This window comes from Hemitrygon akajei, chromosome 16, assembly GCF_048418815.1.
Source record: "Hemitrygon akajei chromosome 16, sHemAka1.3, whole genome shotgun sequence".
NCBI classification, from domain to species: Eukaryota; Metazoa; Chordata; class Chondrichthyes; order Myliobatiformes; family Dasyatidae; genus Hemitrygon; species Hemitrygon akajei.
This window is the reverse complement of record NC_133139.1, coordinates 82,993,783-83,098,381: the sequence shown is the minus strand read 5'-3', so window position 1 is coordinate 83,098,381 and position 104,599 is coordinate 82,993,783. Positions and strand designations below refer to the sequence as shown.

Here is a 104,599-nt window from a genome sequence, read left to right as displayed (position 1 = left end):
ACTATGTAACAGTTTCTTCCCCCAAGCTATCAGACTCCTCAATACCCTGAGCCTGGACTGACACCTTGCCCTATTGTCCTGATTATTATTTATTGTAATGCCTGCACTATTTTTGTGCACTTTACGCAGTCCTGTGTAGGTCTGTAGTCTAGTGTAGTTTTCTCTGTGTTGTTTTTTTACGTAGTTCAGTCTAGTTTTTGTACTGTGTCATGTAACACCATGGGCCTGAAAAACGTTGTCTCATTTTTACTATGTACTGTACTAGCAGTTATGGTCAAAATGACAATAAAAAGTGACTTGACTTGACTTGACTTGACTTGAGTTGGGAGCTAAGCACATTGTGTCATCTGCATATCACCCAGAGTCCCAGGAGTCTTTGGAGCGGTTTCACTCCACTCTTAAGACAATGATTAAAATATACTGTGTGGAAAATTCAAGAAACTGGGTTGAAGGGGTTCCCCTACTTCTATTCGCTGTTAGAGATTCGATTCAAGAGTCTTTGGGGTTCAGACCGTTTGAACTTGTTTTTGGTCACAAAGCTAGGGGATATTTGACCCTATTCAGAGAGCAATGGTCAGATCCGAATGCGTGTATGAGTGTGTCTAGTTATGTTTTGGAACACAGAGACAGACTTAACAAGGCTTGTGACCTTGCGAAGCAGAATTTACAGCATTCTCAGATAAACATGAAACAGTGGTATGACAGGAAAGCGAGGGAGCAGAGATATCGTGTTGGAGAAAGGGTCTTGGTGTTGTTCCTCCTCCTTACCAACCCCCTTCAAGCGAGATTTAGTGGACCACATGAAATAATGAAGAAAATTGATTCTTTGAATTATGTTATTAGAACTCCTGACCGGAGGAAGGCTGCACAAATCATGCACGTAAATATGATCAAACATTATCATGACCCCAAAACAGCACCTGTAAGTACTGTTATGACAACAGAGGAAATTGTAGCGCCTGGTACTGGGATACCAGATAATTTTAATGAGCTCAAAGTAGTTTCCACCAGACTCAGAAATGCTAAAGTTTTGAAAAATATAGACAGAAAGATTCATCATTTGTAGCCAAGGCAGCAAAGACAACTGAAGAGCTTAATTAACAAGTATAAAGAGTTATTCCCTGACATTCCAAAACCGTGCACAGTTGTGGTGCATGACATAATTGTAGACGGAGTTGATCACATTAAGCAACACTCTTACAGAATGAACCAAGACAAAAATAAAATGGTTGAACAAGAAATTGAATACATGCTAACAGCCGGCATAATTAGGCCATCCACCTCAGACTGGGTGTCATCTTGCGTGATTGTCCCTAAGCCGGATGGGAGCATGAGATTCTGCACTGACTACAGGAAAGTTAATGCGGTAACTAAGACAGATGCTTATCCTATCCCAAGTGTGGATGACTGTATTGACAGTGTGGGGAAGGCTAAATACCTTACAAATCTGTTGAAAGGTTACTGGTGTGTTCCTTTAACAGAAAGGGCTAAAGAAATATCACCATCTGGACTCTATGAGTACAATGTTTTACCCTTTGGGATTAAAAATGCTCCAGGGACGTTCTAAAGGATGATGAATTCAGTGATTCAAGGTTTAGGAAATACAGGGGCTTATATTGATGATTTGGTTGTATGGAACGACACTTGGGAAGGGCATATCTCAGCAGTAGAGAAACTGTTTGAAAGGTTGTCCAAGGCAAATCTCACTGTAAACCTTGCTAAAAGTGAATTTGGCCACGCCACTGTCACGTATCTTGGCTATGTGGTAGGCCAGGGCCAACTGGCACCTGTGCAGGCCAAGGTTCAGGCTGTTGCTGAGGTTCCCGCTCCGACGGTCAAGAAAGCATTAAGAAGTTTTTTAGGAATGGTTGGGTATTACCGTAAGTTTTGTAACAACTTTGCAGACATCGCTCTCCCCCTAATGAAACTCCTAGGGAAGAGTTAAAGATTTGTGTGGACTGACCTTTGCAACATTTCGATGTCTACATATGTCCTGCGCAGAAACTACTTGTGGTTTACATGGACCATAACCCATTAGTGTTTCTGAGTAAATCAAAGGATAAGAATAGAAGGTTACTTAACTGGAGCCTGATCTTGCAAGAGTATGACATGGAAATAAAACCTGTGAAAGGTACTGACAATATTATAGCAGACTGTTTATCTAGATGTTAAGTTTGAGTTTGTATTGCTTTTCTATGTTACTTGATAATTACACATGTATTGCTTTAAGCTGTATAACCAATAGTTAAGACAAAAAATTTGCTGTTTCATCAAAATTATTCTTAAAAAGAGGTTGTGACAAGATCTGAAGGATTATTCTAAAGTGGACTGTTCCTTTAAAAAGAGAGAGAGGGAGCGAACAGCGTGTGTGCTATTTCAGCAACAGAGGGAGAGAAAGTCTGTGAGTTGCCTTGGAAATGGAAAGGCGGAGCTATATGATGGACAGCTAGCAGTCAGCCCTTGTGATATATATACAAGGTTGACTAGATCTGTAGTCAGACACATGAGACACGCCAGACACCAAGGAAGACAGTGGTTGAGCTTTGTATGCCCACGACAAGGGTGGGGTTTTTGCTTACAGTGTGGTAAAGGAGTGACCGATGGGGAGCTCTTGGAGTGTTTAACCCTCACTGGGTTGACAGCTTACTGTGGAAAACCAGTATTTCTCTTTTTGTGGTCACAAGTCGGTGACTTTGATAAATTTCGGGAGCAGGAGGATGACGTGGAGGATGGACGGCATCGGCACTGGGAAGTAGAGTCTCCATCTCTACTCAAATATTTCCAGAACTGAACTGACTGCTTACCATACCATCGTAAGACTGTATCACCTAATCACCTGAGCTGGGAGAAGCTTGGGAACTTTATTTACTCACTTACAGGTCATACTTTGCTGACCTGTTTACCTTATCTTGTTTTATATTACTTTATCACGTAGTTATTAATAAAATAGAGTTTATAACAGAAGACTCAGACTCCAGGTGTGTCCATTTCTGCTGGTTCTTTTTAACCTGTTACTGGGTACGTAACAATTGCTGTCTTTCCATAGCTGGTGACCAGAACTGCATACAATACTCCAAATTTGGCCTCACCAAAATCTTGATGAAGGTAGAGCAGTGGATGTCATATATATGGATTTCAGTAAGGCATTTGATAAGGTTCCCCATGAGAGGTTCATTCAGAAAGTAAGGAGGCATGGGATCCAAGGAGACCTCACTTTGTGGATCAAGAGTTGGCTTGCCCATAGAAGGCAAAGAGTGGTTGTAGATGGTTCGTATTCTTCATGAAGGTCAGTGATCAGAGGTGGTTTGCTGGGATCTGTTCTGGGGCCCCTCCTCTTTGTGATTTTTATAAATGACCTGGATGAGGAAGTAGAAGGGTGTGTTAGTAAGGTTGCTGATGACACAAAGGTTGGTGTGTTGTGCATAGTCTGGAGGGTTGTCAGAGGTAACAGTGGGACATCAGTAGAATGCAGAACTTGGCTGAAAGGTGGCAGATGGAGTTCAACCCTGATAAGTGTGAAGTGATTCATTTTGTAAGGTCAAATTTGAAGACAGAATATAATATTAATGGTAATACTCTTGGCATTGTAGAGGATCAGCGAGACCTTGGGATCTGTGTCCATAGAACAATCAAAGCTGCTGCACTGGTTGACAGTGTTGTTAAGAAAGCATATGGTGTATTGGCCTTCATCGACCAAGAGCTGTGAGGTAATGTTGCCGTTATATAGGACCTTAATTAGACCCCGCTTGGAGTATTGTGTTCAGTACTGGTCACCTCACTTCAGGAAGAATGAGGATACTATAGAGAAAGGTCAGAGGAAATTTACAAGGATGATGCCTGGATTGGAGAGCATCCCTTATGAAAATAGTTTGAATTAACTTGGCCTTTTCTCCTTGGAGCGAGAGGATGAGAGGTGACCTGATAGAGATGTATAAGATGAAGAGAGACATTGATCTTGTGGATACCTAGATGCTTTTTCCCAGGGCTGAAATGACTAACAGGAAGGGGTGTGGTTTCAAGGTGCTTGGAAGTAGGTACAGAGGGGAAATCAGAGGCAAATTTTTCACACCGAGAGTGGTGGGTGCATGGAATGCACTGCCAGTGGCAGTGATGGACGTGGATATAATAGGGTCTTTTAAGAGACTCTTAAATAGGTATGTGGAGCTTAGAAAAGTAGAGGGCTTTGTGATTTGAAATTCTAGGCAGTTCCTAAACTAGGTTACATGGTTGGCACAACATTGTGGGCCAAAAGGCCTGTGGTGTGTTGTAGATTTCTATGTCTATGTTCTATGTTCTTCTACAACTTTAATATTACATCCCAACTGCCGTACTCAGTGCTCTGATCTACGAAGGCCATTAAGCCAAAAGCTCACTTCACAACCCCATGTACTTGTGATGCCACTTTCAAGGAATTATCAATCTGGTAATTCACTGATCCCTTTGTTCTACACTCCTCAATGTGTAAGTCCTATTCTGGTTTGACCTCCTACCTCACACTTATCTATATTACATTCCATCTGCCACTTTTTAGTCCATTTTTCAAACTGGTCCAGATCACACTGCATACTTTGATGTCCTGTGTCTTGGTGTCATCCACAAATTTGCTGATCTACTTTACCACATTATCATCTAAATATTTAATATGTATCAATGGTAGGGAGGGCTCCGTGATGTACAGGGATGTATCGACTACTTTGTGGAGGAATCTCGTTTAAGGGCATTCATGTTTCCATACCAGGCTGTGATGCAGCCAGTCACCACTCTCCATTACACATTTACAGACGTTTGTCAAATCTTGCTGATGTTCAGCCCAGTCTACCAACCTCTTGCTCTTATCCACCTGAGGAAGGTGTTTGCGTGTGGCAGTCTCCCTCTTTCACCCTCGATGCTGTCGGAGAATGGTGCCGGAGTTCCGGTTTATAGATTGGACTCTGTAGTTTAACGTTATGATGTGTTTCCAGTTTCTGGTCACTACATTTTGTTCTTGCTATTTTGGGCACTTTTAAATTGGGGCAGCCTGTAGCTAGCCAACACAGCTGACCTGAAGATAGAAAAATAGAAAAACTACAGCACAATACAGGCCGTTTGACACACAATGCTGTGCCAAACATGTACTTACTTTATAAATTATCTAGAGTTACCTGTAGCCCTCTATTTTTCTAAGCTCTATGTACTTATCCAGGACTCTCCACCACCATCGCTGGCAGCCCACTCTCTGTCACTCTCTGTGTTTTTAAAAATAAATAAATTACCCCTGACTTCTCCTCTGGACTTACTTCCAAGCACCTTAAAACTATGCAATCTCGTGTCAGCCATTTCAGCCCTGGGAAAAAGCCTCTGACTATCTGCATGACCAATGCCTTTCATCATCTTATACACCTCTATCAGGTCACCTCTCATCCTCTGTCACTCCAAGGAGAAAAGGCCGAATTCACTCAACCTATTCTCATAAGGCATGCTCCCCAATCCAGCTAATGTCCTTTTAAATCTCCTCTACAGCCTTTCTATAGTTTCTACATCCTTCCTGTAGTGAGGTGACGAGAACTGAGCACAGGACTCCAAGTGGGGTCTGACCAGGTTCCTATGTAGCTGTAACTTTACCTCTCGGCTCTTAAACTCAATCCCATGATTGATGAAGGCTAATGCACCATATGCCTTCTTAACCACAGATTCAACCTGCAGCAATTTTGGGTGTCCTATGGACTTGGACCCCAAGATCCCTCTGATCCTCCATACTGCCAAGAGTCTTACCATTAATACTATATTCTGCCATGATATTTGACCTACCAAAATGAACCACCTCACACATATCTGGGTTGAACTCCATCTGCCACTTCTCTGCCCTGTTTTGCATCCTATCAATGTCCCGTTGTAACCTCTGACAGTCATCCAGACTATCCACAACATCCTCATCCTTTGTGTCATCAGAAAAGTTACTAACCCATCCTTCCACTTCCTATTCCAGTTCATTTATAAAAATCACGAAGAGAAAGGGTCCTAATACAGATCCCTGAGGCACACCACTGATCACCGACCTCCGTAGAGAATATGACCCGTCTACAACCACTCTTTGCCTTCTGTGGGCAAGCCAGTTCTCAATCCACAAAGCAAGATCCCTTTGGATTCCTTACTTTCTCAATAAACTTTGCATGGGGTTCCTTATCAAATGCCTTGCTAAAATCCATATACACTACATCTACTGCTCTACCTTCATCATCGTGTTTAGTCACATCCTCAAAAATTTCAATCAGGCTCTTAAGACACAACCTGCTTTTGACAAAGCCGTGCTGACTATTCCTAATCATATTATGCTTCTCCAAATGTTCATAAATCCTGCCTGTCAGGATCTTTTTCATCAACTTACTAACCACTGAAGTTAGCCTCAGTGGTGTATAATTTCCTGGGCTATCTCTACTCCGTTTCTTGAATAAGCGAACAACATCCGCAACCCTCCGATCCTCTGGAACTTCTCCCGTCCCAATTGATGATGCAAAGATCATCGCCAGAGGCTCAGCAATCTCCTCCCTCACCTCCCACAGAAGCCTGGGGTAGATCTCGTCCAGTCCCGGAGACTTATCCAACTTGATGCTTTCCAAAAGCTCCAGTACATCCTCTTTCTTAATGCCTACATGCTCAAGCAAACTGCTGTAATTCATCCCTACAATCGCCAAGATCCTTTTCCGTATGGCTGGACTCTTAATTGTGCGCTTCATTTTCTGGGGGGTTTTCCCGCTCTTTTATTTCTTGCGTTTGTGCAATTTGGTTATTTTTGCTCGTGAGGCGGGGGTGAGAGATTGATGTTTTTTCTTTGAACGGGTTCCTCGGTTTTCTTTATTTCGTGGCTGTCTGTGCGGAAGATGAATCTCAGAGTTGTACACTGCATACGTACTTTGATAATAAAAGTACTTTGAATCTTTGAATCCACCCAGGAAGAGAAGTCCGTCTGAGCTCCCCGGGTACCTCGTACTGACCGTGAGAAATTAACTCTGTCCCAGCATCACGGATGCTGATTGATCGCCTGAGCGGATGTGTTTGACATGGACAGCCGCGGATCACAAGCACAAGGTCTGAAACCTCGTCAACTCCGGATCACGCCCTCTTTGACAGGCACTCATTATGGATTACACGCCGATTTCCGCGGGCGGTTATGTTTTATTTCTCACAGCACTTCCCATCATAACAGGTAGGTGAAATACCTCCAAACGTAATAAATGTCCATTCATCTGTTTGAGCTCCCAGAATCAGATGCTGAATGTTCATAATTGTATGCTTCTGCGAGACAGTTAGAGTACCTATCTGTGCATCTCATGAACAGGTCTTCAACCTGCCACAGTTGATGAATGTGTCCCTTTATTGTGCATAACTTGTCAAGGGCGTTTCAGACCATTTCTTGGATACTCGTTTCTTATTTTCACTTCACTGTTTTACGTTAGGCAAAAGCTGACCGGTCGCAGACTCGGCGCTTCATTGGGCTCCTTTTCTGTTCTCTGTGTTAGATTCGGCCAACATTGATCCGGATAAATTCCTAGAGGATTGCAATGGGCTGGGCACTGTGCGCTGGAAGCAATGGGGCGACATTCAATGGTGCGAGAAAGTTTGTGAACCCTATAGAATTTTCTCTATTTCTGCATAAATGATCTAAAATGTGATCAGATCTTCACCTAGGTCCTTAAACTAGATAAAGGGAACCCAATTAAATAAATAACACAAAACATTATACTTGTTCATTTATTTATTGAGAAAAATGATCCAATATTACATGTATTTCTTGGAAAAAGTATCTGAACTTTTGTTTTCAGGAGCTGGTGTGACCCCCCCTTGTACAGCAATAGCTTCAACCAAACGTTTCAGTCCAGCACATCGGCTTGGAGGAATTTTGGGGCATTACTCCTTACAAAACTGCTTCATCTCTGGGATGCTGGTGGGCTTTCTTGCATGAACTGATTTCTTCAGGTCCTTCCACAACATTTCTATAGGATTAAGGTCAGGACTTTGACTCAGCCATTCCAAACCACCAATTCTCTTTTTCAGTCATTCTGCTATTGGTTTACTCTTGCGTTTGGGATCATTGTCTTATTGCATTATCCAACTTCTATTAAGCATCTGGTGACAGACTGTTAACCTGACATTCTCCTGTAAAATGTTTTGATACAATTTTGACTTCATTGTTCCCTCAGCGATTGCAAACAGTCCAGGCCCCGAGGCGGCACAGCAGCCCCAAACCCTATCCTCCTTCCGCCACGCTTCACATTTGGGATGCGATGTTGGTGTTGGTGTGCAGTGCCATTTTTCCTCCACACAGTTTCAACTTTTGTTTCATCTGTCCACAGAACATTGTTCCAGAAGTGTGGTAAAACATCCAGGTGGCCTTTTGCAAACTTGAGACATACAGCAATGTTTTGGTTTGGAGAGCAGTGATTTCCTCCATGGTTCCAGGAACACCATTCTTGTTTTTCTTATAGTGGACACACGTACAGAGACTTCAGCGAGTTCTAGAGATTTCTGCAGATCTTTTGCTGTTACCCTTGGGTTCTTTTTCATCTCCTTCAACCTTGCACTTTAAGCTCTTGGTGTGATCTTTGCAGGACGCCCATCCCCAGGGACAGTAGCAACAGTTTCCTCCATTTGGAGACAATTTCTCTTACTGTCGACTGATAAACACTTAGGTCTTTAGAAACGCTCTTGTAGCCTTTTCCAGCTTCATGCATCTCTACAATTCTTCTTCTAAGGTTCTCTGAAAGTTGTTTTGATTGAGGCATGGTGCACATAAACAGATCTTTCATGAGAAGAGCAGGCTCTGTCAGTAACCTGACTTTGACTTTTTTAATAGGGGAGGGCACCTCTACAACCCACTCCTCCAACCTCATCTCATTGATTGGAACATTTGCATTACCCCAGAGGTTCACATACTTTTCCCAGCAAATACATGTAATATTGGGTCATTTTTCTCAATAAATAAATAAACAAGTATAATGCTTTTGGTGTTACTTATTTAATTGGGCTCTCATCATCTGGTTTTATGATTTGCATGAAGATCTGATCATATTTTAGGTTGTATTCATGCAGAAATAGAGAACTTTCTACAGGGTTCACAAACTTACCAGCACCACTGTGTTTTATAAGATGGGCAGTTGCCAGCTTCCTATCTCATTTTTTGGCTTCACTTTATGAAAACCGGCAGAATATTTTCATTACTTTATATTGTAAAGTTGGTCAGTTCCATCATGGGTAGTAGGCTCCGTAGTATCCAAGACATCTTCAAGGACTTGTGCCTCAGAAAGGCAGCGTCCAGCATTATGCACACACATCACACAGGACATCCCTTCTTCTCATTGTTACCATCAAGGACGAGGTACAGAAGCCTGAAGGCACACACACAGATTCAGGAATAGCTTCTTCCTCTCTGCCATTCGAGTCATAAATGGACATTGACCCATGAACTCTACCTCACTACTTATTATTATTTCTGATTTTGCACTTTATTTTAATTTAACGATATCTTTACTGTAATATAATTGTGTTTTATATTTATCATGTATTTCATTGTGCGGCTGCCACCAAGTTAACAAATCTCACAACATATGATGTTGATATTTAACTTTAATCTGGTAATTTATGCTGAATGATGCTTGGTAAGATAGAGTTTAATTATCTCAAGGCAAAACTTTTGCAGAATTCGGTGATGGACCATAATACTGTTTGACATCAGATCCACCCATTTTAGAACAGTAGTATTTAATGTTTGTGACTGAAAATATTCCTTCAGTTTGGATGTGCAAGGACCAGAATTATGCTGACAAAATCATCCTGTCTGAAATGTCGATGTGTTGCAATGGACAGTAGTTTGTGATGGACTCTAGACATTGGTCTCTGGGGGTTTTGCTTTTGCTTGCATGGTGGGTGGTGGGAGCGAGGGTTGATGAGTTTGCTGGAGCAAGTGGAGTCAGAGGGATGGGGAGACTGATGCTTTGGTTGCTTGTGCATGGGAGGAGAGGGGCTTTGGGGTTAAAATGTTTTCTGTTATTCATTCTTCGGGTTTTCTCCTTCTGTTTCATGGATATCTGTGAAGAACAAGAATTTCAGGTTGTATACTATATACATTATCTGATATTAAATGGAACCATTGAACCAAACATTTATTTTGTGTGGAACAGATGGAAATGAAGTTTGTTCAAACTGTTGCACTGAAGAGGTGTCCGTGTTCTCTATGTAAGTGCTACTAGTGTCTTGAAGTCTGTCTTCCTTTTTAAATACGCTTAGTGATTTGGTCTTCACTACATCTGTGTGAAGATTTTTCTCCACCGCTCGATCTCTCTGTCCTGAAACTGCTAGCCCTTGTTGATGAAGTTTTAAGGGTATTGGGGATGTAAGAAATGATTCTTGGACTCTTGTAAATAACGGGTTAAAATTAAGGGCCAACGAGTGTTCTGTTCTGGATAGTGTACAAATTTCCATTTGTGCTTCACTGAGGAATCTGTCTGCAGCTTGTTTAGATTAATGACTCATAGATGTCTCTTGAGAATGATATGGGGGCTGGGTTCACACAGGTCGCACACACCATGCCTTACGGTTTCACACCACTGAGCTATGTTCCCTTGTTTGTTTCAGGGAAAAAGGGAGGACTCACTGATAAGGACATGAATGAACATCTGTCTGTAATTAAAACCTTGATTTAGTGGACTCTTTTATCTAAACAATTAAGTTTTGCTCCAACTGACTTGGTGGAAATACCTGTTGAACTCAGTGCTCTTTGTCTCGCTAGTTCTATAAATTGTAACATTTCTGCATGTTACACAGAGGTCCGTTAAGAGCTCCTAGAGGGAGAGGAATACTGTCCCTCTGGTATGCAGCTCCAAGCCTTCCGCTGGCTGGGTTTGAACAAATAAACTGGTGAAAATGATAACATAAAGAACTGTTTGTGGTGTGGTTTTTGGGCAAATTCAAGCTTACATTTGGTGTTGTGAATCGGATTCCAACATAGGGAACGTCTATTCCAGCTGAATAAGTGATGGGGGATTCCGGGTGAGTGTAAACGGGCAGTAGGACGCCCTGGTGTTTTACCTCTAACCGTCCATTCCACTCATTCGAAAAACTCCTGCCCCTTGCCCCGAGGATCCTGTACCTTGACAGGATCCAATGAACAACCCAGACCTGGAGAATAATGCAAGCAGTTATGATTGTAAGTATTAAAGGAGAATAATGCAAGCAGTTATGATTGTGAGTATTAAAGGAGAATAATGCAAGCAGTTATGGTTGTGAGTATTAAAGGAGAATAATGCAAGCAGTTATGATTGTGAGTATTAAAGGAGAATAATGCAAGCAGTTATGATTGTGAGTATTAAAGGAGAATAATGCAAGCGGTTATGATTGTGAGTATTAAAGTCTGTGGGTACTGAAGAATTGGGCAGTGGATCAGTGGCAGTGATCTATTACATTTTTCTTTTGGGGTTGGTCGCAGTGATAGGGCAGCAGATTAGGGGCAGTAACCTATTACATCTTGGGGCTGGTGGCAGAAACCCAGTAATTAGATAAGTGGGGTAACCGACCTGGTCTATTCTAATTGATCCGGCGGGCCAGTGGCTGTGGCCTGGTAAATTGAAGTAACTAATTGGGCAACAGATAGTTGACCCGGTAAATTGACCAGCACAGATTGGGACAGACGTTTATTCAAACAGAGGGGAAAGGGTCTCCCCTGCAGTCTATTCGGATGTTAAGTGCAGCGCTAACAAAGAAATTGGGAAATGGTGTGTGGCCACTGGGGGAACATGCGATATAACCTCCATGAACAAGCTGTAAATTTAATTTGGATAAAGAATTGCAGTAAAAAGTGGAAATTATTGATTAAAGAATGGAAAGATAAAGCTGATACCACATGGAATAGTACTTTACGAGCCAGTTGGAGGAACAATGCATGTGATAAAGGTGTGTAGAGGTATCTACGTCAGAAGGAAATCCCAAGAGTTGGGAAATGTTAAAGGCAGAGTGCGAATGGGTAGATGGGAGAAGAAAAAGAGAACGAGAGAAACAAAGAAAACAGACAAAGGCAGATGTGGACAGACAGGAAGGTTTAGATCGCCAGTGCTGCGTGCGAGATCCAGGGCCAATACGGGATCCCGAACCCACGTCTGGCATCCGACCCTGTTTGAGGACAGTGACCATGATGAGGATTGGCCACCCACCGTATCCCCCAACTTAACCGGGGCCGAGTGCACCCAGTGCTCCCGAACCCCAGTGCTCCCAGTACTCAGACACGGTGACCGCTTGGGTAAAAGAGCGGCGGCAGGGAAGGGGAGGCTCTGTATACCCTGGGATCCAGGCTGACTATTACCAATGAGTCCATTCATTACCCAATCAGCATACTCCCCCTTAATCTTGCCATCATCTATGATCTTCTCTCTGGTGAACACCAAAGCAAAGTTCTCATTAAGGGCCTCACACACTTCCTCTGCCTTTGTGACTAAATGCCCTCTATTGTCCAGAATTGGACCTATACTTGTGATTCACAATGCACCTATAAAATACCCTGAGATTCTCCTTAATCCTACTTGGCAAGGATATTTCTTCACCCTTTGTAATTCTCCAAATTTCCGGTCAAATTTCTTTCCTGCTTCCTTTATATTCTCGAGGGCTTTGTCTGATTTCAGCTTCCTAGAACTTACTTATGCTCCCTTTATTTTTCATTGTACAATTAATAACTCTTGTCACTCAAGCTCACCAATGCCTCACATGCTTTACATTTCACCCATACAAGGTCATGCACACCCTTGAACTCTAATCAACCAGCCTATTAAACACACTCATCTCTGGACAGAAACTTAATAAAATACTCCTGTTTGCATGAGAACAGGAAAAGATTCACATTATTTTAATATGGCGGCATTTTTTAATGTCACAGTAAAGACAATATGTAATACAGAGTAACCAACTTCTGCATCAAATATTTTCAACTTTTGTAAGTTCCTCAGAGAAGCTTCTCAAAAAGCACAGATGTCCCAAGAAATCTATAAGCCTGAGGACTGGAAGCAGCTTAGGAAGCAGGGATATTGACCAAGAAAAGATAAACGAGGGAGTATTTAAAACAGGAATAAAAAGAGAAAGAAGAAAGTAGAGTAATAACAGCCTGCATCAGACATTCAACCGGCAGAAAGCTGCAGGGTGTTCAAGCAGCGTCAGTGGGAGAAAAGGGAATGGTGTTGCTTTGAGTGAAGCCCTTCATCGTGTCAGAGTGGGAGGAGTGAGATGCTCCCTCAGGAGGAGTGGTGAGACAGACCAAAGTGATTAGTGAGGTGACAAGGAGTAAGACAATAGATCGTTGTACCAGGTCGAGGAGGAAATGGCTTTGAGTGGAGTTAGGAGACAATGGCGGTGGATTAGACAAAGGCAGAAAAAGAGAGGGGGAAAATGAGAGGCTGATGGAGCAAGACGTGAGGAGGGGAGTGTTAAGTCTGGAGACGGGTACAGCAGGTAGATAAGCAGGAACACAAAGGGACACCAGTGCTGGTATCTGATAAGCAAGCAGCTGAGATTGGGATCTATTAGTTGGGAGCAAAATGGCAACTGCTTAAAGAAAGATTTGCATTTATGGGTTACAGTGTTTAAGAGGCACATTGCACAGTCAGAAACAGAATGAAAAGGTCTCAGCATGCTGAGTACAATCTGCAGTCAACCAGAGTCAGAGGATAAGCAATGTCTAGAGGTGGAAGGTAGCTTACAAAGCACCTGAAAACAGGATTAACTACATGTTGGGAGAGAGAGGCCAGCAAGTGCATTTAAACACAGAAGGGGCAGTATAAATCTAGCATTTTGGCCAGTGTTAATGAACTACGTGAATGAGTTCTGAGCTGTGCTGTTTGAGCCTTACCTCATTTCCCTGATGTAGAAATTCCAACTGAACTTAGAAAGAGAATCATTGTGGGAGAAGCACCTACGTACCAAGGATCACCTTCAATGAATCTCCAAATTTTAGAGCAGAGAGTTTGAACCAATCCAAAACCTTAATCCATCCATCTTCAACAAAAGCCAGACTTGAAGGATTCAGAATGCAAGTTGAAGGAAGTTCTGGAGAAATGGACGGGCACGTGTAAGATTCAATGTACTGCATTACAGAGAGATAATGCAGACGTGCATGGAGAAAGATGGAATGAGAATGGGACTTGCCCATGGCATCCAGGTGTAACGTCCTGCTTCACATCTTTACTGTTATGCTGTAGGGATTTCATTTAGCAGCTCTGTTCTGCTTTCTACCTGTTTGGGTTATTGTTGAAGATAAAGGATGATGTGGAATGTGTGCCTTCCAGTTAGCAAGATGCTTTCTGGGTGAGGGACGATAAGGTTGGTCTTGGGTTCTGTTTCAGCAGCAGATGAAGAGAGAAGACACTAGAGAGAACTGGTCGTAGCATACAATCGGTGGGAGACCTGGATGCTCAAAATGGATTGTGAGCGACGTTTGAAAGATGGTGTGGGCATTCACGCAGACTGTAGGCCCAGCGTGTGAGTGACAGAGAAGTTCAAGAAGAGCTCCAATTTGTGTACATTTGACTGTTTAATTAAAATGGGGCCTAATGCTTTTTGTTATTCTTTACTAACCCTTTAGTTGAGATTCATAAATATAATTCCTTTGATTGTATGCAGTGTACTGTCTGTTATTTCGTGGCACTAATTTGTAACAGGGTAGCAAATTACCCAGCATCCACATAAACCGGGGTTTGGGGTGGGTCGAGCCATCTCAATCTCACAAGTTTCTGGGACTTGAGAGTGTCTTCCCTCGACTTACGCAGCCAAGGAAACTAGGGAGTTTCACAGGGAAAACTGGCAAATTAGATGCTGAATGGGCACGTGTGGGTGATGAAGTGTTTGGTTTTGTAGTTGGAAGCTTGTGAGCTGTGGTGTACCACAGGGATCACCGCTGATATTCCTACCTTCTGCAAAAAGTATGAACTTGGGTGTAAATGCAGTTGGTTAGTGTGCAGATGAGACAGACATTGACTGCTTTGTTGACCGGAGTGTTATCGGCTGCCGGATGATATTGATGAGTTGGTAATGTGGGCAGAGTCATGACTGATGGAATTTAATCTCAGTCGGCATGAACACAGTGGCCAATGGGAACATTTCTCTGCTGTATCACTCTGTGTGACCAACTTACTACTGAACAGGACAGGGCTCGTCAATACTTATAAGGCGATCCTGGAGTAACAGATTTTAACTGGAGGAAGTGATTCAGCAAAGAACTTAATGTGGCTGAGCTGATTAAGACCAAAGACTGGTGATGAGAAAGTCTGATGAGGGTAGGGCAGTGGATGTTGTCTACATGGATTCTAGTAAGGTGTTTGACAAAGTTCTTCTTGGGAGGCTAATCCAGACGCATGGGGTCCACGACGAATTCGCTATTTGGATTCAGAACTGGCTTGCCCAAATGAGACAGAGGGTAGAGGTTGAAGGGACTCATTCGAGCTGGAGGTCTGTAATTAGTGGGGTTCTGCATGGATCTCTGCAGGTACCCCTACTGTTTGTGATTATCTGGACAAAAATGTAGATGGGGGGGGGTGGGGGTTGTAAGTTTGTGGATTATACCAAGATTGGTGGAGTTGTACTGAGTGTAGACTACTGGCAAAGAATACAGCACTATGTAGATCAGTTAGAGATAGGAGCAGATAAATGGCAGATGGAGTTCAACCCAGATATATGTGAAGTGCTGCACTTTAGTAGGGCAAATACAAGGAGACAGTACACCGTTAAGGTCAAGATCCTTAAGTGTTGCTGAGTAGAAAGATCTTGGGATCCAAGTTCAGTCCCTTGGAACTGGCTACACAGGCTGATAAGGTGGTTAAGGTTTATGGAATCTTTGCTTATATTACTCGAGGCATTGAATTCTGAAAAGTCAGGAGAATATGTTGCAACTTTATAAAACTCTGATTAGGCCACATCTGGAGTATTACATACTGTTCTGGTTGCCTCACCATACGAAGGACGTTGAAGCTTTGGAGAGGATGCAGAAGAGGTTTACCAGGATGCTGTCTGGTTCAGAGGACATGTGCTATCAAGACAGGCTGGAGAACCTTCGGTTGATTTCTCTGGATCACTGAGGGGTGATCTGATAGAGAATTACAAGAGAGGCAGACGTAGGGTGGACAAAGCGTATCTGTTTCCTGGGGTTGAAACATCTAGTACCAGAGGGGTGGCATTGAATGTGAGAGGGAACAGGTTCCAGGTGGATGTAAGGGGTCAGTTTTTTTTGTTTTTTGTTGTTTTTTTACACAGAGTGGTGAATGCCAGGAATGCACTGCCTGGTGTAGTGGTAGATGCAAATACATTAGAGGCTTTTAAGAGATACTTAGATAGGCATATGGCTATAAGGAAGATGGAGGGATATGGACACGGTGTAGATGGGAGGGATGGCTGTTTGGGTGTTTTTTATTTGCTCGTTAGCTGGTTCAGGCCAAATGGCCACTTCTTGTGCTGTCGCTTCTATGTTCTATGAAGCACCTCGAGGGCACCACAGTGGCATAGCGGTTAGCACAACGCTATTATAGATTGGGGCATCAGGAGTTCAGTCCTAACGTAAGGCGTTAAGGCGTCGGTACATCCTCCCTGTGGAATGCGTGCGTTTTCCCCCAGTTCTCCGGTTTTCTCCCACAGTCCAAACACGTACTGGTTCTGAGGTTAATTGGTCTTTGTAAACTGTCCTGTGATGAGCAAACACGAGGAACTCTGCAGATGCTGGAAATTCAAACAACAACACACACAAAATGCTGGTGGAACACAGCAGGCCAGGCAGCATCTACAAGGAGAAGCACTGTCGACGTTTCGGGCCGAGACACTTCATCAGGACTAACAAAGGAAAGATAGTAAGAGATTTGAAAGTAGTGGGGGGAGGGGGAAATGCGAAATGATAGGAGAAGACCGGAGGGGGTGGGATGAAGCTAAGAGCTGGAAAGGTGATTGGTGAAAGTGATACAGAGCTGGAGAAGGGAAAAGATCATGGGACGGGAGGCCTCGGGAGAAAGAAAGTGGGGGGGGGGGGGGGGGAGGGTAGAAGCACCAGAGGGAGATGGAGAACAGGCAAACAACTAAATATGTCAGGGATGAGGTAAGAAGGGGAGGAGGGGCATTAACGGAAGTTAGAGAAGTCAATGTTCATGCTATCAGGTTGGAGGCTACCCAGCCAGTATACAAGGTGTTGTTCCTCCAACCTGAGTTTGGATTCATTTTGACAGTAGAGGAGGCCACGGATAGACATATCAGAATGGGAATCAGACGTGGAATTAAAATGTGTGGCCACTGGGAGATCCTGCTTTCTCTGGCGGACCGAGCGTAGGTGTTCAGCGAAACGGTCTCCCAGTCTGCGTCGGGTCTCACCAATATATAAAAGGCCACACCGGGAGCACCGGACACAGTATACCACACCAGCCGACTCACAGGTGAACTGTCGCCTCACCTGGAAGGACTGTCTGGGGCCCTGAATGATGGTGAGGGAGCAAGTGTAAGGGCAGGTGTAGCACTTGTTCCGCTTACAAGGATAAGTGCCAGGAGGGAGATCGGTGGGAAGGGATGGGGGGGATGAGTGGACAAGACAATGTGATGAGGCTAGGATTAAAATCGGTGGGTTGCTGGGTGATGTGGCTCAAAGGGTCAGAAGGGCCTGTCCTGTTCTGCATCTCAATAAATGAAAAATAGACGGTGAGAAACGTCTGCAGGACCCTGTGGGTGTTGGACATTGTGCCTGACGTGTGATCAAGCACAGTGGACTGAGACATGGCTTCAGTTGCTTCCAACACCAGGCACTGTGTGAAAAGATTCTTCTTACCAACATTGATGTTTAATCGTGCTTCACTGACAAAATATATTTTTTCAAAATATACATTCACTTCATTAAAATTTACTTATATAAACATGTTGACTAGAAACACCATTTTATATCAGTATCGACAATGTTGCTGAGCGGTAGGAACACGAATACCAGTGCTGAAAATATTGTCTGCTCAAGACATGGTTTATGGGTGTCTATGTAATATAACACACAGTAAATATCAGTCAGCGGCTGCAACAAAAGCTTAAAAATATGACAGTGAAACGCGTACTGATATACTTGTAATGCTGTAACAGAAACAGTTTATAATACAGTATAAAGTATTTGCAATTCGATTGAGTCCACAATGTAGTTACGTGACATCAGAAAGCTCAAGGCAGTGAAAAGTACTGAGCCTGATTATTTAGATTTCAGAAACACAACTGGGTGAGTCCAAAACTGAGGCAGAAATGAGATGAGTAATTTAGCAAAAATTAGGAGTTACAGGAATAAAATGGACATCAGACAGTTGATGCATCACACTGGGGTACAGTAATAGTGGGGACAGGTCTGTATTTGCAACTCTGGGGAAAAGTACTGGTGGGGATAGGTCTATAATTGTGTAATGCTGGGGTACAGAAATAGTGGAGAAGGGTATGTGATTGTGTAACACTGGCTACAGTAATGGGGAAGGATTTGTAATTCTGTAACACTGGGGTACGGTAATGATGGGGTAGGGTCTGTAATTGTGTAACACTGGGTACAGTACTGGTGGGGGTGTGTTTGTCACTGTTTAACACTGGTATATAACATTCCACACTCTGCCAGATTCTGCTCTAACTCCACTCATACCACTGGCTCCCACCCTGGGGTTCACGGACCCCTCAGTTAATGGTAGGGGTCCATGGCATCAAAAAGGTTGGGAACACCTGACTGATAGGTTGCGTAGCGGGCTGTATCTCACTGAGTCAGTATACAGGAAGGAGACAGAGAGACAAAAAACTGAGTCAGTATGCAGGAAAGGGACAGATAGGCAACAACCCTTCCCAGCGCAGGAAACACCAAAGAGCTGCTCATTGACTTTTAGGAGGTCTGGGTGGGAGTTGAGGGGTGGTGGGTGGTGCCGTGCACTCACACCTGTCTGCACAAACTGTGATGGAGACTGTTAAGAACTTCAAGTTCCTAGCAGTGCGGATGAGCCTCTCCTTGCCCATCCTCACAATAGACAATAGGTGCAGAAGTAGACCATTCGGCCCTTTGAGCCTGCACCGCCATTTTGAGATCACGGCTTATCATCTACTATCAATACCCGGTTCCTGCCTTGTCCCCATATCCCTTGATTCCCCTATCCATAAGATACCTATCTAGCTCCTTCTTGAAAGCATCCAGAGAATTGGCCTCCACTACCTTCCGAGGCAGTGCATTCCAGACCCCCACAACTCTTTAGGAGAAGAAGTTTTTCCTTAACTCTGTCCTAAATGACCTACCCCTTATTCTCAAACCATGCCCTCTGGTACTGGACTCTCCCAGCATCTGGAACATATTTCCTGCCTCTATCTTGTCCAATCCCTTAATAATCTTATATGTTGCAATCAGATCCCCTCTCAATCTCCTTAATTCCAGCCTGTACAAGCCCAGTCTCTCTAACCTCTCTGCGTAAGACAGTCCAGACATCCCAGGAGTTAACCTCGTGAATCTACACTGCACTTCCTCTACAGCCAGGATGTCCTTCCTTAACCCTGGAGACCAAAACTGTACACAATACTCCAGGTGTGGTCTCACCAGGACTCTGTACAAATGCAAGAGGATTTCCTTGCTCTTGTACTCAATTCCCTTTGTAATAAAGGCCAACATTCCATAAGCCTTCTTCACTGCCTGCTGCACTTGCTCATTCACCTTCAGTGACTGATGAACAAGGACTCCTTCACACTTATTCACATTAAACGTCATCTGCCAAGTATCTGCCCACTCACCCAGCCTATCCAAGTCACCCTGAATTCTCCTAACATCCTCATCACATGTCACACTGCCACCCAGCTTAGTATCATCAGCAAATTTGCTGATGTTATTCTCAATGCCTTCATCTAAATCGTTGACGTAAATCGTAAACAGCTGTGGTCCCAATACCGAGCCCTGAGGCACCCCACTAGTCACCACCTGCCATTCCGAGAAACACCCATTCACCGCTACCCTTTGCTTTCTATCTGCCAACCAGTTTTCTATCCATGTCAATGTCTTCTCCCCAATGCCCTGAGCTTTGATTTTACTCACCAATCTCCTATGTGGGTCCTTATCAAATGCCTTCTGAAAATCGAGGTACACTACATCCACTGGATCTCCCCCATCTAACTTCCTGGTTACATCCTCGAAAAACTCCAACAGATTAGTCAAGCATGATTTACCCTTGGTAAATCTATGCTGGCTCGGCCCAATCCTATCGCTGCTATCTAGATATGCCACTATTTCATCCTTAATAATGGACTCTAGCATCTTCCCCACTACCGATGTCAGGCTGACAGGTCGATAGTTCTCTGTTTTCTCTCTCCCTCCTTTCTTAAAAAGTGGGATAACATTAGCCATTCTCCAATCCTCAGGAACTGATCCTGAATCTAAGGAACATTGGAAAATGATTACCAATGCATCCGCAATTTCCAGGGCCACCTCCTTTAGTACCCTAGGATGCAGACCATCTGGACCTGGGGATTTGTCAGCCTTCAGTCCCATCAGTCTACTCATCACCATTTCCTTCCTAATGTCAATCTGTTTCATTTCCTCTGTTACCCTATGTCCTTGGCCCATCCATACATCTGGGAGATTGCTTGTGTCTTCCTTAGTGAAAACAGATCTAAAATACTCATTAAATTCTTCTGCCATTTCTCTGTTTCCCATAACATTTTCACCCAATTCATTCTTCAAGGGCCCAACATTGTTCTTAACTATCTTCTTTCTCTTCACATACCTAAAAAAGCTTTTGCTATCTTCCTTTATATTCCTGGCTAGCTTGCGTTCATACCTCATTTTTTCTCCCCGTATCGCCTTTTTAGTTAAGTTCTGTTATTCCTTAAAAACTTCCCAATCATCTGTCCTCCCACTCACCTTAGCTCTGTCATACTTCCTTTTTTTTAATGCTATGCAATCTCTGACTTCCTTTGTCAACCACTGTGGCCCCTTTCCCCCCTTTGAATCCTTCCTTCTCTGGGGGATGAACTGATTTTGCACCTTGTGCATTATTCCCAAGAATACCTGCCATTGCTGTTCCACTGTCTTTTCTGCTAGGCTATCCGTCCAGTCAACTTTGGACAGAGATCCCATGGCCAGGAAATGTCACCAATGCCTCTACTTCCCCCGAGGCTAAACAAAGTAGATATGTCCCCATTGACACTGACCGATTTTTAATTGATGCATCATGGGAAGCAGCCTCTCTCAGCTTGGTATGACAACTGCTCTGCCCGTCAACACAAGAAACTGCAGAAAGTGTGGACACAGCTCAGCACATCATGGAAACCAACCTCCCTTTCAGAGACTCTGTCTATACGTCCCCCTCCCTGAAGAAAGCAACTGGCATCATCAAAGACCCCTCCCACCCCAGACATTCTCTCTTCTCCCCTCTCCATATGGGCCGGAGATACAAGAGTCTGAAAGCACACAGCAGCAGGCTCAGGGACTGCTTCTACCCCGCTGTTATAAGTACAATAGACTCTTGACCTCACAACCTGCCTCGTTACACTCTAGTACCTTATTTTCTGCCTGCACTGCACCCACTGTCACTGTTACACGTTACTCTGCATTCTGATATTGTTTTCCCTTGTACTACCTCAGTGCACCGTGTGGTGAATTGATCAGCAAGACAAGCTTTTCACTGTATCTCTCTACATACGATACTGCTCTCATTACAATTCCAGTTCCAGAGCACAAGCTCCTCTGGCAGTAACCACAATTTCAATGGACTCTCAGAACTATTCTGGCTGCAAGACTATTTGAAGTACTCTCCCTCCCAGATCTGACCTTGTTCTAGATGCAGAGCATGAATGGTAGTCAAGTGTTTAAGAAGGCTGGACAAATATATGCCAATATTTATGCACATTTGACACCATCTCTCTACTTTGAACTTTGTTTTTATATTTGTCTTTAGTTGCATGTCACACCGACACACCACAGCAAATTCCTAATTGTATAGGACAAATAAAATTGATTCTCTCTTTATTATGATATTTCTTTATAATGGATATCAATTTGTCCTTCAGGTAAAAGGAATTTTCCCTCCACCCCCCCCCCCCCCTTCTTCTGTTCCCCACTCTGACTCCTTAGCTCTTCTCACCTGCCTGTCACCTCCTGCCAGTGCTCCTCCTCTTTCCCTTTCTCCTCTGATCCACTCTCCAGCCCTTTACCTTTCCCACCTGCCTTCACATCTCATTTTCAGGCTATCCTGCTTCCCCTCACCCTACCATTTAATTCTGTTGTCTTCCCCCTTCCTTTCCAGTCCTGATGAAGGATCTCGGCCTGAAACGTCGAGTGTTTATTCATTTCCAGAGGTGCTGTGGGACTTGCTGTGTTCCTCCTAAATGTTTCTGTGTTGCTTACGATATATCCCTGCTTGTTGACTGTGTGAAATGAGAAATGTTAGCCCTGAGAATTGTGTACAGCCAGATTTTACAGAGAAACTGACCAGTTTTTTCCATATTTTTCTGAATGATTTAGAGAAAAAAAGTTAGTTTGTGAAGATTGTAAATACAACTCTCCACAAACAGGTGGTGCACCACTAACCACTAGAGGTTAGAAGAACCCATCTCAATGTGAGAGGAATCAGGATGGCTGCACTTTCTAAAAATGGAAGACTATGCAACGAGAGGCAAAGTTTCGGGGTGAGTGGGTGGTCATTCGGGACTGAATTAGGGAGGAATTTCTTCTCTCCAGCTGTAAATTGATGGAATTCTTCATGCACAGGTTGTGGATGCGCCATCACTAAATATATTCAATGGAATTGGGTCTGGGTATGATTAGAACACAAATTTATTTAGGAGTGCACTCGGCCAGAACGCCCCTGACTTCTATTTATAACACTCCCAGAACCGTACATCGATGGACATCAGGGGATGCTAAACAAGAGAGAGACACCGTGTGGTCGGGGCCGGGAACTGCAGAGTTTAACACTGAAGGCAGCTGCAAGCACAGCTCCCCCTAGTGCAGGGATGAATCAGCAATGGACAGCCAGAAAGTCCTCGGTGAGTTGTGTCACTGGAGGAGATTACAGGGATAGAAAGTGATCGGATATCGACTATTTAAACACGAGGATGAGAATGTTGCAAAAGGTGTTGTCTCACATTTTATCCACTTGTAACAGAATATAAAGAGAATATTTGTGTCATTCATGCAAATAGTTACCACGGAAGTAGATGTTTGCAACACGTGAACAAGTCTGTGATCCAATGGTAATTTCCATGAGCGGGACGGAAAGTTGCCGGGCTCAAATGCTCTTACTGCTGAATTAGCCCCGATGGCCATGTTCAGGTGGTGACTCCGTCTTTGTAGAAATCCAAATCAACATTTTGATGAATTGATTCAAAAACAGCCCGGAATTCAACACTCTTGGGAGTGAAGTGTCCTTGCATTTAGCACAGTATATGTTGCCGATGGACTGTAGTATTGGAATCAGCAGTGTCCCTCAGTAACAATAGTCATTAAATTATTGTTTTATCTGTGCAGAATTGATCGATGTAACACCATTTATATTAGTCTGTGAGTGGTTATTGTTTAGAACTTTGTCTGAATTCACTTCTTTTAAAGGAAAAGATTCCTGATCATTCCCAGAAGGGATTTCCTGATTTTTGTGGGGTACTGCATTCATGACCTTGTAATGCCCTGTTTTCCGAGCCCTGTTTATTAGGATCCAGGCGACTATCAGCAGGAGTAACAGTATTAGGATGGGTAGCGAGATCATCAGTGCCATCTTCCAATCATCACCTGGGGAACATGCACAAAAGCCATTACACAATCATTAACCGTCTCAGGCAAATACATCAATTGTACAACCACTGATCCTTCTGAAAATCCCACAATTTTGTACATTTCATGGACATTACTGGTTTATCTCCCATGCTTTCTCATTTTCTAAAAAACACATACTACACAACAAACATTTTGACATCACAATCATTCTTGCCAAATTTCACCCAGCAAGTCCTAGAAACAAACACAAGGCAATGCCATAATCTGCTTTAATAACGCTGATTGAGGAGCAAACAGTGACCAGGATCCCACTGGAATGCATCTGCTCTTCTTGGAGTTTGTCATTTTGTTTGCAAAGTTTCAAAGGTCCAAAGGCCCAATTTGATGTCAGAGAAATGCATGCAATATACTATCTGAAGTGCTTTTTCTTTGCAAATGTCCACGAAAACAGAGAAGTGCCCCAAAGAATGAATGACAGTTAAACATGAGAACCCCAAAGTCCTACCTCCCAGCTCCACCTCCTGAACGTCAGTGGCAGCAAGCAATGATCCCCCTCCACCCCCCAGCAAAAAAAAAGCAGGCTGTTTAATTCCTCGGCTGAAAGGCAGCACCTCAGAGAGTGCTCCCTCGGGTTGGAAGCCCGTGATGAGCTGTGTGCCCAGGGTTCAGAGTGAGGCCCATCGCTATTTGGTCGAGAACATACAGGGACATGTTTAGAAAGTTTGCAGATGACAAGAAGCACAGCTGGCATCATGGACAGTGAAGATGGTAATCAGGAATTGCAGAGAAATCTTGATCAGCTACGTAAGTAAACAGAGGAATAGCAAATGGAGTTTAATTCTGATATGGTGGCAAGGTAACAGTGGTTAGCACAGCTTTACAGGACCAGCGACCCAGATTCAACTGTCTCTATGGAGATTGCATGGAGTTCCTCCCACTGTCCAAAGACGTACCAGCTGGTAGGTTAATTGGTCGTTGCAAACTGTCCCGTGATTGGGCTCGGGTTAAATCGGGGGTTGCTAGGCGCCGCAGCTCGAAGGGCCGGAAAGGACTGTCCCGTGTTGGAACTCAATCGATCAATCAGTGCGAGGTGTTGCATTTTGGGAAGTGAAATCAGTGTAGGACTTTTCACAGTGAACGGCAGAGCCCTGGGGTGTGCTGTGGAATAGAGAGATCCAGAGATCTCAGTTCCGTTAAAGTGGTGTCACAGGCAGACGGTATGGGGACAAAGGCTTCTTCAGTCAGAGCGTCAAGGGTAGCAGCTGTACAGGATGTCAGTGGGGCCACATTTGGAATAGCGTTCCCTTCTGCTTGTCCTTTCGTACGAAAGATGTTGCCACCCTCACCCGCATCTCCTGCATTTTCCGACCATCCGTGCTCACTCCATCGTCCCACCACCTTAACAGTGATCAAGGTCCTCTTGTCCTTACCTACAACCCCGTGAGCCTCTGCATCCAACACATCATTCTCATCAATGTCCACCATCTCATTCTACCACTAAACATATCTTTACCTCCTCACTCTCTCTGCAGAGATCACTCCCTCAGTAATTCCCTCATTTTTCCCTCCTCATTAAACTTTCACCTGGCACGTATCCTTGAAAGTGGCCAAAGTGCTAGAGCTGCCCATTCACATCCTCCCTTACGTCCGTTCAGGGCCCCAGACAGTCCTTCCAGGTGAGGCAACACGTCCCCTGTGAATCTACTGGGTTGTCTATTGTGTCCGGTGCTCCCAATGTGGCCTCTTCTACATTGATGAGATCCACCATTCATCAGGGGACAGCTTTGTTGAGCACCTCTACTCCATCTATCAAAACATTTTAATTCTGACTCCCATTCATGTCCATCCATGGTCTACTTTGTACCAAGATGAGGCCACCCTCAGGGTGAAGGAACATCACCTTGTATTCCCCCTGGGTAGCCTCCAACCTGATGGCATAAATCTCGATTTCTCCTTTCGGTTCAAAAAAAATTCCCTCCCACTTTCCTCTTTTGCTATTCCCTCCTGAGAGCTGTTACCTCTTCTGACTTGCCTACCAGCTCCCCCGGGTCCCCTCCTCGTTCCCTTTCTCCTGTGGTCCACCATCTTCTATCGGATTCCTTCCTCTCCAGTCCTTCATCTTTCCCATCCACCTAGCTTCACCTATCACCTTCTAGCTATCCCTCCCCTCCACCCAAGTTTTAGTCTGGAGTCTTCCCCCTTCGTTCTCTGTCCTGAGGAAGGGTGTCAGCCCGAAACGTAGACTGGTACAAACAGTCAAGGGCCATTTACACAGCAGCACTGTTTGAGGGAGAGATCTCAAAGCAAAACAGTACAGATGCTGGAAATCTGAATAAAAACACAGGAATAGGAGTACTTGGCAGTAAACAGGGTTAACTTTCCAGACCAATGACCATTCATTAGATCCGACTTGAAGCTCTGTTTCTCTCTTCCAAGATGCTGCTGGACCTGCTGAGTATCCCAACATTTTCTTTCTTCATTACTCTTAAAGGTAGTTTGCATATTTCAACACACAAAATGCGGGAGGAACTCAACAGGCCAGGCAGCATCTATGGAGAAGAGTAAACGGTCAAGGTTTCGGACAGAGACCCTTCAGCAGGACTCACGAAGGGACATCACGTTGGGTCCCGGCCCGAAACAGCAACTGTTTACTCTTCCACGGATGCTGCCTGGCCTGCTGAGTTCCTCCAGAACTTTGTTAGTGTTGCTTTGGATTTCCAGCATCTACAGACTTTCTCGTTTTTGCCCATTTGCTCCTTTGCTGTTAGTGCGCAGAGGAATAGGGGAAAATAATGAATAACAGGACGTCAATCTCAGGAACCAGACAGGAGCTCAGTTTAACACTCCACCTGACAGCTGGTATGTCTGAGACTGCTTTCTCAGTACTGCACAGGACACTCGCCTGGTTTTAATGCCCAAGTTACTCGAGAGGGATTGAACCGACAATCTCCCGACTCGAAGCAGGAGTACCATCCAATGAGCCACGCACGGTCTGATGTAGAGAGAAACTGTACACCTTTGTTAATCCTGGGCGTGTCATAACTCTCAGCATTTACTCGTGATCACACGGGGATGATATCTCGGCTCTGAAAGGGTTAATTATTTATTTTCTCATCCATGCACTGTGACCAAGGTAACTCACTGACCTTCCATCGTGATTTCCACTTGCTCCTCATCTGTTCCAAGTTCATTGCTGGCTCTACACCTGTAAATTCCTTTGTGTTCTGATGTTGCCTTGGAAATGTGGAGAACCCCAGGACCGCCGGGAGATGTGGAGAACCCTTTGATGCCCTGACTGGGCTTTTCCCATCCCAGTGTTACATGGGGGTTTCCAATGGAGTGACAGGTCATTGTAACTTCATCATCTTCTCTGATGAAGACTGTAAGCCCGGACACGGTTTTGTTATTTACTGATATAGTTGTGTTTCGTGGTTTATCTGGAAAAGAGTGAAAAGAGTGAAATTAACCAGCTCCTCCCATAGGACACAGAACAGGGTGGGCCCTTTGTCCCATGATGTTGTACTGACCTTTATAAACCTATTCCATCAACAACCCAACCCCTCCCTCCTACACAGCCCATCGTCCTCCATTCTTCATTCATTCACATGCCTATCTAAGTCTCTTAAAAGTCCCTTATGTATCCGACTGAACACCCACCCCTGACAGTGCAGTCCAGACACTTCCTCCTTCTCTGTAAAAACCTGCCTCTGACTCCCTGGCTCACCATAAAAGGATCTCCTCTGCTACAGCCATTACCTGCCTGGGAATAAGGCACTGGTGCTCACTCTTCCTACGCCTCTTACAATCTGATACACTCATCCTCCTTGGCTCCAAAGAGCTCACTCAGCCTTTGCATAGAAGACATGCTCTCTAACCCAGGCAGCATCCTGCTCAATCTCCTCTGCACCATCTCTAAAGCTTCCTCATCTTTCCTATAATGAGGCGACTAGACATCACTACACTGTGTATTCAGAGGGCTGGAAAATCACATTGGACTGTGTGCTGAGCTCACTCCTGAGCAGCTGTGGTCAAAATCCCGAGAGCCTTCATTCCAGAGTCCTCTCTCAGTAAACAAACCATCTCTCTATGTGATGAGCCCAGAACTCTTGTCGTTGTCAGGCTGAGAAACAACAGATTCTCTCTCGAGCCACATGAGCTCCTCTCAACCAGAAGCATTTTAAGAGAGCCTTGTGCAGGGAGCAATCCCACTGTCTGTTTCTCTGGTGGGTGGGATTTGGCCCCAGCCCACAGTTTTCTCCAGGAAACACGAGGTGAAGAATCTCAGCACTAACTCACCGTGTCCACTGTGGCTCACGGGAGCACCGCCAGTCTCGTTTCAAACTGTTCTGGATTTAAGTTGTACGCCAGAGAATGGAGCACAAAATCGAGGCCAGGGGTGTTGGTGAACCTATGGCATGTGTGCCCAGGATGGCAAATGCAGAAACTCTGTTGGCATGCAGCAATGCCCCTTGATTCTTTTGATTCTTTCATTTATTTCAATCTTGTCTGTTATACTTTTATTAATGGTAACATAATGAATGTACAAATTGTTATTTATGTGTAAGTAACAATTACACATTGTTATGGAGTCATAGAAAAGTACAGCACAGAAACAGGCGACCGTAGCCCTCCATATCTCTACCATCCATGAACCTACCCAAACTCTGCATAAACGTTGAAACCGCCACTTGTGCTGGCAGCTCATTCCACACTGTCACACCACTAAGTGAAGAAGGCTCCCCTCATGTTCTCCTTGAATGTCTCATGTTTCACCCCACCTCATAACCTCTGGTTGTAGTCCCACCCAATCTCAGTTGGAAAAGCCTGCTGGCATTTACCCTATCGATACCCCTCATAATATTGTATACCTCTGTACAATCTCTTCTCAATTTTCTACACTCTAAGGAATAAATTCCTACTAATAAATAAGGGTATTTACTATAAATAAAGGTTTTTCTTTCAAAGAGTTCTTATCTATTTTAACTGATTTAATAATCAATGATATCTATTAACCCCATCATATCACTGCACTGTAAACACTTTAAACCATTTTTGATCATGTTGTTCATATCGTAAATCCATGCTTGTGTTTCAATATTTATGCACGTTTTACTCCACATTCATGCTTTCAACTTTATTTTTACATAATTCTCTATAAATGTTGAATGTTGTTGTACTTTGTCACGGTCACACCCTCACCCACACACCACCGCAAATTCCTAATCCATGCTTTGTATATGGTGAATGAAGCTGATCCCTGATAATTTCGGCACAAAATTACCATGACACACAACAGACATTTTTCAGAAGATCATCACCAATTTGGACACACGACCCCCAAAGGGGTTTGGCACCCCTCATTTAGGCTGACTTTACAGTGGGGTTCTGAGGAGGTCCTACACTGGCCCAGTGCTGTCCTTTAACTCAGACATTAACTGAAGTTCCATTTTGCAGAGCTGCCAATCCCTTGTGCCCTGGGCATATTTTGTTTGTTTTTGATCTGACTGTGTGATGATATTGTACAGGCAGGGAATAAAGCAACTTATTCTACTCCTATGTCTTATGGTCTATTCCACAAAGAAACCTCCTATACTTACACAAGATGTTTACATCATGAGAGGAGCTGGTGGAACCAATATCATTGCTGACTCTGCAAATGTACCGACCACCGTCTCCCAGCTGGACCGAGGGGACGTGCAGTCTCTCACCACGACTAATCGTTTTTCCATCTTTGATCCAGTGCACATCAGGAACTGGGTTGGCATCTGCGCGACAGGTTAAAATCTGGGATTCCCCTTCAATCCAGTCCTGCTTTCTGGAGATCTGTGCTTTCTTTGGAGAATCTGTAAATTTGGTTAAAAATAGAAATTAAAAGCTGAAAGTTAAGAGCACAGAATTGTTCCTTGGTGATTTTGGTGCTGACCAAGTTCCACTTCTCAGAGTAAGAGAGACTTTTACTTTAATACCCTGTGCTACCACCAAGCACAGCAAGTCAAACACACTCAGTGGCCACTTTATTAGGTATACCTGAAGAGCCCAGTGTGGTCTTCTGCTGCTGTAGCCCATCCACTTCATGGTTCGACGTGTTGTGCATTCAGAGATGCTCTTCTGCACACCACTGTTTAACAAGTGGTTATTTGAGTTACTGTCACTTTCCTGTCAGCTTGAACCACTCTGGCCAGTCTCCTCTGACTTTTCTTGTTAACAAGCTGCTTTTGTCCACAGAATCACCACCCACTGGATGTGTTTTGTTTTTCACACCATTCTCGGCAACTCTTGTTGTGCCTGAAAATCTCAGTAGGTCAGCAGCTTGAGATACTCAAACCACCCTGTCTGGCACCAACAATCATTCCACAGTCAGAGTCACTTACATGCTAATGTTTGATCGAAATGCGAATAAACTTTCCTATCTATGGACCTGTCCAAGTGATTTTCAGACCATTTTGAGAGGACTAAAATATAAAAGCAAGGAGGTAATGTTGAGGCTTTATGAAGCACTGGTGAGGCCTCACTTGGAGTATTGTGAGCAGTTTTAGGCCCCTTATCTAAGAAAGGATATGCTGAAACATAGAACAGAAATACAGAAACCCTACAGCACAATACAGGTCCTTTGGCTGACAAAGCTGTGCCAAACATGTCCTTACCTCAGAACTACCTAGGCTTACCCATAGCCCTCTATTTTTCTAAGCTCTATGTATCCATGCAGGAGTCTTTTAAAAGACCCTATCATTTCCACTTCCACTGCCGCTGCCAGTAGCCCATTCCACGCACTCATCACTCTCCGAGTAAAATACTTAGCCCTGACATCTCCTCTGTACCTACTTCCAAGCACCTTAAAACTATTGCCCTCTCATGCTAGCCATTTCAGTCCTGGGAAAAAGCCTCTGACTATCCACACAATCAATTCCTCTCATTATCTTGTACACCTCTATCAGGTCACCTCTCATCCTCCGTTGCTCCAAGGAGAAAAGGCCGAGTTCACTCAATCTATTCTCATAAGGCATGCTCCCCAATCCAGGCAGCATCCTTGTAAATCTCCTCTGCACCCTTTCTATGGTTTCTATGTCTTTCTTGTAGTGAGGTGTCCAGAATTGAGCACAGTACTCCAAGTGGGGTCTGACAAGAGTCCTATGTAGCTGTAACATTACCTCTCGGCTCTTAAACTCAATCCCACGATTGATGAAGGCCAATGCACCATATGCCTTCTTAACCACAGAGTCAACCTGCGTTGCAGCTTTGAGTGTTCTACGAACCCTGACCACAAGGTCCCTCTGTTCCTCCACACTGCCAAGAGTCTTGCAATTAATGCTATATTCTGCCATCATATTTGACCTACCAAAATGAACCACCTCACACTTATCTGGGTTGAACTCCATCTGCCACTTTTCAGCACAGTTTTGCATCCTATCAATATCCCGCCATAACCTCTGACAGCCCTCAACACTATCCGCAACACCTCCAACCTTTGTGCCATCAGCAAATTTACTAACCCATCCCTCCACTTCTTCACCAAGATTATTTATAAAAATCACAACGAGTAGGGGTTGCAGAACAGATCCCTGAGGCACACCACTGGTCACCGGCCTCCATACAGAATATGACCCATCTACAACCACTCTTTGCCTTCTGTGGGCAAGCCAATTCTGGATCCACAAAGCAATGTCCCCTTGGATCCCATTCCTCCTTACTTTCTCAATAAGCCTTGTATGGGGTACCTTATCAAATGACTTGCCTCCTAAATTGAAACTGGAGAAGGCTCAAAGGAGGTTCATGAAAATGATTCCTGCATTGAGAGGCTTGTCATAGGAGGAGCGTTTGATGGCTCTGGGCCTGTACTCAGTGGACTTCAAAAGAATGAGGGGAATCTCATTGACACCTATCGAGTGTTGAAAAGCCTCAATAGAGTGGATTTTGGAGAGGAGAGTGGCAGAGTCCGGGGCCAAAGGACACAGCCACGGAATAGAGGGATGTCCTTTTAGATTGCAGATGAGGAAGAAGTTCTTCAGCCTGAGAGTGGTGAATCTGTGGAATTTGTTGCCACAGGAAACTATGGAGGCCAAGTCATTGGGTATATTTAAGGCGGAGGTTGACAGATTCTCGATTGGTCACGGCATGAAAGGACGCAGGGAGAAAGCAGGTGATTGGGACTGAGAGGGAAAATGGATCAGCATTGATGAAATGACAGAGCAAAATCATTGGGCCAAATGGCCTAATTCTGCTCCTTTATCTTATGGTTTATTAAATGTAATTAGCATAGTTACCAAAGCTCTGTGATATAGTGACTCTTTTTCAGCTTTATGTCTTTTATAATGTGTTTTTGCACATTCTTTCTTTCTGCCGTATAAGTGGTTTAATTTTGAAGTTTGATGCTCTTGTTGCCACTGTGCAAATTAAATTTGGCCCGATTTGTAAGTTTTTCTTTGCGAGGGGGTTGATGTTCTTGCAGTTCAGTGATTTTGTTTTTCTGTGTGGGGGAGGGAGGATTTTATGCTCTTGTTGCCGTTACCATTGAAATTTGGGGTGATTTGCAAGTTTTGTTGTGTGGGGGAGGGGCATGAGTGGCTTCCATATTTTTCTTTATTTCCTGGCTGTCTGAAGAAGATGAATCTCACAGTTATATACTGCGTACATACTGTGATAACAAATGAACCATTGAGACTTTTTTCATCTGGTAGCTCATTCCATATAGCCTCTCAGTGACAAAGTTGCTCCTCAGGGTCCTATTGCACCTCCCCCCTCTCAGCTTAAACCAATGCCTGCAAGTTCTAGGGTCCCAACCTGGGATAAGCATCACAATCAATAACAATACAGTGAAACAGTGGCTCCGTTATCCCTAATGGAATTACTTTGTCATCTACTGAATAATTTGCTGATCTCTGTCAGGGGTTGACAGCAGTAAGCTTCATGCCTGTAGTTGGCAGTGGTTCACATTTAGAACAGTGAAAGATGTGCGTTACAGTATGAATGCCTGTTGAGCATTGGCAACATCCTGCTTTCGGGGAGAGCTGAGGAAGCCTGCAGTTCATAGCAATTCCACAGGGTGGCAGTGCATCATGCATTTTGATATTGAGCCTCAACTCTTTTAACCCTCCCTGCACTGAGCCCAATCCTTCCCTGAGATCCTCAAAGGAGAGATAATGAGCATTATTATTTCAATATTGGTGGAAATTGTATAATTCCAATACTCCACCTTGGAAATAGCAACAGAAAGGAAAGGTGACAAGTTACAGATCAGAATCAGATTTAATATCACCAGTATAGCTCAATGACGATTTGTTAAATATAAAGGAAGCTGAATTACACCAAGTATACATGTCTATTAAATAGTTAAATTAAAATAAGTAGTGCAGAATAAAAAGTCATGAGGTAGTGTTCATGGGTTCAATGTCATTTAGAAATCAGATACCACCTTCTAGAAGTTTTGGGCAGGTATCAGAACCCATCTCGGACTGGATTCAGGGTCTCTTATTCCCCAAACCTCTCCCCTCTCCCCACTCCATACTCTCTGGAACATCCAGCATTAGCTAACCTGAGGTCCCCAAAAGTGCCTGACGAAGAGTCATCAATCTGAAGTGTTAACTTGGCCCGACTTGTGTGTTGCCAACATTGTGTTTTTGTTTCAGAATTGTCCCAGTGCTTCCCCACCTCTTTGTTTACTCCTTGAAAAGTCCTGTTTAGCTGAGTCACAGAGACATGTCGGACAGGCTCGGACTGTATTATCTGGAGTGTGTGAGACTGATCTTATAAAGGTGTATAAAATCACAACTATTATCTCATGTTCTGGTTATTTATTGCTATTTATTTCAATTTGTATTTGTGGTTTATTGCCTTCTGATCTCTCATTGATCCTGTTCTAGTGACTATTCTGTGGATTTGCTGAGGATGCCCAGAGGCAAATGAACCTCAGAGTTCTATGTGGTGACGTGTATGAACTCTGACAGTAAATTTACTTTGAACACAAGGGCACATGTCTGAGATGAGTGGGAACATGAGACGCGTTTCTCTAGTTTGTGACGTTGCAAAACTAGTTGTCACAGAAGAGGGGAACTTGGGGTTCAAAAGGGAACCTACGAAGGACAGAGTTATGTTGACCTTTGTTAACAGGCTGGCCAGGTGACAGGAAACCTCGAGACAAAATGTTTCAGTGAGTTACAGGATCACAACGTGGAAAGCTGTCCAGGTATGCTCCACCCACAAAGAGCAGAACAAAACCAACACAGTCATTTGGTGTTTGCTCCCTGATGTGGAAATACTGTTTATTCCAGTTGTTCACCGCTTACTGAGTCACCAAAAGCTTTGCACAATCACCTTCCCCAGACCGACGGCATTAGTTCACGAGGGAAGCTTAGCAGTGTCGTAAGGGAAATCAGAAACAGGTAACAGAAGTTGGCCATGTCAGTGTTGCCTGGCTCCAAAGAAACGAATCAGCAAAACAAAATATACAACATTTTCATTGGGAAGGGTGGGGGGGAGGGGGAATCAGGAAATGGAGTCGTTGGAGGTGGGGGGGTCACAGAGGGGGAACGGGAGGTGGAAGGCAGAGAGGGGTTGTGGGTGGGAATTCAGAGAGGACACAGGGAGGCAGAGAGAGAACGGGGGGGTTCAGACAGGGGGTATGGGAAGGGGGTCAGAGGGCACCGGGAGTCAGAGAGGGGGCAATGAGTGGACTTGGGACTCAAGCCGCGGGCTCGCTTGCTTTTCAGCCACTGGGGGTGAGGCGTCTGAACCGTCATTCTCTACCGCGGGCAGCATAGTGGTTGATTGAAGATTCCATTTGAACCGAGGGGTCTGGACTATATGCATTTAGATTTGTCTGCTTGTGTCTTTATTACTATTCATTATATTCCTGTATTTGTGAGGACTGGGCCTCTAAGCCATGGTATCGCCTAACAGATGTAGAGTCTCAGGGTCAGTTGAGAGATGATCACAGTGACTGGGGGGTTGGACTATATATGTGCATAATCTGTGTCGTTGTAATTTACTGATGACCTATATGGGTTTGTTAATTTGCACACGCAAGAACTGGACATCAAGCCGAGGTGCTTCTGGGTGGGGGTGGGAGGAGTGTAGGAGGCAAACCTGGACTCTCTTATTCCGTGAATGTGTTCTTGTGTGTGACTGTCTGTAATATGTTTTAGCACCTTGACCCCATTATTAACGCTCTCTCCTTTGCCTGTATTTATCTATGGTCGAATGACAATTAAACTTGAATTGAACTGAAGAAGATTTCACTTGGTTCGGGTTTAGACGGAGCAAATAGTGATCAGGTGACCCTGTCAGTTGGAAGTTCTTCAAGTCAGAGTCCCAGGCAACCGTGGGGAGTTGAGCGGAACTCGTTCATGTGGAGTGTTTCTGATGTGGAACTCTGTTCCTGAAGGCTGAGGGGAATGGAATCAATCAGGCTGAAAGATGGACTCGAGGGAACGTAGGTTGGAAGGCTAATGGAGCTAAATGGATTAATTTGAAAAGAGCAGGGAAGGTCTTGACGGGCTGAGTGGCCTCATTGTAACGATTCAAGGATATAATTTTTATTTTATTTAGAGATATAGTACGGTTACAGGCCATTTGGGGTCTATGAACTAGCACTACCCAATTACTCACATGTGAATACGTATCTGTGTCTATGAAGGTGACTCTTTGGCAGTCCCTGCCTGTTCAATACTTGTTCCACTACACTCGCCAGGGTGGTTCCATTCATTGTGTGAGTCCCACCCTCAAACTGATCAGGATTGAACACCATTGGCCAGCCCTCGGCCCACTCTTCGATAACCAGGATGTCCCTGTAGTTACTGATAACTTGCTTTACTGCCTACAATACCATTGGTACCATCTGCAAACTCAGGCCTGGTACATTCACACACAAATAGTTTCTACTTGTATAAATAACGAACAACAAAGATGCCAGTAGCAGTCTCTGTGGGATATCATTAATCACAGGCCTTCAGCCCAAGAAACAGGTTTCCACCATTCCCCTTTGCTTACCACTGGCAAACCATTTGTGAATCCAGTTAACCATCTCTGCCCTGTCCCTCCTGACCACCATCCTCATGGTCCCCTCTTCGAAAAACTCTAACCGATTTGTCAGACAAGATTTGCTACTCACAGAGCCCTACTGATTCTCCCAAATCATACCTTGTCCATCCAAACCCCAGATTCCCATCCCAACACTGATGTCAGATGTGTTCCCTTATTATTTGTCATATTTACCCAAATTGTATGAATTCCTTTAATATTTCCTCTAATTAACCTGAGCTAATTTAACATAGGACAGAACGGTTAGCACAATGCTCTACAGTACAGGCAACCAGGGATCAATTCCTGCCACTGTCTGGAAGGAGTCTGTACATTCTCCCTGTCACCGCGTGGGTTTCCTCCAGGTGCCCTGGTTTCCTCCCACAGTCCAAAGACGTACCGGTTGGGAGGTTAATTGGTCATTGTAATCTATCCCATGATTAGGCTAGGGTTAAATCAGGGGATTACTGGGCGGTGTGGCTCGAAGGGCCAGAATGGCCTATTCTATGCTGTATCTCAATAAATATAACAGTACAAAATTAAAAAATAACTCAGTACAGCCTTTCAACCCATCTTGTGCACACTGACCAAGATATCATACTGACAAGTCTCAACAGCCGACACAAGGTCTGCATGTCTAAATACTCTTAAAAGTTCAATCACATCTGCTTTTGTGAGCACATTCCAGGAAGCTACCACTCTCTTTGTAACAAGAAAAGTGACCTTGCACAGCTTGAAGTCTTCACTCTGCCATTCACCCTATCCCCCGTGCCACAAACGGTCATGTCAGCATTGGGACCTTGCTGTGTGTGGACGGAGAATACTGTTCCCCATTGTATGGCCTACCTGGGGGAAAGCAACAGTGGTCACACCTCTGGCACAGAGTCTGGGCCTGTGACTCAGAAGGGTAGGGAAAGGAAGAGGACGGCAGCAGTGATAGGGGACTCTATAGTGAGGGGGTCAGACAGACGATTCTGTGGACTCAGGAAAGAAACGCGGATGGTAGTTTGCCTCCCAGGTGCCAGGGTCTGAGATGTTTCTGATCACGTCCACGATATCTTGAAGTGGGAAGGAGAACAGCCAGAGGTCGTGGTACATATTGGCACCAACAACATAGGTAGGAAAAGGGAGGAGGTCCTGAAACAAATTACAGGGAGTTAGGAAAGAAGTTAAGAAGCAGGACCTCAAAGGTGGTAATCTCGGGATTACTGCCTGTGCCATGTGACAGTGTTCATAGGAATAGAATGAGGTGCAGGATAAATGCGTGGCTGAGGGATTGGGGCAAGGGGCAGAGATTCAGATTTCTGGATCATTGGGCACTCTTCTGGAGCAGGTGTGACCTGTACAAAAAGGATGGGTTGCACTTGAATCCCAGGGGGACCAATATCCTGGTGGGGAGGTTTGCAAAGGCTATTGGGGAGAGTTTAAACTAGAATTGCTGGGGGGTGGGAACCGAACTGAAGAGATGGAGGAAAAGGAGGTTGGCTCACAAATAGAGAAAGCTTGGAGACAATGCGAGAGGGAGGATAAGCAGGTGATAGAGAAGGGACGCATACAGACGGATGGTTTGGGATGTGTCTATTTTAATGCGAGGAATATTATGAATAAAACAGATGAGCTTAGAGTGTGGATCAGCACTTGGAGCTATGATGTTGTGGCCATTACAGAGACTTGGATAGTGCAGGGCTACTTGAATGGCTACTTCAAGTGCCAGGCTTTAGATGTTTCAGGAAGGACAGGGAGGGAGGCAAAAGAGGTGGGGGCATGGTACTGTTGATCAGAGATAGTGTCACGGCTGCAGAAAAGGAGGAAGTCATGGAGGGATTGTCCACGGAGTCTCTGTGGGTGGAAGTTAGGAACAGCAAGGGGTCAAAAACTCAACTGGGTGTCTTTTATAGACCACCCAATAGTAACAGGGACATCAAGGAATAGATAGGGAGACAAATTCTGGAAAGGAGTAATAATAACAGGGTTGTTGTGGTGGGAGATTTTAATTTCCCAAATATTGATTGGCATCTTCCTAGAGCGAGGGGTTTAGATGAGGGTGGAGTTTGTTAGGTTTCTTGACACAATATGTAGATAAACCTACAAGAGGAGAGGCTGTACTTGATCTGTTATTGGGAAATGAATCTGGTCAGGTGTCAGGTCCCTCAGTGGGAGAGTATTTTGGAGATAGTGATCACAATTCTATCTCCTTTATCATACCATTGGAGAGGGATAGGAACAGACAAGTTAGGGAAACATTTAATTGGAGTAAGGAGAAATATGAGGCTATCAGGCAGGAACTTGGAAGCATAAAGTGCAAACAGATGTTCTCAGGGAAACATACAGAAGAAATGAGGCAAATGTTCAGGAGATATTTGTATGGGGTTCAGCATAGGTACGTTCCAATGAGACAGGGAAAGGATGGTATGGTACAGGAACCATGGTGTACAAAGGCTGTTGTAAATCTAGTCAAGAAGAACAGAAGAGCTTACGAAAGGTTCAAAAAACTAGGTAGTGATAGAGATCTAGAAGATTATAAGCTAAGCAGGAAGGATCTTAAGAATGAAATTAGGAGAGCCAGAAGGGGCCATGAGAAGGCCTTGGCAGGCAGGATTAAGGAAAACCGTGCGGCACTCTACAAATATGTGAAGAGCAAGAGGAGAAGACGTGAGAGAATAGGACCAATCAAGTGTGACCGTGGAAAAGTGTGAATGTAACTGCAGGAGATGGCAAAGGAACTTAATGAGTACTTTGCTTCAGCATTCACTACGGAAAAGGATCTTGGCTATTGTAGGGATAACTTGCAGCAGACTGAAGCTTGAGCATATAGATATTAAGGAAAAGGATGTACTGGAGCTTTTGAAAAGCATCAAGTTGGATAATTCACTGGGACCGGATGGGATGTACCCCAGGCTACTGTGGGAAGCAAGGGGGGAGATTCTGAGCCACTGGAAATTATCTTTGCATTGTCAGTGAGAACAGGAGAGGTTCTGGAGCACTGGAGGGTTGCGAATGCTGTAGGAGAAAGCCCAGGAATGGAGTAGGGATAGCCCAGGAAATTATAGACCGGTGAGTCTTACTCCAGTGGTTGGTAAGTTGATGGAGAAGATCCTGAGAGGCAGGATTTATGAACATTTGGAGAGGCATAATATGATTAGAAATAGTCAGCATGGCTTTGTAAAGGGAGGTTGTGCCTTAGGAGACTGATAGAATTTTTTGAAGATGTGACATTGATGAGGGTAGAGCCGTAGATGTACTGTATATAGATTTCAGCAAGGCATTTGACAGGGTACCCCATGCAAGGCTTATTGAGAAAGTAAGGAGGCATGGGATCCAAGGGGACATTGCTTTGTAGATCCAGAACTGGCTTGCCCACAGCAGGCAAAAAGAGTGGTTGTAGACGGGTCAGATTCTGCATGGAGGTCAGTGACCAATGGTGTGTCTCAGGGATGTGTTCTGGGACCCCTACTCTTCGTGATTTTTATAAATGACCTGGATGAGGATGTGGAGGGATGGGTTAGTAAAATTGCTGATGACACAAAGGTTAGGTGTGTTGTGGATAGTGTGGAGGGCTGTCGGAGGTTACAATGGGACATTGATAGGATGCAAAACTGGGCTGAGAAGTGGCAGATGGAGTTCAACCTAGATAAGTGTGAAGTGGTTCATTTTGGTAGGTCAAATATGCTGGCAGAATATAGCATTAATGGTAAGATTATCAACAGTGTGGAGGAGCAGAGGGATCTTGGGATCCAAGTCCATAGGACACCCAAAGGTGCTACGCAGGTTGACTGTGGTTAAGGCATACAGAGCATTGGCCTTCATCAATCATGGGATTAATAGCCGAGAGGTAACATTGCAGCTATATAGGACCCTTGTCAGACCCTACTTGGAGTACTGTGTTCAATTCTGGTCGCCTCACCACAGGAAAGACATGAAAACCATAGAAAGGGTGCAAAGGAGATTTACAAGGATGTTGCCTGGATTGGGGAGCATGCCTTATGAGAATAGGTTGAGTGAACTCGGCCTTTTCTCCTTGGAGCGACGGAGGATGAGAGGTGACCTGATAGTGCTGTACAAGATGATGAGAGGCATTGATCGTGTGGATAGTCAGAGGCTTTTTCCCAGGGCTGAAATGGCTAGCACAAGAGGGCATAGTTTTAAGGTGCTTGGAAGTAGGTACAGAGGAGACATCAGGGGTAAGTTTTGTTTGAAAAAAAACGCAGAGAGTGGTGAGTGCGTGGAATAGGCTGCCGGCGGTGATGGCAGAGGTGGAAATGATAGGGTCTTTTAAGAGTCTCCTGGAAGGATACATGGAGCTTAGGAAAATGGAAGGCTATGGGTAAGCTTAGGTAGTTCTAAGGTAAGGACACATTTGGCACAGCTTTGTGGGCTGAAGAGTCTATATTGTGCTGTACATTTTCTATGTTTCTATTAAGGAAACTAATGTACAATGGCCCCATGCGTCTCCACAGTACTGATGCATTAAAATAGGAGAGATGACTCCCAAAACAACACACACACAATGCCGGAGGGACTCAGCAGGTCAGGCAGCATCTATGGAAATGACATTTCAGGCCGAGACCCTTCTTCAGCACCGGAAAGGAAGGGGAAAGACTGCAGGATTCTCCCGTAATTTGAGGAGTTCTGCATGAAGTGGGAGGAGAGCTGGTTGTTCATTCATCTGCTTTTGAAATAAATAACTCAACAGCCTTTAGTGTCAATAATCAGATCACTTACACCAGACAGTGAGAGTGGCGGACTGTCGCTTAACAATGGTGTTGGAGTGATGGTCAAGTGTCAGCTCGGCCTCGCAGGTGAACTGCTGTCCATTCAGCTCTGCTCGTGGATTCTCAGTGTGGTAGATAGTCAGCCCAGTACTGGCTGACCTGTTCACTAATATCTCACTTCCCTTCTTCAGTCTGAGTTGAAGTTCCCCTGAGATGTTAAACACACTGCAGGTAATATTCACCGGAATACCCTCAGTGGTGATTGGGATGTGGATTTCAGGGTTGGAGAAAACTGTAACAACAGAAAACATTGTTAGAAACTTTCTCAAAGTGAGTTCTGCAGCCCTTCTGCGCCACTAGACTGAGGTAGCAAATGCGACTCTGTTGAAGTCTGTCTGTGGTACAGCACCCACCTACCTCACTGTGTGTCTAGTGGCTAAAGAAGGTGCTGCCGGAATTATCAAACTCCCCTCCCACAGTTCCCAGCGTCATTCACTCCTGACCCAATCTCATCAAAGCAAATGACACATTGGTTCAGAGCTTCCTGCTGAGTGGAACTTTGCAGCACACACACACACACATATACACACAGATTTATTTACAATGTCTTTTTAAGTCTGAGCAATCATGGTAAAGCTGTCATTCGCTACCACAACAGGGTTGGCTTGGGTAGTAACCAGTCAGTGGTTTCTCAGTCATTTCAGATGGCACTTTGCTTCAAAGCAATGGTGTGTCTCCACGCACCTGTGTCTAATTGCAACTTACAATTTATATATTGCACCCTGGGTATGAAGTACTTTGGTATATTGTGAGGGTGAGAGCCTGTGTGGATTATATTTTACTGACTATATATAAGTATATGTACGAAGTATATGTGCGTATATTTTTATAAAATAAAAAAAATAAAATAAAAAACTATAAATTGCGATTAGATATGCAGTGTGTATAATACACACACACAATATCTAATTGCAGCTTACAGATTTTGTATTGCGCTGTAATGCTGCCACAAATCAAAAAAATTTCACAACACATGTCAATAATAATAAACCTGATTCTGATTTAACTTTGCTGCAAACTTCTGTCTCCTTTCTATCTAAGGATCCGTTTGCTGGCAGACTTTGACCCCACGTTCAGTTTCTATCTCTGACAAATTCAATTGCCGGTCGCTGCTTCTGCAACAGGATCTTATCCTGGTACACAGATTTCTGAATGGATGAACACTACCTCAGTATTTGAGTTTCTGCTCTCTTTTGCAATACTATACAGATATGTATATCTTTTTGTAATTTATAATTTGTTCTTGTTATTCTGCTTGATATTGTACTGCTGCTGCAAAACTATAAATTTCATGACATATGCCAATGGTGTTGAACCGGATTCTGATTAATGGCCAGGCTTAGTCACATGCTCCATTGAACCCGCTCCATTAATAAACCCTCGGCTAAATAACTACATCTGCTTCAAGGGTTCATTTTATTGTCAAAGTTTGTATTCAGAATACAACTCTGATATTCGTCTTCTCCAGACAGCCATGACATTCAGAAAAATTGTGGGGGTTGTTGAAAGACATTGACCACCACCCCTCCCCCGCATGCAAAAGGAAAAGAAACAAAAATGGCAAACACTCCCACCCCCTCCCTTGCACAAAAACTAACAGTTCACCCACATGGAAAACGGCAGCTAGAACAAACCCCAACCCCCCCCCCCCCAAACGCCCTCCCTCACAGAAGAACAGGAACAATAACATCAAACCCCCCCCAACTCCCTCCCTTAAAACCTATATTCCTTTTTCCCCTTTAATTCTATTGATTTCTGTTTCCAATACTGATTAACGGAAAATCTGCTCTGTGTTACTGCCTGATTGACTGTCTTGGAGCAAGTGGGAAACTCTGAAAGATAACGGTCTAGTCAAAGTGCTCGATTATCCAGCGTACTTACCGTACATGTCAATGGTGATGCTATCATTCTTTGATGAAACTGATGGATAGTTCTCAAAATCTGCCGTGCAGTTGAGTTCAGTCACACCGATCTCTCGTGGTGTCCACGTAGCTGTTGCCTGGACTGTGGTGGAATTTGATCTAATGGCAACTGAATTCCATTCCTCACCATTCTGAAACCACCTTAATCTCACCTTCTCAGCAGGGTAGATGTTTGAGACCTCACATGTCAATGTGGTCTCCCGATTTACTTCTACAGGGTCTCTGTTGAGGATCGTTGGAGGCTCTGGAAAAGCTGCAATACACACAAGAAATTCACTGTACATTGGTTTGCCTTGGCGTGTTTCAGATACTGATGGAATGATGCAAAACTGACTAAACCTTTACAAGCCTCTATACACAACCGGGAGTTCATCAAACCCACATCAGTATCAGCAGTTTCCACACTTTGCCCTTTCTCTGAACTCTTCCAGCTCTTCAGGCATCCCAAAGATCTAACTCTTTGCTCCTCCTGTGGGCAGTGATACAGGAGCAAACTCTCACTGACTTATCATGAGTGTGATTTCAATGAGTGGCTGGTTTGGGGCGGCACGGTGATGTAGTGGTTAGCACAACGCTTCACAGTGCGGGCGATCCATGTTCAATTCCTGATGCTGCCTGTAAGGAGTTTATACGTTTTCCGTGACCTTGTGGGTTTTCTCCCACAGTCCAAAGATGTACTGGTTGGTGCATTAACTGGTCATTGTAAATTGTCCAGCGATTAGGCTCGGGTTAAAATGGTGGATTGGTGGGCAGCGTGACTCGAAGGGCCAGGAGGGCCTATTCCGTGTTGTAGTCTTTCAATCTATTTTGTTCCACCCATACTGGTCCAAGAGAAGGGCTGATCCCTAAAGAATGGTCATAAAGAAAGCTTTTGGGACATTTACCTTCATGAATCAAAGTATTGCGTACAGGAGATGGGATGTTATGTTGAAGTTTTGTAAGACATTGGTGAGCCCTAATTTGGAGTATGAGTATTGTGTACAATTCTGGTCACCTACCTATTGGAAAGATGTAAATAAGGTTGAAAAAGTGCAGATAAAATTTACAAGGATTTTCCCCTGGACTGCAGGACCTGAGTTATGTGGAAAGATTGAATATGTTTGGATTTTATTCCTTGGAATGTAGAAGATTGAAGAGATTTCATAGAGTCATACAAAATTATGAGGGGTAGAGATAGGATAAATGCTAGCAGGCAACTGAGGTTGGGTGGGACTACAACCAGAGGTGATGGATTAAGGGTGAAAGGTGAAAAGTTTAAAGGGAACACCAGGGGAAACTATTTTATTCAAATGGCTGAGAGAATGTGGAATGAGCTGCCAGTGCAAGTGGTCGATTTCAACACTTAAGAAAAGTTAGGATAGGTACCTGGATGGTAGTGGTATGGAGGGCTATGGCACTGATGCAGATTGATGGGTGGAGGTAGATTAAATGGTTCCGCAAAGACTAGATGGGCTGTACTTTTCTATGACTCTATCCAATACCCACCACCTGCACTGACCACCAAGAGGGACACGGGAGTATCGGGTAAAAGTGCCGAATTTGCAGGAGTTTGGAATTGTTTCAGTGATCTGCAGCCAAATAATCTCTTCCACTTCCATGATTCCCTGAAGTTGTAAACTTTCAGTCTTAGTTCAAGATAAATAATTTTTGCTGAACAGATAAAACAAGGAATGTGAAAGCTTTTAAAACAGGGCCACTCATTGTTTATTTTTGCCAATTCTTAACCAATGTGGGGAGTGAGGGGGGGCAGATCGATTTCAAAATGGAACTCACAATACGTTTGCAGAGTCACAGAGGCATTTGCGATCTGTCTGGTCGTGTTAGAGTCCAAGATCAAATCTGCCAAGCAGGTGTACACCATTCCATCGTCAGAAATACTTGCAATGAAATTAAGGACATTCTTCAATGGACCATCTTCCGGGAGACCTGGGTCCGCTGTGGAATTATGTTGAACAGTCTCACTCCCTCTGAGCCAGGTGAGTACGAGTCTGTTATTTGGAAAGACCTTCGGGCCAGTGCACTCCAGCTGATATGATTTGTTAACTTCCAGCACTTCAGGAGGTGGAACAATGCTTAAGTTTCGATCTGTCAAAAGGAGAATCATGTTAACAAAATTCATTCAAATTACAAATCTACATTATACTTGTGTCAAACACAAGAAAATCTAAAGAGGCTGGAAATCCACAGCAACACACAGAAAATTCTGGAGGAACTCAGCAGGCCAGGCAGCATCTATGGAAAAGAGTAAACAGTCGACGTTTCGAGTCGAGACCCTTCATCAGGTTTGGTAAAAGAAGGGGTGAAGTCTGAACAAGAAGGTGGGAGGAGGGGAGGAAGATGTACAAGATGGTAAGTGATAGGGGAAACCGGGAGAGGGAGAGGGGTTGAAATTAAGAGCAAGGAAGTTGATTGGAGAAAGGGATATAGTAAAGGGCTGGGGAAGGTGGAATCTGACAGGAGAGGACTGAAGATGAGGGAAGAAAGGGAAGGGGGAGGAGCACCATAGGGAGGTGATGGGCAGGTAGGGAGATGAGGTGAGAGAGAGAGAAACAGGAAAGGGGAAATGGTGAAGGTGAGGAAGAGGGCAATTCACTGTTATGCCATCACGATGAAGGTTACCCAGACAGAATATTTGTTTCATCTGATCTCCTTGCCTGCCCAGTTTCACCCATCACCTGCCATCTTGTACTTCCTTCTTCCCTCCCCCAACTTCTCCCCTTCCTTCTCAGTCCTGAAGAAGGGTGTCAGCCCAAAATGTTGAATGTTTACTCTTTTCCACAGATGCTGCCAGTCCTGCTGAGTTCCTCCAGCATTTTGTATTTGTCCCACCTTTCTTTATATTCACTGTCATTTCAGGTGACTTCAGGACATTGAAATACTCCTTATATTAAGTCTATCATCTTTAAAAGTTTCTCAAACTTTCATGAATGTCCCTAACAAGTTTGCACTCAATCTGCCAGTGCAGTCATGTGTCAGCAGCGTGAATAGCAGCAGGCGCAACACGCAGCCCCGGGGGAACACCAGTGCTCAGTGTGACGAGTTGTAATTGTTGCTGCCAACATAGACAGCAATTTATTCAGTTACGCAACATTCACCTCTGGTGTCTCTGGAGTCACTTAAAGGCTTAGCAAGCAAACTGCTTTTCTCCAAAGACATTAGCAAACCAAACAATTCAATTGCTCCATGATGCAAGTCTATTGTCATGATATAGATATAAAAAAAGTTAAACGAGAGAATGCTTCTCCAAACCAGGGCATAAGCACAACAGTACACATAACATACTAATTTCTGAAAGGAAGGACAAAAATCTACAAATGAATTATGCATAATGTAAAATGCATAAATTAAATATTGTAAGATACAAAACAGATTAACCAATAACACTTCGAATGTGATGCTGCAGGAAGTTCAGAAGATTAATGACCTGGGGAAAGAAACTGTTTCCCATCCTGACCGTTCCTGTTTTTATGCATCATGGTCTCCTGCCTGATGGTAGAAAGTCCAAGAAGATGCTGGATAGATGAGCTGGATAGTTAATAACACTAAGGGCCCTATGTACGCAGCACTCCTGATAAATGTCCCCGATGGATGGTAGGGAGACCCCTATCACCCTCTCAGCCATTCTCAGAGCTTTGTAGGGGCTTCTGGTTTGATGATCAACGCTCCCATATCAGACAGAGATGCAGCTTGTCAGGACACTCTCAATAGTGCTCCTATAAAATTGTTAAGATGGTGGGCAATTACAGAATGCAGCTTTTATGTTACTGTTAAATCCAGATACAAGTCCCTCATGTGGAATGATAACTAACTTCTCTGGTTCCCTAATGTTTTCTGGGTTACTGACCCCTTGGCCAGACCACATCCTAGGAACACACCCCCTGCTTTTTGGCTGTTACATAAAAATATACAGAATTTTTATATACAGCATACAGTGAAAGAAAACAGGAACTGCAAATTCAAAGCAGTGACAAATAATTGCAAAATTTTTCAAATTTTAAGCTTCAAGTAAAATTTCTTATTTAATTACAGTAAAAACAATTTTCATCAACAGATTTAGAGCGTACATTAGTGGTCCAACTGTTCGCTACTTCATTGCTGTTTCACCTTTCAATGAGACGAGTTTGGTGCAGTGATATCAGCTTCTCAACATCAGGCAGAATGTCGCTCAGAAAAGTCTCAGATCTCTACGTTCAGTCATTTGCAATCTGCTTCATTGCTTTGAAAGAAGGTTGGCAACTGTACTGAAACAATGCTCCACTAAATATGTTAGAAAGGCAATAAAGAACAAATTGATCAGTTTCCACAGTGCAGGATATCATTCAGAGATTTCTTTCTGCAATCAAGTCGATATGATTCTTTGGAACCTTGGCTTCACTTCAAAGTCATTTTGTAGTGAGATTAGTTCTTCCTCCACCTTTCCTGTTAATTCTACATTAGAAGTGTTCAACAATGGATTAATTACCCAATCTGGAATTTGGATTGACAGAAGATCCTGAAATCTCTGACAATTCTTTTTACAGCTCACCCAGGTAGGTACTGTATGCTTGAAGATCATCATCTGGTATTCTTCCTTTCTCATCTTCCTTTCTCTTCCAACTCAGAGACTCAGAAATTGGAAAAGGTCGTGACTTGGACAGAAATGTTGAGACAACTGATTTGACTTTGATAAGATTCATATCATTTCCTGGTCAATGAAGTCTGATTTCATTAAACTTGGCAAATACTGTCATTCTGATAAATAAACGTGATGCCGAATATTCTTGAGTTGATTACTAAATGAAGCAGTCAAGGCTTCAAAGAATTTTATCATAGTTTCAGTAAATGCATAAAAGCATCTCAGCAATGTTCTTTTTGAGATCCATGAGACTTGTGTGTGTCACAGCAAGCATTCAAACTGTTCATCATTCTCAATACAAAGCTCTTAAACTAGTTGAGAATTGAGAGAATGAGGCTTGATTTTATTTACTAATGTGATACTTGTAACAGCATTTAATGGTTTGTGCATCTGATCACTTAGGTTTTTTGTGACAAGATGTTGTCTGTGAATCATACAGTGAATGGTAAATACGAGGGGTGATCGATAAGCTCGTGGCCCAGGGTAGGAGTCAATTTTAGAAAACCTAGCACATTTATTTTTCAACATAGTCCCCTCCTACATTTACACGCTTAGTCCAGCCGTTGTGGAGCATACGGATCCCTTCTTTGTAAAAGTGGTCCACAGCAGGGGTGATTGATAAGTTCATGGCCTAAGGTAGGAGGAGATGAGTTACATGCACGTGCAGTTCAACTCGAGTGAAAATACAGGAAGTTTGTAGTTAATAATTCATCTCTTTCTACCTTAGGCCACGAACTTATCAATCACCTCATGCTGTGGACCACTTCTGGAGGTCCAAGATGCTGATTTCTACAAAGAAGGGATCCGTATGCTCCACGACCGCTGGACTAAGTGTGTAAATGTAGGAAAAATAAATGTGCTAGGTTTTCTAAAATTGACTCCTTCTACCTTAGGCCATGAACTTATCAATCACTCCTCATATGTTAGGAACAGGATTTCTTGTAAAAGTAATAATCCCATGGAAGTGCCCTGTCATCGACGTTGTCTCATCTGCTGCACAAGAATGTTGGAGAGTGGAATATCCTGCTCTTTGGAAAATTGCTCAACACTACAAAGTATTGGTTGACCACCCATTATCCGAAATGTTTGGGGTCAGAAATGTTTCAGATTTTGGAATTTGGATTTTCAAATATATAATGAGATAGCTTGCGATCAAGCAACATCTTTGAAGTTATGTGCTACCGGTGAGCAATCTTTTGTTTTAAAAATGTTCATCCTATACATGTACTTAACACTAAAAATAATTACATACTATTAATATAATAATATAATGTGTGCAGGGTAACTAGTGCAACACAGCAGCATTGGGAGAATACCTGAATCAGCTACTGAATAACAAACAATAGGCTTTCAGTCTCCACCCACAGCGCCATAGTTTCATGGAAAGATTACAGTACACTGTATTTGTACTGTACTTGTTTCAGGTTTTATGTAAGATATATTTTTTTTAAATCACCATTGCAAACTTGTTCTGGTGTTTGATTTTTATCAGCGACCATCTCAGCAAACTTCTCTGATCAGCAAACACTATCTTTAAAATTTCTTAAATCTTTAAAAATTGAATGTTATGCTTTTCAGAAATTTCTGTAATCACCCTGCTGAATATTCAGAAATTCCTTCAATTTTCAATTGGTCATGATAGATTTTTGCTTGCTTCATGATCAGCATACCGTCAAGCAGCACGTGTTCACTGCCACTGATGAACCCACTCTTTCAAGGTGATTTGAGAGCTTCATTTTTCACTTTATGCAGTGTTTTTCCATTCTTCATTAAACTCTGTTCATTACTCATGAGGTCACTTCTCAGAACTCTGTGAAGCGCAGAGTCCAGTGCATTGCTTGGGAACCTTCATGGCAACTTGTGGAATTTTCCATTTGTGGTGTCATGAAAATTCAAAGACAAAGTTCGGATTTTGGAGGTTTTCAGATTTGGGCATTTTGGATAAGGGGGTAATCGAACTGTACTGATTCCGACTTCCAATCTATTTTCACTTCCCTTGCAAATAACTTTTGACACATTGTCTAGGAGAACTGACTCATCCAAACACAAAGCAAATTATTTTATTCTAAGTAATGTGTCTTCGACATTCTCAGACATTTCATCTCTTCAGCTTTGAAAAGAGCTGTCACTGAGAATTACTTTAATTATTTGGTCTGGAAACTTATGCAAAATCGTACTCAGAACCTCTCTTGCTGCTGGCAGCATCAGTTCTTCTCCAATTGTATGGGGCTTTCCAGATTTAACAATGAGCAAAGAAATGTTGTATGAAGCTCACAAACCATCACCATCTTGTTATGAAGTGCTAGCAAACATGTTTTTAAGTGTCCATTTCTGGAAGTTTTCACAAAATGACTGGAAATAAGCCAAGTTCTTGTTTGCTTTATCAAAGCACATTCTCTTCAAATGTTCAAGGAGCCTGAACAGTTTCATTTCTTCATTTGAAAACAAAAGCTTTTTCACACAACAGACACATTGGCTGCTATTGGGTGCTTGGTGCTGGTATAAATCCACATTTCGGATACTCCATATTGTACTGTGTACACTTCTTTTTCATTTGATCTTCTGCCATGTTTGATATGGATTAACTATGGTCCATCACCTATACTGTTTATGTACAATCTCAAGTGCAGTGATCAATAAACGGGAAAGTTATGACGTCATCTCAGCTCAGGCAAAACAGACCCTCTGCCTGTACATACGAAAAGTGGAGCAGCACTATCTCAGCTGGGCTGTGGACTGGAGAAATGCACTCAAGACCATTTGAAAAGGCAGATTCTGAACTTTACCCCATCGAATGCCAGAATTGCATCACTGCATGGTTAGGTTACGGAAATTGCACTAGCTAACACTGTACTACAGTAGTGAACAGCAATAATGTGTGGGCCAGGCCTGGAAATAACATGATTTCCTCAGTCCAGATGTCTCACGATATGCCAAATACACAAGTATCACATTGTTTTTCAGTAACTACCAGTCACTTCAAGCAAAGTCTAATAGAACGGTGGGCTAGCGAAAATTGATGTGATCATTTTATTCAAATATGAGGCACTGTGGATTAAATCCTTATAATAAGCAATTCATTTCTTAGATTAAACCTGCAATCTCTCAGGTTTAAAAAAAATTTCTTTTTTGTATTTGCAGTTTGTTGTCTTTTGCACATTTCGTTTCTCCGTCCTGTTGGATGCGGCCTTTTATTGATTCCATTGTGTTTCAAGGTGAATCTCAAGGTTGTATATGGTGACACAATGTATATATACTTTGGTAATAAATTTACTTAGAACTTTGATAATACTAACTACATGAATTATATTTACTGAGGCAAGATGTTTCCCAAAACTAAATTTCTAAATCATTTGGCAGATTCAAGAATCTGATCCCCATGTGAGTACAATATGGTGAAATGAACACAAGTTCAATTTGTACAGAATTTGGAACTAGAATCAAGTAAACTGTAAGCAAAGACTTAAATCCCACATTGCTTAAATATTTGAAAAGGGTGTTAACTGAAAAATAGCACTAAACAATTCACTCTACTGCTCTCCTGCTGAATGCAAAGCAGATTCTGAACTTGGATGGCAGATTCTTCACCACTGAGTTTTGCAATGTCTCTGCCCTTTAGCAGAGCTTACAGCCCCAATCAGATGTCTGCGATTTTTGATTATTTCTCACCTTTTCTAAACTCAGTCAGGTGCGATAATGCAATGGAAGCTATTTGTACATAGGCTGCTATGGTTTTTGTCTGCAAACTTCATGGAAATTTGCCCTGCTAATATGATGAAATGAATACCGAGGCTTTGGGCCTACTCTGGGGATTTGGGTCTAAGGACTCGGTTTGGTTCAGAATGCTGTTGTTGCTCACTTCTATTGTTTATATGATTTGTGTTTTTCCTCTTTCTCTGTGGAACTCGTCTTAATTTTTTTTTAAACTTGGGTTCTTTCAGGTCTTTTGCTTTGTGATTGCCTGTTAGCAAACAAATCTCAAGGTTATATAATTTATACATTCTTTGATAATAAATGCACTTTGAATCTGTGACTTTTATAAATTAATTGATGCCTTCCTATGTAATGGGAAATTTTTTATCCAAAGTACACTTAAATTCTACAACATGACAACTGACCCCAGGTTGGGAACCCCTGGTCTATGGACCCCTTGCTTAATGGTGTTGGACCACGACACAAGGGTTGGCAACCCCTGCAATAGATTGAGTTTGATGTTACTTTGATGTTAAGCCCCTTTTTTAAAAAAAAAATTAAAACTATGCAAAATTTAAGCTACAATTTACACAAGTTTAAACACAAAATCAGTACAATATTTTCATTACAGAATGTCGACCTCTAACTAATTATCATATTAAAACAAGACCATACGCTGGCATTAAGTTGCTTTCACAGGTTTTTCTTTGTAATCGAACTTCGCAACACAGATCATGGGATCCCAACCAGGAGAAAAAGTTATGCCTGTATATTTCAGAATCAGGTTTAATATCACTGGCTTATGACTCTCCCACTATAGGAAACTACTCTCCACATCCTTTCACCATTTGATAAGTTTCAATTAGGTCACCCCTCATTCTTCTGAATTCTAGTGAATACAGGACTCTGTTTGGTTCAGTGAATTGATTGCCATGTCATATGAAGAGTGTTTGATGGCTCAGACACAGGACCAGAGCCATCAAACACTCTTCATATGACTAGGCAATCAATCCTGGAATCGCTTTTGTGAACATCCTTCGAACTCTCTCCAGTTTCAGCACATCCTTTCTAAGACAGGGGCCCAAAACTGCTCACAATGCTCCAAGCGAGGCCTCACCAGTGCTTTATAAAGTCTCAACACTATATCCTTGCTTTTATATTCCAGTCCTCTTGAAACGAATAGTAACATTGCATTTGCCTTCCTCACCACAGACTCAACCTGCATATTAACCTTTAGGGAATCCTGCTCAAGGACTCCCAAGACCTTCTGTGTCTCAAGTTTTTGTATTTTCTCTCCATTTAGAAACTAGCCAACCCTTTCATTTCTTCTACCAAAGTGCATGACCATACACTTCCCGACACTATATTCCATCTGCCATTTTTTACCCATTCTCCTAATCCAAGTCCTTCTATAGCCTCACTACTCCCTCAAAACCACCTGCCCCTCCACCCATCTTCATATCATCTGCAAATTTTGCAATAAAGCCACATGTTGTACTGAATATGAAAGGACTAGGCCATGGTTTTGCCCGTTTACAACTGCTTGGAGACAGTTGTCAGAGCCGGTGCAGTGTGGCATCCAGGCTGGAATCTGTGCTGCCTTTCCCCCCCACCCAAGTGTTCAATCAGGAGAAGACAAACTATATTGTGGTCGTCTGCAGATTTTGGTGGCATTGGATGGCTTGAGTTTGGAATCTTATTGAGTGGCTGTATCTGTCCATCTTCTACGTGCTATGTGTGCTTTGTACGTACACAGACACACCAAATAGTTAAATTAAACTAATTAAATTAGTACAAAAATAGAAATAAAGTGAGGTAGTGTTCATGGGTTCAATGTCCATTCAGAAATCTGATGGCAGAGGGGAAGAAGCTGTTCCTGAATTACTGAGTGTGCGCCTTCATGCTGCTTCACCTCCTCCTGATGGTAGCAATGAGAACAAGGCACAAGCTGGGTGATGGGGGACCATATTGATAAACAACACTTTTTTGAGGCATCACTTCTTTAAGATGGCCTAGATACGATGGAGTCTAGTACCCACATTGGAGCAAATTTTCCAATTTTCTGCAGATCACTTCGATTCTGTGCAGTCGCCCCCTCCTCCATACCAGACGGTGATGCAGCCAGTTAGAATGCTCTCCACTGTACATCTGTAGAAATTTGAGGGTTTTTTTGGAGTCAAACCAAATCTCCTCAAACTCCTAATGAAATATAGTAGCTGCCGTGCCTTCTTTGTAGCTGCATCGATATGTCAGGTCCAGGTCAGATCCTCAGAGATACTGACACCCAGGAACTTCCGCTTGGACTTATCACAGTATTAGCTTCAGTTACGTGCCAGACACAGATTAGCATCTTTGTGTGAATTTTTCCAAATAATAAATTATTTATTTGCTGCCAGTTATCCTATAATATTTTGCTATATACTCAGAACAAGAGATGTCACTTACTGTACACTGGGACCACCCGTTTGTCCTCCTTCACTGTAGGTTTTGCAGATGGACAGATTACAGTACAGGGCACTGTCAGATCCCATTTCTGGACACTCGGAAATCGGTCTGTAATCCACTTATCACCGGGAGTTCTGTTGGGATTTAACCCTGCTTTATATTCCACAATTATCGATGCGTTGTTACACGTTGTACTGCAGGTCACCTCCAGGGACTCCCCGAATTCCACAGCTTGGCGACTCGTATTCACCAGAACCTCAAATCCGTACACTTCATCTGCCAGAGAAACAATCACAATCAGTACCGGAACATTGAACCCATTTAAACAAAAGACATGATAAAAGTCATGGCACAGTTTTAAATTACCATCTCAGTAAGGCCACCAGTTCTTGAAAGGTAGACGCCATTAATGTCCATCTGTTACCAGACAGAGCACACATACTCTACTGAGAGTCCCATGTTCATCTAAGCACAGGAGTTCCCAAGCATTTTGATGCTGTGAGCCCCGTACCATTAACCAAGGGGTCTATGGACCCCCGATCTAGAATCTGCATTAACACAGCAGTTCAGTGATGGATTCTGCATTCAAAGACATGGAAGCTGTGAACTTTGGACATGTACTTCACCACAAACTCACCAAACGCATTATTTAGGAAATAGTTTAAGCCCAGGAGCCACCTGTCCCCACATGGGGTTCGGCCTATAACTCCACTCTCTGCAGCTACGGTGACCAGCAGAAATAACCTGATTATAGCTTCAAGAACAAGGGGTGGGGGAGGTAATTATGAAATTCAATAGTCCAATTTACATTTCATGAATACCCAAGACAGATTGGAAACGAGAGTGGTTTCATGTGTGAAGGATTTTTAGAATAAATGGCAACTGATAGGCCTAAACCAGGGGCAGGAGCTTAATGCCTTACATTTATATCTAATTAAGTGAAATACAGGGGCAGCACAGTAGTGTAGTGGTTAGCGCAATGCTTTACAGTGCCGGTGACACGGGTGCAATTCCCACTGCTTCCTGTAAGGAGTTTGTACATTCCTGTTTCCTCGTTCTTCCATTCCTCCACGTACTCCAGTTTACACCTACAGATGTACTGGTTGGTAGGCTGTTTTACCATTAAAAATTGTCCCAGGACTAAACTCGGATTACATCGGGAGACTGCTCGCGGTGCAGCTTGAAGGGCCTATTCTGTGCTGTATCTCAATAAATGAATACATTTTCAATATTTTAAAATAATTTTTGCTGAGTGCAGACTTCAGAGGCAAATGTTCAAAGTACATGCATTACCGAAGTGTGTATACTGTTTCAACACGTACAGCAGGTCGGGGCAGCATCCGTGGAAACGAGCAGTCAACGTTTCGAGCCGAGACCCTTCTTCAGAACTGAAGAGGGAGGGGGCAGGGGCCCTATAAAGGTGCCCGGGAGGGGGGAAGGCTGGCGGGTGTCAGGTTAAATACCGTCTGGGTAGCCTCCAGCCCCTTGGCATGAACATTGAATTCTCCAACTTCTGGTAATTCCCTCCCTCTCCCTTCACCCATCCCAGTTTGACTCTGCCTCCTCCTCCAGCTGCCTATCACCCCTCTCATGATTCTGCCTTCTTCTACTACAGTGCTTTCACCTTACATTCCTTCTTCACCCTTCCTGCCTATCCCCTCCCTGTTTCCCCTCCCCCACCACTTGATCTTTCCTCTGATTAGTTTTTAACCTGACACCCACCAGCCATCTCCTTCCCACCCTCCCCCCACCTTCTTTATAGAGCCCCTGCCTCTTCAGTCCTGATGAAGGGTCTCGGCCTGAAACGTTGACTGCTTGCTTCCATGGACGCTGCCAGACCTACTGAGTTCCTCCAGCTTATTGTATGTGTTGATTTGACCGCAGCATCTTCAGTGTACTTTGTGTGTATACTATTTACAACCTGGAGGTTCATCTCCTTATAGGCAACCACAAAACAAAGAAACCATTAAAAAAAAAGGCCGTGCAAACAATAAAGGTAAATAACATTCAGAACTAAAATTCACGAAAGAGAGTCTGCAGTGGAAAGTAGTACATGTAATGTCTAAATATCTGCTATAAGATTTCCCCATAACAGACTATGGAACAAGGTCAGAGCAAGTGTACCTGGAGGACAAATAGTGAACCAGATTACTTGCTGGTTTCACGAAAGAACACATTGTCTGCAAATAAAATGTCAATTTTCAGAGAAGTTGGAAACCTGTAGCTATTGCTCTTCACTCAGTACAGCATCTACGGAATTAAGAACTTGAGGACAGGACAGATATGAGTTTCAGGAGAACATTAGTAAACATACAGAATTAGTAACTAAATGACAGAAGAGGAGCAAACCAGATAAATGAGAAAAATAAGATCATTTTTATAAGGTTCAGACTAAACAGTCCGAATACTCAAGTACAGTAAAGTCTGCAGAGGCTGGAAATCCAACACAACACACACATGATGCTGGAGGAAATCAGTAGGTCGGACAGCATCTTTGGAAATAAACAAACAGTCGATGTTTCAGTACGAGACCCTTCTTCGGGACTCCACAGGACCATAAGATATAGGAGCAGAATTAGGCCATTTGGCCCATCGAGTCTGCTCCACCATTTTACCATAGCTGACCTATTTTCCCTCTCAGCCACCATCTCCTGTCTTCTCCTCACCCTGACCAATCAAGAATCTATCAACCTCCGCCTTAAATATAGCCTATGACTTGGCCACCACAGTTGCCTTTGGCAACCAGTTCCATAGATACTCCACTCTCTGGCTGTGAAATTCCTACTCATCTATTTTCTAAACAGACATCCTTATTCTGAGCATGTATCCTTGGGTATGTATCCTTCAGTCTTAGCCCCTCCACCCCATCTTAGGAAACATCCTCTCCATTCAGACCTTCCTCACTACCAACTCAAAAGAATACCACCAATATATACAATCCTAGTGCAAATGAGGCTGAAAGTTAATGCACATATATAACACGAGAATGAATGCATGGATAAAAGACTGGTGAGGAAAAGAAGAGGCAGCTGCACCATTTCTGGGACAGGAACCAACGGTTCCATCCCTGGTCAGAATGCATTTCTAGGGAGGACTCCTGCCCCATTACAATGGAGCCAACACAAGCTTGAATACACCTTCCACCTGGGCACTTTCGTAGCTAATCAAAAACAAAAAAAATCTGCAGATGCAGGTCAGGCAGCATCTATAGAAAAGAGTAAACAATCAACATTTTGGGCTGAGACCCTTCTTTAGGACTAAGGAGGAAGATAGAAGATGCCTGAATTAAAAGTGGGGACTGGACAATAGGAGAAAGGGAAGGACGAGGGGACCCAGGTGAAAGTAATAGGCAGGTGAGAAGAGGCAAGAGAATGGAGGAATTTTTTTCACTGGAGGAGAAATCGATATTCATACTCTCTCCGGCCCTGTTCACCCTGTACACATCAGACTTCCAATATAACTCGGAGTCCTGCCATGTGCAGAAGTTCGCTGATGACACGGCCATAGTGGGGTGTGTCAGGAATGGACAGGAGGAGGAGTATAGGAAACTGATACAGGACTTTGTGATATGGTGCAACTCAAACTACCTGCGTCTCAATATCACCAAGACCAAGGAGATGGTGGTGGACTTTAGGAGATCTAGGCCTCATATGGAGCCAGTGTTCATTAATGGAGAATGTGTGGAGCAGGTTAAGACCTACAAGTATCTGGGAGTACAGTTAGACGAGAAGCTAGACTGGACTGCCAACACAGATGCCTTGTGCAGGAAGGCACAGAGTCCACTGTACTTCCTTAGAAGGTTGGCGTCATTCAATGTCTATAGTGAGATGCTGAAGATGTTCTATAGGTCAGTTGTGGAGAGCGCCCTCTTCTTTGTGGTGGCGTGTTGGGGAGGAAGCATTAAGAAGAGGGACGCCTCACGTCTTAATAAGCTGGTAAGGAAGGCGGGCTCTGTCGTGGGCAAAGTACTGGAGAGTTTAACATCGGTAGCTGAGTGAAGGGCGCTGAGTAGGCTACGGTCAATTATGGAAAACCCTGAACATCCTCTACATAGCACCATCCAGAGACAGAGAAGCAGTTTCAGCGACAGGTTACTATCGATGCAATGCTCCTCAGACAGGATGAAGAGGTCAATACTCCCCAATGCCATTAGGCTTTACAATTCAACCGCCAGGACTTAAGAACTTTTTAAAAGCTATTATTAATGCTTTTTGAGAGAGTGATTTAGATGCATATCATACTTTTACTGAGTTAAGTATTGTATGTAATTAGTTTTGCTACAACAAGTGTATGGGACATTGGAAAAAAATGTTGAATTTCCCCATGGGGATGAATAAAGTATCTATCTATCTATCTATCTATCTGCAGCTTGCTGGACCAAATACTGAGTTCTCCAACTTTAGCTATCTTGCTCTCTCTGCATTAGACATAGCATTTTCCACTGAAATTATTCATCTGTGATAATAGTTCTGTTTCTCTATTTGGTATGCCCTTGACTGCTTGACACATCTCTCAACTCTGCTATTAACAGTAGACAACAGACAAAAGAAATGAATAATCACCCTCCAACTACCAGATTAAATCAGATCTCATCCAATCAGAGATATTCCCTCTGTCCTATCCAAGTCTCCCTCCAGCCTTTTCTGCAATTCAAAATTAACCCATTTCTTCTCCCTTCCATTCTGACAAAGAGTTTTTAGTTTTTCTTCTCACAGATGCTGCCTGAGCTGGTGAGTACTTCAAGCATTTTTATCTTTACTCAAGTCTACATGTATCTGACGTCATCCATGGTTAGGGTCTGTCACATTTTCAATCCGTATGATATGAAACCTTTCCACAAGAACACAAGCAAGCAGGAGGTCACCAGACACCTCAAACCATTTCCATCATTATGATCTATGTCGTCCTGTCTTAATTCCCATCTTCTTCAATTCTCTGAACTTACAAATATTTATCTATCCCCACCTTAAATATACCTCACATTCCAGCATCCACCACCTTTGGAGGCAGAAAATTCCAGAGATTCATTATTCTCCTCAGTGCCAGCATCAGGGAGGAGGTACAAGCACCCAAAGGCACACACTCAACGATTCAGGAATAGCTTCTTCCTCTCTGCCATCACACATCTGAATGGACATTGAACCCAGGAACACTACCTCACCATGCTGGTCTTTCCTCTTTGCCCCACTTATTTAAAAAAAATACATGTTAATTTACTGTAAATTCATTTTATTATATATTGCAATTACTGCTGCCACATGACAACAAATGCCAGTGATATTCACAACAAATGCCAGTAATTTAAACCTGATCCCTCAAAAGAAATTTCTACACAGCTCAATTTTAAATAACTGGCCTCTTATTTTTCCAGCTATGTTCTCAGTTCTTAACTCTCCCACTACAAGAACATCTCAACATCTACCGAAACCCCTTTGGAAACTTGGCTACTTGTACATCTGCTCGTTAATGCAAATACCTAATCAGCCAATCAGGAAGGTGACAGGAGCTTATAACCATGTAGTGTGCAGAAGAGCATCTCTTAATGCACTACACGATGAACCTTGAAGTAACTAGGCTACAGCAGCAGAAGACCACACCGGGGTTCACTCCTGTACCTAATAAAGTGGTTCCTGAGCACATGTGTTAGTGGGTGGAGGTGTTGATCAACGATACTGTTTGGGGAAAGTAACCGTTCTTGAGTCGGGTGTTCCCGGTGTGGGTGCCACATAGTCTCTCCTCACTGACGCGAGTGGGACAAGCAGTCCATGAGCAGGGTGGGTGGGATCTCTCATGACATTCGTTGCTGGCCTTTTCCCAGCATCTTTCTGTTTGTATTTTCTTGATGATGGGCAAGCCAGTGCCAGTGATGCAATGGGCAGTCGACTACCTGTGGTAGAATTTTTCCTGTCTGCTGCAATGCAGTTTCTGTACCAATACAGCAATTCACAATGCTCTCGACCATCTATCTGTAGAATGCTGCAAGTATTGATGTGCATAGTCCAGTCTCCCCAGAGAGCAGAGGTACTGGCGAGTTCTCTTGATTGTGTCAACCTTTCATGGAAAATATTGACTTGGTTTGATAACATCTCCACCTCCCTGCACACTACTTATGTTTCCTTTGTTTATTTACTCTTGCAGTTAGCCAAACTAACAATGCTCCCACTCCCACTGCTCAGTTTTGAGGCAGAGTTCCACTTTGGTCTATCCTATCCAACTACAAGAGCTTCTTCCACATCTTTATAGTATCAAGTAAAGTAACATCATGCTAGGGGGATGCTTTACAGTAGCAGGGACTGGAAGTCTGGTGCAGACTGATCAGAATCAGGTCTATTATCACCTGCATGTGACATGAAATTTGTTCACTTAGCAGAGCAGTTCAATGCAATACATACTCTAGCAGAGAGAGAAAAAAAATAATAAATAATAATAAATAAACAAGTAAATCAATTACATATATTGAATAGATTATTTAAAAATGTGCAAAATCAGAACAAAAAGTGAGGTAGTGTCCAAAGCTTCAAAGTCCATTTAGGAATTGGATGGCCTAGGGGGAAGAAGCTGTTTCTGAATCGCTAAGTGTGTGCCTTCAGGCTTCTGTACCTCCCACCTGATGGTAACAGTGAGAAAAGGGCATGCCCTGGGTGCTGGCGGTCTTTAATAATGGACGCTGCTTTTCCGAGACACCGCTCCCTAAAGATGAATGCTGCTAAATAGAGGGATTCTGGATAAAAGCCTGCTAGCTTCCTCTCCCAGAAAGCTTAAACTGGGGAAGAAGCTGGTCTTTCAGCTGGACAATGACACAAAGCACACTGGAGTGGCTTCAAATAAAGAAAATTAATGTCCTTGAGTAACTCAGTCAGTCCTGACCTTAACTCAATCAAACATCTCTGGCAAGACCTCAAGATTGCTGTCTATCACCGCTCCCCAACTAATCTGGCACAGCTTGAGCAATTTTGCAAGGGGGAATGGGCACATATTACTCCATCACATCGTACAAAGATAATAAGAGACTTATACAAAACGATTAGTGGTTGTAACAGTTGCAAGAGGTGGTTCAACTAAGTACTAAGGGGGGGGGGTGAATATTTTTGAACTGCTGACATTTCAGTTCTTGTATTTTTAGTTTTTCATGCTTCACTATTTTCCCTGTTTATTTTTGGCTCCACCGTGAAAAATGGAGCATGAAATTCACAAATAAAAATTTTCAATTAAATTAATCAAAATCCCTGGTTGTAATACTCAATGTGCACAAAGGGTTGGGGGCTGAATATTTTTTCAAGGCATTGTATCTCCCAGTTTGTTTTGGTATCACATGCAAATTTTCTATGAGAAAACATTTTCTCCCTTCTTGTGAGTCATAGTCAAACTGCACAGAAAGAGGTCCTCAGCTGAACTGGTCCATGCCTATCTAAGCCAGACCCATTCGACTGCATTTGGCCCATATCCTTCTAAACCAGGGATTCCCAACCTTTTTGATACCATCCTCATCACACTCTACAGGGGCTGCATTGAGCATCCTGAGCAGCTGCATCACTGCTGGTTCAGAAATTGCACCATCTCAGATCGCAAGACCCTGCAGCGGATAGTGAAGTCAGCTGAGAAGATCATCAGGGTCTCTCTTCCCACCATTACAGACATTTACACTATATGCTGCATCCGCAAAGCCAACAGCATTATGAAGGACCCCAAGCACCCCTCATACAAACTCTTCTCCCTCCTGCCATCTGGGAAAAGGCACCAAAGCATTCGGGCTCTCACAACCAGACTATGTAACAGTTTCTTCCCCCAAGCTATCAGACTCCTCAATACCCAGAGCCTGGACTGACACCAACTTGCTGCCCTCTACTGTGCCTATTGTCTTGTTTATTATTTATTGAAATGCCTGCACTGTTTTGTGCACTTCATGCAGTCCTGGGTAGGTCTGTAGTCCAGTGTAGTTTTTTTTTGTGTTGTTTTTACATAGTTCAGTGTAGTTTTTGTACTGTTTCACGTAGCAACATGGTCCTGAAAAACGTTCTCGTTTTTACTATCTACTGTACCAGCAGTTACGGTCAAAATGACAATAAAAAGTGACTTGACTTGACTTCATGAACCAATACTATTAAGCAAAAGGGGTTCATGGACCTCAGGTTGGGAACCCCTGTTCTGAACCTTTCCTATTCATATTCCTGTGCAAATATTTTTAAATGTTGTGAATGTACCTGCCCAACTCTACCTCTGGCAGTTTGTTCCATCAATTGACCATAGCCTGGGTGAAAAAATTGTCCCTCAAGTTTCTGTAAAATTTCTCCCTTCCCATCTACAACCTCTGTTCTCTTGATCTGGATTTCCCCAGCCCTGGGAAAATGGCAGTGTATATATAGATATACCTTATCTATCTCTCTCACAATTCTTTACACCTCTACAAGACCTCCCTTCATTCTTCTGTCCAGTCTACTCAGTGTAGCTGGGCCTGTACTCAAATGCCAGTGTCTTTGACCTCTCTCTATAACCTAATCCCTGCTGGCTACACCCTCAAACCTTTTCTGCACTTTCTTATTGCAGAGTGACCAGAACTGAACACAACGATCCAAATATTGCCTCAGCAACATCTTCTACAACTACAACATAACACCCCAACTTCTACATGCCCTGACTGATGAAGAGCAGCATGCCAAAAGCCTCATCAGCTTGTCTACCTGTGACACCACATTCAAGGAAACACGTACCTGTACTCCTAGCTCCCTCTGTTTTGCAACACTCCCCAGAAGCCTACCAACAACTCTGAAAGTAGTAACATGATTTGTCTTCCCAAAATGCAATTACCTGAATTGATTTTTTTGGTCTTTTGCTGCCTGATCCAAAAGGCTTCCCAGTCTTTGTGTGCTTAGTCCACTGCTCTACTCTCTCTACACCTATGACTCTGTGGCTAGGCACAGCTCAAGTGCCATCTATAAATTTGCTGACAATACAACTATTGTTGGCAAAATTTCAGATGGTGACAAGAGGTTGTATAGGAGCAAGCTAATAGAGTGTTGTCACAGCAACAACCTTGCACTCACCATCAGTAAGACCAAAGAAATTATTGTGGGGTTCAGAAAGGGTAAGACAAATGGAACACACACCAGTCCTCAGAGGGATCAGAAGTGGAAAGAGTGAGCAGATCAAAGTTCCTGTATGTTAATGTCACTGAGGATCTATCCTGGAGCCAACAGCTACAGAGAAGGCATGACAGTGGCTATATTTCACTAGGGATTTGAGAAGATTTTGTATGTCACCACAAACACTAAAAAACAAATGTACCATGGAGAGCATTCTAACTGGGCAGTATCACCATCTGGTATTGGGGGCAGTGGGGGGGGGGGGGGGTGCTACTGCAAGGGATCGAAGTAAGTTGATGCAGAGTTGTAAACTTAGTCAGTTCCACCATGAGCACTAACTTCTGTAGTATCCTGGACATCTTCAAGGAGCGATGTCTCAAAAAGGTGGCATCCATCAATATCAACCCCCATCACCCAGGTCATGACTTGTTCTCATTACTACCATCAGGAGGAAGGTACAGAAGCCCAAAGACACACATTTAATGATCCAGAAACAGTTTCTTCCTGCATGAACATTACATCACTATATTTTTCTTTCTATTTGTGCACTGCTTTTCAAACTATATATATTTTGGTTTTTTTTCTCTATTATTATCTACTGCCGTCGCAGAGTCAACAAACTTCACAACATATACTGGTGATATTAAACCTGATTCTGATTCCTGTGGCACCAACTCTGCCCTACTTTTCAATTTAACAATATTCTCAACCTCCTCTGTAAACCACAGGCTGTGGGTTCCTCAGGGAATCCCTCTTTCTAATTGAGACAATCCTGCTGAATGTAGACCTCCTGTGTGACTGTCTGCCACTGTTCCACCTACTGACCTGTCTCATCACTTCTTTCCCCCAGTCCGTCTCATTGTGCACTCAATGGCCACATTAGTAGGAACCTGCTGTACCTAACAAAGTGGCCACTGAACGCATGTTCATTGTCTTCTGCCTCTGTAGCCCATCCACTTCAAGGTCTGACGTGCTGTGCATTCAGAGATACTCTTCTGCACACACAGTTGTAATGCCCGGTTATTTGAGTTACTGTCACCTCCTGTCAGCTTGAACCAGTCTAACCATTCTCTTTTGGCCTCTCTCACTATCAAGGTGTTTTTGCCAACAGAACTGCCACTCAGTGTTTTTTTTGGGGGGGGGAGAGATTGCACCATCCTCCGCAAACTGTAGAGACTGTTAAGTGTTGAAATCTCAGGGGATCAGCAGTTTCTGAGATACACAAGCCACCTTGTCTGGCACCAACAATCAGTCTTTGGTCAAAGTCTCTTAGATCACATTTCCTCTCCATTCTGATATTTGGTCTGAACAACTGAATCTCTTGAGTGCGCCTGCATGCATTGACTAGCCGCTACAGGATTGGCTGATTAGATATTTATATTAATTAGCAGGTGCACCAACTACATTTGGAATGCCATGTGGAGTTCTGGTCACCTCTCCACAGGAAGGGTGCAATAAAGATTGACAAGGGATTCTGCAGACGCTGGAGTTCTAGAGCAGCACAGACAATTCTGGAGGAGGTCAACAAGTTGAGCAGCGTCTGTAGATGGGAACGGACAGTCAACATGTCAGGCCGGGGTACTTCATTATTAGGCTTAGTGGTGGTGGTTGGAGGGTGGGGGGGGGGGAGATGCCAGAGTTGGAAGCTGGAGGAAAGGGAAGAGTACTGGCTAGCAGATGCTGGGTGAGGATCAGGTGGTGGGTGGGTGGGTGGGGGGGTTGAAATAAGAAGCTGGAAGCAGATTTGGGGGTAAGGAGATAAGGGACTGAAGAGAAGAGTCTGGTGGGAAGGAGAGTGGACCGTGGGGAAGAGGGGAACCAGAGGGCGGTGATGAGGGAAGCGAAGGAGTGAGAAACCCACTGGAAATGAGAGAAAATAAAGGGTGGGGAGGGGGAAGAATGTTCCCAGGACTAGTAGGGTTTGAGTTAATAAGGAGAGGCTGGATAACATGTGTCCCTTGTTTTACCTGGAGTGTAAGAGGCTGGGAAGTAAACTTGCAGATATTCATAAAATCACAAAGGGCACAGATAGTCCAATCACAAATGAGACAATCCGTAGATGCTGGAAATCCAAGCAACACACGTGCATTAGGGTTAGAGTCCTTCTGAAGGGTCTCAACAGATGCTGCCTAGAAGTGAGAGAGGGAAGGATTTAAAAGAGACCTGAGGGGTAAGCGCAGGGTGGCGAGTAGGTAGAATAGATGTGGGTACAATTCGAATGGTTATCAGGCATTTCAACAGGTACATGGGGCGGCTTAGTATCTCAATGAATTTAAATAATAGTGTCGTCACTTTGTTTAATTGCCCATGTTTTACCTTGAAATCAGTGACTTTGGTCTGGAGATGAACACCCTCAAAATGCATCTGGAATTCTGGCATATTCCCATCACTTGGATCTCCAATCACAAGCGATCTCATTGATCCTTTCTCATTAGTCATATCAAATCTTCCAAGTTCTGTAAAATACTGTTCCAAGTAACAAATCCCATCATAATTCCACGTAACTTCATCTGTTGGGTTCATTAAATCAACATGTAGATTCAAATTCCCCGTGCTTTGTGCAATTTCCTTTAAAACGAAACAAAAATTCCTCGGTAGTTCCCCATTCACTGAAACTTGGCAACCCTACAGCGTAATACAGGCCCTTCGGCCCACAAAGCTGCGCCGAACATATCCTTACCTGAGAAATTACCTAGGGTAACCCATAGCCCCCTATCTTTCTGAGCTCCATCTACCTGTCCAGGGTCTCTTAATAGACCTTATCGCATCATAACCGGCTCTACCGAGGATTCACAGTTTGGCATTCGACTGACAACTCCCTCCTGTACCGTGTTCTTCAACACACGAGGGCAGCTGGTCTCCCGCCAAAATCTCTACCACCTCACGGGCGACGGGCGACGGGTGACGGCAGAGGCGGCTCTGTTGCTGTCCATTTTGTCCGAGGCTTGAAGGCAATCGGACGGGCCGAGTGGGCTCCCCAGCCGCCCGCTCATCCGTCATGTGGCGGGTCCAAGCCAAGTTCGGTCCGGGACTCTGGAAATGAGTTGAATTCTCCTCGCCGCTCGCCCGGAGAACAGGGCGGGCTGTTTGGATTGTGATTGGAAGTTAATCGAACTCGCCATTTCGCGGGGAGCCGGCGAAGTCCGGCAGCGGGGAGGGGGCACAAGTTTTCCCACAGTCAGGGGCACGGGCGCCGGGCGGTCTCGCAAAGTAACCCGCGGCAACAGCTCCGTCCAGGCCGGGCCACGCCACCCGGTCTAGAGACACAATCAGCCCCCAAGACAGCACAGAACTTCAACTAAAGCAGATCTGCTGAAACCTCAAGTCAAACGAATCCTCTTCCACCCGCTCTTCACATCAAACTCTAAGGCAATAATGCAGTTTTTGATATTAAAAAGGAAATGAAAGCATACAACCAATTATAAACCTTAAGCCATAATTACAGGATGAAGTACACAAGAGCACGATAAGAAGTTTATACTAACTTGTTAGTCTGAGAATCAAAATAAAAAGGAATTTCCCGCATACAGGGAATGTAAAACCCATGTCTCTGGCGCCGAGTCGACGTGATCGCTGCTCTTCCAACTTGGAAACTGCGCTCACCGAACCAAGCTGTTAATAGAAATGGCCTCTTATAATGTTCCGGAAACTATTTAAAACCAGTTGCGGAGAAAGCCCCAAGTAAAAATTCCGTCATATGATTCAAAGTTTGATCCGCTCCACGAAGAACGTTTCAACGGGCAGCGACGCTCACACGGGGGAAACTCCAAATAACATTCAATATTTAAGATACGCCCTCTCAGGTTGATAGTTCAACACCAAAGTGGCGATGACCAGTGCTGAGAGGAATGTTCAGACTGCCAACCGCTTTCTATATCAGTGAAATGTTCACATTCATCCTGGGATTTGTCCCGAGTTCAAAGCACAGGGTGCGATGATTTCATCCGGATTCGTATCATTAACAACTCTCCCGCCCCCGCCCCCATTACATTAACCCTCTCCTCTCCCCCACATTCCTATCACATCAATCCCTCCTCACCACTACTCCCCCTCCCATTCTCACCATCCCTGTTGCTCCTTACACTAACCCCTCCTCTGCAATCTCCATATCCATCCTCACTCTCACCCACGGTTAACTCCCTCGCCCACATATTCCCATCATATTAACCCCAGCACCTCCAGATTCTAATTACATTAACCCCTCACCTACTTAAAGTTTACTTAAACCATAAGATATGGGAGCAGAAGTAGGCCATTCGGCCCTTTGAGTCTGCTCCGCCATTCAATCATGGTCTGATCCAATTCTTCCAGTCATCCCCACTCCCCTGCTTTCACCCATATCCTTTGATGCCCTGGCTAATCAAGAACCTATCTATCTCTGCCTTAAATACACCCAATGACTTGGCCTCCACAGCCGCTCGTGGCAACAAGTTCCGCAGATTTACCACCCTCTGACTAAAGTAATTTCTCCGCAACTCAGTTCTAAACGGACGTCCTTCGATCCTGAAATCATACCCACTTGTCCTAGAACTCCCTACCATGGGAAATAACTTTGCCATATCTAATCTGTTCAGTCCTTTTAACATTCTGAATGTTTCTATGACATCCCCCCCTCATTCTCCTGAACTCCAGGGAATACAACCCAAGAGCTGCCAGAGGTTCCTAATACGGTAACCCTTTCATCATGGTACCTATTATAGTAACCCCACCCCCTTACAGTAAACTCAGTGATTTACCCCATACACTCTCTGACTAATGACTGGAAGATTGCGCTGGTGAGCCATGGCGACATCCGGCAGGATACGCACAATATTCCTATATCACTCTCACAGCAATCTGCTTTTCAATCAACGTAATGATCTACAGGTATCACGATGAACTCGGTGGACTTAGCTCTCATGCAAACCAGTGGACAAAGGTCCATTGCCATGCTGGATATGGGACTCCAGGCCAGGAATGAAACCGTCTCTACCGGGTGCAGGTTGGTGGGACTAGGCAGTTTAAATGGTTTGGCATGAACTAGATGGGCCAAAGGGCCTGTTTCTGTGCTGTGCTTTTCTATGACTCTACCTACCATCTTGCTAGCAAATATGCAGTCACTGGAGAACAAAACTGAGGAGCCAAGGGGAAGATTGCTGTATCGAAGGGAAATGAGAAATTGTTGTTTACTGTGTTTTACTGAAGCGTGGCTTACTCCCAGTATGCCAACTATGACAATCAGACCTAAAGGCTTCTCAATGCACAGGATGAACCAAACTGCTGATTCAGAAAAGACAAGAGGTGAAGATGTGTGTTTCGTGATAAACTCTCAGTAGTGCTCCAATGTGGCGGTGTTGTCGAACTCATATTCCTCCAAACTTAAACACTTTATCAATCAAATGACATCTGTCCTATTTACCTAAGGAGTTCATATCCATGATCCTCACTGAAGTTTATATACCACCAGCGGCCAGCTATAATCAAGCACTTGAGATACTGCATTATACCATCTTCAAGCAAGAAACAGTCTTTCCTAACGCATTTCAAATCATAGTCAGGGACTCAACCAGGCATGTTTGAAGAAATCCCTGCCCAATTACCATCAGCATATAACCTGTAGCATCAGAGGTCCTAACACACTAAACCACTGTTATACTAAGATAAGGAATGCCTACCGTTCCATGCCCAGACCGCATTTTGGCAAATCTGATCACTTGGCTGCCCTTCTCCTACCTGCATACAGGCAGAGGCTAAAGAGCAAAGCCCCAGAGATTAGGACAGGATTGCTTTGAATCAGCGGACTGGACCATGTTCAAGGACTCATCTGTGGAGCTGAATAAATACACCATGGTTGTCACAGACTTTGTAAAAACATAGACAAGTGTGCCCCCACAAAATCATTCAGAGTCTTCCCCAACCAGAAACCTTGGACGAACCATAAGCTCCACAATGTGCTGAGGGCCAGATCAGAGGCATTCAAGTCTAGTGACCAAGAAAGTTACAAGAGGTCCAGGGCCTCTGATCTGGCCCCAATAAGACTGTGGATGTCCGGAAAGCGTCTCATGGGAGAAGTATTCAATTCTAGACTAAACTGGAATCAATGAAGGAGGCTCAATGGTTGTGACGGGGCTAGAATGCTGTCGCCTCTTATTAAGTAAAATCAAGCGACATAGGTGACAACTGGGCTTCGCTTCCAGATAAGCTCAATGCCTTCTGTGCTTGCTGTGACCATCAAAACATAGAGGAAACATCATACACCCCCACAGCCCCTGATGCTCCTTTGATTTCAGTCTCTGAGTCTGATGTGCAAGCAGTCTTCAAGAGAGTGAACCCATGAATAGCATTCGGCCTAAACAGGGTACCTGGTCAAGTATTAAACACCTGTGCTGGTTAACTAGCTGGAGTGTTCACTGATATCATCAACCTTTCACTTTAGTAATCTGAGGTACCCACCTGCTTCAAACAGGTTTCAGTTATACCAGTGTCTAGGAAGAATGGTAAACTGCATCAATGACTATCATCCAGTAACACTACAGTGATGAAGTGTTTTGAGAAGTTAGTAATGAAACTAATCAACTTCTGCCTGAGAAGTGCCTTGCTCTTGTTGTTCCTTTTCATGCCTTGTGGTGCATTGGACGGTATTTTTTGCCACATCCTTAACATTATGAGGCCGAGTTGCTAGCTCGACATTCAATCCAGCATGGATGAAAAGTGGGTAAGGGGCCAATTAGATTCGAACCCGGAACCATTTACCTCAAAGTCTGGTGCTGATGCCACTACGCCACTGGCTGACTAAAAGCGACTTGGATCCGCTTCAATTAGCCTACTGGCACAACAGGCCTGCAACAGATGCCATCTTGTTGGCTCTTCACTCAAGCCTGCAACATCTGGCCAGCAAAGATCTAAACATCAGGATACTCTTTATCCACTACAGCTCAGCATTCAATACCATCATCCCCTCAAAATAATAAATAACCATCAAGATGTTGGTCTCAATACCTCATTGTGCAATTGGATCCTCAATTTCCTCACTGGCAGACACCAGTCAGATAGGATTGGCAACAACATCTCCACAATCCCCATTAGCACAGGTGGACCACAAGTCTGTGTGCTTAGCACCCTGCTCTACTCACTTTATACTTATGACTGCGCAGCTAAGTACAGCTTCAATGCCATATTCAAGTCTGCTAATGACCCAACTGTTGTAGGTCAAATCAAAGATGGTGATGAATCAGCAAGCTTGAAAATCTGGCTGAATGGTGACACAACAACAACCTCTCACTCAATGTCAACAAGACCAAGAAACTGATTACAGACTTCAGGAGAAGGAAACCTGAGGTCCATGAGCCAGTCCTTATCGGAGGATCAGAGGTGGAGAGGGTAAGAAGCTTTAAATTCCTCTGTGTTATCATTTTGGACAACCCATCCTGTGCCCAGCACGCAAGTGCAATTACAAATGAAGTACAGCAGCACCTCTATTTCCTTAGGAGTTTACAAAGATTTGGCATGACATCTGAAACTTCGACAAACTTCTATAGATGAGTGGTGCAGAGTATATTGGCTGGTTGCGTCACAGCTTCATATGGAACCACCAATGCCCTTGAGTGGAAAATCCTACAAAAAGTAATGGATATGGCCCGGTTCATCCCAGGTAAAGCCCTCCCCACCATTGAGCACATCTACACAGAGCATTTTTACAGGAAAGCAGCATCCATCATCAGGGACCCCCACTCCCACCAGCCAGGTCATGCTGTTTTCTCACTGCTGCCATCAGGAAGAAGGTGCAGGAGCATCAGGACTCACAGCACTAGGCTCTGGGACAGTTATTACCCCTCACCCATCAGGATTTTGAATCAGAGAGGATAACTTCACTCAACTTCCACTTGCCCTCAACCAATGGGCTCACTTTCAGTGACTATTCACATCATGTTCTCCATATTGCTTGCTTATTTATTTATCTTATTATTTCTTTTTCTATTTGCACACTTTGTTGTTTTTGCATGTATATTGATTCTGTTTGTTGTTACTCCATTATGATTTATTGAGTATGCCCACAAGAAAATGAATCTCAGGGCAGTATATGGTGACGTATATATATTTTGATAATAAATTTAGTTCGAACTTATCACTACATTCAAATCCCAGTTGCTTACTATAATAGCATTACAATACCTACACCATCAGCATCCATTGCAGTGTCTTCCTCAAACCTGACTGACCATTACATCCACAACACCAAATTCAAAGTCAATGTATTATCAAAGTATGAATATGTCACCATATACTACTTGGAGATTCATTTTTTTGCCGGCCTATACAGGAAAATAGAAGCCCCTCCAATGGTCGGGGTCAGTTGTGGATATTGCATCCCAGCTGTCTACAAGTTACGCAAGTCAGGGCAACAGGACATGCGGAGCAAGCGGGTGCCTCTGCAGCTGGTTTCCCCTCTATGCAGCTGATGAATCCAAAGGAACGGTAGAGACCGATGCTGAGACCGGGTGACAACTTTCAGACACCTCCTCATGCCTACCCCTCGAGGAGGACCCCACTCCACACCATCGGAAACCTGTGTTTCCAACACTATCACTGACTTCATCCACTCTGGAGAACTCCCAATCGCTGACCACTCCTTATCCTGCACTGCCCGCTTCTACCTCCTACCCAAGATCCACGAACCTGACTGTCTGGGTAGGTCTATTGTCACTGCCTGCTCCTGCCCTACTGAACTTATGTCTTCTTATCTCGATTCCATTCTATCCCCCTTGGTTCAGTCCCTGCACACCTACATCCACGACTCTTCCCATGCTCCAGATCTTCTCAGTAGCTTTTAATCCCCTGGCCCTGACCGCCTCATATTCACCATGGATCTTGAGACCGTTAACACTTCTATCCCCCATCAGGAAGACAACAAAGCTCTCCGCTTCTTTTTTAACAAAAGAACCAACCAATCACCCTCCATCAACACCCTCCCACATCTGGCAGAACTGTTCCTCACCCTGAACAAATCTTTCTTCAGCTCCTCCCACTTTCTCTAAACCCAAGGGGTAGCCATGGGCACTCACACGGGCAAAGCTATGCATGCCTCTTCATCGGCTATGTAGAACATTCCATGTTCGAAGCCTTCCTTGGCTATACTCCTCAACTCTTCCTCCGCTACATTGATGACTGCTTTGTTGCCGCTTCACGCCTTCACACTGAGCTCATAAATTTTATCTATTTTGCCTCTAACTTCCACCCTGACCTTAGATTCACTTGGTCCATCTCTGACATTTCCCTCCCCTTTCTTGATCCCTCTGTCTCCATCTCTGGAAACAAACTGTCAACTGACAACTTTTATAAACTTACTGATTCCAATGGTTATCTCAACTATACCTCTTCCCACACTATCTCCTGTAAAAATTCTATTCTCTTTTCTCAGTTTCTTGGTCTCCACTGCATCTGTTCCCAGGATGTAGCCTTTCCTTTCCAGGATATCTGAGATATCCTCCCTTAAAGAACATGTTTCCCTCCTTCGACTATTGATGCTGTCTTCACCCGCTTCTCTTCTATTTCCCACACATTCCCCTCCACTTTCCCCAGGGGTTGCTCCCTCTATGATTCCCTTGTCCTTTCATCCCTGCCCACTAATCTCCCTTCAGGTACTTATCCCTGCAAGCGGCTTAAATGCTACACCTGCCCATACACCTCCTCCCTCACCTCCATTCAAGGCCCCAAATAGTCCTTCCAGGTGAGGCAAAACTTTACTTGCGAAACCTGCTGGGGTCGTCTATTGTGTCCGGTGCTCACGAAGCAGACTGCTCTACATCGGTGAGACAGGTTGTAAATTGTGGGACTGCTTCATCGAGCACTCTCGCATCCTCCACCATAAGTGAGACCCAGTGGCTAAACACTTTAATTCCCATTTTAACACGTTAATCCATGGCCTCCACTCATGACAAGATGAGGCCATCCTCAGGGTGGAGACCAACACCTTATATTCTGTCTGGGTACCTTTCGATTGGTTTTAAGGTGCCAGAAACCTGTCTTTGCTTCTTCTCCTGCCAGGAGAAACGGTTCCACCAGACTTAGTAGCTAAACAACACACGAAGGTCAGGAACTGGACTTGGTATCGGATGCTATTTGAAATGCACGCCGTTGGGGACATTTAATAGGTAGTGGGAGCTTTTCCCCAGTTCCACCACCCATGCCCCATCCACACCAGCTCTAATAACCTTAACAAACACAGGGAAAAAAATGCAATCAAATTTATAAAGAACCATGCGTAAAGTCTGAACAAGCAGCCAATATACAAAAGGACACAAGTTGTAGAGTCCTTGAAAGTGAGTTTATGTAGGTTGTGAAAGCAGTTCAGAGGTGAAGTGTGTGAAGTTATCCATGTTGGTTCTGTGTGCTTGTAGAGTAATAAGTGTTCCTGAACCTGGTGCTGTGGGACCTAAGGCTCCTGTAGTTTCTACTTGATGGGAGCAGTAAGAAGAGTGTATGGTCTGGGTGGTAGAGGTCCTTGATGACAGAATCTGATTTCATGTGGCAGCACTCCTTGTAAAATACGCTCAGTGGTGGGGAGGGCTTTTGTTCCCCCCCCCCCAACTCACACCACATTTCAGTAATAAAACTCCCACACTTGTTTGACCATTGGACCAGCAATTCTCTACTTTCAATGTGCAGTTACCAATGACACAAAGCTGAGGGGAATCCCAGTGTGAGTTTTTCTTAAATGATGTTATCAACTTCTGTCCAAAAAATGGAAGATCATGTTACTAAGGAAAAGAAGAAGTACAAGAAGAGCCAGGAAATCCATTTAAAACCTGTTGCTGAGCAATAGAGTAAACAGGAAGGGAACGATTGGAATACTGGGCTTCATCACAAGAGGATTTGATTCAGGGGTGTCTTTTCAGGGGTGTCTTGCTGCATTGAGACCCTATCTGGAGTTTTGGTCTCCTCATCTGAGGAAGATTGGTTTTGCCACAGAGAAAGTGCAAAGAATGTTCACTAAGCTGTGGATAGTGATGGCAGGGCTGAAGTATGATGGAAGATTGGACCCATCAGGCCGATATTCATTGTAGTTTAGAACTAGCGAGGGGAGCTCATAGACCTATAAAGTTAAACCTATAACATGTTAACAGACCTAGGCAGTGAAGATCTGGTTGGTGAGTCTAGGGTCAGTGCTATAGCTTCAGGGTATGTCATTTAGAACTGAGATCAGGAGAAACTCCTTCACTTCAGGGGAGATAACTCTGTGTTATTTTCTACCAATATTTTCTACTATATTTTCATGAAGGAAGTAGATGTATTTCCTAATGCTAAAGGGACGGATGAATATGACGAAGAGTAGGAACAGAATTCTGAAGTGGATGGTCATAGAACATAGATCAATGGCACAGTACCTACCCTTCAACCCAACATTTGAACCTACTCCAAGATCAATCAAACCATTCTCTCCTGCATAGCTCTCCATTTTTCTTCTCTGTTGTATAGAGCTGTGGAACAGGCTCAAAGGTCTGAAGGACCTACTTCTATCTGTTATGTTTCAAATACATTGCACGCTCATTCCTGGATATCTATTTGTCACAACCTCATCTCTGTCTATCAGCAGCCCCATCATGGGTACTAGCCTCCATAGTATCCATGACATCTTCATGGAGTGATGCCTTAAAACGGCGGCATCCATTATTAAGGACCCCCACCACCCAAGACATGCCCTCTTATTGTTACCCTCAGGAAGGACACACAGAAACTTGATGTACACACTCAGTAATTCAGGAACAGCTTCTTCCCCTCTGCCATCCATTTTCTGAATGGACATTGAACCCATGAACACCCTCTCACTACTTTTTATTTATTTTTGTACTACTTATTTATCTATTATCTATATATATATATATATATATAAAATGTAATTCAGTTTTTTTCTTTCTACTATCATGTATTGCATTGTACTGCTGTCGCAAAGTTAACAAATTTTATGACATATGCCAGTGATATTAAACTTGATTCTGATTCTGAGGTAAATCTCCCAGATCTGATTGATTTCAATCTATGGTATTAATAAAAGGCAAAGAAATTGTATTGACTTAGTCATAATCCTTCTAACATTTTTTCCCTGGTGGAATGTGAGTAATGCCAACTCATTACTTAAGGGCAGAAGAAATAACAAGCAACTGTCGTCTGTTGGACTAACTTATATTGTGGAAGAATTACTGGAGGATGTCATTAAGGAGATGAGAGACTGAGTAGTTGGAATATGTGTACTGATCTGTGAGAGATTTTGAAGCTAAATGCAGCTAAATATTTTGAGAAGGCTTGAGGCATGATAGGCGAGGCAATATCCCTGGATGTCATACAGCATAAAAGCAGACCCTTTGGCCCACTGAATCCGTGCAGACTCTCCAACTTCCATTAACACTGATCCCATTTTATCCTGCCACATTCTCATCAGCTTTTGCCAGATTTAGCCACACATAAGCGTAAATTTGCAGTGAGCAATTAATCTCCTAACCCATTGGATTTTACGATGTGAGAGGAAATTGAAGAACTGAGGGAAATTCCATTGAAGAACGTGCAGAACACATGCAGTTAAACTGATGCTAGGGTTGAACTGGGGACATTCGAGCCGGTAGCAGCAGCATTACTAGCCACATCTCTCTGCCATCTGTTATTTATATTCATTTACAGAAGCACCTAGTAAGTTTTCACATTAGAGACATTGACAAATATCAGACCACATCACAGAATCTGAATGAAGGGCGATTACATCACCTCTGAAAATGGTAATACATTCCAGATCATGTTCTGTTCTTCCTGCCCTTCACCATGAAGCCACCACTTTTCCCTCTCAGCCTCCATATAGAAGCATAGAAAACCTACAGCACAATACAGGCTCTTCAGCCCACAATACTGTGCCGTAGTAATATCTCAATTACTTCCTCTGTAAATCTCTATCTCAGGTCATGCTGCTCTCCGAGTTCAACACCCTCCCATTCAGCCTTAATCACTCCCCCCCAATAAGTGATCTAACTCTTCATTCTCTGCCACCCTATTCACCTTGATATCCCACTCATATTACCCTCACCACATTCCACCTTCTTTCCTCTCTGCCTTGGGAAAACTTTTTTCCTTCTTCACTTTTACCTGCATTTTCAATATTCCAACTACACACTAGTTCCCAGCACTACATTTCTATGACAATTGAGTCTGTAAAACCTTCTCAACTTTGACTAACCTTTTGTCCTCAATTAAAACAGTTCACTGTCTCTTGTCCTGGCTACTGAAATTTGCACAGATCTCATCGCCATATTCCCTAAGGGGTGGCACAGTAGCATAGTGGTTAGCACAACACTGGTGTCCAAGGTTCAATTCCCACCGCTGCCTGTAGGACTTTGTACGTACTCCCTGTGACCACGTGGGTTTCCTCCAGATGCTCCAGTTTCCTCCCACAGTCCAAAGACGTAACAGTTGGTGAGTCATTGTAAATTGTCGTGTGATTAGGCTAGCATAAAAATTGGGGATTGTGGTGGGGTGTGGTTTGAAGGGTGCACTACATGCTGCATCACAGTAAACAATAAAACAGACAAATAGATAAATACATTAATAAATAAAGCAGCTGGAAAGGCAAACCTTTGGTTTAACTTTTGATTGAATGGGGCAAAAACACCATTATCTGGTATAAACTAGGATTATTCAAGAATATAATTGTACCCCTTGTCATTTTGTTTTTCTCCAAGGCAAACCACATTCCTAGGCTACATCTGTGTTTCAGGAGCAAATGGACTTCTCAGTCATTCTCAGTTTTGCGGTAAGATGGCAGCACACTCGGTCGCAGCGGCCCTTCTGTGTCCAAGCAAATGTGTAATTTTTTGTCCTTTATGTCTTCTTTACGATTGAAAGACATTGCAGAATATTAAGAACATCAAGTACTGCAAGCCTACTTCACCAGTAAGTTGTTCGATAGTGGTGGAACCGGGTTTGTTATGTAGCATGTTGCTCCTGCTGGCTAAGCAACCCATGGAGGAAGACGTCAGAGGTTGTGCGCGGTCCAATAAATGGCGCAAAGGATTGTCTTTTTTCTTACAAGTATTTTTCCTATGATCGCAGGACTCTGTTAGACATTGGTAATGTAGAATACAGCAAGTCCAGTTCACTGGTTCATTGACGAGTCCAACAGCAGGGGAAATGCATAGCCTTGGTTTTTGCACGGACCGAGCTCTCTTGCTCCAGGATCGCCTGTTGCAGCCGCCCAGAGAACGAGAAGCTGGAGATGGCATGGCGAGGCAAGTGTCCATGCTTGGCTTGAGATTGCCCCTCCTGTCGGTGCTGCCCTCCAGTGTTCGCTCAGTAGAAGACAAGCTGCACTGCGTTCGTCTAGTGAGATGAGGTACTGCTGATTGCTCTTACAGTAAAGGTGGCTCCAGGACATAATCCCATGCACTATTGATCTAGATGCCATCACCCTCAGAGACCTGGGTTATATTATTGATATTATTTTAACTATTTTATTATTTTTTGACTGTATGTTATACAGCTATTGTAAGTATATATGCTATACGTGCCTTGAGCTGTGTGTGACAGCTGGTACTGTGCTAGCAGTTTGGCCCTGGAAGAACGATGTTTCATTTTGCTGTATTCATGTGTATGTTTGAATGACAATTAAATTTGAACTGGAACTTGAAATCTCCAAGAGAACCGCAACGTTGTCATGCTTGGGAGGGTTGTGTGCCCCAATAACCTGGAGAGCTGTATTGGCTGGAGTCAGGGCTTTATGCTTTGGCTCTTGGTAGGGTCACCCATACCAAACTGGTCAAAGGGTAGAGGACAGACTAAGAGTGGTCCACTGGTCCTCCAGATTCAGAGGTTCAGCTCAGGTCTAACAACCCTGACTGGTCAAACAAAATTGTTACAGAACCAGAAATGAAGCATCCTTCTACGTCTGAGGGTGGCGGTATTCCTGAATCTCTACCTGGGACTTGCATGACTGACAGTAACAAAAATGCAGAGGAAGCCCTGAACACTACCAGAGACGGAGAATCTTCATTGTTGCCCGAAACACCAACGGCAACGTGCAGTAAGTCAGTAAGAATCACACCTTCTGATTGGCTGCCTATTCCACTCCCTTCCCTTTTCCTACCTCAGCCCTGGCCCCATTCTTTCCACTTTCCCCCCTACCTCCCACCATGTCTCCATGTTGTCCTTCATGCCCACCTCCTGTTCCTTCCAGTCCCCCCCCCACAATACAATGAAAGACATCCAGCTTCCCCCTCCACCTTAACCAGGCTTGTTATTCTCACCTCGTGCCTTTACTACAACTTTCTAAACTAACCATTGTTATTACAAGGACTTTCATTAAAGTTGCCAATGATTGTGACAAAAATTGAACAGTTGTCACAGCTAACCACAGCATCATTTCAATGGGTACATTTAATGCCAGAGAAATGTATAGAATATACATCCTGAAGTTCTTTTTCTTCGCAGACATCCACGAAAACAGAGAAATGCCCCAAAGAATGAATGGCAATTAAAACAAAGGGACTAGCCCCAACTCCCCTCCCACTCACAAACTGCAGCAAAACAACGACTGCCCCTCCCCACCCCCACCAGCAAAAAAGCATCAGCACCCTCCACTGAGCACTCAAGCGTGCAGCAAAGCATCAATAAAGACACAGACTTGCTGTACCCCAAAGGCTACTCGTTCACCCGGTAATTTGTTATAACGCAGGCTCTCTCTCTCTCCCTAATAAGGGAAAAAGAGGTGTCCACGTTTCACAGCGAGAGGGACACAAAACAAACAACTTGCAGGTTCACTATGTTAAAAGTCTGTTGCGTAGCTCTTTCCGAGTTCTGCACCCAGAGAGTCGGCACCAGAAAGATGCAGTTCTCCAGACACACAACCTCTGACAACTAACCTGCTGGTCCTGATGTTTCGCGTTCTCCCGCAACACCTCATTCGGGGGAACATTCTAGAATCAGCACGACCCAGAGCCATGAAATCCCGGAACCCTGAAGGCGCACTCACCTTCCAGGCCGCATCCTCGGAATATCAAAAAGCAGCTGGTCGTGAGACCCTGAGAGCCATCCCATTCCCACAAAGAACCAAAGTAAGAATGTAACTCCTGGTCAGGGCCTTCCAAAGAACCCCCACATCCTGAAAAGGAACAAAAAAGAGATAGTAAAGATAGAAATAGAGCCGTTTCCAAAGATGCAAGCAAAGGAGTCATTTTGTAGCACCATCTTGGCATCAACCTGTCTATATTTTACAATACAGCTGGTGCATCTTTTGCTAGTTGTCATTGAGCTCTCTTGGTACCATTTTTATCAATCCGATTACAGTAAAATATCACCAGAACAGTTTGTAACTGATGCTTGGAACCGTTGGCTGTGGTCACATAATTCAGTCCAATAGCAACCAACAAGAAAGCATTCATTTCCATATGAATACAGTTGATATTGAGTTCTATCTCTAAGCACTACGATTGACTTCTGCATTATCAAACAGAGAGAAAATTGCAGGGTCTTTGGCTGTACTCATCTGTACATCAATTCAAGGGGATTGAAAATCATAAATTAAAAATGTTCAAAAAAAAAAGATACGGAGATAAATACTGTAATTACAGGAAGTGAGTTTGACCAGGGTAGCGAGAAATACTTCAGAAACTCTAATAGGAAACAGAATAAATGGTTGCTTAGACAAGCATGGATTAATTAATGGCAGCCAGCATGGAATTGCAATCAGCTGCAGATGAGGGAACAAACAAAATCTGCTAGAGGAATTCAACGAGTTTAATTTATATCTAGTGCTAGATAAACAGAAATTTTCTCTAAATAAATGCTGGGAAGAGTTAAAACATCACCTCAGTCCCTGATATCAACTCCACTCCTTGCAGCTGTATGTTGGTATATAAATATGTAAAAAAGTTTTTAATGTTTTGCATTACGACATAATGGTTAATGGCATAAGCTCATGAGGTAATGGCTGTTAATCTTTACTGAAGAGTTAATATATGTGCTGATACACCTGGTGAACCCTAGATTTGATTCAATGTGGAATTTACCATTTCTACAATAACAACTCATGGACCTCCTCCCATCATAGTTCACCTGGCAGCCAACCTCATTCCTATCCTAGGCTGTTTATCGTGTTGAACAGTATGCTTACAGGTCCTTCAGACCAGCTTACCAACACTGATCATCAAAGATTCATCTATACGAATCCTATTTTTTGCCCCTAAAACCCATCTCCTAACCCCAGATACTTTCTCCCCATCACTACTCACTAGGGGCAATTTGCAATGTGCAGTTAACCTACCAATCCTCATGTTTTGGGATGTGGGAGGAAACCAGGAAAGATGGGTGAAACTCAGCTCTGTTACATGGAGAACACACAAACTTCATGCAGTCTTGACCAAAAGATGAGCTGTTTAGATTCTGGATTGGGTAGAAATGAATACAGAGGATTTACTTGAACGCCTAGCTTCAAGTCAAGCTGCTAAGTCACCTGGTCAAAGTAAGGTGTATTATAGGTTGCTAAGCGCAGTAAAAGAGGAAATTGCAGGGGCTTTGTCCATACTGATCTGCACAATCCAGATTCAAGGGGAATGAAAATTATAAATGTTCTAAAAAGAGATATGGAGATAAAAACTGTAATTATAGAATCATAGAAAAGTACAGTACTGAACTAGACATTGAACCCATTTGGTCTGTGCTGAATCATTTAAAGTGCCTACATCTGTTAGTCTGCACTGGGACCATAGCCCTCCATACCCCTACCATCCATAAACCTATCCAAACTTCTGTTAAACATTGAAATCAAACATGCATACACCACTTGTGCTGAAGCTCGCTCCACAGTTTCATGACCCTCTCAGTTTGCTCTCATATTCCCCTTAAACTTTTCACATTTCACCCTTAACCCATTTCCTCTAGTTGTAGTCCCACCCAACCTCAGTCGAAAAAGCATGCTGCTGTTGTTCCTTTTCATGCTTTGTGGTACATTGGACAGCATTTTCTGCCATTTCCTTAACATCTGAATCTGAATTATGAGGCCGAGTTACTAGCTCGACATTCAATCCAGCACGGATGAAAAGCATGTAAGGGGCCAACTGGATTCGAACCCGGAACCATTTGCCTCAAAGTCTGGTGCTGATGCCACTACACAACCGGCTGGCTAAAAGCGACTTGGATCCGCTTCAATTAGCCTACCGACGCAACGGGCCTAGAGCAGATGCCATCTCGCTGGCTCTTCACTCAAGCCTGCAACATCTGGCCAGCAAAGATCTAAACATCAGGATACTCTTTATCCACTACAGCTCAGCATTCAATACCATCATCCCCTCAAAATAATAAATAATCATCAAGATGTTGGTCTCAATACCTCATTGTGCAATTGGATCCTCAATTTCCTCACTGGCAGACACCAGTCAGATAGGATTGGCAACAACATCTCCTCCACAATCCCCATTAGCACAGGTGGACCACAAGTCTGTGTGCTTAGCACCCTGCTCTACTCACTTTATACTTATGACTGCGCAGCTAAGTACAGCTTCAATGCCATATTCAAGTCTGCTAATGACCCAACTGTTGTAGGTCAAATCAAAGATGGTGATGAATCAGCAAGCTTGAAAATCTGGCTGAATGGTGACACAACAACAACCTCTCACTCAATGTCAACAAGACCAAGAAACTGATTACAGACTTCAGGAGAAGGAAACCTGAGGTCCATGAGCCAGTCCTTATCGGAGGATCAGAGGTGGAGAGGGTAAGAAGCTTTAAATTCCTCTGTGTTATCATTTTGGACAACCCGTCCTGTGCCCAGCACGCAAGTGCAATTACAAATGAAGTACAGCAGCACCTCTATATCCTTAGGAGTTTACAAAGATTTGGCATGACATCCGAAACTTCGACAAACTTCTATAGATGAGTGGTGCAGAGTATATTGGCTGGTTGCATCACAGCTTCATATGGAACCACCAATGCCCTTGAATGGAAAATCCTACAAAAAGTAATGGATATGGCCCGGTCCATCCCAGGTAAAGCCCTCCCCACCATTGAGCACATCTACACAGACCATTTTCGTTTTTTTGAGTCTTTTCAAATCTATGTATTATTATTATTATTATTATTATTATTTTAAAAAAACACAGGTTACATCAAAGTAACAACACTTACAATGCCTCAAAAAAAAAAGATTGAAAATTTTTGTGAATAAAAAAAACTCTACTGAGCAAGAAAAGTGAGAAAAAAAAAGAAACCCATTGGAGGTACAACCCCAGAGCCATGTATCATACAGAAAGCTTCTAAAAATAAACATCAAACTGCCAACAAGAAAGAAAGATATCTCAAAGAAAAATTTACACTTAGATCGTGAAGGAAACCTATCAGTTAACTGAAATGATAGTAACGAGCAAATGAGCCCCATCTCTTCTCAAGATCAAATAAAGGTTCAAAGGCGCGACTTCTAATTTTCTCCAAGCTAAGACACAATATCACTTGAGAGAACAATTGTGACAAAGTAGGAGCTCATATATCCTTCCATTTCAACAAGATGGCCCTCCTAGCTATCAATGTAACAAACACAATAACATGTTGGTCAGACACAGAAATACCATGGATATTTTGAGGAATTATTCCAAAAAGCACAGTGAATTTATTAGGTTGTAAGTTGATTCTGAGTGCTTTAGAAATTGTTGAAAAGACTGACTTCCAAAACTGTTTTAATATAGAACATGACCGGAACATATGTGTCAGTGTAGCTATCTCAGTTTTACATCTATCACAATACTTGTCAACATTAGAAAATATTTTAAATTGAATCAGTGAATGACTAGCACAGATCGAAGAAGAGTTAACCAGCTTCAGAATCCGCGTCCAATCCTCCCATAGTATTTCTCACAGAGTATTTTTGCAGGAAAGCAGCATCCATCATCAGGGACCCCCACTCCCACCAGCCAGATCATGCTGTTTTCTCACTGCTGCCATCAGGAAGAAGGTGCAGGTGCCTCAGGACTCACAGCACTAGGCTCTGGGAGAGTTATTACCTCTCACCCATCAGGATTTTGAATCAGAGAGGATAACTTCACTCAACTTCCACTTGCCCTCAACCAGTGGGCTCACTTTCAATGACTATTCACATCATGTTCTCCATATTGCTTGCTTATTTATTTATATTATTATTTCTTTCTTTTTGCATTTACACACTTTGTTGTTTTTGCATGTACATTGATTCTGTTTGGTTGTTACTCCATTATGATTTATTGAGTATGCCCACAAGAAAATGAATCTCAGGGCAGTATATGGTGACGTATATATATTTTGATAATAAATTTACTCTGAACTTTGAACTTTAAAATTTCTGTATATCCATTAAACAAACTCATCAACCCTGATTTCATATGACAGTCACCTTTTCAGCCCTAGGTAAACCTTACAACTCTCTAACTCTTAATTTCCACTTATAGTAATCCATCCTCTTGCATTTGGTTCCCATTATGGTAACTCTTAACTCTACTTATCACTACATTCAAATCCCAGTTGCTTACTATAATAGCATTACAATACCTACACCATCAGCATCCATTGCAGTGTCTTCCTCAAACCTGACTGACCATTACATCCACAGCACCAAATTCAAAGTCAATGTATTATCAAAGTATGAATATGTCACCATATACTACTTGGAGATTCATTTTTTTGCCGGCCTATACAGGAAAATAGAAGCCCCTCCAATGGTCGGGGTCAGTTGTGGATATTGCATCCCAGCTGTCTACAAGTTACGCAAGTCAGGGCAACAGGACATGCAGAGCAAGCGGGTGCCTCTGCAGCTGGTTTCCCCTCCACGCAGCTGATGAATCCAAAGGAACGGTAGAGACCGATGCTGAAACCGGGTGACAACTCTCAGACACCTCCTCATGCCTACCCCTCGAGGAGGACCCCACTCCACACCATCAGAAACCTGTGTTTCCAACACTATCACTGACTTCATCCACTCTGGAGAACTCCCAATCGCTGACCACTCCTTATCCTGCACTGCTCGCTTCTACCTCCTACCCAAGATCCACGAACCTGACTGTCTGGGTAGGCCTATTGTCACTGCCTGCTCCTGCCCTACTGAACTTATGTCTTCTTATCTCGATTCCATTCTATCCCCCTTGGTTCAGTCCCTTCACACCTACATCCACGACTCTTCCCATGCTCCCGATCTTCTCAGTAGCTTTTAATCCCCTGGCCCTGACCGCCTCATATTCACCATGGATCTTGAGACCGTAAACACTTCTATCCCCCATCAGGAAGACAACAAAGCCCTCCGCTTCTTTTTTAACAAAAGAACCAACCAATCACCCTCCATCAACACCCTCCCCCACCTGGCAGAACTGTTCCTCACCCTGAACAAATCTTTCTTCAGCTCCTCCCACTTTCTCTAAACCCAAGGGGTAGCCATGGGCACTCACACGGGCAAAGCTATGCATGCCTCTTCATCAGCTATGTAGAACATTCCATGTTCGAAGCCTTCCTTGGCTATACTCCTCAACTCTTCCTCCGCTACATTGATGACTGCTTTGTTGCCGCTTCACGCCTTCACACTGAGCTCATCAATTTTATCTATTTTGCCTCTAACTTCCACCCTGACCTTAGATTCACTTGGTCCATCTCTGACATTTCCCTCCCCTTTCTTGATCCCTCTGTCTCCATCTCTGGAAACAAACTGTCAACTGACAACTTTTATAAACTTACTGATTCCAATGGTTATCTCAACTATACCTCTTCCCACACTATCTCTTGTAAAAATTCTATTCCCTTTTCTCAGTTTCTTGGTCTCCATGGCAACTGTTCCCAGGTTGCGACCTTTCCTTTTCAGGACAACAGAGATATCTTCCTTTATAAGAACATTTCCCTCCCTCTACTATTGATGCTGTCTTCACTCGCACACTCCACCACAAGTGAGAACCGATGGCTAAACACTTTAATTCCCATTTTAACACGTTAATCCATGGCCTCCGCTCGTGACAAGATGAGGCCATCCTCAGGGTGGAGACCAACACCTTATATTCTGTCTGGGTACCCTTCGATTGGTTTTAAGGTGCCAGAAACCCGTCCTTGCTTCTTCTCCTGCCAGGCAAAATGGTCCCACCAGATTTAGTAGCTAAACAACACATGAAGGTCAGGAGCTGGACTTGGTGTCGGATGCTATTTGAAATGCACGCTGTTGAGAACATTTAATAGGTAGTGGGAGCTTTTCCCCAGTTCCACCACCCCCGCCCCAACAACACCGGCTCTAATAACCTTAACAAACACAGGAAAATATATAATACAATTAAATTTATGAAAAACCATACATGAAGTCTGAACAAACAGTCAATATATAAAAGGACATGAGTTGTAGTGTCCTTGAAAGTGAGTTTATGTAGGTTGTGAAAGCAGTTCAGAGTCATAATGTGTGAATGTATCCATGTTGGTTCAGAAACCATGTGCTTGTAGAGTAATAACTGATCCTGAACCAGATGCTGTTGGACCTAAGGCTCCTGTAGTTTCTACTTGATGGGAGCAGTGAGAAGAGTGTATGGTCTGGGTGGTAGAGGTCCTTGATGACAGAATCTGATTTCATGTGGCAGCACTCCTTATAAAATACGCTCAGTGGTGGGGAGGGCTTTTGTTCCCCCCCCCCCAACTCACACCACATTTCAGTAATAAAACTCCCACACTTGTTTGATCATTGGACCAGCAATTCTCTACTTTCAATGTGCAGTTACCAATGACACACTGGAATTTAGAAGGATGAGAGGGGATCTGATTGAAACATATAAGATTATTAAGGGATTGGACATGCTAGAGGCAGGAAACATGTTCCCGTTGTTGGGGGAGTCCAGAACCAGAGGACGTAGTTTAAGAATAAGGGATAGGCCATTTAGAACAGAGTTGAGATAAAACTTTTTCACCCAATGAGTTGTGGATCTGTGAAATGCTCTGCATCAGAAGGCAGTGGAGGCCAATTCTCTGGATGTTTTCAAGAAAGAGTTAGATAGAGCTCTTAAAGATAGTGGAGTCAAGGGATATGGGGAGAAGGCAGGAACGGGGTAGGGATTGTGGATGATCAGCCATGATCACAGTGAATAGTGGTACTGGCTCGAAGGGCTGAATAGTCTACTCCTGCACCTATCGTCTATTGTGTATTGTCTATTGACACAAAGCTGAAGGGAAACCAAGTGTGATCTTAAATGATGTTATCAACTTCTGTTCTACAAATGTAAAGTCACCTTATTAAGGAAAAGGGGAAGTACAACAAGCGGCAGGAAATCCATTTGAAACCTCTTGCTGAACAATGGTGTAAACAGGAAGGAATGATATACTGGGCTTCATCACAAGAGGATTTGATTCAGGGGTGTCTTGCTGCATTGAGACCCTATCTGGAGTTTTGGTCTTATCCGAGGAAAGATTGGTTTTGTCACAGAGAAAGTGCAAAGAATGTTCACTAAGCTGAGGATAGTGATGGCAGGGCTGAAGTATGATGGAAGATTGTGGTGTAAAAGAGAGGGGAGCTCATAGACCTATAAAGTTAAACCGAAATCATGTTATCAGTCCTAGGCAGTGAAGATCTGGTTGGTGAGTCTAGGATCAGTGCCATAGCTTCAGGGTATGTCCTTTAGAACTGAGATCAGGAGAAACCTCTTCACCTTGGGGGAGATGACTCTGTTGTTTTCTACCACAGGAGTGAAGGCCAATTCATTAATATATTTATGAAGGGAATATATGTGTTTCCTAATGCTAAAGGGATGGATGAATATTATGAAGGGTAGGAACAGAATTCTGAAGTGGATGGTCATAGAACATAGATCAATATGGCACAGTACAGACCCTTCAACCCAACATTTGAACCTACTCCAAGATCAATCAAACCATTCTCTCCTGCATAGCTCTCCATTTTTCTTCTCTGTTGTATAGAGCTGTGGAACAGGCTCAAAGGTCTGAAGGACCTACTTCTATCTGATATGTTTCTAATACATTGTACACTCATTCCTGGATATCTATTTGTCACAACCTCATCTCTGTCTATCAACAGCCCCATCATGGGTACTAGCCTCCATAGTATCCGTGACATCTTCACGGAGTGATGCCTTAAAAAGGCGGCATCCATTATTAAGGACCCCCACCACCCAAGACATGCCCTCTTATTGTTACCCTCAGGAAGGACATGCAGAAACCTGAAGTACACACTCAGTAATTCAGGAACAGCTTCTTCCCCTCTGCCATCCATTTTCTGAATGGACATTGAACCCATGAACACCACCTGACTACTTTTTATTTATTTTTGTACTAATTATTTATCTATTTATATATATATATATATATAATGTAAATTCATTGTTTTCTTTCTGTTATCATGTATTGAATTGTACTGCTGTCACAAAGTTAACAAATTTTATGACATATGCCAGTGATATTAAACTTGATTCTCCCAGATCTGATTGATTTCAATCTACGGTATTAATAAAAGGCAAGGAAATTGTATTGACTTAGTCATAATCCTTCTAACATTTTTTCCCTGGTGGAATGTGAGTGATGCCAACTCATTACTTAAGGGCAGAAGAAATAACAAGCAACTGTCGTCTGTTGGACTAACTTATATTGTGGAAGAATTACTGGAGGATGTCATTAAGGAGATGAGAGACTGAGTAGTTGGAATATGTGTACTGATCTGTGAGAGATTTTGAAGCTAAATGCAGCTAAATATTTTGAGGAGGCTTGAGGCATGATAGGCGAGGCAATATCCCTGGATGTCATACAGCATAAAAGCAGACCCTTCGGCCCACTGAATCCGAGCAGACTCTCCAACTTCCATTAACACTGATCCCATTTTATCCTGCCACATTCTCATCAGCTTTTGCCAGATTTAGCCACACATAAGCGTAAATTTGCAGTGAGCAATTAATCTCCTAACCCATTGGATTTTACGATGTGAGAGGAAATTGAAGAACTGAGGGAAATTCCATTGAAGAATGTGCAGAACACATGCAGTTAAACTGATGCTAGGGTTGAACTGGGGACATTCGAGCCGGTAGCAGCAGCATTACTAGCCACATCTCTCTGCCATCTGTTATTTATATTCATTTACAGAAGCACCTAGTAAGTTTTCACATTAGAGACATTGACAAATATCAGACCACATCACAGAATCTGAACGAAGGGCGATTACATCACCTCTGAAAATGGTAATACATTCCAGATCATGTTCTGTTCTTCCTGCCCTTCACCATGAAGCCACCACTTTTCCCTCTCAGCCTCCATATAGAAGCATAGAAAACCTACAGCACAATACAGGCTCTTCAGCGCACAATGCTGTGCCGAAGTAATATCTCAATTACTTCCTCTGTAATTTAAATCTCTATCTCAGGTCATGCTGCTCTCCGAGTTCAACACCCTCCCATTCAGCCTTAATCACTCCCCCCCAATAAGTGATCTAACTCTTCATTCTCTGCCACCCTATTCACCTTGATATCCCACTCATATTACCCTCACCACATTCCACCTTCTTTCCTCTCTGCCTTGGGAAAACTTTTTTCCTTCTTCACTTTTACCTGCATTTTCAATATGCCAACTACACACTAGTTCCCAGCACTACATTTCTATGACAATTGAGTCTGTAAAACCTTCTCAACTTTGACTAACCTTTTGTCCTCAATTAAAACAGTTCACTGTCTCTTGTCCTGGCTACTGAAATTTGCACAGATCTCATCGCCATATTCCCTAAGGGGTGGCACGGTAGCATAGTGGTTAGCACAACACTGGTGTCCAAGGTTCAGTTCCCACCGCTGCCTGTAGGACTTTGTACGTACTCCCTGTGACCACGTGGGTTTCCTCCAGATGCTCCAGTTTCCTCCCACAGTCCAAAGACGTAACAGTTGGTGAGTCATTGTAAATTGTCGTGTGATTAGGCTAGCATAAAAATTGGGGATTGTGGTGGGGTGTGGTTTGAAGGGTGCACTACATGCTGCATCACAGTAAACAATAAAACAGACAAATAGATAAATACATTAATAAATAAAGCAGCTGGAAAGGCAAACCTTTGGTTTAACTTTTGATTGAATGGGGCAAAAACACCATTATCTGGTATAAACTAGGATTATTCAAGAATATAATCGTACCCCTTGTCATTTTGTTTTTCTCCAAGGCAAACCATGTTCCTAGGCTACATCTGTGTTTCAGGAGCAAATGGACTTCTCAGTCATTCTCAGTTTTGCGGTAAGATGGCAGCACACTCGGTCGCAGCGGCCCTTCTGTGTCCAAGCAAATGTGTAATTTTTTGTCCTTTATGTCTTCTTTACGATTGAAAGACATTGCAGAATATTAAGAACATCAAGTACTGCAAGCCTACTTCACCAGTAAGTTGTTCGATAGTGGTGGAACCGGATTTGTTATGTAGCATGTTGCTCCTGTTGGCTGAGCAACCCATGGAGGAAGACGTCAGAGGTTGTGCGCGGTCCAATAAATGGTGCAAAGGTTTGCCTTTTTTCTTACAAGTATTTTTCCTATGATCGGAAGACTTTGTTGGATATTGGTAATGTAGAATACAGCAAGTCCATTTCACTGGTTCCTTGATGACTCCAACAGCAGTGGAGCTGCATGGCCTTGGTTTTTGCACGGAGCGCTCATGCTTCAGAATCACCTGTTGCAGCCGCCCAGAAAATGAGAAGCTGGTGGTGGTATGGAGCAGCAAGTGTCCATGTTGGGCCTGGGATTGTCCCCTCCTGTTGGCGCTGCTCTCCAGTGTTCGCTCAGTAGAAGACAAGCTGCACTGCGTTCGTCTAGTGAGATGAAGTACTGCTGATTGCTCTTACAGTAAAGGTGGCTCCAGGACATAATCTCATAATCCCATGCACCATTGATCTAGAGTAGTGGTCGCCAACCCGTCGATCGTGATTGACTGGTTGATCTTTGAGACTTTCCCAGTTGATCCTGAAAAAAAATCAAAAATAAATACACAAATATTGTTGAGAGATTATTTCCGGGTTGCGGGGTTTTAGTACTGTTCTTTCTGCCCAGTGCGCATGCATGTAGCCTCTGGCACTACACAGTGTAATTCAACACATACAAAGAAGCTGGATGAACTCAGCAGGTCGGGCAGCATCCTTTGAAATGAGCAGTCAACCTGCTGACTGCTGAGTTCATCCAGCTTGTTTGTAAGTGTTGATTTGACCACAGCAAATGGCAGTGTACTTTGTGTTTACACTGTGTAATTCAGTGGTCCCCAACCACCGGGTCGCGAGGAAACAATATGAGTCGGCTGCACCTTCCCTCATTCCCTGTCATGCCCACTGTTGAACTTGAACGCACGCAAGGTCATCAGTCGCCTAAACGCAGCGATACCCTCACGTCAGGGATCACTGGTTCGCTTCGGGCGACTGGCAAGAACCGTTGATGTTACTGGCCTGGAGCACGGACAGATGGGCGCCGCCTCTAAACCTGTTCAGCACACCGAATGTTCATGGGGAACCTGGTGCTAAAATATTCGCAGATGACCTAATTCGGCCTCAGGGTTCTGGAAGTATCAGAGCAGCTACCGCGCTGCGATCTACTGAAACAAACTTTTGTCAGCCGACAGACGCTACAAGGGGGGGCGGGTGCGCGCCCTGTCGCACTCCTCGCTCGGTCAGTCGCTCTTTCCGGACCGCGACAGCCGCGGCCCCAGTACGGGGACCTCCGATCCTAACCTTGTCCTCTCACCCCAACCACGACCAGCCGCACCTGGCCAAGGCGTCTGACAGTGGGTGGGCGGGAGGTTGGAGTTTGGACCTGGAGGCTGTCTAATGAGGCAATGAAGTCCTCAAAACTGCTTCAGTACCCTGAGTCCAAGCACCCCACACTTAAAGACAAACCCGCTGAGTTTTTTGAGTGGAAAGAACGTAAGCAAGCGGGACAGAAGCTAAGTGCCGAGAGCCGCTAAAACTACGTTGCGGAACAGACTGGACATCAGGAACCTGCTTCGAGTATCGCTATATTCCGGTCATGTTTAACAACCACCCCCCCCCCCCCCCCCCCCCCCATCGGCCGATCCACAAGAATATTGTCAATATTAAACCGGTTCGTTGTGCAAAAATGGTAGGTACCCCCTGGTGTTTATACATTATTTCTACTTCCGGGTTGCAGGGTTTTACTTCCAGTCTCTTCTGCCCCGGTGCGCATGCGTGTAACTAATGGATCTGGGAGTCGATCTCGCCTTTGACTATGGCTGAGGTAGGGGATCTTGGGCTTAAAAATGTTGGCCTCTACTAATCTAGAGGCTCTGACCCTCAGAGACTTGAGTTATATTATTGATATTATTTTAACTACTTTATTATTTTTTGACTGTATGTTATACAGCTATTGTAAGTATATGTGCTATACGTGCCTTGAGCTGTGTGTGACAGCTGGTACTGTGCTTGCAGCTTGGCCCTGGAAGAACGATGTTTCATTTTGCTGTATTCATGTGTATGTTTGAATGACAATTAAATTTGAACTGGAACTTGAAATCTCCACGAGAACCGCAACGTTGTCATGCTTGGGAGGGTTGTGTGCCCCAATAACCTGGAGAGCTGTATTGGCTGGAGTCAGGGCTTTGTGCTTTGGCTCTTGGTAGAGTCACCCATACCAAACTGGTCAAAGGGTAGAGGACAGACTAAGAGTGGTCCACTGGTCCTCCAGATTCAGGGGTTCAGCTCAGGTCTAACAACCCTGACTGGTCAAACAAAATTGTTACAGAAACAGAAATGAAGCATCCTTCTACGTCTGAGGGTGGCGGTATTCCTGAATCTCTACCTGGGACTTGCATGACTGACAGTAACAAAAATGCAGAGGAAGCCCTAAACACTACCAGAGACAGAGAATCTTCATTGTTTCCCGAAACACCAACGGCAACGTGCAGTAAGTCAGTAAGAATCACACCTTCTGATTGGCTGTCTATTCCACTCCCTTCCCTTTTCCTACCTCAGCCCTGGCCCCATTTTCTCCACTTTCCCCCCCTACCTCCCACCATGTCTCCATGTTGTCCTTCATGCCCACCTCCTGTTCCTTCCAGTCCCCCCCCCCCACAATACAATGAAAGACATCCAGCTTCCACCTCCACCTTAACCAGGCTTGTTATTCTCACCTCGTGCCTTTACTACAACTTTCCAAACTAACCATTGTTATTACAAGGACTTTCATTAAAGTTGCCAATGATTGTGACAAAAATTGAACAGTTGTCACAGCTAACCACAGCATCATTTCAATGGGTACATTTAATGCCAGAGAAATGTATACAATATACATCCTGAAGTTCTTTTTCTTCGCAGACATCCATGAAAACAGAGAAATGCCCCAAAGAATGAATGGCAATTAAAACAAAGGGACCAGCCCCAACTCCCCCTCCCACTCACAAACTGCAGCAAAACAACGACTGCCCCTCCCCACCCCCACCAGCAAAAAAGCATCAGCACCCTCCACTGAGCACTCAAGCATGCAGCAAAGCATCAATAAAGACACAGACTTGCTGTACCCCAAAGGCTACTCGTTCACCCCGGTAATTTGTTATAACGCAGGCTCTCTCTCTCCCTAATAAGGGAAAAAGAGGTGTCCACGTTTCACAGCGAGAGGGACTCAAAACAAACAACTTGCAGATTTACATTTCACTTTCATTTTTAGAATCTTTTTATTGATATATAATCTTCTACAGCTATAAAATGATACAAAACTTCAATGTTGATATATATACAATTAATAAAGCTGAAAAAACATATCAAAAAAGAATAATATATGATTTGCTAATTAACTCTTCAAAGTCATCAATTGACCATCACAAAATAAATCTGCAAAAAAACAGATCCTCTTATTTCTCCATAAGAGAAAAATGGGATCAGTTATTGAAGGTCTAAATACAAAATTTCGATATAAAGAGCTAGACAATTTAAATTGTTTAAAATTTTAAACATTGCGAAACTGAAACCAAATTCATAAGGACTGTTTAATAACAGGGTAGAGATTTAAATTTGGAATTTTAGAGAGTTGTAAAGGTAATGGAGCTCCTAATAATGAGGTTAAATGAAATTGTTTGATAGCTTTTAATTCCAAATCAATTCAAGCTGGTTTTTGGCTCTTGTCAAGCCAATATAGCCAAAAACATAATTGTTGAATATTAACAGCCCAATAATACAGATTTACAATGTTAAAATCTGTTGCGTCACTCTTTCTGAGTTCTGCACCCAGAGAGTCGGCACCAGAAAGGTTCAGCTCTCCAGACACACAACCTCCAGCAACTAACCCGCTGCTCCCAAAGTTTCGTGTTCTCCTGTGGCGCTTCATTCAGGGGGAACTGTGGTGAACTACATATACCTGTCTGGACACGCCCCCTGATGACTGCTCCTGTGGCTCCTCCCACAGACCCCTGTATAAAGGTGATGGAGGTCTGAGCCCGGCCTCTCAGTCTCCAGGATGTAGTATGGTGGTCACTCACTGCTTGTTCCTTCTTCCAGTCAATAAAAGCCAATACCTCGCTTTTACGTCTCAGAGTGAGTTATTGATGGTGCATCAGGAACATTCTAGAATCAGCACGTCCCAAGAGCCATGAAATCCCTGAACTCTGAAGGTGCACTCATCTTCCAGGCCGCATCCTCGGAATATCAAAAAGCGGCTGGTCGTGAGACCCTGAGAGCCGTCCCATTCCCACAAAGATCCGAAGTAAGAATGTAACTCCTGGTCAGGGCCTTCCAAAGAACCCCCACATCCTGAAAAGGAACAAAATAGAGATGTCAAAGATAGAAATAGAGCTGTTTCCAAAGATGCAAACAAAGGAGTCGCCTGTCGCGCCATCTTGGCATCAACCTGTCTATATTTTACAATACAGCTGGTGCATCTTTTGCTAGTTGTCATTGAGCTCTCTTGGTACCATTTTTATCAATCCGATTACAGTAAAATATCACCAGAACAGTTTGTAACTGATGCTTGGAACCGTTGGCTGTGGTCACATAATTCAGTCCAATAGCAACCAACAAGATAGCGTTCATTTCCATATGAATACAGTTGATATTGAGTTCTATCTCTAAGCACTACGATTGACTTCTGCATTATCAAACGGAGAGAAAATTGTAGGGTCTTTGGCTGTGCTCATCTGTACATCAATTCAAGGGGATTGAAAATTATAAATTAAAAATGTTCAAAAAAAGATATGGAGATAAATACTGTAATTACAGGAAGTGAGTTTAACCAGGGTAGCGAGAAATACTTCAGAAACTTTAATAGGAAACAGAATAAATGGTTGCTTAGATAAGCATGGATTAATTAATGGCAGCCAGCATGGAACTGCAATCGGCTGCAGATGAAGGAACAAAAAAAATCTGCTAGAAGAATTTAATGAGTTTAAGTTATATCCAGTGCCAGATAAACAGAAATTTTCTCTAAATAAATGCTGGGAAGAGTTAAAACATCACCTCAGTCTCTGATACCAACTACACTCCTTGCAGCTGTATATTGGTATATAAATATGTAAATACTTTTTCAATGTTTTGCATAATGACATAATGGATAATGACATAAGCTCATGAGGGTAATGGCTGTTAATCTTTACTGAAGAGTTAATATATGTACTGATACATGTGGTGAACCCTAGATTTGATTCAGTGTGGAATTTACCATTTCTACAATAAACTGCCTACATGTTAGCCTGAACTGGGACCACATCCCTCCATACCCCTACAATCCATATACCTATCCAAACTTCTGTTAAACTTTGAAATCGAATATGCATACACCGCTTGCGCTGAAGCTCGCTCCACATTCTCATGACCCTCTGAGTGAAAAAGTTTCCTCTCATATTCCCCTTAAACTTTTCACATTTCACCCTTAACCCATTTTCTCTAGTTGTAGTCCCACCCAACCTCAGTGGAAAAAGCATACTTTCATTTACCCGATCTATTCCCCTCATAATCTTGTATACCTCTGTCATTATTATCACCAGATGCAAAGTGTTCCCATACACAAACTTCTATTACCTGCCCTGCCTCGTTCCCTAATAAGAGATGAAGGATTACACACACTTTCATTGGGTCTTCTACGTACTGATTAAGGAAACCTTCCTGAACACATTTGACAAACTTTATCCCGCCTAGTCCTTTTACAGTGTTGGAGTCCCAGTCAATATGTGGAAATTTAAAATCATCTGCTGTAAAAACCTTATGGTTCTTGCAACAGTCTTGGGAAGTCAGTTTAACCAAAGTGGTGGGAAATATTTTAGAACCTCTAATGAGAGACAGAATAAGTAGTCCCTTGGACAAGCATGGATTAATTCATGGCAGCCAGCATGGAAATGAAAAAAGCAAATCATGTCCGACGACATACAGGAGACTGCGGATGAGGGAATAAAAATCTACTGGAGGAACTCAATCGACCAAGCAGAATCTGTGAGGCAAAGGAATTGTCAACATTTTAGGATGAAATCCTGCATTAGGGCTAAATGTGGAGAGTGGAGATAGCTGATACAATGAGAGGAGGGGACATGGTGAGAAAGGGGCCGGAGGTGACTTGGTAGATCAGGATATGTAGCATGACATGCACATCAAGACAGGCCTGATAAAATAGTATTTCTCTCTCTTTCTTTCGCTCTCTCTCTCAAAATAACAGGGTTGATGAGAGAAGTCTGGTTAGTATGCTGTATATGGACTTATAAATGATGTCTTAGTGGGTGCTACATCTTAAGATTATCATCAAGTTTGAAGGCCATTATCAAACATGGTCATCAAACATTAACAAAGAAGAGCTTTGCCAGTGTGAATACAGGAAATCGCTAAGTTCAACATTTACTTTCAACATACATTTATGTGACCATGTACTATCCTGAGAATCTTTTTCTTGTGGGCATTCACAGTAAATAGAAAAAAACACAACAGGATTCAAAGAAGAATTGCAGACAACAAAAACCGACGATTAGCATGCAAAAGACAACAAATTATGCAAACACAAAAAAAGAAAGAAAGCCACAAATGAATAAAAATAGGTAAATATTGAGTCCTGAAAGTGAGTCTCAAGGTTGTGGAATTGGTTCAGTGTTGGGGTGAGTGAAGTTATCCACTCTGGTTCAAGAGTTTGATAGTTGCAGATAATAAGAGCTCCTGAACCTGGTGGTGTGGGGCCTGAGGCTCCAGTATCTCCTTCCTGATGACAGTAGTGAAAAGTGAGCATGGCCTGGATGGTTAGGTCTTTGAAAATGGATGCTGCTTTCCTGTTACAGGAAACAGGCAGTAGTAGGGAATGCAACACACACAAAATGCTGGTGGAACGCAGCAGGCCAGGCAGCATCTATAAGAAGTACACTCAACGTTTCGGGCCAAGTCTCCTCATCAGGACTAACTGAAAGAAGAGATAGGAAGAGATTTGAAAGTGGGAGAGGAAGGGGGAGATCCAAAATGATATGAGAAGACTGGGGGGGGGGGGGGGGGGGGGGAAGGGATGAAGCTAAGAGCTGGAAAATAAATAAGGGATGGGGTAAGAAGGGGAGGGGGGCATTAACGGAAGTTAGAGAAATCAATGTTCATACCATCAGGTTGGAGGCTACCCAGACGGAATATAAGGTGTTGTTCCTCCAACCTGAGTGTGGCTTCATCTTGACAGTAGAGGAGGCCATGGATAGACATATCAGAATGGGAATAGGACGTGGAATTAAAATGTGTGGCCGCTGGGAGATGACATATCAGAATGGGCCTCCAACCTGACGGCATGAACATTGATTTCTCTAACTTCCGTTAATGCCCCCCTCCACTTATTTATTTGTAGCCCCCTGGTAAACCTCAGGCTCACTCAACTCGCTTCCATCTCGGGGGAGCAGCCTTCGGCCCCGCCAGACTGGGTAATCAGCTTGTGTAGACGCTGTGTGATGTCCCCACCAAGCCCAATAACAGACAGTACACCATATGCGATTAAATTATTGGACTTTATAGATCTTACTGGAACTATGTACTATACAGTATAAAAGGAAAAGAAAAAGGCACCAACCTTATCAAAGTCCAGCCACTTCGTGCACGACCGTTGGAGCTCAGTTAACAAAGTCTTCTTGCCACCATTTGATCCCCTCCGATCTCCTCAACCCACCGCCTGGGACCAACAACGGTGGTCGACCAGACGCTCCACACGAATCTGTCCTCGTCTCCTCTCCTCGCTGAAAACTCTGGGCCTCGGACCCCTACTCGGGGGCCGTTCCGTTGCCCGGCTTACAACATCGTGTCTTCTCCCTCTAACCCCCTCGCGCCGTCTCCTCCAAAGCCCTCCAACACTAGTTTACAGACCCACAAGAAAGAATAACATCTATGCCAATTGGTTAACAAACGAATACAATTCTCGTTATCAGTAATTATAACCCAAACAAGCTGTGAAAGAAAGCACTCTCTCCCCAGTTAGCATAACAAAGAAGTATTTTTACTTTTAATATAACAAAGAAGCCATTTTAGTAGCCTTAGCAGTAACATAAAAGAAGAAACCCCTTACATATTTATTCATTTATTTATTTATTTATTATTCTTTCTCTCCCCCCCCCACTTTTTTCTTTTCTCTCTCTCTTTTCTCTCTCTCTTTTTTCTCTCTCTGTCCCTCTCACAATCACTCCTTGCCTGCTCTCCATCTTCCTCTGGTGCTCCCCTCCCCCTTTCTTTCTCCCGAGGCCTCCCGTCCCATGATCGTTTCCCTTCTCCAGCTCTGTATCCCTTTCGCCAATCACCTTTCCAGCTCTTAGCTTCATCCCACCCCCTCCGGTCTTCTCCTATCATTTCAGATCTCCCCCTCCCCCTCCCACTTTCAAATCTCTTCCTATCTCTTCTTTCAGTTAGTCCTGACAAAGGGTCTCAGCCTGAAACGTCGACTGTACTTCTCCCTATAGATGCTGCCTGGCCTGCAGCGTTCCACCAGCATTTTGTGTGCGTTGCTTGAATTTCCAGCACCTGCAGATTTCTTCGTGTTTGAGTAGTAGGGAATGATTGTTTTTCTGTAAGTATATACATGTTCTTGGAGTCAGGACCAGGACCACCTTTTTTTTATCAGTATGAATTAATGAGTTGGATTTGAGTGCAAACGCACAATTTCCAGGGTCGGTGAGCAGAGGTCATGGTGACTCGTTTAGATGGACAGTAATAGGTAGCTGAAGAAATTTAGTGTTAACGATTGCTAAGCATCACGTGTTGGGTAGAAAAAAATAAGAAGCACAATTTCAAACGTAGGGGTTTTCAGCAACACACACGAAATGCAGCAGGTCATACAGCCTTCTTTATGTCATAGTGAAATAAATAAAACAGGAAACATTTCAGCTGACTTCCAGTATCCACTGATTTCTGATTCTCACTCCCATTTGTGTAGAAAATGGTTGATATTTCAGGCTGAGACCCTCCTTCAGGACTGTGAACATGCCAGAATAAAAACTTGGGGGTGGGGAAGGAGGTGACTTGAAGGTGATAGTTGAAGCCAGGTGGGCGGGGAAGGTCAAGGGCTGAAGAAGAAGGAATCTGGTAGGAGAGAAAAGTGGACCATTGGAGAAAGGGACTCATGTGAAGTAATAGGCAAGTGAGAGGAGGTAAAAGGTTAGAGCGAGGAATGGGGTGGAGGGGGGGTATTTGTTTATCAGAAGGAGAAATCGATATTCATGCCATCAGGTTGGCGTCTACCCAGATGCAATATAAGGTGTGATTTTTTTACTATTATCAGTATCATTTTCAAAATTGAATTGGACCCAGTTCTAGATATGATTACACTTTGTTTGCCTCCGCTGAATCCACTTCCTCCATCCCAGAGGAAGATGTCCTCCTTCACCCTGGACATGTTCTCTGTTGTGTCAAGACACAATGGATGGTGTGCTCATAAATAACAGAAACTTGTCTGTGTTGAAGGCAGAAGCATTTCATTAATGGTTCTAGTTATTTGCTGATTGACCAATACCGTACATTTATAGAAGTTACTATAATGTCCAATGGTTTGTTATTGGGTAGTTAATTAAAATCACAAATTTTAAGTTAAAAAGCTACATTTAATACACATAACTAAAGCAATTTGATAAATTCTATTTAGCAGAATTGTTCAATCCAAATTTATACACTATTAAACCACAGTTGATAACTTCTTTCTTACTGGATTTTTCCAGTCTGTTACAATGGACATTGGTAGGAATGTATTCCAGGAAATGGTCAAATTAATGAGATTTACTTATATTCAGTCACTCTTTGATGGATAGTAATGCACACAGACAAGAAGAAATAACACAAACTAAAAGTCTTACATCTATATTTGAAGCAACATAGAATTTATTTTTAATTGAAATATTACAAAGCTGCTGTACTTTTATTGCACCTTTTCAGATGTTCATTACTAGTGAAGTGTGTAATTGAAGTTTTAAAGATCAATTCGATTTCTGTTGCTGTGTACTCAAAAGCAAATGTTACAGACAGCATTGTGTATCACTGTTTACAGTGCAACTTCATCAAAATGAATCTTGAATTATCTCAGTTTGTGACATTTTCCCACTTTCTAAATCACCATAATCTGCAATTTGTGTCTCAAAAAGATGGGACTGGCTGTTTGCCAAGAGCATCAAGTCACTCCTTCCTGTTTCATTTAATTAGAAGCAAAGTGTTTGTTTTCCACATGAATGGGAGTGAGAATCACAATCTCTGTGCCCCAAAAAATCCATGGATGCTGGAGGTCAGTTGAAATGTTTCTTATTTTATATATTTCATTATCACATGAAGAAGGCCATTCAGCCCATTGAAGATATATAGGCATCCGTTAGTCTCGTGAGACCATGGATTTGCACCTTGGAAGGTTTCCAGGGCGCAGCCCTGGGCAGGGTTGTATGGGAGACTGGCAGTTGCCCAAGCTGCAGGCCTTCCCCTCTCCACGCCACCGATGTTGTCCAAGGGAAGGGCACTAGGACCCAAGCAGCTTGGCACGGTGTCATCGCAGAGCAATGTGTTGTTAAATGCCTTGCTCAAGGACACAAACACGCTACCTCAGCTGAGGGTCGAAGCAGTGACCTTCAGATCACTAGACTGATGCCTTATCCAGTAGGCCACACGCCAACACATATTGAAGATATACCACTCTTGAAGCAGTCCCTTTTCACCACTTACTTCCTCAAGCATGATTTTCAACTCCATCAATTTTCTTGCGACCCACCTACACTTGCAGTTACTTACCGCGTCTACCACCTATGAGATGTGGGAGGAAACCAGAGCACTTTGGGGAACAGTCACAGGCAAAACATGCAAACCCCACACAGAAAGCATCTGAGGTCTGAACCATGAGTCAACACTGCCAATTGCAACATCAGTCTGCCCACATATTTAACGCCTCCCCAGCCATTCAAGAACGAATTGGAAAAGCTGACATACAGTTCATCTGTAACTGGTCTAAATGCTGAAAATGGACTAGGGGCTGATTCTTCATCTTAAGCCCAGCACCCCAAGTGGGAGATAGGCCACTGACAGCAGCTTGCCAGACTCCTATAGGCTGATAGAAGATTGATCAGCTCTATGGCTTCCACTTTCGCCATATGACTACATACATCTTCTGGGCAAAAATCCTTCATCACCGAGGGATAAGGTCTTTAGAGCTTCTGCTGGTGTTTCTGTTCTGCTTTTTTAATGGGTGAGTTTGCTAGCCCCATGCCCAGCCCTCTCCTTTCACAGCTGGGCTTGGGACTGTCCATGGGGGAGTCATGGAATAATACTATTCTTCCACAATAAATCTAAATAAATCAGAATCCAATGTGGGAATGTCAAAATAACTTTAAAGAACAAATTATTCATTAAATTTCTTCAGTACTTGACACTGCTTTTGAAAGTAAATGTAAAGACCTTATGGTATGGATAGGAAATGAAAAATTACTTTGGAGTTTATTACTTTTCTCAGTAAGGGAAATGGTAACAGTGTTATTTTAACTATCTGGAATCATTCCTATTTCATTTAGGGATGAATTTGTTTGAACAGTTGTTTGTCCTTTGCACTTCTGTCATCAAGGTCCTTCCCCAATAGAATACTGTTGGCATATGCTGCATCTTTTCACACAGCAGAATTTCATCTTTTGGTTACTTATGTAACTCTGAGTAATTACATATAACAGTAAGGGTTATTTACTAATTTTAAATTTTCATTCTTCAGTCTGTGAAAACAGTAATAAAAGCACAAATTTTGGATTTTGTTTTCACGCAATTTACGTTGAAGCTAAAATTCCATATTCAGTACCTCCATTGTGAGGAACATTTTGATCTAATCCCTACTCTGCTCCGCTCAACATTCCCTTCATTCTTTACTTCCTGCCCCTCAGCCCCAAATAATTCCTGATGACCTATGGATATTCCATTCCCTCTGTAGTAACTTACATTCATTTCTCATTTATTTTCATTTTGCCCATCTAACATCCAGTGCTAAGCAAGCAACAGTTCCCTACAAATAAATGTTGGAGACTAAAACCATTATCCTGGTTCTTATCCATAAATTTTACTGGCTGGCTGCTGTCTCATCCCCGTTTCCACCACTTACTGAATCAATATAAGACATAATCTGTGAACCAGTAGTTCACATTCTACCCAGAAGTCCAAAGGATCTGATTCAAATCCCCATCCAGGAACATGTACTTCCAACTTTGCAACATCACCTCTCTAGGGTGCTCCTGCTGATAGAAGTGGAGGGGGGGGAAGGCGAGGGCTAATGCTTCTGCTGCTGCTTGTGTGTGGGAGGGAGAGTGGAGGGGGGCTTTGGGGTCCTGAGGTTACTATCATTCATTCTTTGGGGCTTCTTGTTTCATGGTTGTCTCTGTGAAGAGTAAGAATTTCAGGTTGTACGCTCTATACTCTGAAATTACATTGAACCATTTTATCTCTTTGACTTGTTGCCAAGATCCTTTCCCTTGCTCTCCTTACCTGGAGACTCAACTCCTTCATCACATTGGACAATCTCATACCTTTCACTCTCCACAAACCTGACCTTCTCCAGAAATTTGGTGTCCTTGTTGTAACGTGTCCCGAATTGTAATCACCCAATACAGCAGCTCAGTTGCCCATACTTGATAAGTTTTCAGACTGGCAATGACTGATGTAAAAATGCTCATCCATACTATTCCCTCCATTACCACACTCTCCCTGTATTAGTAACCTCCTCCAGGTCTACAGCCCTCTATATCTGTGTGGGCTAAATCTAGATACTTGAACGTTCAGGATATGAATAATAGATTTGAATAAGCAGGCTGTGGCTTATTGACAAGCGTGAGAAAGATGCTGGAAATCCAAAGCAACACAAACAAAATGCTGGAAGAATTATTGAATACAGCTTGGCATTCAGCACCGTCAAGTATTCAGTACTAATCAACAAGTTTCAAAACCTGGGCCTCCTGTACTTCCCACTGCAACTTGATTCCTGACTTCCCCTATGGAATCCACCATGAGTGCCGACTGGCAATAAAAACTGCTCCTCACTTACAGTAAATACAGAAACAGCTCAGAGCTGCACGCTTAGCCCACTGCTCCACTCTCTACACTCGTGATTGTGTGGATAGGCACAGCACACACGCATTCTATAAATACACCAATAACACCAGAGTTAGCAGACGGCAACAAGAGGCCAACAGGGGTGTTTGATCGGCTGGTCAAATGGTGTCAAACTGACAATCTTGCACTGAGGAACTAATTGTGGACTTCAGGAAGGGGGTAAGTCAGTAGAACACACACGAGTCCACATTGAGGGGTCAGTGGTGGAAAGGGGTGAACAGCTTCAAATTCCTGGGCGTCAATGTCTCAGTGGATTTATCCTGGACCCAACATATAGATATAATTACGACAAAGGCACGGCAGTGTCAATACTTCGTTAGGAAGTTGAGGAGATTTGATAGGTCACCAAAGACTCTGGTAAATTTCTACAGATGTACAATGGAGAGCGTTCTACGCCTGCTCTGGCGGCTCCAGCTTCCACGATCGAAAGAGACTGTAGGTAGCGGTAGACTCAAGCAGCCATCCAGGACATGCCTTCTTCTCATTACTGCCATGAGGAGGGAGCTACAGGAGCCTGAAGACACACACTCATTGTTTTAAGAACAGCTTCTTCTTTTGCCAACAGACTTTTGGATGGTCTACGAACTTCTTCACTGTTCCTAATTTGCACTATTTACTAATTTTGTTTTTGTTGTAACTTATAATAATCTTTATATGTATCGCCTTGTACCGCTGTCAACAACCTGTGTCTGAATGTGAACAAAACAAAAGAGATTGTTGTTGATTTCAGGAGGACGCGGAGCGACCACTCTCCACTGAACATCGACGGCTCCTCGGAAGAGATTGTTAAGTGCACCAAATTTCTTGGTGTTCACCTGGCAGAGAATCTCACCTGGTCCCTCAACACCAGCTCCATAGCAAAGGATGCCCAGCAGCGTCTCTACTTTCTGCGAAGGCTGAGGAAAGTCCATCTCCCACCCCCCATCCTCATCACATTCTACAGGGGTTGTATTGAGAGCATCCTGCGCAGCTGCATCACTGCCCGGTTCTGGAATTGCACCACCTCGGATCAAAAGACCCTGCAGCGGATAGTGAGGTCAGCTGAGAAAATCATCGGGGTCTCTCTTCCCGCCATTATGGACATTTACACTACACGCTGCATCCACAAAGCAAACAGCATTATGAACCCCATGCATCCCTCATACAAACTCTTCTCTGTCCGGCCATCTGGGAAAAGGCACCGAAGCATTCGGGCTCTCATGACCAGACTATGTAACAGTTTCTTCCCCCAAGCCATCAACACAATCATCCCTCAGAATCTGATTGGAAAGCTGAGCCTACTGGGCCTGAACACCTCCCTCTGCAACTGGATCCTAGACTTCCTGACTGGGAGACTTCATTCAGTCCAGTTCGGGAGCAGCATCTCCAACACCATCACACTGAGCACGGGCACCCCCAGCGCTGTGTGCTCAGTCCACTGCTGTTCACTCTGCTGACCCACGACTGTGCTGCAACACACAGCTCTAACCACATCATCAAGTTCGCGATGACATGACCATGGTGGGTCTCATCAGCAAGAACGACGAGTCAGCTTACAGAGAGGAGGTGCTGCGGCTAACAGACTGGTGCAGAGCCAACAACCTCTATGAACGGCATTCAAACGTATGTGTCTTTTTTGTCCAGGTGGGTTAGGGCCAGGTGGAGGGTGATGGCAATGGTGTCGTCTGTTGAGCGGTTGGGACGGTATGCAAACTGCAGGGGGTCCAGTGAGGGGGACAGCAGGGTCTTGATATGCCTCATGACGAGCCTCTCGAAACACTTCATGATGAGGAACGTAAGTGCAACGGGACGGTAGTCATTTAGGCAGGACACTGAAGACTTCTTTGGCACGGGGACGATGGTGGCGGCCTTGAAGCACGTTGGAATGGTGGCGCTGCTCAGGGAGAGGTTGAAGATGTCAGTGAGAACATCTGCCAGCTGGTCTGCACATCCTCTGAGCACTCTACCAGGGATGTTGGCTGGTCCAGCAGCCTTCTGTGGGTTGACCCTGCACAGGGTTCTTCTCACTTCGGCCACGGTGAGACACAGCACCTGGTCATTTGTAGGAGGGGTGGACTTCATCGCTGCCACATCATTTTCTGCCTCAAAACAGGCATAGAAGTTATTCAGCGCATCTGGGAGGGAGGCATCACCCGCACGGTCAGGTGATGGTCAAAATGACAATAAAAAGTGATTTGACTTGACTTGACAAAACAACTAATTTTATGACACTAGCTTATGGACCCCTCTCCCTTATAACCTCAACAATCTCTTTTTATTTTTTAAACCTTTTTAAGTTCTGCAGTTCTTTTAAACATCCTTTTCTTTACCTCTCCAATTTGTCTCCTTAAATGATGCAGTGACGAACTACCTTTAATGATTGTGCCTGTGAATTATTTCTGAACGGTTTTATTTCATAACACAATGGCTAGAGCAAGCTGTTCACAACCTAAAGATTAAAAGTAGGAAATGGTGGAAATATTTGGAAGGATAGGCAGCATCTGTGGAGAAGGAAAAGTTAACATTGCTTCTGACAAGAGTTCATCAATCTGAAACTGGGTGGCACAGTGGTGTAGTGGTGAGCACAACGCTTTACCGTACAGACAACCCAGGTTCAATTCCCACCACTGCCTGTCAGGAGTTTGTACATTCTCCCCAGGAACGTGCAGGTTTCCTCCGGGTGGTCTGGTTTCCTCCCACAGTCAAAAGACATTCCAGTTGGGAGGTAACTGGTCATTGTAAATTGTCCCGTGGTTAGGCTCAGGGGGTTGCTCGGTGCCGCAGCTCGAAGGGCTGGAAGGGCCTACTTCCCACTGTATCTCAATAAGTACAAAAAAATAAAAAAATATTAATTGTTTCTCTCTGCAC

The 104,599-nt window shown here is 43.6% G+C and overlaps 1 protein-coding gene across 1 annotated transcript; it reads right to left on the bottom strand.

The window, feature by feature from the left end:
* Nucleotides 1-17,793: 17,793 nt before the first annotated feature.
* Nucleotides 17,794-66,662, bottom strand: LOC140740240 (intercellular adhesion molecule 1-like). Its single transcript, XM_073069341.1, has 8 exons — nt 65,756-66,662; nt 53,191-53,466; nt 44,211-44,522; nt 42,397-42,690; nt 40,466-40,747; nt 29,329-29,574; nt 26,878-27,168; nt 17,794-23,746 (listed from the first exon to the last, which is right to left on the bottom strand). Exons 1-8 carry the CDS (start codon nt 65,814-65,816, stop codon nt 23,469-23,471), a joined length of 2,040 nt encoding a protein of 679 aa, XP_072925442.1. The 5' UTR covers nt 65,817-66,662; the 3' UTR covers nt 17,794-23,468.
* Between the last annotated feature and the right edge of the window lie 37,937 nt (nt 66,663-104,599).

Coding starts and splice junctions, on each gene's coding strand:
- LOC140740240 (XM_073069341.1), bottom strand. CDS start 65,816: ATGGGTTTTACATTCCCTGTATGCGGGAAATTCCTTTTTATTTTGATT. Junction 44,523..53,190: donor ACGGGTGGTCCCAGTGTACA/GTAAGTGACATC, acceptor TCCTTTTGACAG/ATCGAAACTTAAGCATTGTT. Junction 27,169..29,328: donor TCATGATGTAAACATCTTGT/GTAAGTATAGGA, acceptor ACTCTTTTCCAG/ATAAACCACGAAACACAACT.